The sequence below is a fragment of the Miscanthus floridulus genome, chromosome 17 (genome assembly GCF_019320115.1).
Source record: "Miscanthus floridulus cultivar M001 chromosome 17, ASM1932011v1, whole genome shotgun sequence".
NCBI classification, from domain to species: domain Eukaryota; kingdom Viridiplantae; phylum Streptophyta; class Magnoliopsida; order Poales; family Poaceae; genus Miscanthus; species Miscanthus floridulus.
In genome coordinates this window covers 78883676-79027854 of record NC_089596.1, presented here as the reverse complement: position 1 = coordinate 79027854, position 144179 = coordinate 78883676, and the positions used below count along the sequence as shown (strand labels likewise).

The 144179-nt window shown below is 44.3% G+C and overlaps 1 protein-coding gene across 1 annotated transcript; it reads left to right on the top strand.

Moving 5' to 3' along the window:
- Positions 1–127449: 127449 nt before the first annotated feature.
- On the top strand, positions 127450–130706 carry LOC136518754 (LOB domain-containing protein 6-like). The gene is made up of 4 exons (XM_066512441.1): positions 127450–127726; positions 127908–128381; positions 128505–128934; positions 130427–130706. The coding sequence occupies exons 2-3, from the start codon at positions 127920–127922 to the stop codon at positions 128907–128909; spliced, it is 867 nt and encodes a 288-aa protein (XP_066368538.1). The 5' UTR covers positions 127450–127726; positions 127908–127919; the 3' UTR covers positions 128910–128934; positions 130427–130706.
- The last annotated feature ends 13473 nt before the right edge of the window (positions 130707–144179 follow it).

The window sequence follows — 144179 nt, the reverse complement described above, 5'->3', positions numbered from 1 at the left end:
TGGAAAATTTCAACCCACGCCTTGCTTTTATCCCAATGGTTCATCACTGCTAGTTGTAAGTTCTAAACCGACAGTGATGAGGAAACATAACTGTCGGGCCATTCCTCGAACCAGTAGTGATGGGGGTGTAGCGGTTACGGGTTAAGTAGCATATCTTTTCCCTTTCTTTTGAAATCCTCTCACTGGCTCAACGGTTAAGACCATACAATATAGCCCCCGAGACCTGTGTTCGAGTTCCAGGTGGCCCAAATTTTTTGGTTTAATTTAATAATTTATTAAGCGCTCTAAAAGGTCAAAAAGAAAAAATAAATTAGCCATGACACATCTCCTATACTAGTGCAGCGGTTAAGACTTAGAACTATGCACCCCGAGACCTGAGCTCGAACCCGAGGGCTGGCACATTTTTTTTAATTTTTTTATAAATCACTGCTGATTTTCAAAACAAACCAACAGTGATAACCAGCATCATTATCGATTTTGTCTCATCACTGCCGGTTTTTTGAAACCAACAGTGATGTTTGTATATATAAAAAATTCCTTTTATATACTTAATAAATAGAAGCATATGTATTCCTATGTCAAAATGGCTTAATTTTTTTGGGCAAGCATGTACACCCAAATTAAGACCGCACATAGGATCTTAGGTTTTTCTGATCAGTTTTTTAATTTATTATATTTTTCTGTGTGCTGAATGAGACAAAAGAGGGTGAATTTCATCTTGGACCCAATAGATTTTTTCATCAACATCCACAAAATGCTTATCCCTAGGGTACATTAGAGCCTATGTAAAAGTTTGGCACCATTCTAGATCTTTTCGTGGGTAGACTCAGTTCAACCTATAATTAATCGGTGTCGTCGCACGAAAATTCAATTAAACCTCAGAAAGTAGCAAACCATCTTTGAAAAATCTCAAACTTGGTGTTTCCTTCACCCGTGGCATGTGAAAGCCTAAGAAAAAGTTTGAGACCAATATGACATCGGAATGCATATGAATCACAAAAACCTTGATAACCTATGTGTATAGTCATGGTTCGATGAAAGGGCTCATGTACCTCTGTGAAGCATGTATACTCTGCCTCTATTGAAATGGCTTGAAATTTTTTTGGCAAGCATGTATACCCAAATTAAGGTCCCAAACAAGATCTTAGGTTTTTCTAATCATTTTTTATTAATATATTTTTCTCTGTGCTAAATGAGACAAAAGAGGGTGAATTACATCTTGAACCCAATAGATTTTTTCATCGACCTCCACAAAATTCTTATCCCTAGGACACATTAGAGCCTATGTAAAAGTTTGGCACCATTTTAGATCTTTTTGTAGGTAGACTCAGTTCAACCTACAATTAATCGGTGTCGTCGCGCGGAAATTCAATTAAACCTCAGAAAGTAGCAAACCATCTCTGGAAAATTCCAAACTAGGTGTTTCCTTCACCCGTGGCATTTGCAAGCCTAAGAAAAAGTTTGAGACCAATATGACACCGAAATGTGCATGAACCATAGAAACCTTGATAACCTGTGTATAGTCATGGTTTAATGAAAGGGCTCATGTACCTCTGTGAAGCATGTATACTCCACCTATTTGAAATGGCTTGAATTTTTTTGGCAAGGCTATATACCCAAATTAATGCCCCAAACAAGATCTTAGGTTTTTCTAATCATTTTTATTAATATATTTTTCTCTGTGCTGAATGGGACAAAAGAGGGTGAATTGCATCTTGGACCTAATAGATTTTTTCATCGACCTCTATAAATTCTTATCTCTAGGGCACATTAGAGCATGTGTAAAAGTTTGGCATCATTCTGAATCTTTTCATGGGTAGACTCAGTTCAACCTATAATTAATCGGTGTCATCGCGCAAAAATTCAATTAAATCTCATAAAGTAGCAAACCATCTCCGAAAAATCCTAAACTTGGTGTTTTCTTCACCTGTGTCACATGCAAGCCTGAGAATAATTTTGAGACCAATGCGCCCTCAGAATGTATATTTCTAGTTGCCCAACAAATGATACACGAATTATATGCATGACAATAATTAAACACACAAGTCATATAAATTAAAATTAGAACCCAATTAAACTACGACCTTACAAACTTAGCTAAATAAACATTAATTACTATCGGAATCACTACCGGAGTTGACCAGGCCACGCACACTAACATGTCTCTGTAGCCATATATGGTAATTGATGTCATGTATTATGTATCTGCTTGTATCGATGAAGGTCAATGCCCATATGAGTGCACTCTCTCATGCCTCACAATACCAAAAGAATGGTCGGCCATAGATGTAACCTACTGAACGACCACTGCCCCTATTAGTAATCCTTATGCAGTATTGGCATCCTTCTATAGTGAGCTGGCTGAGGTTTCCATTGTAGAAGTCTCAATCGTACCTGAGTTGCTCCGTAGCTTGGTCTAGAATGGCCCACAAGCCACATGCAACATAGGTAAGGTCCTGGAGCACAACCTGCATGTGGAGAAAAAGAAAAAAATTAGAGACTGTAATTACAATAATAAACAACAAATAACCACGACTCAGGTATAAGTGACCATTTTACCACATACACACTATTGTAGCTCACAAACCATTCGCTTGCTTGCGGGACGAGGATATCACTAGCATTCAAAGCAAGTGCCTTGAAGTGCGAGAAATCAGACACATCATAGCAAACACGTCGAAGTGCCTCTAAACAGAAGCGCACGACACTAAATTGGACGCTTATCACATCCGGGCTTTGTCTTCCCGTCTCGTGGATATGGTTCCGATGATTTGCACCCCTTAAAGGGATGGAAAAACTGAGTTCACACGTCCATAGCCGACCGCTTGCATTAGATATTGTGTTCTCAATGAGGTCCGAGATAAAGAACCAGCTAAGTGTTGTTCATAGCCAATCTATTAGGGATATAGTCTGCGATATATATGTATGCAACAATAATATTAAACTAATTACACTTATTTGTTAGCATAAAAAATAAAAGATGTCGGAAAATATTTCATACAATAGCTAGAACAGGGAATCACGGAATGGCCACGTTAGGAGCGAATGGCTCATCCTGAGGGTAAAAACCTAGTTCTTATGGTAGGGGAGGTCCGTTGTTCATACCACCTAATCGATAAAATGCAAAAAAGTATGAACATAAAATATAAGCACAAAAAATTCTTTCAAGTAAAATGTGGCAACATAATTAAATATAGATCGAATGCAAGGAATAAGAATATATATAAATGTTGAATGCAAAGAAACATGAATATAAATATAGATCAAATGAATATAGATAGAATATTGGAGAAGACAACATATCAATACTAATGAAAAATGCAGGAGCCTTGACCAAATCACATAGAGAGAGAGAGAGAGAGCGGATTTCTTGAGAAGTGAGAGTGAAACGTGATAAATGAGACTGTGAGAGTTCGTGTGTAGGTGGGATCGAAGTATGTGGTCGGCGGTTTGTTTTATATTGGGGGGCATGGACATCACTGCTGGTTTTTAAACAGAACCAACAGTGAAAGTGAATATCACTGCCAATTTTTAAATAGAACCGACAGTGAAAGTGAATATCACTGCAGGTTTTTAAATAGAACCGGCAGTGAAGGTGCATATATGTAAAGGACGTGGGAAAGTTTTAACAACAATGATATATTTATTTAGATAGTACAGAAATACATAAAAATAACAAAAATATTAGAAATAAATTACATATACGATAACAAAGACCTTACACTAAAATTCCATATACGATAACAAAGACCTATTTACGTACAGGTCAATGTTACAATCAATGTGTATCGATATATTATAATTTAACCATCTTAGTAGCATTCTTTTAGCACCAACTAGGATCAAACAGCAGCCCTGAGGTGGTCTACAAGCTATACCGGTTGAAGATGACAAGGTGGCATCGATGAATCCTGGCCTCTGCTGTACATGGCTTTTTTCTTAGTACAGTCCAGAGCGCATCGCAGTGGATGGCTTTGTGAACCTCGCGGCATCTCCAATCTTCTATGTTGCTTTATCTTCAGTAGCATTTTTCTAGTACCTCTTGTGTGCACCATTTTGGTGGACTACGACGTATTACGATATCTCGGTTTGTTGTGAGAGGAAAACACTATATCATGGCTGATAAGCCTTAGCTGAAACTAACATGCATGGAGAGGCTCCCTAGCAGGGCGCCATTTTATTGGCTAGCTGTCGCGGTAGGTGGGAGCAATGCTCCTGCTGTGGTGATCAGCGAGAGCACTACTGGCCCGTGAGGGAATATTCATATCACTGTCGGTTTTGATAAAAAACCAGCGGTGATAGGGGTCATTAGTGCCAGTTTTTAGAACCGGCAGTGATTCCATGTATCACCATTGATTTTTATCATAAAAACCGACAGTGATAGGCCTGACAAATAGCTATCACTGCCGAAGGCGCCCAGCTTTTATTTTTTTTGAAATCAGAGCCACTGTCGTGGGCTCTAGATAAAAAAATAATTTTTTTTGTCCAGCCTAAGTTTCGAACCGAGGGAGCGAGAAAGAGGGATTAGTGGCTTAACCGCTGCGTTAAAGGAGGATTTACGTTAGGAAACGTTTTGTTATCATTTTTATAGTTTAAGTTGAGGTTCATTTAATTCTATAAAAATATATAAAAAAGTTTGCCGCACCTAGGATTCGAACCAAGGGCGTGAGCTTCACAGTAGCTGGCTTTTACCGCTGCGCTATAATAGGGAGTACGTCAAGGTACATTTTCTTTTTTGTTTTATCCTCTGAACGAGGGTTAATTAATTCGAGGTCCAGATTACAGGGCATTAACCGCCGCGCTAGCATTAGGGATTACATTAGTTTAGGTTATATTTTTTCTTTTATCCGTCTAGTGCATGTAAATACATATAATTTATTGTAAAATAATACAAATATTTGTGTCTTAATTATTTAATTATATGATAATTAATTAATGGTCTATAATTATCAAACAATAGTGTTTCTAAACATGATCTCAATATTTGATTACATAGTCAATTATTTAATTTTAGAGAAGCGCACAAAATATAAATTAGATTACATAGTTGGTGAATAACGTCCGAATAATGATTACATAGTTAACAATAATCTAACTATCTTTAGGTGCATCAACAATGAGGGCCTCACTGTGATCACGCCATACGTAAGCAGGTTCGTCACCCTTGTGAAGGATAGGTAGGGGTACGTTCGCCCCGAATGGAGGCATTTCCTGATAGCCCCTGTAGTCTTCTTCGTCCGTCACTCCATCGACACCGACAATCTTCCTTTTCCTATCTAGGACTACTTTTAGCCTTCCTTTTGTCTTATTGTCCCTTGCATAGAAGACTTGCATAACATCTCTTGCAAGGATGAAGGGGGCGTCTCTGTATACGGTCTTAGTGAGATCAACGAGAGTGAACCCTTTGCTGTCAGTGTTGATTTCCTCGAGCCAGACCCACTGGCAGCGAAAAAGAGCTACCTTCAATGGACCATAGGCTAACTCCCATATCTCCTCTATGAAACCATAATATATCGCCTGCACGTTGCCATTTTTGTCATGAGCATCAAAACAAACACCACAATTTTGGTATGTGCTCTTTCTATCTAGCTTTTTTGTGTAAAATATGAATCCATTGATCTCATACCCTTGATACTTAAGATATGTACTCAAAGGTCTCTTGCCTAAGGCATCTAGTTGATTATCCAACTTTATTCCAAGCAAGTGGCATCGCAACCAGTTGACAAATTTCTCCTTATGTTTTTTTATCCAGCCAAGCCTATGACCTGCTCAGATATAGAGTTTGCAGTGATTTCCTATGCTCGTCAATGTATGGCATCACACCCTTTGCTTGCTGGAGAACAGCAAACTATGCCTGTCTAAAAGAAACAGGGTCATCTACTGTAATAGATTTCTTCCCAATCGTTGCTTTGCCACGTAGTCTTCCCTCGTGATGAGATTCTGGAACTCCAACCCTTTTGATGTCCAGATAATATGTGTAGAACTCAATGGCCTCCTCCGTTGACCATCCTTCAACCATGCCCCCTTCTAGCCTAATCCTGTCCCTAACATACCTCCTAAAAACTTTCATTATTCTTTCGAAAGGGAACATCTGATGTAGGTACATTGGGCCAAGGGCTCTAATTTTGTCAACAAGATGAATGAGCAGATGCAATGAGATATCAAAGTAAGTCAGCGGGAAATGCATCTCAAGCCTAATGAGAGTTTTGGCTATGTCCCGCTGCAGCTGCTCTAGCGTGGACACATCAATGATCTTTTTTGAGATCGCGTTGAAGAATGAGCACAACTTTATGATTAGGGTGCAGACCTTTGGGGGGAGGATACCATGTAGGGCAATAGGGAGCAGCTGAGTCATAATGACATGATAGTCATGGGCCTTCATAGGGCCATAGTTGAACTTGAGTTCTCTCATGTTCACTAGCCTCTTTGGGTTTGCATAGTAGCCCATTGGTGTCGGTGCGGGATCCATGGGATGCCCCACAAGGAAGGGCGAAGATCTAGTCTAACTAGAATTCTTCCCATGTAATCTTAGTAGTAGTATTATTCTGTAATCCTACTAGGAACTCTCATTGTAAATTGACTAGGATTATGACCTCCTAACTATATAAAGGAGGGCAGGGTTCCTAGAGATAAGACGGAGACGATAACACAACACTTTACAATCAATCCAACGCAAATGCTAACACCGACTGGACGTAGGGCTATTACTCGATCAAAGATCGAGGGTCTGAACTAGGATAAATCGACTGTCTCTTGCGTTAACCATTGAGTTCCGCATACATTGAAGCCCAAACATACTACCCCGGGTACCCCCATGGTAGGCTATCGGTGGTGAAACATCGACAGCTAGCATGCCAGGTAGGGGCCTTCAGCGACTTTGCATCCAAGAGCTCGACGGACCTCAACAACATGATCTTCTCAACAAGATCAACCTTCATCTTTGGTTCGTGGATATGCGAGGCAGGTGACAATGGCAAGCTCCAAAGCCGTCTCCTCGAAAATTTGGATCACCATGAAGACCATTCTAGTTCGGTGACTACGACAGATCAACTTGCTAGAAGATTCACACAGCTCACAATGTCCAATCCTACTCAGATTTCATGACTTTGTGCGTTCGACTCAAACTTAGGTTCCACATCCAAAATGGAGTTTTACTCGAGTTCTTCCGAGAAACCGAGTTCTTTTCCGATGGGGCTTAAGAACGTGGCCTTGGCCTATCAAGAATACAACTCAGGGTACACTCAGAGTCTTTTCAAGAAGTCAGTTCCTTTTTGATTTGGACTCCACAACATGGCAACATCTTATCAAACACGGCCTGAAGGATTCCTTGATCCGGTGCTTAGAATACCACTGAAAGGAGCCAAGGAAGGTCTCGTGTTAACTATAACATCTCAAGACTGCATCGTCCACTGGCCAGGTTTCGTTCTTAAGGATAGCGGCACCCAACTAGTCAACAATATGACAACAGCAATTCTACCGTACCAAGAAGGAGACTTAATCTATGACCTTGAAGCCTCTACTAAAGTTATCAACTACTCCAATAGTGTGGAAACCGATGCTGATAGCGGAGCAATTCACACACGAGAAGTATTCATGATTCACCATCCTCGATCACCATTGGTCCCCCCAGAAGCACCCAACATCAAGTCATCAGATGAATCTGAGTCCAACATATCACCCTTTACCTAGGGGCACGATGGTGAGACTGAGAGTCAGAGGCAAGCTAGAGAGAGAAAGAACAAATTGAAACAAGGACATCAACACCGTGCTAAGCAGCGCAAGGAAGCTTGGATTAGATATGAGTTAGATCTAGCCAAGTACAATAGAAGAAAATCAGAGCGAGAGGTCAAAGAAGGATGAGCGGTGAATACACCCTATGATAAGATCCGAGAAGCACTAGAAGAACTCAGGGCGACTTCACATCCTAGTGGAAAACAAGAACACTCCGGGATTTTCTTTGATCAACAATCCTAAGGACGCATGATGGAAGGACTCTCTCAAGACTACCTGCCAGGTCAACATCTCATGAGCAGGAAGATCAAAATCAAAGGAAGTCCGCTTTTGAGAGACTTGGACCAAGTGAAAGTCACAGTAGAGAAAGTAGAAGAAACCATAGTCAAAACGACCGAGTCGAACAACCAAGAAAGGTCAGAAGCAAAACACCTACTCGGACGGCCATGCGAAACTACTCTCACCAAGACAATAGTTGGCAAGAAGGGAGTGCTGAATCAGAATACATAGAAGCTAGAACGCATGATAGATTCCCCTATTTTACAAACAGACTTGCTTTAATACAACTGCCTCACAAGTTCAAGCCGTCCAACCACTCCAAGTATGATGGCAAGACCGAACCAAGGCAGTGGCTCAGGATTTACTCACAATCGATTGAATTGGCCGGAGGAGACGATGATATCAAGACCTTGTTCTTTTCCATGGCCCTAGAAACCATGCCCCTTCAATGGTTTGACAAATTGAATCCAGGATCAATCAGAAATTGGGAGGACTTGCAAAGAGTTTTCTATACAAATTTCATGGGAATCATTACACACCCCATCACCCATGCAGAATTAAAAGGACTCAAGTAGAAAGGGGTGAAAGTCTCAAAGATTACTATCAATGATTTGGCGAATTATGTGCTCAAGTACATGACATCACTGAGTGAGAAGTAATTGAAGCTTTCTCTCACGGAATTATGGCTAGGTGGCAATTTCAGGACTTCTACAAAGAAAACCCAAGAAACAATGAAGAATTTAGATGTACAGTAGAAAAGATGATTACAGTAGAGGAGAAGACACGAGAAAGGTTCCCAGATAGAAACAACTGAGACAACCCAGACAAGCAAAATCATCAAAACAACAGACATCAGGAAAGAAAACGTGGACTAGACAACACCATAGCGGTGACTGACAAATCAAGGAAGTTTTCCAAGCCCAGAAGGTATGATGACATTGAAAACATGCGTTGCATCTTGCACCCCAAAGGAAATCATGCCATCGGAGATTGCTACACCTTCAAAGATCGATACACAAGAAAAGATAGTAAGAAGAATACCAAAGAAGGCAATCAGAAAAAGTAGAAGAAGACAAGGGATTCCAAAAATCCAGGGGGACAGTAGCAGTAATCTTTGCTGGGGTTCTAGATTCTAGAAGCAAACATCAAGAAAAGCTAGCACTATGAACCATCATGGTAGCAGAACCGACTACTCCAAGATATATCAACTGGTCACAGTACCCAATCCAATTTTTAAGAGAAGACCAATGGGCTAGCGTAGGAAACGTAGGCCATTACCCACTAGTTCTTGATCCAACTATTGCCGGTATGACTGTCACAAAAGTACTAATTGATGGGGGAGCCGGACTCAACATCATTTTTTTCAAAAACTCTAAGGAAGATGGGACTACAACTCACCGGGATGATTACACCAACGAGCACCCCTTTTTATGGCATAGTACCCGGCAAGGCAGCGATGCCACTTGGACAAATCACTCTACTGGTTACTTTTGGGACTCCCTCGAACTACCGTACAGAGTTCATCAAGTTTGAAGTTGCAGACTTTGATTCATCATATCCCGCAATCCTCGAGCGCCCAACACTAGCAAAATTCATGGTGATACCGCATTATCTGTACATGTTGCTTAAGATGCCAGGGCCTAATGGTGTCCTTTCTCTATGGAGTGATTTGAAGCGCGCTTTTGACTATGACGTTCAGGCAATCCAAATTGCAGCAAAAGCACAAGCCGCCGATGGTAGAAAAGAAATAGCCACTATCGTAGCAGAAATAAGCCCAGAAGAGCTAGAGATATCGGCTAAAAAACCCAGCATCCTCGCACCACCAAAAGAAGCCGACGTCAAGCAAATCGACCTAGGCACTGGTGATCCCTCTAAAACGGCAACCATTAGTGCCCACCTCTTAGCAAAATAGGAACTCACGCTCAACAACTTTCTTTGGGACAACAAAGATATCTTTGCTTGGAAGCCAGCCGACATGCTAGGTGTCCCAAGAGAGTTGGCTGAGCATAGAATTGATATCAATGAAGGCTCCAAGCCTATGAAGCAACGGCTATGATGATTCTCACCCGACAAGAAGGCAACAATTAAAAAAGAAATCATAAAGCTAATGACAGCCGGATTCATTAGAGAAATCCTCCATCTAGATTGGCTAGCAAACCCAGTTCTAGTACAGAAAAAGAATATGGATGCGTGGCGCATGTGTGTCGACTACATAGATCTCAACAAATACTACCCGAAAGATCGGTTTGGGCTACCACGCATTGATCAGATAGTTGATTCAACAGTAGGATTTGCCCTATTATCCTTCCTTGATTGCTATTCAGGATATCACCAGATCGCATTAAAGGAACAAGACCAGAGCAAGACATCTTTCATCACTCCATCTGGTGCCTACTGCTACAAAACCAAGTCATCTGGACTCAAAAATGCTGGTGCCACTTACCAAAGAGCTATCCAAACATGCCTTGGTGATCAGATCGGGGAAAACATAGAGGCATACGTGGATGACGTAGTAGTAAAGACAAAGAACCTGGATACACTAATTGAAGACTTAAAGCAAACCTTCAAAAACCTGAAAAGATGGAGGTGGAAATTGAACCCAAACAAGTGTGTATTTAGAGTTCCTTCAGGACAACTACTCAGATTCTTGGTCAGTCATCGCGGAATCGAAGCAAACACCAAGCAAATTTGAGCCATAATAGAGATGGGCCCTCCTCGAAGTGTCAAAGATGTGCAGAAACTAATAGGCTGCATGGCGGCCCTCAATCGTTTCATATCAAGACTCGGCAAAAAAGGTTACCTTTCTTTAAACTGCTAAAGAAGACAGACAAGTTCGAGTGGATAGAAGAAGCCAACAAAGCTTTCAAGAAGCTCAAGGCATACCTCACCTCCTCGCCTGTGCTCACACCTCCAAAGAAATATGGAGACATGATGTTGTACATTGTGGCAACTTCTACTGTGATCAGCACAGCGATTGTCGTAGAAAGAGAAGAAGAAGGGCGTGTATATAAAGTACAACACCTCGTATACTACATCAGCAAAGTACTATCAGAATCAAAAATCCGATATCCTTATGTACAAAAACTACTCTACACCCTCCTGATCACTTCGCGCAAGCTTTGCCACTATTTTGAAAGCCACAAGATGATCATGGTGACAAATTTCTCACTCGGAGACATCCTACACAATAGAGATGCAACATGGCGCATATCTAAGTGGGCAATTGAACTTGGTGGTCTCAATATCGATTTCACCCCACAGAAGGCCATTAAATCTCAAGCCCTAGCTGATTTTGTTGCTGAGTGGACAGAAATTCAACAACCTATGTCAAATACCATCCTTGATCATTGGAAGATGTACTTTGATGGATCACTCAAGCTAGGCGGAGCTGGTGCAGGCGTTCTCCTCATTTCTCTAGACAGAAAACAACTCAAGTATGCCCTTTAGATATTATGGCAAGCTACAAACAATGAAGCAGAATATGAAGCCCTCATCCATGGGCTACGAGTGGCAATTACCCTTGGAATCAAGCGTTTACTCATATACGACGATTCGGTAGTAGTCATCAATCAAGTCAACAAAGATTGGAACTACACCAAAGAAAACATGGGCACTTACTATGCAGAAATACAAAAGCTTGAAAAACATTTTCAAGGATTAGAAATTCTACATGTCCTACGTGATTCTAATATTACGGTAGACGTCCTCGCCAAGCTCAGATCAGACAGGGCAAAGGTCCCACCCGGTGTATTCATAGAGGAGTTATCAGCTCCCTCTATCAAACAACCCGGTGAGATAACCCCTCAAATCTTAGCTGAATGCACCTAGATTTTGGTAATCATCACCTCATGGATCCAAGTTTTTATTGATTATATCAAAGAAAATAAGTTGCCAGCAGATAAAGAGGAAGCTACCCGAGTTGTTCATAGAAGCAAGAACTACGTCCTAGTAGGGGACAAACTCTATAGAAGAGCCGTGTCATTAGGAGTACTCCAAAAATGTGTCTCATTTGAAGTGGGCAAAGAGATCCTAGTCAAAATACACTCAGGTTGCTGTGGAAATCATGCCACCTCAAGAACACTGGTCGGCAAGGCATTCTGCACCGGGTTCTACTGGCCAACCGCTTTGAAAGATGCAGAAGAACTTGTCAGAAAATGCAAAGGTTGTCAAATGTTCACAAGACAAGCTCATGTGCCAGCACATAATCTCATCTACATCCCACCCACTTGGCCCTTCTCCTATTGGGGGCTAGATCAAGTAGGACCTCTTAAGAAAGCAAAAGGCGGTTTCGAGTACATCTTCGTAGCAATTGACAAGTTCACCAAGTGGATTGAATACAAACCACTCACAAAATACAGCGCAGCCAAAGCAGTCGAGTTCATCTAAGATATTATGCACTGCTTCAGCATGCCCAATCGAATCATCATAGATTTGGGTTCTCCCTTCATAGCCACAGAATTCCAAAGTTAGGCATAGGACTGCGGCTTCAGCATAGATTACGCATCAGTCGCACATCTAGAGGCCAATGGATAGGTAGAAATGGCTAATGGACTCATACTAACTAGATTAAAACCAAGATTGTATGAAGAACTAGTGGACTATGGATCAAAATGGATTGAAGAATTACCCAAGGTCGTATGGGGGCTACGAACTCAAATAAGCAGAGCCACCGAATACTCACCTTTCTTCCTAGTTTACGGATCAGAAGCCATACTACCTGCCGACTTGATCTGGACGTCACTAAGGATAGGACAATATGACAAAGGAGAAGCAGAACACACCCGAAGATTAGAACTCGATAGTACAAAAGAAGTCAGAGTGAACGCTACCCTTCAATCAGCAAGATACCTCCAAGGATTAACATGCCACTACAACAAGAATACCCAGCCTCGATCACTACAAGTCGGAGACCTAGTACTAAGAAGAATACAAAAAACTGACGGACGCCATAAACTACTCAGTCCATGGGAAGGTCCTTTTATTGTCACAAAAGTCACCGGACCAGGCACATACAAGTTGATAACTGAAGACGGAAAAGAAGTCAACAATACATGGCACATTAGCCAGCTAAGAAGATTCTATGCATGAAAACAACTCAAGGAAGAATATATATACAAGCCACAAGAGATCAATGTTCATGATCAATAAAGATGGTGCTCCTTGACAACATATGTACTATTATGACTTATCAATGTTCATGATCAATAAAGATGGTTCTTTCTCGACAACATATCTCTTATTATGGCTTTCTCCGAGTTATTTCCAATGAGCATACTAGCCGCGAGCAAAAGAGCTAAAAAGATACTTGAGCGCGCCGATGAGGGTAGCTAATAAGGTAACACCTGAAACAAAAAGCAAAATGGCTGAAAATACGCCTGAGCATACCGGCCGAGAGCAAAAGAGCTGAAAAGATGCTTGAGGCCGCCGATGAGGATAGCTAACAAGCTAACACCTGAACCAAAAAGCAAAATGGCTGAAAATACGCATGAGCATACTGGCCGAGGGCAAAAGAGCTGAAAAGATGCTTGAGCCCGCCGATGAGGGTAGCTAATAAGCTAACAACCAAAACAAAAAACAAAATGGCTAAAAATACGCCTAAGCATACTGGCCGAGAGCAAAAGAGCTGAAAAGTTGCTTGAGCCTGCCGATGAGGGTAGCTAATAAGCTAACACCCAAAACAAAAAGCAAAATAACTGAAAATACGCCTGAGCATACCGGCCAAGAGCAAAAGAGCTGAAAAAGATGCTTGAGCCCGCCAATGAGGGTAGCTAATAAGCTAACACTCAAACCAAAAAGTAAAACGACTGAAACTAAGCCTGAGCATAAATTAGAGCAATTTCAAGACAAGACCCTCCAGCTCCTTGTTCCAAATAGCAAGAGGCTCGGGGGCTACACTACCTACTCGGCAGGACCTGAAGGAACAAGATGAGGCTTCTAGAACTCAACCATGAAGTGCTCGGGGGCTTGTCAATCCTAGGATGTTTTCGCAACCAGGGAAAGGACCAGATGCTGACCACATCCCGAGTTAAGCCAAAAAGAAGAAGCTACAGATACTTGAGATCGCTGGTCCTAAGTCTTTTCTGCACTAACAAGAACACAAAGTTTGAGAAGACAACGATCTATACCAAGTTGCTTACAAGTCACAGACGAAAGCCAGACAAACACTCATAAAGTCAAGAAAGTCTGTCAAGACAACAATCTACATATACCGAGTTGTTTACACGGCACAAACAAAAGCCAAAAAAGCACTTGACAGATCAAGAAAGTTTGTCAAGACAACGATCTACCTAAACCGGGTTGTATACAAGACGAAGAAATACAAGCAAAGAAAACATCAACAAAAAGTAAAGAATCTTCATTCAATCTTCATTCAAAAAAAGGTTTAGTGTTCTATTACAGAAGCTAGAGTACAAAGGTCAATTACATCAAGCATTGTCATCGGGAGAAGAAATATCAATGTTAAGATTATCAACAATCATTCTGGCTAAATCTTCGACTTCAGACTCCACCTTCTCAACAGCATCCAGATATTCTTGACTCTCGGCTTCATCAGCAACCTTAGACAAAGGAAACTCCAAAGAAAGAACCCGGACCTAGGCAAGAACATTTCTAGTACACAGTTGGGCGCACCTCTTCACGAACTCTTAGAAACGTGTTGGCACTTGGGGAATAAACTGAGCCCAAGATTGACTATCATCCGCTGAAGTCCAGAGAAGACCGACTACTGACCGAAAGGATTTCCACAAAGCATTCCAGTTCTTAGTAGCCGTCGCCAACTTGCCAGTCAAGTCTTCAACAGTTTTTGGGCCTGCACAAGATCCCTGTCAGCTCCACGCCTAATCAACTTAGCAAGCGCAAGTTCTTCTTCAGCTTGAGTAATTACCTCCTCTGCCCTATTGTGGTTAGTATGAACAAGTGTCTTCATCTCCTCGATACCCTCTGAGAGCTTCTACTTTTCAACTCAGAGAGCTAGACCAGGCAACAAAAACAAGTCAGCAGAAAGGCAAGTTTGAATACAAAAGGAAATGAAAAAGAACTCACAATACCAGTGCACTCTTTCTTCATGGCCTCCACTTTTTTCAAGGCCTCCTAGGTAGCTGTATCCCTCTGCTTTTCTGCCTCAACCACCTAGGCATGGAGAGCCTTCTCCTCCTTTTGATGTGTCTGACGCTCGGTCTCCAACTCGACCCAATAGAGGTCAAGTCCTGCCTTTAGGGTACTCACCTCAGAAGACAATTTTTTCTCGATTTCAGACAAGAAAAAGAAACCGGTATGATCACGAGAAAAAGACTAAGCAAAAATACAGAGAGAAAAACAAGACATAAGGACAGAAGAAAGATGAACATCCAAAGAAAGAACTTTAGAAAAACTTACCTGGAGCTTTTCTCCAAAAGAAGTCACAAAGGTTGCCAAGTTTCCCTAGGCAGTGGTCAGCTCTGACAACCGATGAGTAGCATCAAATTGATGCAACACATCATCATCCAAACGCGGAGCATCGGTACCAAGAGAGGTAGAAGGAGAAGCTGGCGTAGGCAAAGAAGGCAAAACCAGGGCCGTATCCTAGGAAGCCCCGGCTACCTCCTCAGATGGATCCACCCCCACGGCCACAGTCACCCCTGGAGTTAGCAGATCCAAAGCAGCATGATCACCAGGGGGCCCTGTCTCCCTCACAGCCACCTCACCGATCGTACTTTCTGAGTCCTTTGACTCAGTATGCAGGGGCACACCGGAGGACTGACAAGAGGGTGGCTGAGGAGTAAGAGAAGGCGAGGGTTTGCAAGATGATAAGGAAACTCAACGATAAGAATATGAGTCCGGAAAAAGAAAATAGAAGCAAAGAAGTATAACAAGGAATCACTCACTTAGCTACCCTCTTCTTCAGAAAACCAACAGAGGACCTAAGAGGGGGAACTATAGCGGCAAAAACATCACCGCCACCCTGTGACAGGAGCGGCGCGGCCGGTACTAGAGCCCCAGAAGAACTCAAACCCAATGACCGCTTACTACAAGAGAACAAGACCAAAGTCAAAATAAAAGGAGGGGTTCAACAACAGGAAAACAAGAAAATAACTCACCGACGAGTAACAAGAGCGGCATCATCATCCTCTTCTTCCTCACTCTCGACCAAGGCCACCATGGCACCAGTTGAAATAGGACAAAAGTACTCGGCCAAAGATAAAAACAAACAATAAAAGAACAGAGCGTATTAATATGCTCACCTAAGAGCATGCTAGCTACAACTAGAGTACCTGGACAAGTACTCGACTGGCGAGACTTCTTGGCAGCAGACAGAGCAGAAGAAGAACTATCCGCTCGCCCCCTCTTTCCAAAAGTACGAGGAGCTCAAGGAACTAGATGAGGAACATACTCTACATATACATCAAGGTTTGCGGAAGAAATGTCAGGAAATATTGTGGTGGTTTGAAACTTACTGGTCAAGGATGCCCCAACAAGACTACCCCCAGCCTCCACATTTGTAGGGCAATCATCAAGGGGAATCGGATCAGCGAAATTACACCCCAATTCCTATAAAAGAGTAAAACAACAAGACAAGGAAGACTAAGCAAAAAGTGGAGACAACAAAAGAAATACAAAAAGTACCCGCATAAGAAAAAACAACTCACATCAGGAGATGGGTTGTTAGCACTATACTCAAGGACAGCAAGTGGGATGACGCTTACTCCTTTTAGCATATTCTGAAGACACTCGAGCACCTCCTCATTAGTCAACTCAAGGGTAGGAACCATACAAGAAGGGTCCTCCACCCCAGAGTACTCAAACCCAAAATTTTCTCGCTCCTTCAGAGGTTGAACTCGGCAGCGAAGAAAACTAGAAATAATCCCGAAGCCGGTCAAGCCTTGCTGTTTCATAGTACAAATCCTCTCCAGAAATGGCTTGATCGCCTAGACCTCAGCTGTCATCATAGGATTCTTTTCCCATCGGTCATTAACCAAGAGACCAGATCCAGAATGAACGGAAAGAGGAGGAATCAAATTGGTGGCATAAAACCAGTCGGCCCACCAATCCCTCATAGAATCAACCAGGTCATAGTCAAAGAATTTGCTCTTAAGACCTTGGTGAAACTGAATCCCGTAGCCACCGAGAACATTGGTGTCATCACGGTGGGGTTGTGGCCTCAGACGAAAGAAGTAACGAAAGAGAGAAAGAGAAGGAGGAATTCCAAGGAAAGTTTCACAAAGATGAACAAAAATAGAAAGATGAAGGACAGCATTGGGAGCAAGATGGTTTAGGCTAATCCCAAAATAGTTGAGAAATTGGTGAAAAAAGCAGAAGCAGGAAGGCAGAGTCTGGCACGAATAAAGGAGACGAAAAGAATAATCTCACCAGGACCTAGAGTAGGGACCCGATGCTCGCCTAGAGCTCTCCAATCAGCAATGTCCTTGCTCTGAATTAGACCATCGCTAACAAGCTCACGAAGCTGATCTTCAGTCGTTGTCGGAGCAAGCCAAATCTTCTGAGCAGCCCTCATGGCCATAAACTCTTGATTCTCAATCACAGAAAGTGATGCCTCCTCATCTACAAAGGCTGCTTGGGACTTGCTCACTGATTTCTTCCTACCCATATACTAGCGGGAGCAATAAACAATTAGGAGGCAATGATGATTCGGACGACGACACTCAGATGATGGCAACAATGGCGGCAGTGGAAGTTTGAATACTAGGGTTTCAAGGGAAAATTAGGGCAGTAAAGAAAAAGAAGAGGAAAGGCCCTTAAATAGATTTTACACTGGTAAAAATGCAGCCCACCAGGCCCATTTTAACACGGCATGAGGACGCAACGGTCCATTTACTGGCACAGCTAAAATGACGAACGGCACAAATCCACACAACGGTATAGTTCAATGGGCTGATTTTAGACTTATCCATCCAGCACCATGGCGGAGTTATCATATTGAAACAGAAAGAACTCATCAACCATGAAGCAAAGAAGGGTTACCTCACAAGGAACGCAACAACCCGGTCCTTATAAAAAGAACTTGGAAATCTCATAAACAACAGGGACATGAGGAGAGTAAAGAATGACAACTTAGAAGACAAGATTCTTTCCATTATAAATGGTTTCAAAAAATAGAAGATTACACATCTTACAAGACCCAACGAACTCGGTACTATGACAAGCAAACTAGCAAAGAGGAACCCGGACATAGCTAGGCTCTAGAACGACTACGTGTTCTAAATTGCTACTCGGTAGAACAAACCACACTCGACTACACTATTTTTTCAAAGGACAGACGTAGTGCATCTAAGGCAGAAATTAGCAGCACGGCAGGACAACATGGAGCAGAGAAGGCCGACAGGCATCTGTCTACCCAAGTCTGATGTGATGCTAGATATGGTGTTGATCTGCACCGGACAGTCTCAGGGCAGGCGATGAGGATCAACCCAAAACTGCCAGATGAAGGAACGTATCCCACATCACAAGACTCCCTCCGACTACCGCCACGTACTTCCAAGTACAATGCTGCTGTGGGATTAACCTACCTCTAATCCCTATCATAAGACTCCCTCTAGCTACGAATAAGATACACAAGAACTACAAAGTACGCCCGAAGGCTGCTCTACTTCACAAACTACCATATTCATGACTATGGAGATTTCAGACCACGCAACAAAATGCTCGATGAATCAAAACAGCACACAAGGAGGATATTTATAGGCCAAAGAAGCGGTGCACATGGATCGAGAGCACCAACAGAACAAACCTAATAAAGGACACAGTGAAAAGATAGAATTCAATGAAAGAGGACTCAGGCGTGAAGGAGCAGTACTCAAGAATGAGCATATTTGGAAGAATATACCAACACTGTACAACTCATGAGCAAACAACATTTACTATCAACCACCACCATACAACTATATCTGACAACAACAGACTACCAGAGAACATGCCAAGAACCTATATCCAAGTTCTTTTTGGATAAAAGAACCCAGGTATACACTCGGGGGCTACAATAGGAAAGGCTTTTAGTCAATTGAACAACTCAGATTCAAGACCCTCCAACTTTTTGTTCCAAATAGCAAGAGGCTCAGGGGCTACACTCAGTGAGTGCACTTTTTCCTTTAAAAAAGCACACATCACTTAGAAGACTTCTTCAAGATAAACCACTTCAAGGCCACACGACAAAAAGAACCTGGACATAGCTATATCTAAGCTCTTTTTGACAAATAACCCAGGTATATGCTCAGGAGCCCTTCGATGAAGAATCAGAGCGATTTCAAGAGAAGACCCTCCAGCTCCTTGTGCCAAACAACAAGAGGCTTTGGGGCTACACCCAAATGGGAGTACTTTTTTCTTCAAAAAGGTACACACCACATGAAGATCTCATGAAGCGCTACATGGTTTCGCTCAAGAAAGCACTCGGACGACGCTTGTTCTTGCTCGACAGGACCTAAAGGAACAAGACAAGGCTTCCAGCGCTCAACCATGAAGTGCTCGGGGGCTTATCGGTGCAGGACCCATGGGATGCCCTGCAAGGAAGGGAGAAGATCTAGTCTAACTTGGATTCTTCCCATGTAATCTTAGTAGTGGTATTATTCTATAATCCTACTAGTAGTTGCATGTCTAGGCATGTGGCTAGTGAATCCTTTGATGTCCCCCAGTGTCCATCAAGGTGTTAAGAGTGTTAGCGCACACGTTTTTAGTGATGTGCATGGGATCAAGACAATGGCGTACACTCAGAAATGGCCAGTAAGGTAGTTTCCAGAAAACCAATTTTTTCATCCAAACACTCCCATCAGGCGCTGCTACTGCATTGTCCCCCTTCCCAAGGACAACTTCTAGTTTGTTGAGTTCTCAAAGTATTGCAAGCCCATCTCGATATTTTGGAGCTAAGCATTTCTCAATAGTACCATTGAAATCTTTTCTGTTCCTGCGGTAAGGGTGATCCTTAGGTAGGAACCTATGGTGTCTAAACACTCAACACATCTAGTATAGCCTTTTGTCTTCTCTCCGAACAATGAACCTCAACCTGGCAGGTCAATTATTGTAGTGATAAGTACTCCCTTGATCATGACATGTTCCTTTTTGTACTCATCCCAAACATCTGGCACACCCTTTTCAAACATCTCCACTAGTTCATCAATCACTGGTTCTAGAAACACATCGATGTCATTCCTAGGTTGTCTTGGCCCTTGGATTAGTAGTGGCATCTAGATGTATGACTGCTTCATACTAACCCAAGGTGGAAGGTTGTATATATAGAGCATCACTAGCCAGGTGCTATGATTGCTTCTAACCTGGTCGAAAGGATTCATCCCAACTATGCAAAAAGCAAACCAAAGGTGCCTTACCTCTCCACCGATGTCCTTATAGAACATAGTATTGATAGTCCTCTAGTCATGCCCATCGGAGGGGTGCCTCATCATTGCATCTTTCTTACGCTCTTCGCCATGCCAGTGCAATAGCTTGGCTGACTTTGCACATGCAAACAGCCTATGCACCCAGGGAGCTATAGGGAAACACCAAACGACCTTTATGGGACCTCATTTGGTCTTGGTACCCTCATCTGATAGCCATTCCTTATACCATGGAGCTTCACACTTAGGGCACTTGTCCAAGTCTTTGTATTTTTCTCCATGGTACAATATGCAATCATTGGAACACGCATGGATTTTTTCAACCTCGAGGCCAATGGGGCAAATCATTTGCTTGGCCAAGTATGTTTTTTCTGGCAACTCATTTTTTTCTGAGAGCATTTTCCTTATTATACCTAACAACTGATCGAAGCCTTTATTGCTCAATTTGTTTGTCGATTTGAACTCTAACAGCATGATGTCGGCTTCCAGTTTGCTCATTGGACAATTCCTATACAATGGTGTTTTGCCATCTTGTCTCATTTTCTCTAACTTTCTCAACTGTCTTTCACTAAGACATCCGGTCTCTACATTACGTAGCAGCTGAGAAATGCCATCGTTATCCTCGGTGTCATCAGCTAGCGTGTTTCTAAACACACTATTAACTGTGGCCATAGGTTCCATGTTGACACCGGGTATCTCATCAGCATCATGGATGGCTACGTCAGGCATGTCCACATCATCATCGTTTTCCTACAGAACATTCACACCAACCTCGCCATGCATAGTCCATATCATATAGTTTGGCATGAACCCCTTAGTAATCAAGTGCAATCGTATAGACTCAATTTGATGAAAGTTCCTTTGATTCTTGCAATCTTTGCATGGGTAGAAGATAGGGTTCCCATTTTTAGCATGGGCTTTGGCATCGGTGATAAACTGGCTGACGCCATGCATGTACCGCTTGTCTGTTCGGGATAGATGCATCCACTCTCGATCCATCTCTACACAAAAAAATACTGAGACAGTAATTACAAAGAATTAATAAAAAATTGAGCTTCATGAATAACAATTGTAGCTCAAAAGTACCATTTTTGGAAAATATTATTGTACACTAATTATTGGAAAATTGAAATTGGTAGCCCCGGCCCTTTAAATTGAAAATAGTAGTACAAAAACAATTATTGCACAATAATGAAGAACAACTATTCTACTCTACTTCTAAGAACTAATTATAGCATCACATACTAACGATGATGATCTTAACCACCATGGAATAATTAGCTAGGAATTTAAATGTGTTCATAGACACCAACCTTTTGGATGATGGATTCACCACAATTTGAGTTTTGCACAAATGTCCAATTGGAAAAGTGCTCTCTAAAATGGAGAAAGAACTAGAACAAGAATCAAGCAATGTAGCCATCAAAATAAGGCTAATTAAGCAACAAAATCAAAGGAGTCGATATTTGTTACTAACCTTAAAGTAAAAAGATCAAGCCATTCTTCAAAATCCAAGCGCTAGCTTCATGGTGAAGAGCAGCCGCGATAATGGAGGGAAGGGTCCAAATGTGCGCCTCTGTTCTCGGGATGGAAGAAAGGAGGAAGAAGAGGATGGCTATAGCCTTTTTATGTTGTAGGCTTATCACCGTCTGTTCTTGGCTAGAACTGACAGTGATAGATCCCAATCACTATCGGCTCTTTCTTTAACCGGCAGTGATAAGTGGCCACCAAAACACTGCCAGTTCAAGCCACAAATCGGCAGTGATGTGGTCCTTCACTATCAGTTTTAGCCCAGCCCCAATCATTTTCTCATTTTCAAGTTCACAACCGACAGTGAAGGTATATCAATGCCGGTTCTCACAAATCCGGCAGTGATGAGGCCGGCACTAATGTCCAAATCTATAGTAGTGTGCTGGGTGAGTTACTTGTAGAATTTGTCTTTCTTATGGAGTAACTTTCTAAGGTTCACAATGGTGACATGCATTTTACTTCTTCTTCTCTAATTACAATTATAAGTCTTTGCGTTGGGATATTGATATAGTCTTTAGTGTGATAAATCAATTAGTGATGTCTATGGAAATATATTACCTTGAATACAAATAATTACTATATGTTATCAAAGTTTTTTTCTTCGTGATGAACCAACAACAACAATTGTGTATTGTCAATGTAAATAAAGTTTTAGATACCGATGATCAAAGCTAATTAAAATGTTTGACCTGTGACAAACCTAATTACACTTTATATTTGTGATGGCCGGATCGAGGCTATAAGTAATTCTTTTCTTTGTGAGTGATGGAGTTTACTCATTGATCAAAGTCATATTACAATCCAGTTTCAGGTGCTAGATCACTAATGCAATTAGGAGAGTTCTCTCCAAACAGCACAATACATTGAGTGTCTTGCTAATTGAGCTAATTCTGAGCTACTCTCTTCTAATTTTACTAACCCGCACTTCTAGACACGTCCTCATCACTACCAAATTGGTGGAGTTCTCCTATTGTTTTTTAAGTAGTAATAGCACATGAAAATCCTACTATTTGTCATAGCACATGAAAATCCTCGCTAGGAGAGGCATTTGGTAGGAAAAGTTTATACTAAATGTTGAATCCTAAAACACTAGGATAGCCCCACATCAAAGTTGTAGATTCTGGTTGTCATGTATAGCGTCTTATGGCTGGAAGCAAGTAATTCTAATTAAGCCTTGAGATAATTAGATTAGCCTGCAGTTGTACTCACAATCATAAATCAGCTAGGGCCCCCACAAGCTGGAGCATGTATGGGCTGATGAGTATACCAGCCTGTTCAGTGGTTGGTTTTAGCCAGGGCTTATCAGCCAGCGAACAGTGTTTTTCTCTCATAAAAAACCAGCACCAGCTGGGCTTATCAGCCCAAAAACTAACCAGCGAACAGGCCGTAAGTATAGATAGAGACATAAAAAGACAAACAGTACCATGAGTCATACACCATATTGGTGTTTGTTGTGTTCTCTGGTCCACTATGCTAGATTTGCACATCACTACTGGCATCATCACTGTCGGATTTGTGAGAACCGACAGTGATGTACCTTCACTATCGGTTATGAGCTTGCAAATGAAAAAAATGATTGGGGCTGGGATAAAACTGGCAGTGAAGGACCACATCACTGTCGGTTTATGGCTTGAACCGGTAGTGTTTTGGCAGCCACTCATCACTGCCGGTTTAAGCCAAGAGCCGGCAATAATTGTGCTCTATCACAGTCGGTTCTAGCCAAGAACCGACGGTGATAAGCCAACACCACAAAAAGGCTACAGCCGTCCTCTTCTTCCTCCTCTTTTCCATCCCGAGAATAGAGGCATGCGTTTGGACCCTTCCCTCCATTGCTGCGGCTGCTCTTCACCATGAAGCTAGTGCTTGGATTTTGAAGAATGGCTTGATCTTTTTGCTTTAAGGTTAGTAACAAACATCCACTCCTTTGATTTTGTTGCTTAATTAGCTTTGTTTTGATGGCTACATTGCTTGATTCTCATTCTAGTTCTTTCTCCATTCTAGAGAGCACTTTTTCAATTCGACATTTGTGCAAGGCTCAAATTGTGGTGAATCCATCATCCAAAAGGTTGGTGTCTATGAACACATTTAAATTCCTAGCTAATTATTCCATGGTGGTCAAGATCATCATTGTTACTATGTGATTCTATAATTAGTTCTTAGAAGTAGAGTAGAATAGTTGTTCTTCAATATTGTGCAATAATTGTTTTTACTACGATTTTCAATTTACAGGGTCGGGGCTACCAATTTCAATTTTCCAATAATTAGTGTACAATAATGTTTTCCAAAAAATGGTACTTTCGAGCTACAATTGTTGTTCATGAAGCTCAATTTCTTATTAATTCTTTATAATTACTATCACATTATTTTTTATGCAGAGATGGATCGAGAGTGGATGCATCTGTCCCGAACGGACAAGCGGTACATGCATGGCATCAGCTAGTTTATCACTGATGCCAAAGCCCATGCTGGGAATGGGAACCCTATCTTCTGCCCATGCAAAGTTTGCAAGAATCATAGGAACTTTCATCAAATTGAGTCTATACGATCGCACTTGATTACTAGGGGGTTCATGCCAAACTATATGATATGGACTATGCATGGTGATGTGTTGATGCAAAAGTGGATCTGCAAACACAAAGGGCTAATACCCAAATCGGTATCCAAGGCGTACCAGTCGATTTGACCTGTTAATCGACAAGGATGAAGATACGAGCACTTTGGTCCTGACAACAGCGATACGCCCGGAAGTCACGGCCAAGAGGTACTCATGCGGAACTCGAGGATCGCCGAAGGTCGCACTGAAGCGATGCAGCTCACCGAATCAATGAGAACTCGTAAAGAGAAAATAATGCAAATTGACGAAGTCGCCGAAAAGTAAGTAGATGCAAATAGGAGTAAAAATTGGTTTTGATATTGATTGATATATCTATTTACATTGCCCCTCACTCCATATTTATACCCTGATCTAAAGAAACACAACCAAACACAACTAGGACACCAAGCCCATATCTAAGGAAACACGTGACTCTTACATGAATCATACTCTAACAAATATAGAAAAAAATCAACTCCTATCTATTTCCCTGTCCGCCTTAATTACGATGGAAATCTCACTGTCCTTCCTCCCATCGGCATACCCCCTGTCTCATCGGCAATAGTCTTCAAGTCTTCCCCCATCAGCATACTCCTTGTTTCATCGGCAGTAGTCCTCAAATCTCCCTTCATCGGCATACTCCCTGTTTCATCGGCAGTAGTCTTCAAGCCTCCCTTTATCGGCATCACCAGCTATCGGCAACCATCTTTACAAGCTGGCTTTCATCGGCTATCAAAGTATACAGTAACTTTCCCCTTGCCGATTAGTCCACTCCGAACATTTTAACACGTGCAAAAAACGGTGTCAACACATGCCCCCCAATTTCGGAGTATAAAACCATTAATGCTCCGAAATTTACTCCAGATTACCGTAACTTATTCTCCAAGCCAAAACCTGATCTGTTATCAAATCCAATCAAATCTAATCCTGATTCACGCACTTCAGCAAATATCGCACAATCGCCAACCACTCTTACCTTGATTATGGTTAAGATACCGAAACAATAACCCATCGGCAAGATCTTAACATGATAATGCTGTCATTTTCAGAATTAAAATATCCTGTACCGATATTTCTCCCAAGTCATGATTACTTGCCATCAACCCATCTGTACAATCCCCTGATCATCGTGCAAACAGTTACCATATCCATCTGAACCACTTCGACCTACATGCGCGCGGCATAGAGATAAGTCCAAAATACCCCTACTCCAAGCGGCTTATAAATAGACTCCTCCGGAACACTTGTCTTCTACCCTCAGACTCCAATCTTTGACATTTCTCTTTCCGGCGGCGACTCCAACGAACCACTGCACGACCTCAACCAACAAGAACCCTTCTCCAGCATTACCTCAAGTCTCCGGCTCGTGCCTTCATCTTCTTCAAGATAATGGCAATCAACTTTGACTTCCCCGCGGTTCGCTCCTCTTCCATTACCTTTACTTTGATTCCCCTAGTTTTTGCAAATCCATACAGTTGGTGATTTTTCCTTTCTTTTGTTCTCCGGATCTTTCAAACTTAGGAACTGTGCAACAAATTAGTTATCCCAACCGACCAGCCGCATGTCCAATGCCTAGGACCAATGGGCAACCCAGATCCAACCGATCTGATTAATGCAGAGGTCAACAGAATCCCCTTTAGAGCCCAAAATTTCTCTCTGAATTTATGGAAAGACACATTCCGATCTTGGCCCAAAACCACCAAAGGGTGGAAAGATTGGTACTTAAGGGTTAATAGATCGATGCAAGTATACTGGGCAGAACGAAAATTAGACCAATGCATTAGGCTATCTATTGCCGATATGCAGAAGAATGAATCGATGATGATTGCAGCTGCTTACTTCTGGTCAGACACAACAAACTACTTTTATGTTTGGACATGGCCCTAGCTACTCCTACACTTGCCGATGTCCACATGCTCACTGGCTTGGATATTTCAACTGCCGATGAAGGCTCCATTTATGGTAGAAAATCTGAATATAGGGTGAATACCCGCAACATCGGCGGTTGGACGGGATACATTCAAGAATACCAGAAGACTGGGACACTTAACCAGAGGGAACATGCCACATTCTTGAATATGTGGTTAGAAAAATTTATTTTCTGTGGTCGATCAGTAGGACCAACCAACGCCTTCCTCCCCGCAGCTGAACTTTTGGCTAATGGCGTAAGGTTTCCTCTTGGCCGATACCTTCTGAGCTCCACTTATCATCTTCTTCATCAAGTGTCTCAGAAACTTCTGCTTGGCTGAACCCATCGGCAACCTAGGAGGCCCGTGGTGGTTTATCAACATGTGGCTGAATGCCCATATGCACAAACGCTTGCAATGGGACTTTTTTGCCCAACAATTCCCACGAGAAATTGCTGAAGACCATGTGCTTGGGGATGATGAATCGGCAACACGCTCACCCCTTAATTTTGGTGAAGCCATAATTGTCCTTCCCGGAACAGAAGGCCAATGAAGACCAGATCGGCAGATTCTTCCAAAACTTCTACAATGGTCTTTCTCGTGATCATAGGGCCTGGGTACCTTATATTGACGAGGACAACAGATTTCCCCTTCTTTTCAACTTTGCCGATGACACCCTGAATCAGGATAAGGAACTCATGATGGCCATCATTACTCCCAGGGCAATTCCAGTGAATACATTTGGTAGCGGGAAAAACACCAACATTTCATATGAATTTTACAACCCATCGGTAGTATCCCGTCAATTGGCTTTTGGGCAACTGCCAATCAAACTTTGCTTTGCCGATGTGATCAAACCCAGGGAAACAATCACCTGTGGAACAGATTGGAACAAGGTGGTACAACTCTCCCTCGATGCCGATATCACAGATGTTGATATATCCACCTGGACTGCCAGTATCCTTCATCACCGAGTCATACAAGCAATGGTGGCGAGAGTGGAAGGAACAACTGTTTGCAACTTCTGCTCACACATATCGGCACATGATTCGACCCTGAATATGCCATCCCTGACGACGCAGTAAGTTTCTTTTAACTCCTTTTTGCTTTTTCCCCTACATATATCAGTAACTGACTCTCGCATGACAGGTTAACAACCCAGCACCATCGGTGAGCAAAAGTGGGAAACCCTTCGATCTTCAGCCTATTTCCCCGATATCACCGATCGGCTACAACGCCCCCACCTTAACTGCTTTGACCCACCAGAAGATCCGTACCAAGACCATCACCTCTAAGTCCAGATTGGCTACAGCTAGGGCCACTCCATCGGCTGCTGCTACAACCATGGTCAAGGCATTCAAGGTAACAACCTTGTTTATTTCTACTTATACCGATTACAAACTGTATTAACATTAATCACCAGGGGGTAAGAGCTGCCACTGGATCGTCATCGGCAATTCCTCCGATATCAAGCACCACTTCTTTTGACAAACCTTCAGAGGTATTCTCTTGACTTCTCATTTTATCCGTTAAATATCATACCTTACACTTGTCTTGCAGCAACAATTGGGTACATCGGCAAGCGTACCAGACGTCCAAGCTTCACAACCAACAAGTGCCGATGCCCCCCAGCCAATCGTTGCCGATGCCCAAGCAAAGCGCAAAGCTTTAACAGATGCCGAGGCACAGCCAAAACGACTAAAGGTCCATGTCGATCCCTACATCTGCCCCAATGTCATCGGTCATCATACCTCAAGAGCCAACCACTGATGAAGTCACAGAGGACATCCCATCAGCAAGCTCAACCGATCCCTCACACGTACACACTCCAGGTTGTTTCTTCCAGTCAAGCACAAGGAAATTGCCTTGAAACAGGTAAACCGATTAACCTAGCTGATTTACAATATTCATACTTATCCTTAACCGACCTCCTTTTCTTTTTCTCAGGAACAAGACTCCCCAAATAGCCTATTCTCCTTCGCTATTGACATCTCTGACGATGATGGAGAGGAAACAAGTTCTTCCCTTGTACTGGGAACAATATCGGCAGAAACTAAGTCCTAGGTTGGAAGCTCTCCTGAACTTGCTACAGCAGGATACCGCCCAACTGGTAGATGACTCGGACCCCGCAAAGGCAATTTTCAAAACAATCCGTGGCCAGGTCCCTGCCGATGTTGAAGAAGTACTCTTCCCAGCAGCCCATTTAGAGAGTCGCCAATTACAATATCAACGGGCTGCCCAACGTATTGCCGATAGAGCAGCTCAGGCTCAACTCAAGGAAGAGATGCTACAACTGAAAACAAATTGCCGATGAGAAGCACAAGGGCATCGGCAACTTGCAGACTTCGGGTGCTGAACTTAAGCAGAAAATCTTGGATTTATCAGCAAGGAAGATGGCTCTATTGGCTGAATTGAAGGAAATCGAGGCAGCTTTAACTCATGCTCAACAAGAAGAAAGCCAGCTACCCAACGCCATCAAAACCCTTCAGCAAGAAAGAGATATCCAGGCTCGCAAAGCTTTGGCCATGAAGAAAAAACTCAAGCCCGTGGAGGGTACTGCCGATGACGATATCAAAGAAATGGAGGAAGCCGAGCAAATTCGCCTGCGTGCGATATTAGCTATCCAATCCTTGTTGAACTTGTAATCTTGTTTATTGTATCGGCACTTTACGAGACATTGACATCCTTGAGTAATTCCAGCCGATAGGACTGTTATCGGCACTTATACTTTTATGCATCCTATCCAGATACTAGGGTAATATTTCTTTAAATATTTTCCATTTAATGCTCTAGGAAACACAACCCCTTCGAGGGTTTCTAGAATATATGCGTTACCAGGAACAGACTGATTTATCCGATATGGACCTTCCCAATTAGGAGACCACTTTCCAAATTTTGAACTTTTGGTCCCAATCGGTAAAACCAATTTCCAGACCAGATCTCCATCGGCAAACTCCTTTATCTTCACCTTCTTGTCATACCATCTGGCTACTCTTTTCTTATTTTCTTCGATGCTAACTAAAGCCCTTAACCGATGACCCGCCACATCTTCCAACTCATCCTTCATAAGAGTATTATAATCATCGGCTGTCAGCTGATCTTGAGAACATATTCGCCTAGAGCCAACTTTAATTTCCCAAGGCAATACTGCATCAGTGTCCATATACTAACTGATAAGGCGTTACTTTGGTTGCACCATGACATGACATCCGATATGACCATAAGGCTTCATTTAATACTGTATGCCACCTCCTAGGATTTTCTTCAATTTTGCGCTTAATGAGTTTGATGATCCCTTTGTTAGAAGCCTCAGCTTGACCATTAGCTTGAGCATAATATGGAGAAGAATTTAAAACTTTAATTCCCATACTACAGCAAACTCATCAAATTCTCCTGACGTAAACATAGTGCCCTGATCGGTAGTGATAGTCTGAGGAATACCAAATCGGTAAACAATATGCTCTTTCACAAAATCAATCATATTAACCGATGTCACCTTTTTCAAAGGAATTGCCTCAACCCATTTTGTGAAATAATCGGTAGCAACCAGAATAAATTTATGTCCCTTACTCGATGGCGGATAAATCTGACCAATGAGATCAATAGCCCATCCCCGGAACTGGCCACGGTTTGATTATAGGGTTCATAGCCGATGCAGGCGCTCTTTGAATATTACCAAACTTTTGACATCCCTGACATCCTTTAAAATATTTAAAACAATCTTCAAGAATAGTCGGCCAATAGTATCCATTCCTTCTGATCATCCACTTCATCTTGAAAGCCGATTGATGCGCACCACACACTCCTTCATGAATTTCACCCATCAAAGTTTTCGATTCATCACTACCAACACATCTGAGTAAAACTCCATCTATAGTTCGATAATATAATTCATCATCGAGGAGCACATACTTGGTAGCTTGGAACCTTACACGTCTTTCAACCTTTTTATATGGATCCTTTAAATAATCGACAATCTCCTTTCTCCAGTCATCGGTATTAACTGCCGATGTTAGCACTTCCTGAATAAGTTGATACCCTGAAGCATGCTGAGCTAGTCGATTAGCTTCCTCATTATGCAATCGAGGGATATGTTCAAGACGAAAATCCCTAAATTCCTTTCAACAATTGCACACATTTTTCATAATACGAAATTAAAGCTTCACTTCGGCATTCATAAAGTCCAGCCAATTGATTTATAACTAGCATAGAATCACCAAAGATTTCAACAGCATCGGCACGTATCTCCTTCAGTAATTCTAACCCTTTTACCAAGGCTTGGTATTCAGCCTGATTATTCGTCGACGTAGCAACAATCGGCAATGAAAACTCATACTTCCTTCCTTGAGGTGAAATTAACACAATGCCGATACCTGCTCCTTCACCACATGTGGACCCATCGAAGAAAAGTGTCCTAGGGAGCAACTTCCAAAGAGTCCACTGAATCATAATGCTGAGTGACCAAATCAGCCATCACTTGCCCTTTAACTGCCTTAGTTGATTCGTAACGTAGTTCAAATTCTGATAATGCTAAAATCCACTTGCCGATTCTACCACTTAATATCGGCATCGACAGCATATACTTGACTACATCGTCTTTGCATATGACCGTACATTCGGCAGATAACAAATAATGCCTTAATTTGACACACGAAAAGTATAAACATAGACATAATTTTTCGATGGCCGAATACCTCGTCTCAGCATCCACTAGTCTTCTGCTCAAATAATAAATAACACGTTCTTTCCCTTCAAATTCTTGAATAAGAGCTGAACCGATAACTGTATCATCAGTTGATAAATATAACCTGAAAGGCTTCCCGTGTTGAGGTGGAACTAGCACTGGAGGATTTGTTAAATATTTCTTAATTTCATCGAGGGCTAACTGCTGCTCAGCTCCCCATACAAATTCCTGATCGGCTTTTAATTTAAGTAATGGACTGAAAGCCTTGATCTTACCCGACAAATTAGATATGAATCTTCTAATGAAATTAATCTTACCGATCAAAGATTGCAATTCAGTCTTATTGGCAGGAGCAACCACCTTGTTAATTGCATCAATAGACTTCCTACTGATTTCGATGCCCCGCTGATGCACCATAAAACCCAAGAATTGACCTGCCGATACGCCAAATGCACATTTATTAGGATTCATCTTCAATCCATGCTTCCTTGTACACTCCAGTATCTTTCGCAGATCGGCTAGATGTTTTGTGATATCTCCAGATTTAATCACCACATCATCAATGTAGATTTCCACTAATGTGCCGATGTATTCATGAAAAATAAAGTTCATAGCTCTCTGATAAGTAGCACCGGCATTTTTCAAGCCAAACGTCATGACTACCCACTCAAACAACCCTACATGACCTGGACATCTGAAAGCAGTCTTGGGAATATCTTCTTCAGCCATGAATATTTGATTGTAGCCTGCATTACCATCCATAAAGCTGATAATCTGATGTCCGGCTGCAGCATCAATCAATAAATCAGCAATCGGCATTGGATAGCCATCCATCGGTGTGGCTTTGTTGAGATTCCTGAAGTCAATACAAACACGAAGTTTTCCATTTTTCTTATAAACAGGAACCACGTTAGAGATCCACTCTGCATATCGACACTGCCGAATAAACTTTGCCTCAATTAATTTAGTTATTTCGGCCTTAATATCAGGAAGTATATTAGGGTTGCATCGGCGCGCTGGCTGCTGATGTGGCCGAAATCCAGATTTGATAGGTAACCGATGTTCAACTACCGATCGGTCTAATCCAGGCATCTCAGTATAATCCCAAGCAAAACAATCTTTATACTCCTTTAACACATCAATTATTTGCTGCTTACACTTGGAATCTAACTTAGCACTAATAAAAGTAGGTCTTGGCCTATCGCCATTACCGATATCTACTTCTACTAAATCATCTGCCGATGTGAACCCTTGACCTAATTTTCCATCATCGGCAAACCTATCCATTAAAATTCTTCTTCAGAACCGACTGCTTGGATCGGTGGAATTTCATAATCAGCAACTCTAAGGAACTCTTTTTCCCAAACTTCTCCTGATATGCATTTAGTTCGCTCATAAGTATCTGATTCTGCCGATGCGATGATATAAGAAGAATCACCAGGGACAACCTCAATCTTATCCCCAATCCACTGTACGAGGCATTGATGCATTGTAGAAGGAACACAACAATTAGCATGAATCCAATCCCTCCCTAGAAGCAGATTATATGCACCCTTGCCGTTAATAACAAAGAACGTCGTCGGTAAGGTTTTGCTGCCGATGGTCAATTCAACGCATACTGCCCCTTTAGCCGGCGACACATTGCCTTCAAAATCTTTCAGCATCATATCGGTTTTGGTCAAGTCTTGATCTCCCTTACCAAGTTTCCGATACATCACATAAGGCATAATATTAATCGCAGCCCCTCCATCAATAAGTACCTTAGACACAGGCTGCCCATCAACTCTGCCCTTCACAAACAAAGCCTTAAGATGCTGTCTCTCGTCATCGGTAGGTTTCTCAAAAACAGCCATCATTGGATCTAGTGTCAACTGAGCTACTTGATCAGAGAGAACAACTTCTTCCTCATTATCAGATAGTGCCAAAAATTCCATCGGCAACATGAATACCATATTAACATCTGCCGATGGACCCTTATTTTTGTGTTTTACCTGCCACTGCTGATGACCGGACTTCTCATTGGAGGAATTTTCCTCTTGGTATAAATCCTCCTGACGCTCACGTTGCATCCTCCTTCTCTGTGTTTTTGTTAGACCCTCCGGGCACCATCGAGGAAACTTGGTTTTCCAAACCGGCTGATAACAGGTCCTAGTCGATTCCACACGGCGTATATTAGGGTCCCTGTAGAATATTTCCTCATCAGGAACTCTTGCATTTGCCATTTCCTCAAGCTCCTCTTGATTCCTCGGAAAACATCCAGCGCGTTTACCAAGCCTTTCATGTACACTAAGTCTGCCCCCCAGCCGATCATGTACTGATGCTCTGCTTCTAATCGGCTCATTGATAAATAAACCCCGATTGCCAGGTTGAAATCTTCTTTCTGACCGATTGACCCCATAATAACCATTGCACTCAGGGCAATTTTCAACAGTTGGCAATTTAATACCTTCTTCCCAGCAATGGATAAAAAACGGGCACCTCCAATGATCTTTATGCCGATGCCATTCTTCCCGACGTTTTTCTTCTTGCTGTTGTCGATATCGATCATTACGCTGACTGCCAACCCTCCTGCTGCCTTCGATGAGTAATCACAATGCCAGGTCGAGGAGGTTTTTTGGAACTACTGCTTTCTCCCAGCAATCCCTTACTTCTTGCATCATCGGTAGTTATCCGATGTTGGGGATCCACTGATGCGTTTTTCTCAGCAGCCTCGGACGTCAATACCTTGGTCTTCCCTTTGGCCTCCAACGTATTTGCTGGAAAGGGGTGTTGATCAATTTTCATCGGCCTTTGGGCATTAGAAGTACCAAACTTAATTCTCCCAGATTCAATAGCCGATTGTAACTGTTGCCTGAACACCTTGCATTCATTTGTACTGTGTGAAGTTGCATTGTGCCATTTGCAGTACAAGATCTTCTTCAACTCTTCTGCTGATGGGATCACATGATTAGGTGACAGCTTAATTTGACCCTCTTGAAGCAGAAGATCAAATATTTTGTCAGCCTTGGTGATATCAAAGGTAAACTTTTCTGGCTCTTTTTTACCAAAGGGACAAGATATTGGCTTTTTATTCTTAACCCACTCAGCTAAGCCGATAACTGGTTCTTCATCAGAATCAGAATCTCCTACTTCTTCAACAAATGATACCTTTTTACTCCAATTCTTTTTAGGTTCAAAAACCCTAGTATCTTGATCGGAGATCCTTTGCACAAGATGACTGAGGCTTTCAAATTCCTGAGAAGCATATCTGTCTTTAAGATGTGGCAATAACCCTTGGAAAGCCAGATCGGCAAGCTGCCGATCATCCAGCACCAGACTGTAGCACTTATTTTTTACATCTCGTAGTCTTTGCACAAAGCTCTCTACCGATTCATCATTGCGCTGTCTCAATTTTACTAAATCGGTAAGCTTCTTTTCATGGATTCCAGCAAAGAAATACTTATGAAATTGTTTTTCTAGATCAGCCCAGGTAATAATAGAATTTGGTGGTAATGAAATGAACCACGTAAATGCCGATCCAGACAAAGATGATGAAAATAATCGAACTCTTAATTCATCTCTGCTAGCTGCCTCTCCACATTGAATAATGAAGCGATTGACGTGTTCCATTGTTGATGTATCATCCTGCCCGGAGAATTTAGTGAAATCTGGTACCTTGTACCGATTTGGGAGAGGAATTAAATCATATGCAGGAGGATATGGAGTCCGATAAGAATAAGTATTGACCTTGGGCTTTATCCCAAACTGATCCTTCATAATTTCTGCTATCCTATCGGCCCAAAAAGCATCAGCTTCCTGCTGACGAACTGGCTGAATTTCTACAGGAGGTACCTGCTGATATCCTTCCACATATCTTTGTGGCCCACGATCTCCAGCAATCGGCATATTTGCCGTTACTTGTGGTCCATTAACCTGTTGGAAAGGATTCATCGGCTGAGCTGCCGATGCTTGATTCTGAACACCAGCTTGCATATAACCTTGTTGAATCCCTGCAATCTGTTGATTTTGCTGAACTGTGTGTTGAACAGGTAACTGTCCTGACCAACCATTATTAGAACCCATCGGTACAAAACTCACCGATGGCTGGTAATTTGCTGATATTGTTGGATAATTATAACCAGCTTGAGGCATAAACTGAACCCCAGTTTGACTCATAACAGGGGCTTTCTGCTGTATCGGCAGTAAACTTGCCGATGGATTTGAACTGGGCGTTTGAACCGCAGGCATCTGGAAACCCCCTGGAGTTGGTTGCACAGTAGTTGTTGTGGCATATTGAGGCACTTGGGCCATCGGCGAAACAGCCGATGGTATAGGAGCTTTACCTACTGCGTCAAACATTTGAGGTAATCCAGGATTGAAAGCAGATGACTCCGGAGGCATACCATATCCCCACCAATTAGTAGGAATCTGGCTATTCTGAGACACAGGGCCTGACATAGCTGATGCCGATAGATCTGTACTAAGCTGAATTCGTCCTCCTGGTAGTACCGGATCTGATCGTACCGGTGTAGATTGAATATTAGGTAAGCCTGCCGATACTGGAGAAGAAGTAACTTCTGTACCCACAATGGCCGAGGGAGCCGATGGAGTATTGACAGATGCCTGGCTCTGGTTGGTGATAGGCAGGCCCAACATAATGCGGTGACGCTTGTCCTTCTTTGAGAGTTCGAACCACAGCATTATGAACAGTATTGGACAACACATTGGAATGATTAATCAAAGCATGATTTACTGCAGAATTAACCATCTCTTGAAGTTTACCAGGGTTGGAATCAAAGGTAACCTGCCGAGGCAACGGCAAATCTTGCTTCTGGATAACTTGTCCACTCTTGTTCAGGCTAAACGATTTCAGACAAAGCTGCCTGTATTCTTCTACGGCCTTTTCCATAGCCTGCCTCTGTTCTTCCTTAAGATCTTCTTCTGATACCGCGATAATGTTCCCCGCATCGATCTCGGAATTGAACATATTGATCGGATTGATTGGTCCCACCGGGCGTGCCAAAAGATGTGTTGATGCAAAAGTGGATCTGCAAACACAAAGGGCTAATACCCGAATCGGTATCCAAGGCGTGCCAGTCGATTTGACCTGTTAATCGACAAGGATGAAGATACGAGCACTTTGGTCCTGACAACAGCGATACGCCCGGAAGTCACGGCCAAGAGGTACTCACGCGGAACTCGAGGATCGCCGAAGGTCGCACTGAAGCGATGCAGCTCGCCGAATCAATGAGAACTCGTAAAGAGAAAATAATGCAAATTGACGAAGTCGCCGAAAAGTAAGTAGATGCAAATAGGAGTAAAAATTGGTTTTGATATTGATTGATATATCTATTTACATTGCCCCTCACTCCATATTTATACCCTGATCTAAAGAAACACAACCAAACACAACTAGGACACCAAGCCCATATCTAAGGAAACACGTGACTCTTACATGAATCATACTCTAACAAATATAGAAAAAGAAATCAACTCCTATCTATTTCCCTGTCCGCCTTAATTACGATGGAAATCTCACTGTCCTTCCTCCCATCGGCATACCCCCTGTCTCATCGGCAATAGTCTTCAAGTCTTCCCCCATCAGCATACTCCTTGTTTCATCGGCAGTAGTCCTCAAATCTCCCTTCATCGGCATACTCCCTGTTTCATCGGCAGTAGTCTTCAAGCCTCCCTTTATCGGCATCACCAGCTATCGGCAACCATCTTTACAAGCTGGCTTTCATTGGCTATCAAAGTATACAGTAACTTTTCCCTTGCCGATTAGTCCACTCCGAACATTTTAACACGTGCAAAAAACGGTGTCAACATGATGTTGGTGTGAATGTTCTGCACAAAAACGATGATGATGTGGACAAGCCTGACGTAGCCATCCACGATGCTGATGAGGAACCTGGTGTCAACACGGAACCTATGGCCACAGTTAATAATGTGTTTAGGAACATACTAGCTGACGACACTGAGGATAACGATGGCATTTCTCAGCTGCTACATAATGTAGAGACCAGATGTCTTAGTGAAAGACAGCTGAGAAAGCTAGAGAAAATGAGACAAGATGGCAAAACACCATTGTATAGGAATTGTCCAATGAGCAAACTGAAAGCCAACATCATGTTATTAGAGTTCAAATCAACAAACGGATTGAGCGATAAAGGCTTTGATCAGTTGTTAGGTATAATAAGGAAAATGCTCCTAGAAAAAATGAGTTGCTAGAAAGGACATACTTGGCCAAGCAAATGATCTGCCCCATCGGCCTCGAGGTTGAAAAAATCCACGCGTGTTCCAATGATTGCATATTGTACCATGGAAAAAATACAAAGACTTGGACAAGTACCCCAAGTGTGAAGCTCCATGGTATAAGGAAGGGTCGTCAGATGAGGGTACCAAGACCAGAGGAGGTCCCGTGAAGGTCATTTGGTATTTCCCTATAGCTCCCCGGGTGCATAGGGTGTTTGCATGTGCAAAGTTAGCCAAGCTATTGCGTTGGTATGGTGAAGAGCGTAAGAAAGATACAATGATGAGGCACACCACTGATGGGCATGACTAGAGGATTGTCAATACTATGTTCTATAAGGACATCAGTGGAGAGGTAAGGCACCTTTGGTTTGGATTGAGCATAGATGGGATGAATCCTTTCGACCAGGTTAGAAGCAATCATAGCACCTGGCCAGTGACACTCTATATATACAACCTTCCACCTTGGGTCTGCATGAAGCGGTCGTACATCCAGATGCCACTACTGATCCAAGGGCCAAGATAGCCTACGAATGACATCGATGTGTTTCTGGAACCAGTGATCTATGAACTAGTGGAGATGTTTGAAAAGGGTGTGTCGGATGTTTGGGACAAGTACAAAAAGGAACATGTCACGATCAAGGGAGTACTTATCGCTACAATCACCGACCTACCAGGTCAAGGTTCGTTGTCCAGAGAGAAGACAAAAGGCTATACTGGGTGTGTTGAGTGCTTGGACAACACCGATGCGGTAAATCTACCAAATAACGCAAAGATAGTTTATATAGAACACCGTAGGTTCCTACCTAAGGATCACCCTTACCATAGGAATAGAAAAGATTTCAATGGTGCTATTGAGAAACGCTTAGCTCCAAAATATCGAGATGGGCCTGCGATACTTCAAGAACTCAACAAATTGGAGGTTGTCCTTGGGAAGGGGGACAATGCAGTAGCAGCGCCTGATGGGAGCGTTTGGAAGAAAAAAATCAGTTTTCTAGAAACTACCTTACTGGCCATTTCTGAGTGTACGCCATTGTCTTGATCCCATGCACATCACTAAAAATGTATGCGCTAACACTCTTAACACCTTGATGGACACCGGGGGGACATCGAAGGATTCACTAGCCACACGCCTGGACATGCAACACTTGGGAATCAGGAAGGAGCTGCATCTCATAGAGCTAGAGAATGGCCAGTTCGAACTTCTAGTTGCGTCATAGACATTGAAGAAGGAAGAAAAGTGTGCTCTTATTTCTTTCTTCAATGAACTCAAAGTCCAGACAGGCTACTATGCGAACCCAAAGAGGCTAGTGAACATGAGAGAACTCAAGTTCAACTATGGCCCTATGAAGGCCCATGACTGTCATGTCATTATGACTCAACTGCTTCATGTTGTCCTGTGTGGTATCCTCCCCCAAAGGTCCGCGCCCCAATCATAAGGCTTTGCTTGTTCTTCAACGCGATCTCAAAAAAAGGTCATTGATATGTCCACGCTAGAGCAGCTACAACGGGACATAGCCAAAACTCTCATTAGGCTTGAGATGTATTTCCCGCTGACTTACTTTGATATCTCATTGCATCTGCTCATTCATCTTGTTGACCAAATTAGAGCCCTTGGCCCAATGTACCTGCATCAGATGTTTCCTTTTGAAAGATTGATGAAAGTTTTTAGGAGGTATGTTAGGAACAAATTCAGGCCAGAAGGGGGCATGGTTGAAGGTTGGTCAACGGAGGAGGCCATTGAGTTCTGCACATATTATCTAGACATCAAAAGGGTCAAAGTTCCAGAATCTCATCATGAGGGAAGACTAAGTGGCAAAGGAACGACCAGGGAGAAATCTGTTATAGTAGACGACCCTGTTTCTTTTAGACAGGCACAGTTCACTGGTCTCCAGCAAGCCAAGGGTGTGATGCCAGACGTTGACAAGCACAGGCAATCGCTACAAACTCTATATCCGTGCAGGTCACAGGCTTGCCTGGATAAAAAATATAAGGAGGAATTTGTTAGCTGGTTGCGACGTTGCTTGCTTGAAATAAAGTTGGCTAATCAACTGGATGCCTTAGCCAAGGGGTCTTCGAGTACATATCTTAAGTACCAATGGATTTACATTTTACATAAAAAAGCAAGATGGAAAGAGCATATACCAAAATTGTGATGTTCGTTTTGATGCTCACGACGAGAACGGCAACGTGCAGGCGGCATGCTATGGTTTCATAGAGGAGATATGGGAGCTAGCCTATGGTCCGTTGAAGGTAGCTCTTTTTTGCTGCCAGTGGGTCTAGCTCGAGAAAATCAACACTGACAGCGAAGGGTTCACTACTGTTGATCTCACTAAGACCGCATATAGAGATGACCCCTTCGTCCTTGCAAGAGATGTTATGCAAGTCTTCTATGTAAGGGACAACAAGACAAAAGGAAGGCCAAAAGTAGTCCTAGAAGGGAAAAGAAAGATTGTCGGTGTCGATGGAGTGATAGACGAAGAAGACTACAAGGGCTATCTGGAAATGCATCCATTCGGGGCGAACATACCCCAACCTATTCTTCAAGATGGTGACAAATCTACTTACATACGAATTGATCACAATGAGGCCCTCATTGTTGATGCACCTAAAGATAGTTAGATTATTGTTAACTATGTAATCATTATGCAGACGTTGTATTAGTAATTTGCACTGAATATTTAATTTATATTTTGTGCGCATCTCTACAATTTAATTATTGACTATGTAATCAAATATTAAGATGATGTTCACAAACACTATTATTTGATAATTATAGACCATTAATTAATTATCATAGAATTAAATAATCAAGACACAAATTTTTGTGTTATTTTAGAATATAAACTAACTACATTATTTCTATTAATAAATAAATAAAGAAAAGCAAACTAACCGAACTCCCTATCCTAGCTCAGCGGTTAAGGCCGCGCACTCTATACTCTGAGACCCTCGCTCGAATCCCAGGCGGACCAAACTTGTTTGATTTTGCATTTATTATTTAGTAGTGCATTACGATGGGATAAAAGAAAAAAATAAAACCATTCTAACCGAACTCCCTACCCTAACTCAGCGGTTAAGGCCGCGCACTCTCGACCCCATCACCCGCTCACAAATCTCATGCGGGCCAAACTTTTTATATTTTTTTACAAAAAGGCTGCGATGGCAGGCTCCAAACCGATAGTGTTTTTTATATTTTTTTACTAAAAGATGACGATAGGGCCCTTCACTGCCGGTTTTGGTTTTAAAACCGGCAGTGATAGCTTCTATCACTGTCGGGTTTTAAACAAAAACCGATAGTGATGTGTAGATGCTCCTCACATGCCAACCGTGCTCCCATGACCACAACAATTGGAACACTGCTCCCACCTACCCCGACAACTTTAGTTCAGAAATAAAAATGTACCATGACTGCTAGCCCCTATAAAATGGCCCTCGGTCAGGAGCTAGCCTCTCCATGCATGTTGGTTTTAGTCAGGCCTTATCAGTCATGATATAATATTTTTCTCTCACAACAAACCACAGATATCATTATGCATCGTAGTCCACAAAAATGGTGCACACATGTAAGGTCTATGTTTTCGTATATGTAACTTATTTCTAATTTTTTTATAATTTTTTATGTATTTCATTACTATCTAAATAAATATATTGTTCTTGTTAAAACTTTCCTATTGTAGTATCTAAATAAATATATCCTTTACATATATGCACCTTCGCTGTCGGTTCTATTTAGAAACCGACAGTGATAGCCACCTTCACTGTCGGTTCTATTTAAAAATCAGCAGCGATGTCCATGCCCCCCTATATAAAACAAACTGTCAGCCACATACATCGATCCCACCCACCCACAAACTCTCTCAGTCTTATTTCTCATGTTTCACTCTCACTTCTCAAGACATCCACTCTCTCACTGCGTGATTTTGCCATGGCTCCTATATTTTTCAATGGTATTGATATGTTGTCTTCTCCAATATTCTATCTATATTTATTTGATCTATATTTATATTCATGTTTCTTTGCATTCTACATTTATATATATTCTTACTCCTTGCATTCGATCTATATTTAATTATGTTGCCATATTTTACTTGAAAGAATTTTTTTGTGCATATATTTTATGTTCATATTTTTTTTGCATTTTATCGATCAGGTGGTATGAACAACGGACCTCCCCCACCACAAGAACTAGGTTTCCACCCTGATGATGAGCCATTCGCTCCTAATGTGGCCATTCCATGATTCCCTGTTCTAGCTATTGTATGAAATATTTTCCAATATCTTTTGTTTTTTTATGCTAACAAATAAGTGTAATTAGTTTAATATCATTGTTGCATGCACATATGTCATAGACTATATCCCTAATAGATTGGCTGTGAACAACACTTAGCCAGTTCTTTATCTCGGACATCATCGAGAACACGGCATCTAATGCAAGTGGTCGGCTATAAACGTGTGAACTCAGTTTTTTCATCCCTGTGATGGGTTCAAATCATCGGAACCATATCCATGGGACGGGAATACAGAGCCCAGACATGATAAGCACCCAATTAAGTGTCGTGCGCATCTGTTTAGAGGCACTTCGACGTATTTGCTATGATGTGCCTGATTTCTCGCAATTCAAGGCACTTGCTTTGAATGCTGGTGATATATCCGTCCTGCAAGCAAGCGAATGGTTTGCAAGCTATAACCATGCGGATATGGTAAAATGGTCACTTATACCTTAGTTGTGGTTATTTTTTATTTATTATTGTAATAACATTCTCTAATTTTTTTCTCTACATGCAGATTGAGCTACAGGACCTTACCTATGTTGCATGTGGCTTATGGGTTGTTCTAGACCAAGCTACGGAGCAACTTGGGTACGATTGGGACTTCTATAAAGGAAACCTTGGCCAGCTCACTATAGAAGGACATCAGTACTTCATAAGGATTACTAACATGGGTAGTGGTCGTTCAGTAGGTTATATCTATGTCCGATCATTCTTTCGGTATTGTGAGGCACGAGAGAGTGCACTCATACGGGCATTGGACTTCATCGATACAAGCGGATATATAATCCGTGACATCAATTACCATATATGGCTATAGAGTCATGTTAGTGTGCGTGGCCCGATCGATCCCAACAGTGATTCCGATAGTAATTAATGTTTATTTAGCTAGGTTTTTAAGATCGTAGTTTAATTGGGTTCTAATTTACACAGGATCTAATGTGCCCTAGGGATAAGAATTTTGTGGAGGTGGATGAAAAAATCTATTGGGTCCAAGATGAAATTCACCCACTTTTGTCTCATTCAGCACACAGAAAAATATAATTAATAAAAAATGATTAGAAAAACCTAAGATCCTATGTGGGATCTTAATTTGGGTGTACAAGCTTGCCAAAAAACATTCAAGCCATTTCGACATAGGCGGAGTATATATGCTTCACAGAGGTACATGTGTCCTTTCATCGAACCATGACTATACACATAGGTTATCAAGGTTTCTATGGTTCATATGCATTTCGGTGTTGTATTGGTCTCAAACTTTTTTTAGGCTTGGACGTGCCACGTGTGAAGGAAACACTAAGTTTTAGATTTTTCGGAGATGGTTTGCTACTTTCTGAGGTTTAATTGAATTTCCGCACGACGAGACCGTTTAATTATAGGTTGAACTGAGTCTACCGACGAAAAGATCTAGAATGGTGCCAAACTTTTACACATGATCTAATATGCCCTAAGGATAAGAATTTTGTGGAGGTGGATGAAAAAATCTATTGGGTCCAAGATGAAATTCACCCTCTTTTGTCTCATTCAGCACACAGAAAAATATAATTAATAAAAAAATGATTAGAAAAACCTAAGATCCTGTGTGGGATCTTAATTTGGGTGTACAAGCTTGCCAAAAAATTTCAAGCCATTTTGACATAGGAATACATATGCTTCTATTTATTCAGTATATAAAAGAATTTTTTTAATATATATAAACATCACTGTCGGTATCAAAAAATCGGCAGTGATGAGAAAAAACCGATATCGATGCTTGTTATCACTGTCGGTTTAATAAATTATAAAATTAAATAAAAAATTGGGCTGCCCAGGATTTGAACATGGGTATCGGGGGCTAAGTTGCGGGGTCTTAACCGTTGAGCCAGTTGGAGGTATTCAAAAGAAGTGAAACAGATAAGTTACTTATGCTGTAACTGCTACACGGAAATCACTGCCGGTTTAAAGAATGGCTCGGCAGTGATGTACCACCATCACTATTGGTTCCTACTTACAACCGGTAGTGATGTACCACCATCACTGTCGGTTTCTAATTAGAACCGGCAGTGATGAGGTCTGGTATAAAAGGCCACCGTGGGTTTAAATTATTCAAATTTCAACCCCGCGCCAACCGTTCCCCGCGCTCCTCTTCTTCGACATCGACGCTCGTGCACCGCCCCGCACCAAAGCACCCATCCATCGCCCCCTATCGACGAAATATGGTCGGTAGTCCACCGAGGGGGGTGCCCATGGTGGTAGATTATTGGTAGGATGTGTGTAATCAGGAACCAGATGGTGACACAAGGCGTAGAGACAGCAATTTAGACAGGTTCGGGCCATCTGGTCGATGTAATACCCTACGTCCTGTGTCTTTGGTGTATTGTATTAGGATGTATATAGATTAACTTGTCCTCTAGGGGACCCTTGTCTCTCCTTATATACTCCTAAGAGACAAGGTTACAAGTAAAGTATCCAATTTGGTACTATTACAATATCTAGTATAACTTGTAATCTTGATGTGCACGCCTTGATCTTACGGGCCGGGCCACCTCAGATGATGCGGCCCATGTACCATCTTGTGGTACCCAGGGGTATATCCCCCATAGCTAGTCAGCGCCATGTATTCTAATGCGACACGTCATTTTAACCTTCTCCGAACAGTGAGGCTTGAGTTCTTGACATCTCTGACCACCGTTGTCGCCGGAGAAGTAGGTTGTCCGAAGAATGTATGGTGCTCTTAAGAAGAAAGAAAAAGATTTCTGTCCTGGAAAGTGTGCCCACTTGTATTTCTAAAAAGAAATGTAAGTGCATCTTGAAGCATAGCGTCCTTGATCGTCCTTGATCATCAGAGGCGTAGAGGTCAAAAAACAAACACATTCACCGCAAGGTGAAGTGTGCCCACTTAGTCCCCGAGCCTAGTAGTAGGTGACATAGGCATGTGGTGCCAGGGTCTAAAAAGAATTCCCAGTTAAGTTGAGAATCCAATCGTTGTACAGGCGATACGAGATGCACCGGCAGGTGCATCGTATCGATGTAGTCCCCGAGCTTGCTGGAAGGCGAGGTATGAGCCTTGTAGCAAGGTCCAAGTGAGAAAAAATATCCCAACTGTATGCGAGTTGCCAGTCACATGTAGTCGAGATGGAAAGTCCCCGAGCCATGGTCGGAGAGTGGTCGAGGAAGTCCCCGAGCATGGCTCGAGGAGCGAGCGACGAAGTCCCCGAGCCGTGGTCGGAGAGTGATCGAGGCAGTCCTCAAGCACTGGTCGAGGAGCGAGCGACGAAGTCCCTAAGCCGTGGTCGGAGAGTGATCGAGGCAGTCCTCGAGCACTGGTTGAGGAGCGAGCGACGAAGTCCCCGAGCCGTGGTCAGAGAGTGATCGAGGCAGTCCCTGAGCATGGCTCGAGGAGCGAGCGATGAAGTCCCTGAGCCATGGTCGGAGAGTTATCAAGGCAGTCCCCGAGCACTAGTCAAGGAGCGAGCGACAAAGTTCCCGAGCCATGGTCGGAGAGTGATCGAGGCAATCCCCGAGCGTAGGTCGAGAGGCGAGCGACGAAGTCCCTGAGCATAGCTCGAAATTCCTGTAGATAAATATGTAGAATGGTAGTACATGATGTATAAAATAATAAATTATGGAGAAGAAATCAGCGGTGAAGAAACAACGCTCAGTAGTCATTTGCAAATGAGCATGATGTGATAAAGCAGTTGGTGCTTTGTAAACATCAGTGTTAATATGAAGTTTGTGTTTATACTTAATATAAACCGTCCGACCAGTTAGTATATAGCTGAGTCTCCAACCCTAGTTAGCTTGTTAACCATAACGCGGGGCGCGGAGCCCATGCACGTGTAGGAAGAACAAAGCGTCACTAAGGAGCCGCTGCTGACCACCCATAATGCAGAGGGCAGACGCTTGTGCACGTGTAGGGAGAAGCCGGAGACAGGGCCGTCTCTAGAGGCGTTCGAGCGTCAACGTGACTGGTCGAGGATTTGTATTAAGTATAGATGTATGTTATATTTAGGATGGTATACATGGACAAACGTTATTGTAAGAATAATCATGACGAGGATGTTGTGGAGAAACGTCATAATGAAAATTATATTAAATATAAATATTAGAAGTATACTTATCTTTGGATAGAAATCTGATCGGTGGTGATGAAGTTGTCCGGTCCTCGAGCTTTCTGATCTGTCGTCATGACCATGGTCGCGATTGTCGTAGCACCGTTCTTTGCAGCGATCATCATTGCGACGTGGTCTGGTGGTCGAGGTGGTCGGAGCCCGATGGAGCCACTCGAGACATGGTCGACGTGGTCCGTGGTCAACATGGTCGGAGCTCGGCGGAGCTGCTCGGGACGTGGTTGACGTGGTCCGTGGTCAATGTGGTCGGAGCTCGGTGGAGCTGCTTGGGACATGGTAGAATCAGCGCATCGTTGAAACCTGGGACTCGGCGCTTCGAGCCGAGTGCATGGCGCTAGTCTGTGACGGCGGGGAATCTCGCAAGCCTTTGTCTTCGGTTGAGTCCTATAGCCTACTCAGCCACGGCCACTGCTCTGGGAGTCAGAGTCGAACTCGGTCGAGGTAGAGTCAGCAAGGAAAGGCGCCGCTGCAACATGGCAGTTCACCGAAGGATATAGATGAGGGTCCTAGTTGTCGTAGTCATTGTTGATATCATGCCGATGAAATCCGTGCGTAAGCAGCAAGGAATTTATTCACGTATACACGCGTGGCGCTGTAGATCGGTTTTGTTTGCGACGTCTGCTCATATGGCTCGATGAATGCTTGCATGGGCCTCCGTGCGTGATCTTTGAAGATTTGTATGTGATCTTGCTTGCTTGCCTGTTGAGCATGGCAACTTGAACATGGCACGTCGTGGTGGTGCAGCAAGATGCGCCGATGAGGAAATCGCCATCTGATTCACCAAAAGATCAGCACGCACAACCCCTAAAGGGGACCCCTACCTGGCATGCCACTATCGATGAAATATGGTCGGTAGTCCACCAAGGGGGGTGCCCATGGTGGTAGATTATCGGTAGGATGCGTGTAATAAGGAACCAGATGGTGACACAAGGCGCAGAGACAGCGATTTAGATAGGTTCGAGCCGTCTGGTCGACGTAATACCCTATGTCCTGTGTCTTTGGTGTATTGTATTGGGATGTATATAGATTAACCTGTCCTCTAGGGGACCCTTGTCTCTCCTTATATACTCCAAAGAGACAAGGTTACAAGTAAAGTATCCAATTTGGTACTATTACAATATCTAGTACAACTTGTAATCTTGATGTGCACGCCTTGATCTTACAGGCCAGGCCACCTCGGATGGTGTGGCCCATGTACCATCTTGTGGTACCCGGGGTATATCCCCCACACCCCCCTGCGCGTCGCCGTTCCCAGCCCTAGGCTCCTCTTCTTCGACACTGAGGCCCGTGCACCGCCCCACGCCGGAGCAACCGTCCACCGCCCCCACGCCACCGTTCCTAGCCCCACGCTCCTCTTCTTTGATGCCGATGCCCGTGCACCGCCCCACGCCAGAGCACTCCCCACGCCATCCACCCCCCAACATCGGAGGCCTTCAGGAGCACGCGCGGATAGCTGCTTTCCCACCCCCACGGTGAGTGCGTGGCTCACTACCCGCAAAGTGTTAGATGAAATGCCCCATGGTTGTTGTTTTCCCAATAGCAGTCAATTCCTATTCGATTGAGTTACATGTTGTTACTCCTTGGTTTAGCTATCCTTATATGTACATGATGTTACATAAACCAATTAGTTTTTCCCTAAAGAGATTATGCTACCTACTGATTTGTTGAGGACCTAGTAATCATGGCCCTAAACTATTTAAGAACCATTGGTGTTATTTACATGTTGTCGCAACAAGTTATTCCCTCGAGTCACAGCTAAGTGACCTTTTGCGCTGTGTGCAGTCTAAATATTTAAACATTGATCATCAACACCTCTTGACATAGTTAGATTAAATATGTGACAATGCTATGAGCATATCTATCTCAAATAGTAGTTGCATAATGTTATGATATCTCTGTACTTTGTAATTATTGCAAGCAATGGAAACTAGCAGTCAAAGGTACATATTAATGACTGTGGATGTCTTATTTGTGATGGTGGGGCATGTTCTATTTGTGTAAGAGTTAGATAAGAATTTCTGCTCTAGCTTAAATAGATTTAGTTTGGAATGTCAAGGATAAAGAATATTAAATAGATTTAGTTTGGCCATATAACTTGAATAATAACTCTTGTTCAGTGAGTTACCATTACCACTTACCACATGCCTATCGATGTTTGACCACCGATAGCCTGCCATGCGGGTCCCTGAGGCAATATGTTTGGGCTTCAGCGTATGCAGAACTCAACGGTTAACGCAAGAGACAGTCGATTTATCCTAGTTTGGACCCTCGATCTTTGATCGAGTAATAGCCCTACGTCCAATCGACGTTAGCCTTTGCGTTGGATTGATTGTAAAGTGTTGTGTTATACAATTGTTGTCTTGAACTCCCAATCCAAGGAGCCTTGCCCTCCTTTATATAGTCAGGAGGCCAGAGTCCTAGTCGGTTTACAATGAGAGTTCCTAGTAGGATTATAGAGTAATTCTACTACTAAGATTACAAGAGAAGAATCCTAATTAGACTAGGTCTTCTCTCTTCCTTGCAAGGTATCCTATGGGTCCCGCACCGACAAGCCCCCGAGCACTTCATGGTTGAGTTCTGGAAGCCTCGTCTTGTTCCTTCAAGTCTCGTCGAGTAGGAACAAGCGTCGTTCGAGTGCTTTCTTGAGTGAAACCGTGTAGTGCTTCGTGAGATCTTTGCGTGGTATGTACCTTTTTGAAGAAAAAAGTACTCCCATTTGGATGTAGCCCCCGAGCCTCTTGCTATTTGGCACAAGGAGCTTTGAGGGTCTTTTCTTGAAATCTCTTTGACCCTTCATCGAAAGGTTCCCGAGCATATACCCATTTTCTTTGTTGAAAAGAGCTCGGATTTAGCTATGTCTGGGTTCTTTTTGTCGAAAAGAGCTCGGGTATAGCTTTGTCTAGGTTCTTTTTATCTTGTGGCCTTGAAGTCATCTATCCTGAAGAAGTCTTTTGAGTGACGTGTGCTTTTTTGAAAAAAGTGCACTCACTGAGTGTAGCCCCCCGAGCCTCTTGCTATTTGGAACAAAAAGTTGGAGGGTCTTGAATCTGAGTTGTCTAAAAAAACTGTATACCTTTTCTTTTGCAGCCCCCGAGCGTCTATCCGGGTTGTTTTGTTCAGGAAGAACTCAGATGTAGAGTCTTGACACATTCTCTGGTTGTCTGCTGTTGTCAGATGTAGTTGTATGGTGGTGGTTGAGTTTAAATGCCTTTTGTTCACGGGTTGTACTGTGTTGGTATATTCTTCCGAATATGCTCGTCTTTGAGTACTGTTCCCTTTTGCCTGAGTCTTCCATTATTGAGTCCTGTCTTTTCACTATGTCCTTTAGTAGGCCTATTTCGTTGGTACTCCTAGTCCATGTGCACCGCTCCTTTGATCTATAAATACCCTCCTGGAGTGTTTGTTTTCATCCATTGAACATTCTGTTGAAACCTTCATGGTCATGAACATGGTAGTTTGTGAAGTAGAGCAGCCCCCGAGCATGTTTTGTAGTTCCTGTGTGTCTTGTCATAGCTAGAGTAAGTCTTGTGATAGGGATTAGAGGTAGGCTAATCCTGCAGCAGCATTGTACCAGGATGTACATGGCGGTAGTTGGAGGAAGTCTTGTGATGTGGGCTTCATTCCTTCATCTAGCAGTTCTAGGTTGATCCTCGTCGCCTGTCCTGAGACTATCCGGTGCAGATCAACACCATATCTAGCATCACATCGGTCTTGGGTAGATAGATGCCTGCTGGCCTTCTCTTCTCCATGTTGTCCTGCCATGCTGCTGATTTCCACCTTGGGTGCACTGCATCCGTCCTTTGAAGAAAATAGTGTAGCTAATGGTGGTTTATCCTTCCGAGTAGCAATTTGGGACACAGTCGTTCTAGAGCCTAGATGTGTATGCATTCCTCTTTGCTACTTTGCTTTTCATGGTACCGAGTTCATTGGGTCTTGTAAGATTTTGTAATCTTCTATTTTTGAAGTCGCTTGTAATGGAACGAATCTTGTCTTCTAAGTTGTCCTTTACTTTTATGCTGTAATCCCTATCGTTCATGAGATTACCGAGTTCTTTTCATAATAACCGACTTCTTATGTTCCTTGTGAGGTAGCCCTTCTTTTCTTCATGGTTGACGGGTTGTTTTTTGCAGTAATCCGATAACTCTGCCGTAGTGCTGGATGGAAAAGTCTAAAATCTGCCCGTTGAATTGTACCGTTGTATGGATTTGTGCCCTCTGTCATTTTAGCTATGTCAGTAAATGGACCGTTGCGTTCTCACATGGTGCTTTAACGGGCCTGGTGGGCCATTTTTATCGCTGTAAAATCTATTTAAAGACCCTTCATCTTCTTTTTCTTTACTGCCCTTCTCTTGCCTTGAAACCCTAGCTCTCAACATCCACCGTCTCCATTGCCGTCGCTGTCTTAGCGCTGCCGTCCAAGCTTTCTCTTCCCCTAGTTGCTTTTTGCCTCTGTTAGTACATGGGTAAGAAGAAGGCCGCGAGCAAGTCTCAGTCAACCTTCATGGACAAGGAATCATCACTCTCCGTGATTGAAAACCAAGAGTTCATGGCTATGAGGGCTGCCCAGAAGTCCTAGCCGGCTCTGACGATGACCGAGGATCAGCTTTGGGAACTCGTCAGCGATGGTTTGATCCAGAGCAAGGCCATCGCTGAATGGAGAATTCTAGGGGAGCATCAGGTCCCTGCTCTAGGTCCTGATGAGATCATTCTTTTCGTCTCCTTCATTCATGCTAGACTTTGCCTTCCTGCCTCCGCCTTTCTTCATCAATTTCTCAACTATTTTGGGATTTGTCTGAATCATCTTGCTCCTAATGCAGTCCTTCACCTTTCTATCTTTGTTTATCTTTGTGAAACTTTCCTTGGAATTCCCCCTTCTCTCTCTCTCTCTCTGTTTCGTTACTTCTTTCGCCTAAAACCCCAACCCCGCCGTGAAGACACCAGTGTTCTTGGTGGTTGCAGGATTCAATTTCACCAGGGTCTTAAGAGCAAGTTCTTTGACTATGACCTAGTTGATTCTGTAAGGGATTGACGTGCCGACTGGTTTTATGCTGCCAATCTAATCCCTTCTCTTACTGTCCACTCTGGATCTGGTCCCTTGGTTAATGACCGATGGGATAAGAACCCTATGATGACTGCTGAGGTTCAGGCAATCCAGCCATTCCTTGATAGGATCAGTATTCTAAAACAGTAGGGCTTGACCAGTTTTGGTATTGTCCTGAGCTTTCTTTGTTGCCGAGTTCAGCCTCTGAAGGAGCGAGAGCACCTTGGCTTCGAGTACTCTGGGGCTGAGGATCCTTCACGTATGGTCCCAGTCCTTGAGTTGACCGACGAGGAGGTACTCGAGCGTCTCCAGAAGATGCTGAAAGGAGCAAGCGTTGTCCCGCTTACTGTCTCTGAGTTCTCTACCAACAACCCTCCTCTAGCTTTAAGTCATTTTCTCTTCATTTGGTTACTTTCTATACTTTTGTTGTATCCATTTTTATTTAACTTTTCCTTGTCTTGTTGTTTTATTCTTTTTTGTAGGAATTTGGGCGCAACTTTGTTGACCCGATCCCTCTTGATGTCCTCCCTACTGCGGTGAGTACTGGGGAGAACCTTGCTAGGGGCTTCTGTAACCAGTAAGTTCCCAATCGCCACAGTGTTTCCTAGAGTTTCTTTTGGATTTGTTGATGTATATGAAGAATATGTTCCTCGTCTAGTCCCTCGAGGTCCTCGTAGTGTCCCAAAGAGGGGGCGAACGGATGGTTCTTCATCTGGTCTACCTGCTTCCAAGAAGTCTCGCAAGCCAAGTACTCATCCAGGTACTCCAGTTGTAGCTAGCATGCTCTTAGGTGAGCATATTAATACTCTTTGTCCCTTTGTTTTCTTGTTTTTATCTTAAGCCGAGTACTTTTGTTCTTTTTTAGCGGGTGCCCTGGTGGCCTTGGTCGAGATCGAGGAGGAAGAGGATGATGAAGTACCCCTTATCATGCGGCGGTGAGTTGTTTTCGTATTTTCCTGCCGTGGAATTCCTCCTCTTTGTCCTGACTTTTAGTCTTGATCTTTTCGTAGTAATCGGACGTCGGGTATGGGTTCTTCTGAGGCTCCTACGCCGGTTTCTTCTGTAGCTCCAGTGTTGAGTTCTTCGATAGCTCTGGTACTGAGTTCTTCCATAGCTCTGGTGCCGAGTTCTTCTAGGGCTCCGGTATCGGCTTCTTCCGGGGCTCCGGTACCGGCTATACCACTCCTGCCACCAAGTGGCGGGGATGTTTTTGCCACTGTGGTCCCCCCCGTGATGTCCTCTTTTTGTTTTGCAAAGAAGAAGGTGGCTGGGCGAGTGGATTCTGGCTTCGTCTCTTTGCTTCTATTTTCCTTTTCTCTAGTTCTCATTAGCGATTTTTTTATCAACTTTCAGTTCTTCGTCTTCTCTCATTTCTCTGTCGACTTCTTCTCAACCCTCTGTTGTGCCACTGAGTACTAAGCCTCAGGACTCGCAGCGTACTATTGGTGAAGTGGTTGTTGGGGTGACGGAGCTTTCTAGCGATGGTGCTGCAGACTTGGTTGCCCCAGAGGTGACCGTGGCCATTACGGTGGGTCCTTCTGAGGGATTAGACTTGGCTTCCCGGGAGGTCGCTCTAGCCATGTCATCTTCACCTCGGCCGGCCTCTCCTTCTCCTTCTCTTGCCTCCGGTGGTCCGTCTTTTGCTGACGATGTGGTGCAGTAGTTTGATGCCACTCATCGACTATCAGAGTTAACTACTGCCGGGGGAAGCTTATCGACCCTTGCGACTTCTTTTGGAGAAAAGCTCAAGGTAAGTTTTTCTGCCATTCCTTCTTTGGATGTTCACTTTTCTTTGTCCTTATGCTTTGTTTTTCTTTGTCTCTTTCTGCTCAGTCCTTTTCTCATGATCATACCGGCTTCTTTTTCTCATCTAAAAACAAGAAAAAGTTGTCTTCCGAAGTGAGCGCCCTGAAAGCTGATCTTGACCTCCTCCGGGCCGAGATGGAGGCTGAGCATCAAACGCATCAGGATGAGGAAAAATCTCTTTGTGCCTAGGTTGTTGAGACCAAAAAGTAGAGGGATGCTGCTTTGTAGGAGGCTCAAAAGAATTCGGAGGCCGTGAACAACTTGGAGGCCGTGAAGAAGGAGTGCAACGGTATTGAGGGTTCTTTTTGTTTCTTTCTGCATTCAAATTCTCCTTTCTGTTGACTTGTTATTTGTTGTCTTGTCTAGCTCTCCGGGTTGAAAACTAGAAGCTCTTGGAGGGCGTTGAAGAAATGAAGACTCTTGTTCGTACAAGTCACAACAAGGCCAAGGAGGTAATTACTCATGCTGAGGAGGAACTCGCGCTTGCTAAGTTGATTAGGCGTGGAGCTGATAGAGATCTTGTGCAGGCCCAAAAAACTATTGAAGACTTGTCTGGCAAGTTGGTGACGGCTACTGAAAACTGGAAAGCTTTGTGGAAATCCTTCTGTTCAGTAGCCGACGTTCTCCGAACTCTAGCGGATGATGGGCAATCTTGGGCTTAGTTGATTCCTCGAATTCCGACTCGTTTCCAAGAGTTTGTGAAGAGGTGCGCTCAACTGTGTACTAAGAATGTCCTAGCCTAGGTCCGGGTTCTTGCTCCAGTGGCTCCTTTGTCCAAGATAGCAGAGGAAGCTTATTAGTCAAGAATATATTGATGCCGTTGAGAGGATGGAGCCTGAAGTTGAAGACTTAGCTAGTAGAATAGTAGATAATCTTAACATTGTTCTCCCTTCTCCTGATGATGAGGCATGATGTATTTGACCTTTATGCCCGTGCCTTGTAATATGACATTATACTTCTTTTTGAATGAAGGTTTTTTGTTGATGTCTTCTTTGCCTGGATGCCTTGCTTATTCCTCGGATGATTTGTCCGATTGGTCAGAGTTACTAGACTTTGCTGAGTACTTTATCTTTCTCTCATCTTTGCCTTGTAAACAATTCTATGCGCTATCTTGGCAAATTTTCTTGATCTGTCGAGTACTTTTCTGCCCATGTAAACAACTCGTTATATATAGATCTTTGTGTTGACGACCTTTCTTGATCTGTCGAGTGCTTGTCTGGCCTTCTTTTGTGCCATGTAAACAACTCGTTATATGTAGATCTTTGCGTTCTTGGGTATCTCTAGTGTAGCCCCCGAGCCTCTTGCTATTTGGAACAAGTAGCTAGAGGGTCTTGTCTTGAAATTGCTGTGGTCTATGCTCAGGCTTAGTTTCAGTCGTTTTGCTTTTTTGTTTCAGCTATTAGCTTGTTAGCTACCCTCATCGGCGGGCTCAAGCATCTTTTCAGCTATTTTGCTTCGGCCAGGATGCTCAGGCGTATTTTCAGCCATTTTGCTTTTTATTTCGGGTGTTAGCTTGTCAGCTACCCTCATCAGCGAGCTCAAGCGTCTTTTTAGCTATTTTGCTCTCGGTCGGGATGCTCAGGTGTATTTTCAGCCATTTTGCATTTTATTTCGGGTGTTAGCTTGTTAGCTACCCTCATCGGCGGGCTCAAGCGTCTTTTCAGCTATTTTGCTCTCGGTCGGGATGCTCAGGCGTCTTTTCAGCCATTTTGCGTTTAAGAAACAACTCGGAGAGAGCCATGAGACATATGTTTGTCGAGAGATAATCATCTTTATTGATCATGAATATTGATGTGTTACAATGATACATAGCGCTATCTTTGTTGATCGTGAACGTTGATCTCTTGTGTCTTGTATACACATTTTCCCTAGAGTTGTTTTTATGCGTAGAATCTTCGTAGCTAACTGATGTGCCATGTATTGTTGACTTCTTTTTTGTCTTCAGTTATGAGCTTGTATGTGCCTAGTCCGATGATTTTTGTGACTATAAAAGGACCTTCCCATAGACTGAGTAGTTTGTGGCGTCCGTCAGTCTTTTGTACTCTTCTTAGTACTAGGTCTCCGACTTGTAATGATTGAGACTGGGTATTCTTGTTGTAGTGGCGCCTTAGTCCTTGGAGGTATCTTGCTAATTGTAGGGTAGCGTTTACTCTGACTTCTTTTGTACTGTCGAGTTCTAATCTTCGGGTGTGTTCTCCTTCTCCTTCGTCATATTGCTCTATCCTTGGTGACGTCCAGATCAAGTCCGCGGGTAGTACGACTTCTGATCCGTACACCAAGAAGAAAGGCGAGTATCCGGTGGCTCTGCTTATTTGAGTCCATAGCCCCCATACAACCTTGGGTAATTCTTCAATCCATTTTGACCCATAGTCTACTAGTTCTTCATACAGTCTTGGTTTCAATCCAGCTAGTATGAGTCCATTAGCCCTTTCTACCTATCCGTTGGCTTCTGGATGTGCGACGGATGCATAATCTATGCTGAAGCCACAATCCTATGCCTAACTTTTGAATTCTGTAGCTGTGAAGGGAGAACCCAAATCTATGATGATTCAATTGGGCATGCCGAAGCGGTGCATAATGTCTTGGATGAACTCGACTGCTTTGGCTGCGCTGTATTTTGCGAGTGGTTTGTACTCGATCCACTTGGTGAACTTGTCAATTGCTATGAAGATGTACTCGAAACCGCCCTTTGCTTTCTTGAGAGGTCCTACTTGATCCAGCCCCCAGCAGGAGAATGGCCAAGCAGGTGGTATGCAGATGAGGTTGTGGGCTGGCACATGAGCCTGTCTTGCGAACATCTGACAACTTTTGCATCTTCTGACAAGTTCTTTTGCGTCTTTCAAAGTGGTTGGCCAGTAGAAACCAGTGCGAAATGCTTTGCCAACTAGTGTTCTTGAAGCGACATGATTTCCACAGCAACCTGGGTGTATTTCGTCTAGGATTTGTTTGCCTTCTTCAAATGAGACGCATTTTAGGAGTACTCCTGATGATGTGGCTCTTCTATATAGCTTGTCTCCTACTAGAACGTAATTCTTGCTTCTGTGAACGACTCATGTGGCTTCCTATTTTTCCACTGGCAACTTATTCTGTTTGATGTAATCAATAAAAACCTAGGTCCATGAAATGGTGATTACCAAGATCTGGGTGCGTTTTGCTAAGATTTGAGGGATTATTTCTCTAGGTTGTTTGATAGAGGGGGCTGATAACTCCTCTATGAAAACACCAGGTGGGACCTCTGCCCTGTCTAATCCAAGCTTGGCAAGGACATCTGCTGCAATGTTGGAATCCCATAGGACATGTAGAATTTCTAATTCTTGGAAATGTTTTTCGAGTTTTTGGATTTCAGCACAGTAAGCACCCATGTTTTCTTTGGTGCAATCCCAATCTTTGTTGACTTGGTTGATGACTACTGCCGAGTTGCCGTATATGAGTAATCGCTTGATTCTAAGGGTAATAGCCACTCTTAGCCCGTGTATGAGAGCTTCGTATTCTGCTTCATTGTTGGTAGCTTGCCATAATATCTGAAGGACATACTTTAGTTGTTTTCCATTTGGAGAGATTAGGAGGACGCCTACACTGGCTCCACCTTGCTTGAGTGAGCCATCAAAGTACATCTTCCAATGATCAAGGATGGCGCTTGACATGGGTTGTTGAATTTATGTCCATTTGGCAACAAAATCAGCGAGGGCTTGAGATTTAATTGCTTTCCACGAGGTGAAATCGATATTGAGGGCACCGAGTTCAACCGCCCACTTGGATATGCGTCCTATTGCGTCTTTGTTGTGTAAGATGTCTCCTAGTGGGAAATCTGTCACCACGGTAATCTTGTGGCTTTCAAAATAGTGATGAAGCTTGCATGAAGTGATAAGTAGGGCGTAGAGTAGTTTTTGCACATGCGGGTACCGGATTTTTGATTCTGACAGTACTTCACTGATGTAGTATACTGGGCGTTGTACTTTATAGACGCGCCCTTCTTCTTCCCTTTCCACTACTATCACTGTGCTGACTATAGTAGAAGTTGCTGCAATGTATAGCATCATGTCTTCGTCTTTCTTTGGAGGTGTGAGGACTGGTGAGGAGGTGAGGTATGCCTTAAGTTTCTTGAAAGCTTCATTGGCTTCTTCCATCCACTTGAACATGTCTGTCTTCTTTAGTAGTTTAAAGAAAGGCAACCCTTTTTCATCGAGTCTTGATATAAAATGGTTGAGTGCTGCCATGCAGCCTGTTAGTTTTTGTACATCTTTGACGCTTCGAGGAGGGCCCATCTCTGTTATGGCTCGAATTTGCTTGGCGCTTGCTTCTATTCCGCCATGACTAACCAAGAATCCAAGTAGTTGTCCTGAAGGAACTCCGAATACACACTTGTTTGGGTTCAATTTCCACCTCTACCTTTTCAGATTCTCAAAGGTTTGTTTTAAGTCATCAATCAGTGTATCCGGGTTCTTTGTTTTTACAACCACGTCATCCACATATGCTTCTATGTTTTTGCCGATCTGATCACCAAGGCATGTTTGGATGGCTCTTTGGTAAGTGGCTCCAGCATTCTTAAGTCCAAATGACATGGTCCTATAGTAGTAGGCGCCGAATGGAGTGATAAAAGATGTCTTGCTTTGGTCTTGTTCTTTTAATGCGATCTAGTGATATCCAGAATAGCAATCAAGAAAGGATAGTAGGGCAAATCCTGCTGTTGAATCAACTATCTGATCAATGTGTGGTAGCCCAAACGGATCCTTTGGGCAGTGTTTGTTGAGATCTGTGTAGTCAACACACATGCGCCACTCGTCCATGTTCTTTTTCTGTACCAGAACTAGATTTGCTAGCCAATCTGGATGGAGAATTTCCCTGATGAATCCAGCTGCCATTAGTTTTGTAATTTCTTTTTTAATTGCTGCCTTCTTGTTGGGAGAGAATCGTCATAGTCGTTGCTTCATAGGCTTGGAGCCTTCATTGACATCAATTCCATGCTTAGCCAACTCTCTTGGGACCCCTGGCATGTCGGCCGGCTTCCAAGCGAAGATATCCTTGTTGTCCCGAAGAAAGTTGGTGAGCATGAGTTCCTATTTTGCTGATAGGTGGGCACTGATGGTTGCTATTTTTGAGGGATCACCAGTGCCTAGGTTGATTTGCATGACATCGGCTTCTTTTGGTGGTGCTAGGATGCTTGGTCTTTTGGCCGATATCTCTAGTTCTTCTTGGCTTATTTCTGTGGCGATAGTGGCTATTTCTTTTCTTCCATCGTTTACCTGTGCCTTTGCTACAATTTGGATTGCCTGCACATCATAGTCAAATGCGCGCTTTAAATCACACCAAAGAGAAAGAACACCGTTAGGCCCTGGCATCTTGAGCAACAGGTACGGATAATGAGGTATTGCCATGAATTTTGCTAGTGCTGGGCGCCCGAGGATTGCGTGATATGATGAAACAAAATCTGTGACTTCAAACTTGATGAACTCTGTGCGGTAGTTCAAGGGAGTCCCAAAAGTAACCAGTAGAGTGATTTGTCCAAGTGGCATTGCTGCCTTGCTGGGTACTATGCCATAAAAAGGTGTGTTTGTTGGTGTGATCATCCCGACGAGTTGTAGTCCCATCTTCCTTAGAGTTTCTGAGAAAATGATGTTGAGTCCAGCTCCTCCGTCGATTAGTACTTTCGTAACAGTCATACCAGCAATGGTTGGATCTAGAACCAATGGGTAATGGCCTGCGTTTCCTACGCTGGTCCATTGGTCTTTTCTTGAAAATTGGATTGCATACTCTGACCAGTTGAGATATCTTAGCGTAGCAGGTTCTGCTACCATGATGGTTCGTAATGCTAGTTTTTCTTGATGTTTGCTTCTAGAATCTAGAACCCTAGCAAAGATTACTGCCACCGTCCCTCTAGATTTTTGGAATCCCTCGTCTTCATGGTTGTCTCCTTCTTTTTTCTGATTGTCTTCTTTATTGTTTCCCTTGCTATCTTTTCTAGTGTATCTTTCGTTGAAGGTGTAGCAATTTCCGATGGTATGCTTTCTGTTGGGGTGCAAAGGGCAACGTATGTTCTCAATGTCGTCATATCTTCTAGGCTTGGTAAATTTCTTTGATTTGTTAGCCATTGCTACCGTGTTGTCTGGACCACGTTTTCTCTCCTGATGTTTGTTGTTTCAAGAAATTTGCCTGTCTGGGTTGTCTCTGTTGTTTCTATCCGGGAATCTTTCTCGTGTCTTCTCCTCTGTAGTAATCATCTTTTCCACTATTCTTCTAAATTCTTCATTGTTTCTTGGGTTTTCTTTGCAGAAGTCTTGAAATTGCCACCTAGCCATGATTCCGTGAGAGAAGGCTTCAATTACTTCTCGTTGTGTGATGTCATGTACTTGAGCTCGTAGTTCGCCAAATCATCGATAGTAATTTCTGAGACTTTCACCTCCTTTCTGCTTGAGTCCTTTTAACTCTGCGTGGGTGATTGGATGTGTAATAATACCTACGAAATTTTCACAAAAAGCTCTTTGCAAGTCTTCCCAATTTCTGATTGATCCTGGATTCAATTTGTCAAACCATTGGAGTGGCATGGTTTCTAGGGCCATGGGAAAGAACAAGGTTTTGATGTCATCGTCTCCTCTGGCCAATTCAATCGATTGTGAGTAAATCCTAAGCCATTGCTTTGGTTCGGTCTTGCCATCGTACTTGGAGTGGTTGGACGGCTTGAACTTGTGCGGTAGTCGTATTGAAGCAAGTCTGTTTGCAAAACAGGGGAATCTATCGTGCGTTCTAGCTTCTATATATTCTGATTCCACGCCCCCTTCTTGCCAACTGTCGTCTTGGTGAGAGTAGTTCTATGTGGCTGTCCGAGTAGGTGCTCTGCTTCTGGCCTTTCTTGGATGCTCAACTCTGTTGTTTTGACTGAGATTTCTTCGGCTCTCTCCGTTGTGACTTCCATTTGGTCCAAGTCTTTCGAAAGCAGACTTCCTTTGATTTTGATCTTCCTGTTCATGAGATATTGCCCTTCTATCGTTTGTCCTAAAGACTGTTGATCGGAGAAAATCTCAGAGTTATTCTTGTTTTTCATTGGGATATGAGGTTGCCCTGAGTTCTTCTAGTGCTTCTCGGATCTTATCATAGGGTGTATTCGCTGCTCGTCCTTCTTCGACCTCTCATTTTGATTTCCTTCTATTATACTCGGCTAGGTCTGATTCATATTTGATCCAAGTGTCCTTTCGCTGTTTCGCACGACATTGATGTCCTTGTTTCAATTTGTTCTTTCTTTCTCTCGCTTGCCTCTGACTCAGTCTCACCATCGTACCCCTAGATAAATGGTGATATGTTGGATTTGGACTCATCTGAAGACCTCACGTCAGGTGCTTCTGGGGGATCAATGGTGATCAAGGGCGATGAATCATGAATACTTCTCTAGCGTGAGTTGTTCTGTCATCGTCGTTGATTTCCATACTGCCAAAGTTGTTGATAACTTCAGTAGAGGTTCCAAAGTCATAGATCGAATCTTCTTCTTGGTAGGGTAGAATTGTTGTTGTCGTATCGTCGACTAGTTGGGTGTCGTCATTCTCAGGAATGGTACCTGGCCAGTGAATGATGCAATCTTGAGATGTTATGGTTAAAACGAGACCTTCCTAGGCTCCCTTCAGCGGCATTCTAAGCATGGGATAAGTGGATCCTTCGGGCCATGTCTGATAAGATGTTGCCATGTTATGTAATCCGAATGGAAGAGGACCTGACTTCTTTGAAGTGTTCTGGGTGTACTTCGAGTAGTATTCTTGATAGGTTAACGCCATGTTCCGGAGCTTTATCAGAAAAGAACTCGGTTTTCCGAAAGAACTCGGATAAGACTTCATTTTAGAAGCAGAACTTGAGTTTGAATCAGATGCGTGAAGTCATGGAATCTGAGTCGGGTTGGACATTATGAGCTGTGTGAATCTTCCGGTTAGCTGATCTATCATTGTCGCTGAAATGAAAAAGTCCTGATAATGATCTAAATCTTTGAGGAGATGGCCTTGGAGCTTGCCATCGTCACCCACCTCGTAGACCCATGAACTGAAGATGAAGGTTGATCCCTTTGAGAAGATCATGGTGTCAAGGTCCATCGAGCTCTCGGATGTAAAGTCGCCGAAAGCCCCTACCTAGCGCGCCAGCTGTCAATGTTTGACCACCGATAGCCTGCCACGGGGGTCCCTGGGGCAGTATGTTTGGGCTTTAGCATATGTAGAACTCGATGGTTAACGCAAGAGATAGTCAATTTATCCTGGTTTGGACCCTCGATCTTTGATCGAGTAATAGCCCTACGTCCAGTCGGCGTTAGCCTTTACGTTGGATTGATTGTAAAGTGTTGTGTTGTACAATTATTGTCTTGAACTCCCGATCCAAGGAGCCCTGCCCTCCTTTATATAGTTAGGAGGCTAGAGTCCTAGTCGGTTTACAATGAGAGTTCCTAATAGGATTACAGAGTAATTCTACTACTAAGATTACAAGAGAAGAATCCTAATTAGACTAGGTCTTCTCTCTTCCTTGCAGGGTATCCTGTGGGTCCTGCACCGACAATGCCTAATTTACTTAAATGTATAGGCAACCATGGCATGGTATGTAGTGCATGTTGGTCACATGCTTGGGATTTATCGAATCTGGGAAGATTGCTATGCTCAAGTTAATCGCTACCCTGGTAATTTGCACAAAAAATACAACACAGAAGCTAAAGCTTTGAGGGCCTACTATAGTCATCCGGCCTACCTTACAAACCATGGGCAACCGGCCTACTATGGTCCAATGAATGTAAACCATGGCCATCCGCTAGCACTGGAGATCGAAGAGAAGCCACCCGCCGGAGATGTAAAGATTAGGAGAATTGCTCCTTGGTCTTGGAAAGATGTCATGCTTTTATTTATGGCTATGGTCATCACTTTTCTTATTTGAAAGTTGATGTAGGCTTAGTTTTGTAGAATAGTAGGTGGACTTTGTTGTATGTGGTCAATCAAACAATGAATTTGTTCTAGGTGAACATATGCTATTATTTGACTTTGTTGTATGTGGACTTATTATTAGACTTTGCATTAAACATATTATATATATATGAACATATGCTATTAGTAGTTGTCCATGGCCAAAACTAACCACGATTGTGTCACAGCCATGACTCATCGTCGCCTATTACCCCGTCGTTGAAGAACTGATCGACAATAAGAAGTGGCTGATATCACTGGGATGGGAGAGCCACTTGATCTAACAAACGGTGATGGTGTCAATCAGGTTGATGAGAACGAGTAACCATGGACCTCGTCCGGCCTGCTCGATCTGGGTCAAAATGACCAAGATGGCTAGGTAACTTTGGTATCATGTCACTATGTAGCCACACACGCTAATCAATTGAGAGGGTCATAGCTTACTTGGTGTCTCTAGCAGGAGCCTCCGTCAGCCGAGGAGCCAAAGGGTTCGGTTTGCAGGAAGGCCAGATCCAAGCGAGGCGTGTCAAAGATTCCTATTGGTAGGAATGTACACTGGCACATTACTAAGTTCGATGAATTCGGGGATCCACTCTCACTGCCTATAGCTTTGACCAAATACAAGACTATCCTCGGGTTACTTGTTAGGGACTTCATCTTGATTAAGTATAGGAAGTGGATTGGGAAAGATGATGACTGGTGGAAGGTTCCCGAAAGCAAGAAGGAGTCCATATAGGATGTCAAGATCCTAGAGTATTTCACTTTCCTAGTCGAGTATGATAGGGAGTTAGTCAAGAAAAAAGCAAAAGAAATCATGGGGACATGCTTCAAGAATTTCAAGGGGACATTGTATAAGAATTTTGTCCTCCAAAATAAAGAGCCATATTTCGATGGTGGACAATTTAGCAAGCAAAAGGACTTCTAGCAGAATTTCAAGGAATACAGGTTATCCGAGGAGTACTTAGAACTGAGCAGGAAGAATAAGGAGAATTCACAGAAAGCGATGAACCCTTATCATCTTGGTTCTCGTGGCTATGCCAAAAAGATGCCAGAATTTGAAGCAGAACTTCAAAAGATGGATCGCCTTGCTGAGGAAGGTGTTCAGGTTGGGACCGACGATTGGGAGCCTAGATCGGTATTATACTGTATGGGGAGAAATGTATGGCACGCCGAGGATGGGAGCTTTAGCTCCTCAAATCAACCCATGAGTGAACTCATCCAGAGGATCTCCTAGGTAACTGATGAGGTGAGGCAAGGGACTCGCACTTCTAATAGGGAGAAAGATGTGCTCACCCAAGCACTCGAAACCAAGGAGCACCCTATTCGCACTAGAGGAACCGGTGTTGTTCCTTAGAAACTAGCATTCCCCCAAGAATCTAACACTTACAGGAGCCGCTCGAGGGGTAGAGCGGAACATGAGGCAGAGTATTTGAGGAGACTAAAAGAGATGGAAGATAGAATGGAAGCACGGATTGAGGTGACCATTTAAGCGTGAGTCGAGCAAATTTTGCTGTCCAAGGGGTTAGTAGTACCACAAAACCCTACTCCTAGTGCCTTTAGCCCACAGTTTAGGGGTTGCAGCTGCTGCGGATCGACCCCGCTCGATGAAGAAGAGGCAAATGTGCCTCATCCGGTGGACGACATCACTAAACCCATCGATGTCAGGTTGTACATCTGTCAGGAATGGACAAAGGACAAGGTGGCACTCGACTAGGCCTGGCCTGCGGGAGATGGGACAATTAATGGCCACCCAATTCCACTGGGGTATGCTCACGTCACCATTGATAGAATACTTGATAAGAAGTATAACAAGATACCCATTGAGTACCCCATAGCAGAAAGATAGGCCAAAACTTGGTCAAAACAAGGGCTCTCAAGTTGCCTGGCTCAAGCGCTTCATTAAGCTTGACCATCCATTGTCCTCTAATGATGAGGACAACTGCGAGTCTTTGCCCACCCACGATGATCACTCACCATCTCCTAACAGAGATCACTCCCCTCCTCATCCGAAGCCATCACCCCCAAGAAGACAGAGGTCTCCTTCTATTCCTCCTCGTTTGACTCCATCTTCATCAGCCCCGAGAAAAGAGACTCCTCCTCCATCTTCATCAGCGCTGAGAAAACAGAATTCTCATCATCATCCTCCCCCTCCACCTTAGCCCAAAACAAGATCAAGGACATCCTCGCAGTCGTAGAAAAGGTCCTTGGATTTGGTCGCTAATGCTCCCAAAGTGGACCAACATAAAAGAAAAAGGTCATTCAGTGGCAACGTTACCACCTTGATGAAAGACAAATTTACAGCACACATCTAGAAGGAAGATTGTGTTAGTTTCTTCAATCTATGTGCCTCACTGCCTCCGTTTTTGTTGAAGTCCGAATTCGAAAGGCAAACACAGAATAAATATGCTAAAACAAGAGACAAAGAAATACACAATAAATATTTAAGGGACATTATGACGTTAGTCGAAGACAACCCTGATTTAACCATGGAAGAGGCCGTGAACATCTATTATAATGTACAAGGGACAGGAACACCGGCAATAAAGTATGAAAGGGGCAATCTTTTAGTTCCCGATCATGAGTATAAAAATCTGACAATATATATGCGCCAGTTATAGGAATATTACATGGCTCAAGCAATAGAAATGGACGACTTTGGTTTTGAGGTTATTATCCGTTCACCACATGTTTTTCAGTATCCTAAAGAAGAGAAGTTCGATGTCGAGTGGGAGTGCTTGTTCCAGCTATACCAGAAACGCTCTCTCGATGTTCAAATGTTGATGATGTGGACTATGTAAGTACCCTACATGCACGATATTACAATTAACTACTCTCTCGAGACACAAATTGTTAACTTTTGAGCACTTCCCATGATTTTATGTAGGTGTATAGCAAAATTTTGCATTCTAAAAAGTAAATGGGATTACATAGGCTTCTTGGACCCCATGCAAGTCAATGAGAGGATATGTCTAGGCCTCTATGGATGTGACATAGAAGACCTAAAATAGAGATTGATTGCTGTTTTCGACGAATTCACGATGAAGAAGAAAACCCACATACTTCTAGCCTACAACTGTGAGTATGTGTTCTCGGCTTTTAATTTTTTGCTTCTTTTTTTGTTAAGATTATTCGATAATTAGGATTCTGTGATTGCGGCAACTATTTCGTCTTCATTTGTGTTAATCTTGCCAAAAATGTGCTCGAGGTGTGGGACTCAAAGAAAAAACCATTTCAACATCTAGATGCACTGGTGACAGTGCTGAATTAGTAAGCGATCCTAATAACTATTATTTTCTAATCACACATACCGCTTTCTCCTTTTAATGTTGCTCAGTGTCCGAAGAAGACATATCGGTGGGACGCCGGTCCCATTCAAGGTTGTCGAAATGGAGGGGAAGTACCTATCACAACCGGCGGGAAACAATGAATGCGGGTTTTATGTAATGTGGGCAATGCTTTGCTACATCGGCGGGAAATTAAAAGAAGCCGATAAGTTAGTGTGTATAATCTCCATTTCATTTATGTCTGTTAATAATTCAACAAAATGATTTACTGTTCCTCTTTGGATATCATCTTTTTTGAACGAAAGCACAAGAAATTTAAGCACGAAAGGCTGCTACACATGGAGATCGTCGCACTATAATCGGAGCTGGCAAAATTCATCTTAGTCGAGGTATTGGAACAAGATGAAGTATTTTTTATTGCACAATCCGTGAAGTACAAGGACCAGTATAGCCCAGAGTGGCTCGCCAGATTATTGTAGGAAGTCCGAGAAGCATGTGTGAAGTCCAAGAACATTTCTTTTTTATTTTGAGGGATCGAGATGTGGATAAGAATATTTGAATTGTAATCATAACATTTGTAGTGTTTAATATTGATGGACCTATCGTCTACGTAGCATATATAATGCGAAACCTGATTCCACAAAAAAATATAAATTAAAATAAATTATAAAACAATAAAATACGAACGGGCCATCACTGCCGGTTAGCAACAAACCGGCAGTGTTGTCGTAACCATCACAGTCGGTTAGAAGCAAACCGACAGTGTTGTCTTGCTCAACACTGTGGCAGAACCTCCTAAGAAATCGGGCCCACGTGCATCTATCGTTGTCTCAACAGACCTTTGATAGCATACACGAGTTCCCAACAACTTAACAGGTCTATCGGGTGTCCTCAGGAAACCCGAATCATCCATGATTCTTTTTTGAACAGGATCCCAATCATAGACATTATAGATTACAATAGTTTATTCAAATATATATATTAGAGTAAAAGATAGCGGAAGTCTTAAGATAACGTAGTTTACAAACCAGTTGTTTTCAAACTTACAATATCATAAGTGTCATACAACCATAGTAGCGGGATAATATTACAGTAACATTATTTATCATACAAACTAGTGCCTTGTCCAAAGGCCATTCATCATTCCTCATCGTCATTGACTTCAAACACGGATATGCAGCAGGGACCAAAACAAGCCTACGCATGCGACTCACCTGCAATAAGGGTTAACAAACCCTGAGTACAAAAGTACGCAACAAGACTAACCCGACGTAACCGGGGGTGAGAGACTTTAAAGATGCAGGTGTTGGGGCAAGGTAAGGATGTAGCAAGATTCAAAAGTTCTTTGCCAAAAGCTTACTATTCTTCATCCTATTTCCACGTTTTACCCCTAAGTCCTTTTAGTTCATTATCTCAAACTAAATGTACATTTCCCATATTCCCATCCTTCTCATTCCATTCTTTTCTCATGTTTTAGTAATTCACCAGTCCTGCATTGCTTCTGTAATGAATCGAGTCTTCATATCCGCGGAGCATCGGCAATTCGAATTTATTCAAGTCCCAGCTGGGGATTCCTTATCACACGACATATGTAGAACTTAATCTTGCATATATCAACCTCGCTACCGGATCCTCCTATACTAAGCCGTCTTCACGCCACCCGAGAGCACAGCACACCTCAAATCCGGCCACATTCTAGCCATGAGGGCACACGCTACTCCCGCCATCTCTCCACTCCTAGTGCGTGGGCATTTGTCTTAGTATCGGATTAGCCGAAGTAGGCTTACCGGAGTATGTGACCAGTACTACAAAGTGTCTCGTTCAGAAGATCCACAATGAGTGGCCTTTAAGCGATATAGTCGACAACATTACCCAACATTCAAGATAAGTCACCTGACTAGTCTCTAGTTCATTCTACCTTCTTTCTTTGGCTAGTATGCCATCTTTGATTGTATCGAAACTTTTACTTTGAAAGCCTACCATAAAGCATACTAAGCATTCTACGCCTTTGTAAATGAAATCATTTTCAAGGATGGTAAACAATTAACAAGGTAGGCAATGCATCAAGTAGGTAACATTTGACTTAATCAACTTAATGCAATAAGTAACATAGGTGATAAACTTTTCAAAGTAAACAAGGTAATGGTTTAATGCATAAACCGGGGCTTGCCTTCGTTGACGATCTCAGGTTCTATATCAGTACCACAATTATCGAATCCCGTGACAACCGGGGATTCTTCCACAACTTATTCAACTAGAATCATTTCACTCTCGGATTCTACATGAAATAATAGCATATGCTCCAACATGATGATAATGTAAACATGATGCTTTCATGGTACATGAAATGTAAAAACACTTTGAATGCGGCTTTCCTTCACGGTACAGTTGCAAGCCAACAAAATAAACTTGCAATTCTACCATCAAGGACTATACAAGTGACTTGACCAAACTGATCTTGAAATCCTACTGGTCACAAAACATGATCAAAACAAAATCAAACACTAATAAAACACTTAGGGTTTGCTTTTATTTATTTTTGAATTAATTTGGAAATAAGCCCAAAAATGAACTTGTTCCAAATGACCTCAAAATTTTATGTAAGCTTCCTCATGACAAATTAGTGTTCCAAAACAAATTTCATAATTTTTGGAATTATACCATGGCCTACAAAAATCATGGAAATTGCATTTATCAATTAATGGACTGAATTTTTGAACATTAAAAATTTATTCAAATTTCAAGTTTCATATTTTTAAACCATACTAGAACATGTATAAAAGCTACACACAAATTTATAGAATTTTTTGAGCTATGATAATTTTCCTACAAATAACCAAAGTTTCAGCACTATTCAAAATCAGAAAATATCAAAACCTTACTGTTCTTCTCTTTCTTTCTCACTAACAACCCGACCCTGCTGTCAGTGACACAAACAAGGCATACGACGGCGCTGCCATCGCCGGTCGGCCAAAACGCGCTGGCGGTGACGCTCCGGCGAGGCAGACCACACCTACATGATCTACAACGTGCCGCGAATCTAACCTAGCCCTCAAAACGCAGCAGGCACACCAGAGGAAGCTCCACGCCGGCCATGGCGGTGCGGACACGACGGCGCACGGCGTAACCCCGGCAACGAAGCAGTAGAGACTAAAGCGAAGCGAGCATCACGCTTAGGAGCTCACCACGATCACACCGGTGTGCTTGGTGAAGACGGAGATGGACTGGAACGTCCTGGCCATGGCGAGGTCGATGGTGACGGAGCTCTGGCCGGTCTCGGGGAAGAACGCGTTGCGTCGGGCGATTACGGCCAACACAAGCGACGCGAGCAAGCCGAAGAGGAGCGCAAGACCGAGGCGATCACGTTGGCATAGTTGGGCACGACGGACAGGGTTTGACGGTGGCTACGGCGAGCGGCGGAGCTGACTGGCGGCGGAGCAGAGCAGAGGGGAAAACGGAGAGCGACGGCGGCAGTGCTCCTATTTATAGCCGGGGAGAACGCGCCCAGCGTCGACAGCTCACGCACGAGCTCGCCATGGAGCTTGCTGCGTGTCAACGCGCAAGGAAGCGGCGCAAATCGATCGGCGGCGACAACTGCGTGGCGCCGACGGCAAGCAGAGAGGTGGCGCTCGGCTGATTTTGATTTTTGAAGTATTTACAGAATTGCCACTGCGTTAATTTTGCAAATTACTCCCAATTTTTCTAAAGAAGTTGAAAATCTCCAAAAATGAAAGTTGCTCAACTTTTCAAACTCTACAACTTTGCTTCAAGGAACATTTTCAAATTCAGCCTCCATTTTGAAATTTGAATTTGGGGTGCATTTGAGTATTTGAATCATTTCAAAATTACTCCAAATTGTATATGTAAACTTTAAAAACTTTGAATACCAAAGTTGATCCTTATAAAATAATCTTTAACTTTGCTTTTTGCCACAACCCCAAATTCCAAATGGATTTTGAATTAAACAAAAGGGGCAAAAAGAACTTTTATGATTTGAATTTGAATTCAAATTTGATTTGTTTACCTTTTTACTTTAACTTTGATTTTTGACCAGTAACATGGCCCATTAGGGTTATTTGAGTCAAATGACACATGGCCTCACATGATCACATGAAATTTGACCCTTGTGGTCATGATCTTTATTTAAAGTTTGAATCACATCACACATAAAATAACAACTTATGAAATAAAGCTTATTTAGTGAATGCGTTCAAAACTTTCTACTTTAAGAATGCTTTGCAATGCATATGATGACATGTCAAGTTTTAGTGCTAGGTCAAAACACCAGAGATGTTACAAACACTGCCGGCTTGAACCATGAACCGACACTGATAGTTACAAGAACACTGTCGGTTTGATGCATGAACCGACACTGATATTTACTACAACACTGTCGGTTTGATCCATGAATCGATAGTGTAGGCTTGCTCAACACTGCTGGTTTGAGCTAAGAACCGACACTCTTAAAGCAACCGTCACTGTCGGTTGGCACTACAAACCGGCAATGTTGTTCAACTGGACACTGTCGGGCGGAGCCAGGAACCGACACTGTTTCCTGTAGATCAATGTCGGTTTTTAAGGACCGACAGTGATGTCAACCCCCCATCACTACCAGTATGCCACTGTCGGTTCAAAATCCGACAGTGAAGTGAGTTTTTAAACCAACGGTGATGTCCAGATCTGAGGTAGTGGTCAACAGCGGTTAGGGATTAATGCCACCACACAATAGCGCAAGATTTCAAGATCTTCAATTAATTCCTCCTAGCGCCCCACTACTGTGCAAAAATTGACCTCAACTGAAGCCATGTTGTTGACTATTGTCAAAATAAAGGTGTCGAAGGAGGCCTCAACTGTGAGGACGTACTCTTTTAGGATTAGGATGACGATCCATCTAATAAGGCTTGCCTCTGCTAACGAAAAATGTGTAGATTTACGTACGTATGTATATGTATGTGGACAGACCCTTCAATATGAAAGTGATAGACGATATATGGGCGGTCCGTTATAATCAACCCGTCCCAAGATGGCAAGATGCCTTGATCATATTTACAGTATAACCACTATGCCAAACACATGACGAAGGAGACATCTTAATCAGGAATTGAAACGCGTTGCTGATGTGAGATCAGTGATGCGGGTAAACAGAACGCGGCACTTGTTAGGTTAGCCTTAGTGTTTTTTTATGGTTTTGGAAAACACACTTCACGCATACCGCCGCCGTACTCCTTTTCTTTTTGGAATCACACAGTATAGAAGCCAAAGCATGACGTGTTCCTGAGCCAACCATGCATGCATGGTTTTGTACTAGTAGTAGGTGGTAAGCATGCATATGGGTCAAAACCCCGATCAATGCAAAGCTCAGCTCCTTCATGCAAGGGACGCGAGATCTAGCTAGCCGTCGTATCAGATGAGACGAGTCCTGGAACAACCGAACACTCCCTTAACCATGCATCGCTGCTCCTGTTCCTGTAGTACGTTGGACCCTCCGGCCGGTCCGTGGTTTGCCCTGCTGCAGCCCGCCGCCTGCCGGGCTACACGACATGCACGTCCACGCATGCACAGCGACCGGCGCGACCCCGCCCGCCCCGTCAATCTCGGCCCGCGCGCACGTCGTCCGACGACTCGGATCGGGAGCTACTCCTACTGCAGGAGTGCATGGAATAGTACGTGTCCCGGCCTGGGACTATTAGATGGTGTTTGGTTATTTAGTCGTTTCTAAAATTCATATTACATTGAATATTTAGATATTGATAAAGAGCATTAAATATAAATTAATTACAAAACCAATTACATAGATGGAGACTAATTTGCGAGATAAATTTTTTAAGCCTAATTAATCCATTATTAACAGATGTTACTGTAGCACCACGTTGTCAAATCATGGACTAATTAGGTTTAAAAGATTCGTCTTGTAAATTAGTCGCAAGTTGTGTAATTAGTTTCGTAATTAGTCTATATTTAGGCCCCGTTTGGCAGGGCTTTACTTCACTAGTGAAGCCATTTTTTTTTCTTCAGCTCCACGAACAATTCCACCAGTGGAGCTGAAGCGGTTTTGGTAAACCGTTTGGCAAAATGGCTTCCCTGTGAGAGCATGTTTTTAGGGGCCTAGAGGAGGAGCCGGGAGAAGCCACTTTTTTTTGGCTCCATGCCCCCCAAATCACTGTGAGAATATATTTTTAGGGGCTTCACAAGTGAAGCTATTTTACTTTACCCCGTTTAGTAGAAAACGGCTCCAAACGGGTCCTGAAGCCGGTGGAGAAGCCCTGCCAAACAGGACCTTAATACTCTATACATGTGTCAAATATTCGATATGATAGGAATTTTAGAGGTCGAAACCAAACTGGCCCTTAATATGTCACGGGCCGGGTCGATCGATGCATGCAGGAGCAGGACTGTGATCATATCGCCGGAGGCGGTGAGCTCCGATTGTTGCGGCGATTTATTACTCTGCTTCATTTTTCCTGCGACGACGACGTACGCCGGCCGGCCGGCCACGGGGCGGGGGCCGCCGGCGTCCCGGCCGGCCCGTCTGACATGAGCCGGTGAATTCAAAGATGAACCGCCGAACTGCGCGTACGCTTGCACTGAAAAACGCCTCCTCCGATCCGTCGGGTCGATCGATCGGGTGGGTCGATGCGTGCATGCATGATCCGGCGGGCGGCCGGCACCGGCATATGCGCGGGATAGGAGCTACAGAGGAGGACCATGGGCATTCCGACCCACTGTCACACTGTACAGGCGGGCCGGCCGGGCCACCGTACCATGCACCCGGTCCGCCCTACACGTTGGCTACGTATAGGAACTGGTACAACGACTTCACGCTCTTTTAATGCGCATGGCATGCACATGGATGATGGCCATTGGAGATCAACCGTCCCCTCGATGAACAGCGGCCGGATGCGACCACGCTCACGCCGTGACGATATGATCGATACAGGTATCCGTCCATGGATCAGGTACCACGACGTTATAAGGAGCACCAGAAAACATCGCGCGGCTTTGTCGCGCAAGCCGCGCGGGCCGGTAGGTGCCAGCGTTATGGAGCTGCCAGTAGTTGCATAGAAGTTCAATTCAGTGTAAGCATTTTTATTTTAAGATTTACCTACAATTCAGTGTAAGCATTTTTATTTTAAGATTTACCTAATTTCAAGTCAAGACATGAATATTATTAGGATAAAATCGGCTTTCATCGATGGAGCTTCTGCGCGATCTAGGGTGACGAGTGGTGAGGAAGGGAAGAAACCCGGCGGCGCGTAAAATGAGTCGTGGGCTGAGTATATATATAGGATTGTGAAGCTGGTAGAATCACTCAATTGTTTTATTTTATGTGTGTTATGGGTAAGCTAACTTAAAAATTTCATAGCAATTTGAATAAAGAAACTAACTCTATTAATTTTTTTTAGAAAACTGTTGAGAAATATAGTTCCACATTAATAGCAAAAAGTTACACTAAAACATGTGATGTTATGTGTTTACGGTGCAGTGCTAGTTGTGTAGAGTTCAACAAACTTGGTTTGGCATTTTTTAAATTTTTATTTGTTTTATTATGTTATTTACAAAATTTCAGTCGTTTTAGATAAATAACAAATTCACAGGAAAATAGGAAAACATCGTCGGGCCGAATTCGGCCCAGTAAAGCCTAGGTTCGGCGGGAAACAGGCCCGAGCGGGAGGCAGGCCGGCCCATTCAAAAGGCCTGAATTGCGGGTTGATTTCGATAAAGTTCGAGGGCTTTTTTTTGCAAAAAAAAACTGAGAGGATGCCTAGACTATGGGTTGATTCCACTAAAGTTCGAGGGTTTTTTTTACAAAAAAAAAAAACCACGCCTCGCACGCTCTGGGCCGTTCACGCGCCCGATCCGACGGCCGGGAACGGCTGGCGACGTGGCCACGATCACCGGCCAGCTTTTGGGTGCAGGTTTCATATGTAAAGATGGTATATATAGTGTATATATATATACATGTAAATGTAACTAGAACAAAAAAAAAATCCATGTCGTAGGTTCTAGTCCATCGATCCATCATTTTGCCTCTCAGCCCTCTCCCACTTACGACCTTGTTGGTCGTAGTAATCCACACAAATCTACATGTATTGAAATAGATTAGTGCAGATGGATTGAAGTACAAACGGTAAGCCCTAAGTGAAACAAAGAACCAAGCACGCCATAACCCGCAAAACCCGCCAAAAAAGACTGCGGATTCGTCGCCTCGCTAGGGAATGAACCTTAGAGCAACCGGACAGTAAAATTGACTAACACATCGCATATGAAAGAAAAATTGCCGGCTATATATCTTTCTGTAGTTTTAATTGATTGATTATGAGAACTATGCATGAATGCATGATGCATGGTGAAAATTTTGCATTTTAGTCTCTTTTTAAAACATATTTTATAGATAGACCCTCCATGAAATTTTTTCTAAAAATAGACCGAAAGCTCGGTGTGCAATGATACTACGCTGAGATATGTGGCTCGGTGCGGTACAATTGAACGCTAAACTTACCACGTAAGCGCCAACGTGTCGATAAGACCGAAGCTCGGCGTTTAATTATTTAACACCGAGGTTAGGCACGTCGGCATTTAATGAGTTCACGCCAAGGTATGGTCTTGCTACATTACAAGCTAATAGCCCAAGTGCATGATGTATTTGTCCATTCAATATCTTTTGAAGATCCTGTCGATATAGAATTTCGTCCCGTGCCGAGGACACACGCAGCAAGCCGGAATGGTCCGCTCGATGGAGCAGATTCGCCTAGCTTCAGCGCAGGGGTAGTCGATCCTACGCAATCCCCCCGAGGCGTGCCAGTCAATTTGACCCTACAATTGACAAGGAGAGAAAGTTCATTAGTAATTAAGGACGGAACTTGCCGGTGTTGCTAGACAGTTCCGAAAGTACGGCTATAAGAGCTGATATGGAAGGAAATCGGCTAAATAGCCGATCCAAGTATATTCATGAGAATAAGTCAGTTAGAGTTCATGGGGTCATGTGAAGAAGAATCAGTTATCATTCAGAATAAATATTATTTAAGCAAACATTAATCAATGGCAATAAGATATCGATGATGATTGGTTTATACTGAGCCAATGATTACAAGTAACCGAACTCCTGTTTATGTAAAGAAACAATTCACCACCGCTCAACCATCCAATAAAGATAAATCTAATGAACATGTTAGATCTCATCTATTGCCATGACCAGTGGGGCATGAGGCAGAATCATGCAGGCCGTAGAAACAACAATAGACTCGACGACCCTAACTCATTACTAATATCAGTGAGGTATGAGGCAGAATCATGCTGGCCGTAATACAATAACAAGATCATGGGACTAACACATCTTTCAACTTATCTCTACTTCAATGATCTCGTGATGTGAACTGTTCATGAAAGCATTCGATATCGGCTAAACAGCCGATTCAGTCATAGTGCACAGTTAAGGTCATGCCTTTTCAGGAACAAATCTACCAACTAACGATCCCCACTCCACGGTACCAACAGTGGGGTGAGAGGCAGAATCCCATAGGCCGTGATGACGGGCCATGGAATGGTTCTCGCTAACCAATAGATCTACTCAAGATCGAACATGCCTTAACCGCACGTTATGCACGATTAAGATTGATATAAAACAGCCAATAAAAACATAACTCATTGTTTAAGATGTAGATTAGATTAGTTTAAGATTAGCAAACGATGAGTTAAATAAGATATAGGGCCGATCCGGATCAATCTCAATCGGGTAGAGTGATATTGTTGTAATTAGATAAACAATGAAAGCAATAAGCAATATCGGTAACTTAATGAATCTACCAAAGATTGCCATTTAAAGGTAGAGCTGATAACTTGACATCGATCTAATTCAAGCAGTGGGATGTGAGGCAGAATCACACAGGCCATACTTGAATTAGGCAAGAGTCGATAACTAGCTTATACCAGAGCCACAGTGGGGGTCGATCGGATCGATGCAGCCATACGAACAAAGGTATAAACCATGATGGTACTTACAACAAGTAGTGGAGGTCGATCGGATCGATGCAGTCGTACTCGCTAAAGAACTCACCGAGATCTACTATACTCCTACTCCTAAGGGGTGGCCGGAGCCGAAAAAAGTAATTGACTTGTATTTGATTGATTTGTTCTCTTACAATAGCCGGGGTTTGGTATTTATTCCTGGAGCCTAAACATGAATCCTATTTGAGCATGATTTGTGTTGATGCAAAAGTGATCTGCAAACACAAAGGGCTAATACCCGAATCGATATCCAAAGCGTGCCAGTCGATTTGACCTGCTAATCGACAAGGATGAAGATACGAACACTTTGGTCCTGACAACAGCGATACGCCCGGAAGTCACGGCCAAGAGGTGCTCACACGGAACTCGAGAATCGCCGAAGGTCGCACTGAAGCGATGCAGCTCGCCGAATCAATGAGAACTCGTAAAAAAGGAAAAATATGCAAATTGACGAAGTCGCCGAAAAGTAAGTAGATGCAAATAGGAGTAAAAGTTGGTTTTGATATTGATTGATATATCTCTATTACATTGCCCCTTACTCCATATTTATACCCTGATCTAAAGAGACACAACCAAACACAACTAGGACACCAATCCCATATCTAAGGAAACACGTGACTCTTACATGAATCATAACCTAACAAATACAGAAAAGGAAATCAACTCCTATCTATTTCCCTGTCCGCCTCAATTACGATGGAAATCTCACCGTCCTCCTTCCCATCGGCATACTCCCTATTTCATCAGCAGTAGTCTTCAAGCCTCCCTTCATCGGCATACTCCATGTTTCATCGGCAGTAGTCCTCAAGCCTCCCTTCATCGGCATCGACAATAACACCTCCAACCTCATCGGCAACGCCCGAGTCCAAATCAACCTTTCCATCGACCATCACCAGCTATCGGCAACCATCTTTACAAACCATCTTTCATCGGCTATCAAAGTATTCAATAACTTTCCCCTTGCCGATTAGTCCACTCCGATTATTTTGACACGTGCAAAAAACGGTGTCAACACATGCCCCCCAATTTCGGAGTATAAAACCATTAATGCTCCGAAATTTACTCCAGATAACGCTTGCCTTTGCCCGATTACCGTAACTCATTCTCCAAGCCAAAACTTGATTTGTTATCAAATCCAATCAAATCTAATCTTGATTCACGCACTTCAGTAAATATTGCACAATCGCCAACCACTCTTGCCTTGATTATGGTTAAGATACCGAAACAATAACCCATCGGCAAGATCTTAACATGATAATGCTACCATTTTCAGAATTAAAATATCATGTACCGATATCCCTTCCAAGTCATGATTACTTGTTATCGACTCATCTGTACAATCCCCTGATTATCGCGCGAACAGTTACCATATCCCTCTGAACCGCCTTGACCTATATGCGCGCGACATAGAGATAAGTCCAAAATACCCTTATTCTGGGCGGCTTATAAATAGATTTCTCCGGAACCCTCATTTTCTATCTTCAGCCTCCAATCCTTGGCATTCTCTCTCTCCGGCGGCGACTCCGACGAACAACCGCGCGACCTCAACCAACAAGAACCCTTCTCCGGCGCTAACTTCAAGTTTCCGGCTCGTACCTCCACCTTCCTCAAGACAATGGCCATCAACTTCGACGTCCCCGCGGTTCGCTCCACTTCCATTACCTTTTACTTTGATCTTTTTGCAAATTCATTCAGTTGGTGATTCTTCCTTTCTTCTGTCTTCTGAATTTCATAACCTTAGGAACTGCGCAACAAATTAGTTATCCCAACCGATCAGCCGCACGTCCAATGCCTTGGACCAATGGGCAACCCAGATCCAACCGATCTGATCAATGCAGAGGTTAACAGAATCCCCTTTAGAGCCCAAAATTTCTCTTTGAATTTGTGGAAAGACACATTCCGATCTTGGCCCAAAACCACCAAAGGGTGGAAAGATTGGTACTTGAGGGTTAATAGATCGATGCAAGTATACTGGGCAGAACGAAGATTAGACCAATGCATCAGGCTCTCTATTGCCGATATGCAGAAAAATGAATCAATGATAATTGCAGCTGCTTATTTCTGGTCAGACACGACCAATACTTTTATGTTTGGACATGGCCCAGCTACTCCTACCCTTGCCGATGTCCACATGCTTACTGGCTTGGACATCTCAACTGCCGATGAAGGCTCCATCTATGGTAGAAAGTCTGAATATAGGGTGAATACCCGCAACATCGGCAGTTGGACAGGATATATTCAAGAATACCAGAAAACCGGGACACTTAGCCAGAGGGAACATGCCACATTCCTGAATATGTGGTTAGAAAAATTTATCTTCTGTGGTCGATCAGTAGGACCAACCAACGCTTTCCTCCCTGCAGCTGAACTTTTGGCTAATGGCGTAAGGTTTTCTCTTGGCCGATACCTTCTGAGCTCCACTTATCATCTTCTTCATCAAGTGTCTCAGAAACTTTTGCTTGGCGAACCCATCGGCAACCTGGGAGGCCCGTGGTGGTTTATCAACATGTGGCTGAATGCCCATATGCACAAACATTTGCAATGGGACTTTTTTGCTCAACAATTCCCATGAGAAATTGCTGAAGACTATGTGCTCGGGGATGATGAATCGGCAACACGCTCACCCCTCAATTTTGGTGAAGCCATAATTGTCCTTCCTGGAACAGAAGCCAACGAAGACCAAATCGGCAGATTCTTTCAAAGCTTCTACAATGGTCTTTCTCGTGATCATAGGGCCTGGGTGCCTTATATCGACGAAGAAAATAGATTCCCCCTTCTTTTCAACTTTGCCGATGACACTCTGAATCAAGATAATGAGCTCATGATGGCTATCATCACTCCCAGGGCAATTCCAGTAAACACATTCGGCAGCGGGAAAAACACCAACATTACATATGAATTTTACAACCCATCGGCAGTATCCCGCCAATTGGCTTTTGGGCAACTGCCAATCAAACTCTGCTTTGCCGATGTGATCAAACCCAGGGAAACAATCACCTGCGGAACAGACTGGAACAAGGTAGTACAACTCTCTCCTGATGCCGATACTACAGATGTTGATATATCCACCTGGACACCAATATCTTTCATCACCGAGTCATACAAGCAATGGTGGCGAGAGTGGAAAGAACAACTGTTCGCAACTTCTGCTCACACATATCGGCACATGATCGACCCTGAATATGCCATCCCTGACGACGCGGTAAGTTTCCTTTAACTCCCTTCTGCTTTTCCCATCATATATCAGTAACTGATTCTCTTGTAACAGGTTAACAACCCAGCACCATCGGTGAGCAAAAGTGGGAAACCCTTCAATCTCCGGCCTGTTTCCCCAACATCGCCGATCGGCTACAACGCTCCCACCTTAGCCGCTTTGACCCACCAGAAGATTCGTACCAAGACCATCACTTCTAAGTCCAAATTGGCTACATCCAGGGCTACTCCATCGGCCGCTGCTACAACCTTGGTCAAAGCCTTTAAGGTAACAACCTTGTTTATTTTCACTTATGCCGATCACAAACTGTATTAACCTTAATCATCAGGGGGTAAGAGCTGCTACTGGATTGTCATCGGCAATTCCGCCGATATCAAGCACCACTCCTTCAGAGGTAGCTTTTTGACTTTACATTTTATCTGTTAAATATCATATCTTATACTTGTTTTGCAGCAACAATTGGGTACATCGGCAAACGTACCAGATGTCCAAGCTTCACAACCAACAAGTGTCGATGCCCCCTAGCCAATTGTTGCCGATGCTCAAGCAAAGCGCAAAGCTTTAACAGATACTGAAGCACAGCCAAAACGACAAAGGTCTATGCCGATCCCTATATCTGCCCCAATGTCATCGGTCATCATACCTCAAGAGCCCACCACCGATGAAGTCACAGAGGATATCCCATCGGCAAGCTCAGCCGATCCCCCACACGACATACTCCAGGTTGCTTTCTCCAGTCAAGCACAGGAAATTGCCTTGAAACAGGTAAACCAATCAGCCTATCTGATTTTACAATACTCATACTTACCCCTAACTGATCTCCTTTTCTCTCTCTCAGGAACAAGATTCCCCAAACAGTCTATTTTCCTTTGCCATTGACATTTCTGACGACGATGGAGAGGAGACAAGTTCTTCCCTTGCACTGGGAACAATATCGGCAGAGACTAAATCCAAGTTGGAAACCCTCCTGAACTTGCTACAGCAAGGTACCACCCAACTGGTAGATGACTCGGACCCCGCAAAAGCAATTTTCAAAACAATTCGCGGCCAGGTCCCTGCCGATGTTGAAGAAGTACTCTTCCCAGCAGCTCACTTAGAAAGCCGCCAACTGCAATATCAACGGGCTGCTCAGCGCATTGCCGATAGAGCAGCTCAAGCTCAACTTAAAGAAGAGATGCTACAACTGAAACAAATCGCTGATGAGAAGCACAAGGGCATCGTCAACTTGCAGACTTTGGGTGCTGCACTTAAGCAGAAAATCTTGGATCTATCAGCAAGGAAGGTAGCTCTATTGGCTGAATTGAAAGAAATCGATGCAGCCTTAACTCATGCTCAACAAGAAGAAAGCCAGCTACCCAATGCCGTCAAAGCCCTTCAGCAAGAAAGAGATATCCAAGCTCGCAAGGCTTTAGCCATGAAGAAAAAACTCAAGCCTGTGGAGGGTACTGCCGACGACGATATCAAAGAAATGGAGGAAGCCGACCAGATTCGCCTGCGTGCGATATTAGCTATCCAATCCTTGTTGAACGTGTAATCTTATTTATTGTATCGGCACTTTATGAGACATTGACATCCTTGCATAATCCTAGCCGATAGTACTATTATCGGCACTTGTACTTTTATGCATCTATCCAGATACTAGGGTAATATTTCTTTAAATATTTTCCATTTAACGCTCTGGGAAACACAACCCCCTCGAGGGTTTCTAAAATATATGCATTACCAGGAACGGACTGATTTATCCGATATGGACCTTCCCAATTAGGAGACCACTTTCCAAACTTTGAACTTTTAGTCCCAATCGGTAAAATCAATTTCCAGACCAGATCTCCATCGGCAAACTCTTTTACCTTCACCTTCTTGTCATACCATCTAGCTACTCTTTTCTTATTTTCTTCGATACTAACTAAAGCCCTTAACCGATGACCCGCCACATCTTCCAACTCATCCTTCATAAGAGTATTATAATCATCGGCTGTCAGCTGATTTTGAGAACGTATTCGTCTAGAGCCAACCTTAATTTCCCAAGGCAATACTGCATCGTGTCCATATACTAACTGATAAGGCGTTACTTTGGTTGCACCATGACATGACATCCGATATGACCACAAGGCTTCATTTAATACTGTATGCCACCTCCTAGGATTATCTTCAATTTTGCGCTTAATGAGTTTGATGATCCCTTTGTTAGAAGCCTCAGCTTGACCATTAGCTTGAGCATAATATGGAGAAGAATTTAAAATTTTAATTCCCATACCTATAGCAAACTCATCAAATTCTCCTGATGTAAACATAGTACCCTGATCGGTAGTGATAGTCTGAGGAATACCAAATCGGTAAACAATATGTTCTTTCACAAAATCAATCATATTGACCGATGTCACCTTTTTTAAAGGAATTGCCTCAACCCACTTTGTGAAATAATCGGTAGCAACCAGAATAAATTTATGTCCTTTACTCGATGGCGGATAAATCTGACCAATGAGATCAATAGCCCATCCCCGGAACGGCCATGGTTTGATTATAGGATTCATAGCCGATGCAGGCGCTCTTTGAATATTACCAAACTTTTGACACCCCTGGCATCCCTTAAAATATTTAAAACAATCTTCAAGAATAGTCGGCCAATAGTACCCATTCCTTCTGATCATCCATTTCATCTTGAAAGCCGATTGATGTGCCCCACATACTCCTTCATGAATTTCACCCATCAAGCTTTTCGATTCATCATTGCTAACACATCTGAGTAAAACTCCATCTATAGTTCGATAATATAATTCATCATCGAGGAGCACATATTTGGTAGCTTGGAACCTTATACGTCTCCCAACCTTTCTATATGGATCCTTTAAATAATCGACAATCTCTTTCCTCCAGTCATCGGTATCAACTGCCGATGTTAGCACTTCCTGAATAGGCTGATATCCTGAAGCATGCTGAGCTAGTCGATTAGCTTCCTCATTATGCAATCGAGAGATATGTTCAAGACGAAAATCTCTAAATCCTTTCAACAATTGCAAACATCTTTCATAATACGAAATCAAAGCTTCACTTCGGCATTCATAAATTCCAGCCAATTGATTTATAACTAGCATAGAATCACCAAAGATTTCAACAACATCGGCACGTATCTCCTTTAGCAATTCTAACCCTTTTATCAAGGCTTGGTATTCAGCTTGATTGTTTGTCGCTGTAGCAACAATCGGCAATGAAAACTCATACTTCTTTCCTTGAGGTGAAATTAACACAATGCCGATACCTGCTCCTTCACCACATGTGGACCCATCGAAGAAAAGTGTCCAGGGAGCAATCCCCAGAGAGTCCACCGTATTACAATGCTGAGTGACAAAATCAGCCATCACTTGCCCTTTAACTGCCTTAGTTGATTTGTAGCGTAGTTCAAATTCTGATAATGCTAAAATCCATTTGCCGATTCTACCACTTAATATCGGCATCGACAGCATATACTTGACCACATCGTCTTTGTATATGACCGTACATTCGGCAGATAACAAATAATGCCTTAATTGGCACAAGAAAAGTATAAGCATAGACACAATTTTTCGATAGCCGAATACCTCGTCTCAGCATCCACTAATCTTCTGCTCAAATAATAAATAACACGTTCTTTCCCTTCAAATTCTTGAATAAGAGCTGAACCGATAACTGCATCATCAGCTGACAAATATAACCTGAAAGGCTTCCCATGTTGAGGTGGAACTAGCACTGGAGGATTTGATAAATATTTCTTAATTTCATCAAGGGCTAATTGCTGTTCAACTCCCCATATAAATTCCTGATCAGCTTTCAATTTAAGTAGTGGGCTGAAAGCCTTGATCTTACCCGACAGATTAGATATGAATCTTCTAATGAAATTAATCTTACCGATCAAAGATTGCAATTCAGTCTTATTGGCAGGAGCAATCACCTTGTTAATTGCATCAATAGATTTCCTACTGATTTCAATGCCCCGCTGATGCACCATAAAACCCAAGAATTGTCCTACCGATACACCGAATGCACATTTATTAGGATTCATCTTCAATCCATGCTTCCTTGTGCACTCCAGTATCTTTCGCAGATCGGCTAAATGTGCTGTGATATCTCCAGACTTAATCACTACATCATCAATGTAGATCTCCACTAATGTGCCGATGTACTCATGAAAAATAAAGTTCATAGCCCTTTGATAAGTAGCACCGGCATTTTTCAAACCAAACGTCATGACTATCCACTCGAACAACCCTACATGACCTGGACATCTGAAAGCAGTCTTGGGAATATCTTCCTCAGCCATGAATATTTGATTGTAACCTGCATTACCATCCATGAAGCTGATAATTTGATGTCCAGCCGCAGCATCAATCAACAAATCAGCAATCGGCATTGGATAGCCATCCATCGGTGTGGCTTTGTTGAGATTCCTGAAATCAATACAGACACGAAGTTTTCCATTTTTCTTATAAACAGGAACCACATTAGAGATCCACTCTGCGTATCGACATTGCTGAATAAACTTTGCTTCAATTAATTTAGTTATTTCGGCCTTAATGTCAGGAAGTACATTAGGGTTGCATCGGCGCGCTGGCTGCTGATGTGGCCGAAATCCAGATTTGATAGGTAACCGATGTTCAACTATCGATCGGTCTAATCCAGGCATCTCAGTATAATCCCAAGCAAAACAATCTTTATATTCTTTTAACAAATCTGTTATTCGCTGCTTACACTTGGAATCTAACTTAGCACTAATAAAAGTAGGTCTTGACCTATCACCATCACCGATATCTACTTCTACTAAATCATCTGCCGATGTGAACCCTTGACCTAATTTTCCATCATCGGCAAACCTATCCATTAAAACTCCTCTTCAGAACCGACTGCTTGGATCGGTGGAATTTCATAATCAGCAACTCTAAGGAACTCTTTTTCCCAAGCTTCTCCTGATATGCATTTAGTTCGCTCATAAGTATCTGATTCTGCCAATGCGATGATATAAGAAGAATCACCAGGGACGACCTCAATCTTATCCCCAATCCACTGTACGAGGCATTGATGCATTGTAGAAGGAACACAACAATTAGCATGAATCCAATCCCTCCCTAGAAGCAGATTATACGCACCCTTGCCGTTGATAACAAAGAACGTTGTTGGCAAGGTTTTGCTGCCGATGGTCAATTCAACGCACACTGCCCCTTTAGCCGGTGACACATTGCCTTCAAAATCTTTCAACATCATATCGGTTTTGGTCAAGTCTTGATCTCCCTTACCAAGTTTCCGATACATCACGTAAGGCATAATATTAATCGCAGCCCCTCCATCAATAAGTACCTTAGACACAGGCTGCCCATCAACTCTGCCCTTCACAAATAAAGCCTTAAGATGCTGTCTCTCGTCATCGGTAGGTTTCTCAAAAACAGCCATCATTGGATCTAGTGTTAGCTGAGCTACTTGATCAGAGAGAACAACTTCTTCCTCATTATCAGATAGTGCTAGAAACTCCATCGGCAACATGAATACCATATTAACATCTGCCGATGGACCCTTATTTTTGTGTTTTACCTGCCACTGCTGATGACCAGGCCTTTCATTGGAGGAATTTTCCTCTTGGTATAAATCCTCCTGACGCTCACGTTGCATCCTCCTTCTCTGCGTCTTTGTCAGACCCTCTGGGCACCATCGAGGAAACTTGGTTTTCCAAACCGGCTGATAACAAGTCCTAGTTGGTTCTACACGACGTATATTAGGGTCCCTGTAGAATATTTCCTCATCGGGAACTCTTGCGTTTGCCATCTCCTCAAGCTCCTCTTGATTCCTTGGAAAATATCCAGCGCGTTTACCAAGCCTCTCATGTACACTAAGTCTGCCCCCCAGCCGATCATGCACTGATGCTCTGCCTCTGATCGGCTCATTGATAGACAAACCCTGATTACCACGTTGAAACCTCCTTTCTGAACGATTGACTCCGTAATAACCATTACACTCAGGGCAATTTTCAACAGTTGGCAATTTAATACCTTCTTCCCAGCAATGGATGAAAAACGGACATCTCCAATGATCTTTATGTCAATTCCATTCTTCCTGACGTCTCATTTCTTGCTGTTGTCGATATCGGTCATTACGTTGACGCCAACCCTCCTGCTGCCTTCGATGAGTAATCACAATGCCAGGTCGAGGAGGATTTTTGGAACTACTGCTTTCTCCTAGCAAACCCTTACTCTTTGCATCATCGGTAGTTATCCGATGTTGGGGGTCTACTGACGCGTTTTTCTCAGCAGCCTCTGACGTCAATACCTTGGTCTTTCCTTTGGCATCCAACATATTTGCTGGAAAAGGGTGTTGGTCAATTTTCATCGGCTTCTGGGTCTTGGAAGTACCAAACTTAATTCTCCCAGATTCAATAGCCGATTGTAACTGTTGCCTGAATACCTTGCACTCATTTGTACTGTGTGAAGTTGCATTGTGCCATTTGCAGTACAAAATCTTCTTCAACTCTTCTGCCGATGGGATCACATGATTAGGTGACAGCTTAATTTGGCCCTCTTGAAGCAGAAGATCAAATATTTTATCGGCCTTGGTGATATCAAAGGTAAACTTTTCTGGCTCTTTTTGACCAAAGGGACATGATATCAGCTTTTTATTCTTAACCCACTCAGCTAAGCCGATAACTGGTTCTTCATCAGAGTCAGAATCTCCTACTTCTTCAACAAATGATACCTTTTTACTCCAGTTCTTTTTAGGTTCAAAAACCCTAGTATCTTGATCAGAGATCCTTTGCACAAGATGACTGAGGCTTTCAAACTCCTGAGAAGCATATCTGTCCTTAAGATGTGGCAATAACCCTTGGAAAGCCAGATCGGCAAGCTGCCGATCATCCAGCACCAGGCTGTAGCACTTATTTTTTACATCTCGTAGCCTTTGTACAAAGCTCTCTACCGATTCATCATTACGCTGTCTCAATTTTACTAAATCGGTAAGCTTCTTTTCATGGATTCCAGCAAAGAAATACTTATGGAATTGTTTTTCTAGATCAACCCAAGTAATAATAGAATTTGGTGGTAATGAAATGAACCATGTAAATGCTGATCCAGACAAAGATGATGAAAATAATCGAACTCTTAATTCATCTCTGTTAGCTGCCTCTCCACATTGAATAATGAAACGATTGACATGTTCCATTGTTGATGTATCATCTTGCCTAGAGAATTTAGTGAAATCCGGTACCTTGTACCGATTTGGGAGAGGAATTAAATCGTATGCAGGAGGGTATGGAGTTCGATAAGAATAAGTATTGACCTTGGGCTTTATCCCAAACTGATCCTTCACAATTTCTGCTATCTTATCGGCCCAAAAAGCATCAGCCTCCTGCTGACGAACTGGTTGAATTTCTACAGGAGGTGCTTACTGACATCCCTCCACATATCTTTGTAGCCCACGATCTCCAGCAATCGGCATATTTGCCGTTACTTGTGGTCCATTAGCTTGTTGGAAAGGATTCATCGGCTGGGCTGCCGATGGTTGATTCTGGAAACCAGCTTGCATATGACCTTGTTGAATCCCTGCAACCTGCTGATTTCGCTGAACTGTATGTTGAACAGGTAACTGTCCTGACCAATCATTATTAGAACTCATCGGTACAAAACTTACCGATGGCTGGTAATTTGCTGATATTGTTGGATAATTATAACTGGTTTGAGGCATGAACTGAACCCCAGTTTGACTTATAGCAGGGGCTTTCTGCTGCATCGGCAGTAAGCTCGCCGATGGGCTTGAATTGAATGTTTGAACCATAGGCATCTGGAAACCTCCTGGAGTTGGTTGCGCAGAAGTAGTCGCGGCATATTGAGGCACTTGAGCCATCGGCGCAACGGCCGATGGTATAGGCGCTCTTCCTACTGCATCAAACACTTGAGGTAATCTAGGATTGAAAGCAGAGGACTCTGGAGGCATGCCATATCCCCACCAATTAGTAGGAATCTGGCTATTCTGAGACACAGGGCCTGACATAGCTGATGCCGATAGATCTGTATTAAGCTGAACTCGCCCTCCTGGTAATACCTGATCTGATTGTATCGGTGTAGATTGAATATTAGGTGAGCCTGCCAATACTGGAGGGGAAGTAACTTCTGTACCCACAACGGCCGAAGGAGCCGATGGAGTTTTGACAGATGCCGGCTCTGGTTGATGATAGGCAGGCCCAACGTAATGTGGTGCCGCTTGTCCTTCTTTGAGAGTTCGAACCACAGCATTATGAACAGTATTGGACAGCACATTGGAATGATTAATCAAAGCATGGTTTACTGCAGAATTAACCATCTCTTGAAGTTTACCAGGATTAGAGTCAAAGGTAACCTGCCGAGGCAACGGCAAATCTTGCTTCTGGATGACTTGTCCACTCTTGTTCAAGCTAAACGATCTCAGACAAAGCTGCTTGTATTCTTCTACAGCCTTTTCCATAGCCTGCCTCTGTTCTTCCTTGAGATCTTCTTCTGATACTGCGATAATGTTCCCTGAATCGATCTCGGAATTGAACATATTGATTGATTGGTCCCACCGGGCGTGCCAAAAGATGTGTTGATGCAAAAGTGATCTGCAAACACAAAGGGCTAATACCCGAATCGATATCCAAAGCGTGCCAGTCGATTTGACCTGCTAATCGACAAGGATGAAGATACGAACACTTTGGTCCTGACAACAGCGATACGCCCGGAAGTCATGGCCAAGAGGTGCTCACACGGAACTCGAGAATCGCCGAAGGTCGCACTGAAGCGATGCAGCTCGCCGAATCAATGAGAACTCGTAAAAAAGGAAAAATATGCAAATTGACGAAGTCGCCGAAAAGTAAGTAGATGCAAATAGGAGTAAAAGTTGGTTTTGATATTGATTGATATATCTCTATTACATTGCCCCTTACTCCATATTTATACCCTGATCTAAAGAGACACAACCAAACACAACTAGGACACCAATCCCATATCTAAGGAAACACGTGACTCTTACATGAATCATAACCTAACAAATACAGAAAAGGAAATCAACTCCATCTATTTCCCTGTCCGCCTCAATTACGATGGAAATCTCACCGTCCTCCTTCCCATCGGCATACTCCCTATTTCATCAGTAGTAGTCTTCAAGTCTTCCTTCATCGGCATACTCCCTGTTTCATCGGCAGTAGTCTTCAAGCCTCCCTTCATCGGCATACTCCATGTTTCATCGGCAGTAGTCCTCAAGCCTCCCTTCATCGGCATCGACAATAACACCTCCAACCTCATCGGCAACGCCCGAGTCCAAATCAACCTTTCCATCGACCATCACCAGCTATCGGCAACCATCTTTACAAACCATCTTTCATCGGCTATCAAAGTATTCAATAACTTTCCCCTTGCCGATTAGTCCACTCCGATTATTTTGACACGTGCAAAAAACGGTGTCAACAATTTGTTACAGACTTTGGCATAAAAAATGAAAATATTCCTAATTTAAGATAACTTGGACTCTAATCTTTCCCTTTTTCTAGAGTCCAACATATTTTCGTCCTAGCGTTGATCGTAGCCTTGTCGTTATCTACTGGCGCTGTCCGAAGAAACCCGATTCCTAGATTTCATGTCTGGATCAGCTGTTTCTAATCCACCCGCAGCTGATCCCTTGATGACTCTCCTTCTAAATTTTGGTGTAAACACATGCCCCCCAATTTTGGGAGAAAAGAACTTTTGTTCCAAAATTACCATGTACGTGCTCCCGATAGGCCCGTAGTCACGGGTAAGGAATCTTGGGGTCTACTATTCATCACCGTCCGTATCAAACCATGAGCCCATGCCTCAAAACTTTTTCAAAGCATTATTGCTCCACGGGCGTTTGGACTCATCCTCCCAAGCCGGCTATAAAATGGCTATCCGACCCTAGTGAGAGCAAATTCAACAATTCAGCCATGTTTCGCTTTTATCTACCTCCTCGGGTGTCTCCTATCCCGCTGGATCCTCCATGGTTTATCCCGTTGCTATGCAGATTTTGAGCGGTTAGAAGAATTCTTGTGCTATCACCTAAGTCTTCTCTCCATGCTCACAAAGTTGTTTTAGTGTTTTATGAAGGCTAGAATATGTGGACATCTTCCCCTTGTTTGTTCCATCAAATGCCTATTGGGAAAGCCAAAGCTTCTTTCCAGCGGTTTCCTAGTCATCGAGGAATTAGCTGGGTACCTGCTAGGCAGGCGGCTCTTCCCTTTCTCTTGCACAATCTTATCAATGGGCCAATGTGACTTGGTTCACGATGACCCTCGGCCTTATGGGGATCCGGACTCCCTTCAATCCAAAGATTCCTTGGTGGGTAGATCTCTAGTCAATGTAGATTCTTTGTATCCATCCCACGATGCTTCGAAGTTTGGGGAAACGATAAGTTCAAATTTGTTACCCTTCTGTTATCCATCTCCTGAACTTCCAGAGTGTCATTTCGCTTCTATTTCTTATTCCAAACTCACACCCCTGGCGAGATCTATCTTCTCGCCTTCCTGGGCTATATAAACGGGTCATGGCAGTTGATCTAAGGATAACTCACTTTGCCCCAAACCTTCTGCACCCTTAGCATAGTTCCTACTTTCCGTAGGTTAGAGATCATGGAGAACATCAAGAGGTTTTCTGAGAAGGTCTTCATCGGATCTGCATCATCGCGTCAGCGCCTTTGTTGTTAGGAGGGTATATCCCATGATGCCTCCACTGCCTCAGGGAACAAGGCCAACTCCGTTTGGCCTTCAAGGCCTTCCTCATCGACGACTTGCTGCCAGCCCCCTTGCCATTAGATGAGGTGGATTGATAATGACGATCTGCTTGCCTCCATTGATCGACATGGCCAGAGTCTCGCTCAGTGTCTATCCCTCACAAAATTGGCCCTAGCCATGGTTCGATGTCGATCACCTCCTGCGGTCGATTCAGTGGAGGATAGGTTGGCCAAGACCAAAGCCAAAATTGCGAGTGAGATACCTGTCGTAACCTCTATTTCTTTTCAATTTTGTCTCCGAGACTCTGATCACCTCCCCTTTGAATCTTTTAGATCTATCTGCTTAACTGGAGAGCCTTCGATCAGCTGCGGATCATGCGGTGGGATTTGTCAATGCCAGGGGCGCCGTTCCGGTGGTTTGTTTGCATGATATTCTGAATCGTGTCAGGGAGGTTGCTCTCCATGGTGTCCGTCATGGCGCTGCCACGACGTTGGCTGCGCCCAAGCCCATTTGGGCCAAAATCTTCAGCTTCTTCCCCATGGTTTTCCCGTCACAGCATACCCTGGGGACCAGGAGCGCTTGGTCGAGGATTTCATGAGTGCCGCAAATTCTGTAGCTTTTAATACCTTGGCCGATGACATAGTAGGCAGGGTTTTCCTCGGCCCGTAGTTTGTAATAGGCGACATTTAGCAGATAATTTTCATGTCTTGGCATTATGCGCATTACTTTTGCTTATGCTTGCTTTTTCGGCTAAAGAGCCAATTTGATATAGCCGATCCAGGCCCTTTGGTTTAACCAAGTCTGAAAACATGGCTTTTATTAAGAGAACCCTTCGATTTCTTGCCTTTCAGTTGCTCAGTGCTGTATTTCCATTGGCACTAGTGAAGTGGTGCTTTGCCTTCCATTAATTGATGTTGCCTTTTACACGTCCCGAGGAGTCTGCCTCTTCGCTTTATGTCCTCAAATACCAACTGAGGGCTCCGGCTTCAAATGCCTCTCTATCTGCAACCGTTCCTTCGCTTTCTCCCATCTACCAAAACCTTGCAGCGGTTCCACTCCTCTTTTCTATAGATTCACTCGTTCCTCATGACTGGCAAAGGTAATCAAGGCAAGCGCGCGGCAGAGGAAATCCTGACAGAAGACATGCTGATGAACCAGCATTCCCGGTGCATAAGGTAACCCTTGTTCACGATGATGGTCTGCTCCAACTTGCCTATAAGCTCATTGTGAATGACAGCCTTCACTCCTTTTCTAGGACTGATAATCCCGCTGACGCTGCATCTTCTGTGCTGTCTTCATCATTGGGTTCTTCTAACTCATATGACGGTGATGATGCCCGGCGCTTCTTCCGAGAATGGAGGGCGGCCGAGGACCGCTATTCCAAGGCGATTTTGAACAATGGTCAGCTGGAGATTCATTTGGGAGTCCTCTAGGCTGCTCTTAATGCGATGGAGGAGGAGACCAATGCCGTTCGAGTGTGGCTGGCTGAGTCTAATGCCATAGTAGCAGGTACAATGAGCTTCATGAATGTTTCCATCCTGGTTTCTGTTGCCTTTGCCTTGATATTCTTCTGGAATTGCTAGCTCAAACGGTGAAACTGGAATCTCTTCAATCAGGGGGTGAATGCGGCCGCGGACGTCATCAATGCAAGAGGGTCCCCCATTGATGTTTGTCTCCAAGACATTCCGGTCCGCATCCAAGAGATTGCTCTCCAAGGCATTCATCATGGTGCGGTAGTGGCGCTAACTACGGCATAGGTCCAAACTGGGTATGATCTTCATACCATGGAGGTTGGCTTCCCTACCGATGATGGCCCTGACGGACATGAAGATCTGATAGAAGATTTCACCATAGCGGCAGAGGCCATTGTGGACATTACACCCACTCAAGATGTGGTGAACAAGGTCTTCGATTAGTTTGCATTTAGGACAAACCAATGAATGAAGACTCATGTTCCTTTATGATTGTGTTTTAATGCAATGCCTTCATGTATGACTGTGAATGTTTCTATCTTTTGTTTTTTTGCTCTATAGGTGATATATATCATATCGGCTTCTATTGCCTTTGAAGATTTTCATTTTTGAACTAGAGGCGATACCCTTACGGTATCGGCGATTAGAGCTGAGAATGAATCGGCTATCGAATGTTGCCCAGATGCCAGGATAACGTCCAGTAGAATTTTCAATATAAGAGGTTAGATGAGTAATCAACCCAGGTCAAGCATCCTATTAAGCGAAACAGAACTTCTCTTAAGAAATCCATTAACTCTGAATCACATTTACACTTTAACTCAGCCTTCACGTACGTCGGCCTAAACCCATCTCTAAGACTTAATACTCATTTTCCTTTGATCCAATAGCTAACGTGAAGTCATGACTTTTCTACTAAAAGAAACTCTCAGAGTCGATCACTTGCATCGGCTGTTGGCTTTCATTGCTGATTTTAATGAAGCCTCCTTCCCATTTCTTGCCAGAAAAACACTCGAAATCTCCTAGTTCCCAAAAGACTGGATCGGCTGTCGTGATGCTTACGAACTCATCAGCACAAACTAGTTCAACATCATCTCCATGCCATTGAATCAAACACTGATGCATGGTCAATGGTATGTAGCAATTCGCATGAATCCAATCACGACTGAGGAGTAAACTGTATGATCCTTTCCCATCAATAACAAAGAATGTGGTGAGCAGAGTTTTACTCTCGATTGTCAGTTCGATGTTTATTGCCCCCTGGGTCTTAGATGTGTTCCCTCCGAAGAATCTGAGCATCATGTCGGTTTCCAACAGATCTTCTGGTCCTTTGCCAAGCTTACAAAAAGTATTATAAGGCATAAGATTGACAGATGCACCTCCATCCACCAACATCTTGCTCATCGGCTTTCCATGAACAAAACCTTAAATATACAATGCCTTCAAGTGCTGATGTTTTACTGGTCTGCCAAATATCACTTGCTGCATGACTGTTAACTTGGCAACCATCTCTTAATACTTTGACTCATTGAAGTCTGAATAAACTTCCTGATCTGTCGGAGCTCTGAATTCTGATGGTAACAGAAAAGCCATTTGGATATTAGCTGATGGTTGCCTCTTATCAGCTATCTGCTTGGTACGCCATACTTGAGTTTTACCGGGTGCCTGAGCCTGTTCCATCTCTCTATTCCTTAGACGCTGCACCCTCCTCTTTTAGCTTCTCATCAAATCTCCTGGGCACCACTGGCCTTCCTGCCATGTGTATATTCTTTTAGCGCCTTCCTCTTCATGATCAGCCCAGTTCTGTTTAATGACTCTTTTCCCCAACCGATCATAAACACTTTTATTTTTTAAGCTTCGATCCATATTGTTATAATGATATGCATCTTGAGCATGGATAGACCACCGGTTGGTTCGAGATTGGCTATATTCCTGATATTGATTGCTGCATTCTAGACAATCATGTCTGGTAGGCAACTTCAAACCTTCATTCCAGCAATGTCAAAAGAAATGACAATTCCAATGTAATTCGGCTTGTTCCCTTTCATACTTCTCTTCTTCTAATTGATGCTGGTATGCTTGATCTTTTAACCAACGCTGATAATCCTTTTCCTTCTACCGCTGCCATTTATTCAATAAAATCCAAGATGTGACCCACGGCTTTGATGTCTCTGCTTTCGACGTCTTCCCCTGCTCGTATTGGCTCTTTTATTTGGCACAGCGTCTTCTAATCTCTCTATACTCATCAACCAATATTTGTATTTTGGGATCGACTGTTCAAGCTTCTCTCAATTTAGTCGATGTTAGGACCTTAGTTTTTCCTTTGAACAGCCTAGCATCAACCATGTTCTAATCTTCTAGGAAAGGATTATCACCGACTTTCATCTTCTGAGGCATATCGAATTTGAGCCTCCCTTGATGAATAGCTCTCTGTATATGCTACCTGAAGATTATGCATTCATTAGTGGAATGAGAAGTAGCATTATGGAATTTACAGAACTTCTTATTCTTCAACTGATCAGGGGGCAACATGACATGACCATCGGGCAACTTGATCTACCCCTTCTCAAGCAAGAAATCAAAGAGCTTGTCCGATTTGGTAACATCAAAGTCATAACTCTCCTCAACTCCTCTTTCCCAAGGATTTGGCACTATCACTATCTTTTGCCCCAATTCCATTCAGCTACAGCAACCTCGTCTTCTTCATCTTCATAGCCGTCATCGACTGAATATGGATCATAAACTTTAGCCACTGAGGTGCTCTTCTAAAATCGGGTATCTCTACGTATGCTCTAGAATTGGCTATTAAGTGCTGCCACTCGTTGAGCCAATTGACCCAAGTTGTCAAATTCCTATCCCAGCAACTTCTCTTTCAACATCGACAGCATTCCTTGGACGGCTAAAGTAGCTAACCGATCATCTGCCAAGCTCAATGAGAAACATAGATTCTTAGTCTATTGGAATCTCTGAAGAAACTCAGGGCCCGATTCATTAGTCCTCTATCTCATGGTTGTCAAATCGGTTATTTTCTTCTCTCTAGTCCAAGTGTAAAAATATGTATGAAACTTCTTCTTCCGGTCAGCCCAATTGGCAATGGACTTGACAGGTAGTGACGAGAACCAAGTGAAGGCCGGCCCTGACAAGGATAAGGAGAAGAAACAAACTCGATGGGCATCCTCAACTGATGCTTCGCCCAATTGTGTAAGATACCGACTAATATATTCTATTGTGCTTGTGCTGTCTTGACTAGTGAACTTGGCAAATTCTGAGAGCCTATAATTTATAGGGAGGGCGACCAAATCATACCATTCTGGATATGGACGTTTGTACAAAAAAAGTTATTCCTTTTGGCTTCAGACCAAACTGACTCTTCATCATCTCGGTCACCTTGAGCAGCAACTCGTTAGCTTGCGGATTCAGATTTCTCAGTACTTGCCGACCCATCTATGGATTGAAACCCTATGTGCCTTGATACCTTGGATTTGGCATCATGTGGAGGGTGTTATAATCTGTGCCATAATGATAGCCTTGTGGAATCTCAATCTGTTGGGTCCTTTGCTGGCATGCTGCTTGAAGTCTCTAATTATAGACATAAGGATCTATATCTCTATGGATCCTCTGAACGGATGGTGCTATCTTCTGAGCCAACGATGGCATGTGGCCTGATGTGCCAAAATGGATCATCTGGTTTTGACTTTGCCCCGACGACTGCTACAGACACTGTACTGACTGTATAGAATTGTACTATATCTAATTTGTAGCAGTACCTGGAATTTGTTTAGATGAACCTTAAAGTGCCTGGACTTCACCATTACTAGCTAGTGCTGCTTCTTGATGGCTGGTGCCGACTTGATTAATCCTTTGGGTCAATGGATCTAGAATATTGTAACAAGTCGATCCAACCTGACTAACTAGAATTCCATGAATTGCCTCTCTCATGGCGTTGTGAAATGAGTTAACGAAAGCTTCATTGCGGCTTGATAGGGCATCACAAACAGATTTGTCTATGGCTTCCACAAAGAAATGCTTGTCTTCCGCTTCAACTGTATCTGTCTGTCCGTGTAGTAGAACTCTTAGTAGTGGAAATTTTTGAATAACTGTGCTGTCATGTGTTTTGGTGTAGGACAACAAACACTTCTTCTAAAATTCTTCTGTAGCTTTGTTGATGGTATCCTTATCTTCATCAGGTAGGTCTTCATAATATACCATAAGGATGTTGTCATTGTTGTGAACCGCCATGACGATTGTGGGGTCCCACTGAGCATGCTAGAAACGTGTGTCGACATAGAATTTCGTCCCATGCCGAGGACACACGCAGCAAGCCAAAAGGGTCCGCTCGATAGAGCATATCTGCCTAGCTTCAGCGTAGGGGTGGTTGATCCTGCATAATCCTCCTAAGGCGTGCCAGTCAATTTGACCCTGCAATTGACAAGGAGAGAAAGTTCATCAGTAATTAAGGGCAAAACTTGCCGGTGTGGCCAGACAGTTCCGAAAGTACGGCTATGAGAGCCGATATAGAAGGAAATCAGCTAAATAGCCGATCCCAGTATATTCATGAGAATAAGTCAGTTAGAGTTCATGGGGTCATGTGACGAAGAATCGGTTATCAATCAGAATAAATATCATTTAAGCAAACATTAATCAATGGCAATAAGATATCGATGATGATTGGTTTATACTGAGCCAATGATTACAAGTAACCGAACTCTTGTTTATGTAAAGAAACAATTCAACACCATTCAACCATCTAATAAAGATAAATCTAATGAACATGTTAGATCTCATCTATCGCCATGACCAGTGGGGCATGAGACAGAATCATGTAGGTCGTAGAAACAACAATAGACTCGGCGACCCTAACTCATTACTAATATCAGTGGGGCATGAGGCAGAATCATGCAGACCGTAATACAATAACAAGATCATGGGGCTAACACATCTTTCAACTTATCTCTACTTCAACGATCTCGTGATGTGAACTGTTCATGAAAGCATTCGATATCGGCTAAACAGCCAATTCAGGCATAGCGCACAGTTAAGGTCATGCCTTCTCAGGAATGGATCCATCAACTAACGATCCCCACTCCACAGTGCCAACAGTGGGGTGAGAGGCAGAATCTCATAGGCCATGATGACAGGCCATGGAACAGTTCTCGCTAACCAATAGATCTACTCAAGATCGAACATGCCTTAATCGCACGCTATGCACGATTGAGATTGATATAAAACAGCCAATAAAACATAACTCATCGTTTAAGATGTAGATTAGATCATTTTAAGATTAGCAAATGATGGGGTAAATAAGATATAGGGCCAATCCAGATCAATCTCAATCGGGCAGAGTGATATTGCTATAATTAGATAAATAATGAAAGCAATAAGCAATATCGGTAACTTAATGAATCTACCAAAGACTGCCATTCAAAGGTAGAGCCGATAACTTGACCTCGATCTAATTCAAGCAGTGGGGTGTGAGGCAGAATCACATAGGCCATACTTGAATTAGGCAAGAGTCGATAACTAGCTTATACCAGAGCCATAGTGAGAGTCGATCGGATTGATGCAGACATACGAACAGAGGTATAAACCATGATGGTACTTACAACAAGCAGTGGAGGTCGACCAGATCGATGCAGCTGTACTCGCTGAAGAACTCACCGAGATCTACACTCCTACTCCTAAGGGGTGGCCAGAGCCGAAAAAAGTAATTGACTTGTATTTGATTGATTCATTCCCTTACAATAGCTGGGGTTTAGTATTTATATCCGAAGCCTAAACATGAATCCTATTTGAGCATGATTTGTTACAGACTTTGGCATAAAAAATGAAAATATTCCTAATTTAAGATAACTTGGACTCTAATCTTTCCCTTTTTTGTAAAGTCCAACATGTTTTCGTCCTGGCGTTGATCGTAGCCTTGTCATTATCTGCTGGCGCTGTCCGAAGAAAGCCGATTCCTAGATTTCATGTCTGAATCAGTTGTTTCTAATCCGACCACAACTGATCCCTTGATGATACGATCCTAGGAGCTTCTAGGTCCTTGTGACTCTCCTTCCAAATTTTGGTGTAAACAGATCCATAAAAAATAAATATAAATCCCCTTGACATGAGATCAATTCTGTTAGAACCATAAGGTTATCCTCTATGGGACAAAAATACATGGATTTTTTATAAAATGTTTACCAAGATTTCTTGAGAATCAAACAGGTTTGGTTATGGTACTTTTCCTATGGGGTATCCTTTTCTAAATTTGGTTTGCTTTTTGACCATATGGTTGATAATAGTTGATTAAGATCACATAGTGCACCTGAGTCCATTGTGATTAGTAATCTGTAAGTTGCGAGCATTGGTTCTGTCATGTTTAATTTGGTTGCAGTGAATCAAATCAAAGAGTTGTACATACATAATTATTAATAGGAACGGAAAAGTCAGGTTGTCGTCTTTCTTTGTTTTGATATAGTCATGTTACTCTTGTGAACATTAACCTTAGTTGCAGCTGTTTCCTTGGGCATGATGAGAGTTATTATGTTTCAGCCTTTTAGGTAGTTGTAGTTGCTGGTCCGAAATTGCTTCCAATTTGGCCAAAACAATATGCTGACAGAGCTTGCAAACTTTTATAACTACTAGGTGTTAGATTGATCTCTAATCCCAAACTAGGCCCAACGGCCCAATTGGGCCTTTGATCCGTGCCCTGATCGAAGGCACCCAGTCCACTATGGCTAGAGGACCCCTGTCACATTGCGCTATAATAGAGGTGGGGGCCGACGGCTCTGAGTACGAGGTTTACCGTGAGCCGAGCTCTCCACCAAAACCAAAAAAACCCTAATCCCGATCAGAGAGGGGCGCAGCCAGTGACAAGAAGCCACTAGCCACACCGCCCCACTCCACCGACGTCGATGACTTCATTGACCTCTTCCCCGAACGTCGCTGCCCGTGCGCAGACTTCACCAACAAACAAGATGGCGGCTTTTAGACCATCTCCCTCTGCGGTGTCAGGTTCGACACATTCTTCTTCTATTCCACTCTGTCTCTCTACTCTCAATATCGCATTCACAATAAAGAGAACCCGTAGACCTAACCCTAGATGATCTTTTCGATATCAACAATGGTATCAGAGCCGGGTTGCCAGTGTGTAGATCTAGTATGGGGTAGAGAATTGAAAAGAAAACGAAGAGTAACAGAGGGTTTGATCCAGTTCGGATTGAAGCTCTAACCATAATCGGGTGAAGTACAGAGAAGAGAAAGGGTATTGGTTTTTGGAAAGGATCTCAAAGCCGAACACTAACCCATGAAATCATCTTGGGGAAGAAGAACAGTCTCTAACCCTAACCCTATAAAACCCTCACCTAAGAAACAGATCGGACGAAGGAGAGGAGGACCTATCGGACTCTTGTACAGCGTGTCATCACCGCCGTCGCGTGGGTTGTCTCCTATCGGTGTGCGGGAAGGAGCTCCACCGCCGCCTTGTCGGCGAGCGAGGAGAAGTCGAGCCGTCGCTGCTCCTTGGGCTTACACAAGCTCCGCCCAAAGGCATCGCCGCTAGTCCACTCGACGATGGCACGCTCACCCGCGTGGGGAGCGCGCGCGCCGGTGAGAGGGTCAGCAACGGTGCCATGCTCACTCGATCACCGCTGCTGCTCATTGCGCTGAGAGCTGCTACGAGGGAGAGAGTGATAGAGAGAGAGAGAGAGGGCGAGAGAAGAATGAGTTAGGGTTCGGGGGAGGATGCCGCGCGCGCGTGGACGTCGGATTAAGATGGACGACGGAGAGTAGCTAGACCGAAGGCTGGCCCAAGCAGGCGCGCGTGGCCGCACGGCTTTACTGGCCTAGGCCCAGGTTGCGGCTTGGGTGCGGGAAGCGCGAGTGCAAGGGAGCTGGGCCAGGCGGTTTTGCCGTTTTGGGCCAAGAAACAGTATTGATTGAGCCCAGTTCTTTCCTTATTTTTTTTCAAGTAAATGTTTATTTCTAGAAAATAAAAAATGGCTCAAATAAAATAGTAGAAATGTGAATTTTCCTTGTGGGTAAAATTCACAAATTATGTTTAAGTTTTCGCTGCTAAAAAATAGTTTATTCTCCAGTTATTTTGAACCAACGTGGTATTTAATTGAAGAAAAAGAGATTTTGACATGATTATGATGTTATTATTTTCTGACCAACATTGTTAATAACAATATTGTAATTTTAATGATTTTATGCATTATTTTTATTTCTGCCCAACGGTGATGTAGATTTAATGTATAAACAGTTATATGTTTTAATTTTAACCAATGTTGGAATCAAGGCATGAAATTATTGTTATTATTTATGTTCTCACTCTATATGAATTATGTTTTCAGGTGTATACAACTTGATGGGTTGTATCAAAGAGATCCCCACTCTCAAAGGTGACAACTACATAGAGTGGAAGAAAAAGATTGACCTGGCCTTCATCTTGGCCGAGGTGGACTAGGTAGTCACCTCACTGTGTCCCACTGAGCCTGTGTCACCGGTGAGGGAGACAAATGATGTTGATGCCACTTAGGCAACTAGAGAGAGGGATTTTGAATCCCAAAAGATGTCCTATGACCTTAAGCATAGAAAGTGGGTCACTGCCAACAAGAAATATTTGGCTATGATAAAGAACATGATTGAGCCTGCAATTGTTGGCTCAATCCCAGAGTGTGACACGGTCACCGAGTACCTCGATAGAATAAAGAGTCAGTTCACTGGTTCTTTAAAGACATATGCTACCCAGCTGATAAAGCAGCTGGTGACAGAGAGGTACTATGGAAATAGTGGCATAAGAGAGCACATACTAAGGATGAGCAATTTGGCATCCAAGCTAAAACCAATGGATCTGGCTCTCAAAGAAGAGTTCCTTATCCATCTGATTTTTGCTTCCTTGCTAAAGGAATTTGACACTTTTGTTGTCAACTACAACATACAGCCCGAAAAGTGAGACTTAGAGAGGCTCATGGCTATGTGTGTGCAAGAGGAGGAGAGAATGAAAGCTGCCAATGGTGGCACTATCAATTATGTGAAAGACAACAAGAAAAAGAATAATAATGCTAACTCCTCCTCAAAGTCAAAGGGTACCATGCCGCATCAGCCTCAGTAGACACAAGTTCATAGTAGAGAAAGACCAGTGTCTCTATTGCAAGAAGATGGGACATTATAAGAAACATTGTCTCGATTACTTAAAGATAGTCATGGCAAAGAAAGGGATTCTGTTCGACGAGGACTACGCAAAGAAGAGAAATACACGTTAAAGTTGCAAATGGAGTCCGAGCAGATGTTGAAGCTGTTGGCGATCTTTCTCTAGAACTTGTTGATGGCTTCACACTTTTACTTAGAGATGTACTTTATGTTCCCTCTTTACAGAGAAACTTGATTAGTGTTTCATTCTTAGACAATGATGGATATGATTGCCATTTTGGAAATAGCAAATGTAAGATAACATTTAATAATGCATGTGTTGGTCTAGCTATCTTATAAAATAGGCTTTATTTGTTATCACTACGTGATGATGTGAATGTTGTATGCGATGATGGGAACGTTGCGTGCAACAATGAGAATGTATCCTCGTCTGCGGATGTAAATAGAAAACGAAAGAGAGCTCACGATGCATCATTGAAATTATGGCACTATCGTTTAGGCCATATTTCGAGGGAGAGAATAGAAAGACTAGTTAAGAATGATATTCTTTCTCTATTAGAGTTCTCAGATTTAGAACAATGCAGAGAATGCATAAAAGGAAAGTATGTAAAGAAAATTAAGAAAGATGCCAAACGAAACACAGGAAATTTATAGATTATTCGCATAGACATATATGGTCCGTTTCCTGTAAAGAGTGTGGATGATTATGACTCGTCCATAATATTCATAGATGATTACTTCTGTTATGGCTACATTTATCCAATTAAAGAAAGAACAGAAGCATTGGATAAATTTAAGATATTTATGGCAGAAGTTGAAAACCAACACAATTTAAAGATTAAGATAGTTAGGTCCGACCATGGAGGGGAGTACTATGGTCGGCATACCCCATATGGCCAAGTTCCTAGATCTTTTGCAAGGTTCTTACATGAGGATGGCATAGTAGCCCAGTATTCTACACCGGGCGAACCTCAGCAGAATGGAGTAGCTGAAAGACGCAATCATACTCTGATGGATATGGTGCATAGTATGATAAGTTACTCTACCTTACCGTTGAGCATGTGGATGGAGGCGTTAAAAACCGTCATTCATATTCTCAATAGAGTACCAAGTAAGTCGGTGCCCAAAACACCATATAAGTTGTGGACAGAAAGAGTACCCTCACTAAACCATACGTGTGGGGGGGGGAGTCCTGCTGAGGCTAAAGTATTTAACCCAAGCATTGGGAAGCTAGATCTCAAAACAGTAAGTTGTCATTTCATTGGCTACCTAGAAAAGTCAAAATGTTTTCATTTCTACTATCTAGACAGACATACAAAGTTTATGGAAATGAGACAAGATGTCTTCCTAGAGGATGAAATGATGAGGGGTAGCATGGTAGCTCGAGAAATTGACTTTGAAGAGAAGAGGGTGTATGCGCCCACTCCGATGATTCATGAGCCATTTTTCTCACTACCTGCTGTCGCTGCACTGATAGTGCAAGACACTATGGTGCCAGCACCTGTTGTTATTCCGCCTGTGGCAACAATGAATGACGATGAGGAACCCTTTCTTCAGGATCCTATAGAACCTATTGCCACACATGAGGGGGAGCAACAACAGCCTCAAACAAAAGATATGCCAAATGTGGAGGCCCCTAGAAGGTCTCAAAGAGTTAGAAAATCAGCTATTCCTGCTGACTATAAAGTATACAACATTGAGGAATTTCTAATGGAGGATGATCCCACCTCATTTGAAGAAGCCATGAGAAGTGATCATTCATCAAAGTGGCTTGAGGCCATGGAAGATGAAATGAAATCTATGAATGCCAATAAAGTTTGGGACTTGAAAATAATTCCTAAAGAAGCCAAAATAGTAGGCTGTAAATGGGTCTACAAAACAAAACTTGACTCTCAACGGAATATAGAGATATAAAGCGTGACTTGTGGCAAAAGGCTTTACGCAAAGAGAAGGGATTGATTACAATGAGACCTTTTCTCCAGTCTCATGTAAGGATTCCTTCAGAATCAAAATGGCATTAGTGGCACATTACGATTTAGAATTACATCAGATGGATGTAAAGACGATATTTCTCAATGGGGACTTGGAGGAAAATGTTTACATGGCACAATCAAAAGGTTTGTCATGGAAGAAAAAGAACGAATGGGATGTCACCTAAAGAAATCCATTTATGGATTAAAACAAGCTTCAAGACAGTGGTACTTGAAGTTTGATCAGACAATAAGGAATTTTGGGTTTAAAGAGAATCTAGAGGACAATTGTGTCTATACAAAGTTTAAGAATGGGAAATTTATCTTCCTTGTCCTATATGTGGATGATATCTTACTTGCAAGTAGTGATGTCAGTCTACTACTGGAGACAAAGAAGTTTTTGTCCTCAAAATTTGATATGAAAGATCTTGGTGAAGCTTCGTGGGTTCTAGGGATCGAGATTCACTGAGATAGAAGTAAAGGGGTATTAGGACTATCACAAAAGGCATACATAGAAAAGATCTTAAAGAAATTCAATATGCACAAATATAGTCCCTCAACTGCTCCTATAGTCAAGGGCGATAGAAATGGGGATTTTCAATGCCCCAAGAATCAGTATGAGATCGATCAAATGAAAATGGTTCCATATGCTTCAGCTGTCGGAAGCTTGCAATATGCTCAAGTATGTACGCGCCCTGACTTGGCTTTTGTTACCAGGTTACTTGGCAGATTCCAGAGCAATCCTGGAATAGAACACTGGAAATTAGTAAAGAAAGTCTTGCGTTATTTGCAAGGAACGAAAAGCCTCATGATGACGTATAGAAGATCAGATTCACTCTACATAGTGGGATATTTAGATTCTGATTATGCGGGAGATGATAGAAAATCTACGTCTGGATATGTATTCACTCTCGCAGGGGGAGCTATTTTATAGAAAAGCTCAAAGCAAACCGTCACTACATCGTCCACAATGTATGCTGAGTTTGTAGCGTTTTATGAGGCAACAGGGCTGGTGAACTGGCTAAAGAAGTTTATACCCGGTTTGAAGGTGGTTGACGACATCTATAGACCACTTCAGTTATACTGCAATAATAATCCGGCAATACGGTATGCTCACAACAATAAATCAAGTGGTGTTGCTAAACACATTAACATAAAGTATTATGTTGTGAAAGATAAAGTTCAGGATCATGTCATAAGTCTTGAGCATATAAGTACCAAAAAGATGCTCGCGGATCCATTTACAAAAGGCTTACCACCCAACGTGTTCAGAGAACATGTAGCCGGCATGGGTTTAAGAGAAAGCCTATAATTTCTGAACAAAAGAAGGCCCAAAGTTAAGTATCTATTTCTAAACATAGTGGTGTGTTGTAGTTGTTAAATCTATCGGTAATTGACCGTGACGATAAAACATGCTCTATGCGCTAATCTGTAATGGAATGAACAAAAGTAAATGATATGAAATTGAAGATGGTAGAAGATCAAGGGAGAGATTGTTAGATTGATCTCTAATCCCAAACTAGACCCAATGGCCCAGTTGAGCTTTTGATCCGCGCCCTGATCGAGAGTGTCCAGCCCACTATGGCTGGAGGGCCTCTGTCACACTGCGCTATATATAGAGGTGGGGGCCGGCGGCTCTGAGTACGAGGTTTACCGTGAGCCGAGCTCCCCATCGAAACCAAAAAAACCCTAATCCTGATCAGAAAGGGGCGCAGCCAGTGACGGAAAGCCACCAGCCACGCCACCCCGCTCCACCGACGTCGATGACTTCATTGACCTCTTCCCCGAACGTCGCTGCCCGTGCGCAGACTTCACCAACGAACGAGATGGCGGCTTCTGGACCATCTCCCTCTGCGGTGTCAGGTTCGACACATTCTTCTTCTATTCCTCTCTGTCTCTCTACTCTCGATATCGCATTCCCAGTAAAGAGAACCCGTGAGAGCTAACCCTAGATGATCTTTTCGATATCGACACTAGGAACAATATTGTCCTTGGGATGTTCTCTATACAGCACTTATGGGTAAAGATCTTCTTACATGAAGAATGAATTCATCTGTAGTTCACCTGATTCATTGTGCCTGATGCGACTTCGATCGGATTTTCTTTTCCATATTTTGAAACAAAGAATGGAACATGATAGCAATTTAGGCTTGGTTGCACCCTGTACTTGCAACGGGGCACTTTTATTACTTCCTGTTTAACTAAGCTTTTCACATCTCAATTGCTCTTCATACTAACTATTTAGAATTGTATCAACAGGGGAACTAGAAGCAAGGTGTCCATGGCAAGGGTTGTTCGGAGCAAAATAACAACTGAGCAGAAGAAAACTCATTAGTTCTAATTTTTTTGTACAGAAATCTTGGGCACTTTTGTTACTTTGCTAAAATAATAACTCTTTGCATTTGGATGTTTAAGTGCAACTAATCACCCTTGGCTTCACAGGGCGAATGTTTTAATATGAACATCTTATTGGTTAATTTCATTTCCTGCATTTGACCGTTCATGTGCTATGCTGCACCTTACTACTCCTAGCTTTCAACATCCGAGCTCATCACTGCATTTTGGAAATATATTTATCTCACCAGCCAAGGCACAACACAGCATCAAGGCTAGCCCAGATACATGACACTTCCATGTGAGTATTCTTTTATTTTACTTGCTTCTATTTCGCACCACCAAAAAAATGACTTGCCAAGTCCAACTATTTATACAATGCAAGCGTGGGTGCGCTCCCAATTAACACCGGCATTTACAAAATTATTTGTATAAATCTTGGCAAACAATTTATCAATCCATGTATTTTTGTCCCGTAGAGGGTAACCTTATGGTTATATTGAAATTGATCTCATGTCAAGGAGACTTATATTTATTTTTTATGGATCTTCAAAAGATATTGAATGGACAAGTACACCACGTTCTTGGGCTATTGGCTTGTACTGTAGCAACACCCCACCTTGGCCTGAACTCATTAAGCGCCGGACGTGCCTTACCTCGGCGTTAAATGATTAAACGCTGAGCTTCGGCCAGATCTACACGTTGGCTCTTACGTGACAAGTTTAACGTTCAACCGTAACACGTCGAGCCAGGTACCTTGGCGTAGTATCATTGTACGTCGAGCTTTTGGTCTATTTTGAGAAAAAAAAAGTTCCGTGGAAGGTCTATCTATAAAATATGTTTTTAAAAAGGACTAAAATGCAGAATTTTCACGGACGCATGCTTCGATCCTGATCTTGACAGCCATAATAAGCAACTACGACTAGGACGGTCAGGATTCACTCTCTAGCTAGCTTGTATATAGGTAACGTACGTGGGTGGAGGTGGACCACGGTAACCGCGATCATGAAAGGCAAAAGGAAGCCGGCCGGGCCACGGGCGAGCGGGGGCACCTCACCTGTGACAAACAATCATGCGCGAACGACGCGATGACGCGCGCGAGAGGCCGGGCTGGCGAGGGCAGCACCGTGCGGCGTGCGACCGACCGACAAATTCAATGCCCCGCGGGGTACAAAATGTCTGGGGAACTGCTGCCCAGTGTAAGCAAATTAAATTGGGGGCGCAGGGCAGGCGCTGGCTGCAGTGTCCGGGCCGGCGGCCGAATGAATGAGCCTCAAAGTTCGCGCGTACAACGCCCGGCCGGCCGCGGCCGGCGGTACCACCTGACTTCTGGATGCAGAAATGCTCGCCCAGTCACCATTCATGTGGAGAAACCGGCTCAAATTTATTACCGAGATGCGGTGCGGATGGGTAGGCGCAGCACTGCAGCACGCCGACTCACCGAGTCGCCAGCCATGCGAGTATAGGTATACTCGTCAGAACAGTTGCAATGATAGGCGAGACGACGTCCCCGCCCTGCTCAAAGAGGAAGTGAGGAACCGATCGATCGAGCTGTCGCGACTTGATTTGATCATCAGCTTTTTCACGTCCACGGTCGGTGACACCTAGCCTCAACACGCGCCCTGGAATGAGAGGGACGACGAGGCGCACGAGAGGCCAGCAGACGACCCGGTGAAGGCGGCCGGCCGTCGTTCAACGCCCACACGATCGACGCACGGGACCGACGACGACATCGGCTGCCGCTCATGCTCAGGAGCGACCGGCCGGCGAGGCGGGCGAGCTCGAGGACAGCACGGCGCTCGCTCGGAAGTCGGAACCTACAAGCTCAAGCTCCACGCGGCGCGTGGCGTGAATGGAACCGGCGATCTTAGCCGCCGTTAACGTCGGGGAGTTTGGAGATCGGCGCGATCTGAGATTTGAGCGGCTCGGCAGTCAGCAGTCGTTCTGGCATGGCTCGCTGGCAGGGCCCTTTGTAAGCTGGGGTCACCAGCGCATATGAACACTAGCTTCCATAGGATTCGATTTTTTTTAAAAAAAATAATATTTTCAACGATTAATTGCGAATCTAGATTAATCTATAGCCTTTGTTTTCACAGCTTCCATAGCCTTTGTTTTCACAGCCTAGAAGGTCGACAGGGTCCTGTCGGCCTGTAGCGGGCTTACAGGGTCCAATCGACGTTCCAGCAGCCAATAGGCCTTCCCACGTGGCTGGACCAATAGCCCCGTGGGCCCTATCCGGCCGAAAAGGGTATCGATACTCTGATAGCCGATGGGGTCCTATCAGCCATTCGATGACCAATAGGCCCTAAGATATCTACCGGGCCATCTTTTTCCCCGTGCGCTCTCTCTTTCTCGCACTCTCTCACCACATCGCCTTGGCTCGCCACCGCCACACCAAACCGCGACGTGGGTGGCATCCCCTCATCATCGGCCGCCGTATCCGGCAGAGGGTATGCCGCCCCCACCCCCACCTAGCCCACGTAGGCCCCTGTCGCCTTGCGCTCCCTCGACGTCGGCTCGGCCAGCTGCTGTAGGTAAGGGTTTTTTTTACAAAATAGTTGAGCAATGGTTTTAGATTATATTCTAGGTATAGTTTGGCTAGTATAATTTTTTTGTCAGTGTTGGACTTAGATTTAGTTAGTTTGGTTAGATTTGATTAGGGTTAGATTACTTAGTCTTTTTAATTTTTAGTTTTACCTATTTTTAGGGTTAGATTAGTTATGTTTTAGGATAGTTTTAATCAGAGTTAGGATAGGTAGTTTTTAGTGTTAGTTTTAGACTAGGGCCAGATTAGTTAGTAGTTTTCTGTTAGTTTGTATTAGTGTTAGAGTATTTTTTTTGTTGTAATCTATTTTCATGTAAGTATATTTTAGATTAATGTGTATATCTTGTTTGTATAAGTTATTTTATTTATTTGTCATGTTCTTAGGGTTAGTTATGTTAGTAGTTAGTTTTGGTTTATTCTTGTTTAGTTAGAGTAAGAACCCATGATACTTCATTTTAGTTGTTGTAACAATTGGCACGATATTTTGCATGATGAGACTAGGAATGTCGTCCATAATACACTATGGGAACTGTGAAATCGGAATGGGGGAGAATGGTGTAAACCTTAGCGAGTTCTAGTTCTTTGACATATAACTCAATTCGCCACTAGATTATAGCCGGAAATTGAGTTTTAGCTTGGTTACATGAATACTTCCATGTTCTGTCCTCGCAGCAATGTTTCATGATTAGTATGTTGGTCCCTAAATTACGGGAGAGTGGATGGATGTGGGAGTTGTACGAGGTCAGTAACACAAAGAAATGGAAATTCCTCGTGTGTAAGCACTGCGTTGGAGCACGGTTATAACAATATCATGCTTGTTGAAGAGTTGCTCGATGGAGGCATGCAAGTTGAGAATAGCAACACAGTTCCATTAGACGAGAACTTAGAGGCCGCAAATGCTGAGTAGACCAATGTTTGCGACAATGAGGCGGTTCAACACATAAACACAAGATGCAGAAGAGGAAGAATATGAGTGTTCAGCGCCTATCGCTTAAAATGCCTTGGCACCTGAAGAATGCTAATCAGGACACACGGGAACCCGAGAATTATAGAAGACCGTGGCACCTGCGGAGTGCAACCATTTGACTGGCTTGTCATTAAGTCCTACAAGGGCTACTGTCAGATATATGCGGCCAGGTTACCTCATCGTTCGTATATCGGGCCCATGCCTGTCTATTGGGCCGGGACGACGAGGAATGAGGCCCACACATGCTAGGGGCATCGGCAGGCTTTGAGATCAAGTCATCCCAAGGGTATCCGGTGTCATCATATCTAGGCGACAGGATCGAGTCATTCTATTATGCTTTCTATATAACAAACTAGGAAACACATCTGTTAGCCGATCAGATCTTTTGTAACCCTACCCCCAGACTATATAAGGAGGGGTAGGGGACCACCCCCGATCGGGATCCAATCCTTTACAGCACATAGCTACAATCAGCAACCCCTGTAATCGTGCATACGAATATAGAGAAAGCTACTTCAAACTAGACGTAGTGCACCACGTGCCTAAAATAGTATAATCCCTATGTCTTGTGTGTTACCCATCTGATTCCCTATACGCGAATACGCTGATCGTTATTGCCAGAATAAATTCTTTCAACAATATGATTAGTGCACATAGACACATAAGTGACTAAATAGTTCATTCATTGAAAATCAGATGAATTTGAAGTTCACATACCTACCTGTCGGTGTTTTGAGTTGCCATCAACTAGTAAATTTCTAATATTACGCGTCTGGCTCGGATGGTGTGCTAAGAGGACAAGAGGTTTATACTGGTTCAGGCAGAATGTCCCTACATCCAGTTCGTTGCTGCTGCTCGTGTTACTAGCACTGAAAGTTCATAGTAGGGGTTACAAATGGTCAAGAGAGGGATATGTCTCAAGTCTATGGTGAGAGAAGCGAACGGGCGCTGAGGACTCGGTCGCTTCTCTGCTAGGTGCTTGTTTGTTCTGATTGGTTCGGGGTTCGATGGGTTCCGGTCTGAATCTATGCTATGTGTTGCGATTGTTGGTCCGATGCCCCATTGTGGGTCACCCTGCTTTCCCTTTTATAGGCCAAGGGAAAGCACGGGTTATAGTGGAGGAAGAGAAGAGAACGAGAGGAAGAAGTCCTTCAGGATTGCTGGGTCCTTCTTTTCCTCTATGCGGGTCCCACCGACCTTGTAGACATCAATAGGGACTGCTTCTCGTCGTGGCCCTATCCATCACTAGCGCCATGTGCAGGCATCATCTACCGGTCATGGTGCTCCACTTCATCCTGGCGGACGTCGTGGTGAACTGACGTGCCCATTAGTGTTCGTACAGGGGTTAGGCAGAATAGCATTGGTACGCCCAGCACTGTTCCTAACATGAACCCCTAGGTATGGCCCGTCTTGGGTCACGGGCTACATCAAAGCGTGCCAGTCTCTTCCCTAGTGTCAGAGCTTTGACCTAGGCCCATACGCTTGGACCTGGAGTGTTGGCGACGGTATGGGTCTCCGTCGGGCGAGACGGAGCCCCCGTCCTCGGGGTTGGGCGAGGCAGAGTTCCTCCCCAGAGGCTAGGCCAAGCAGAGCATGAACCCAAGGCTCGGACGAGATGGAGCCTGCCCCCAAAGGTCAGGCGAGACGGAGTTCGCCCTTAGGGGTCAGGAGAGGTGGAGCCCATAGCCTCGGTGTCAGGTGAGGTAGAGCCAACCCTCAGGGATCGGGCAAGGCCGAGCCACCCTTAGGGGTCGGGCGAGGCGGAGCCCGTAACCTCAGTGTCGGGCGAGGCGGAGCCACCCTCACGGGTCGGGTGAGGCAGAGCCCGCGGCCTTGGTGTCGGGCGAGGTAGAGCCAATCCTTAGGGGTCAGACGAGGCGGAGCCCACGGCCTTAGTATCGAGTGAGGTGGAGCCAACCCTTAGGGGTTGAACAAGGCAGAGCCCATGGCCTCAGTGTCGGGTGAGTCAAAGCCAACCCTTAGGGGTCGAGTGAGGCAGAGCCCGTGGCCTTGGTGTCAGGCGAGGCGGAGCCAACCCTCAGGGGTAGGGCGAGGTGGAGCCCGTGGCCTTGGTGTTGGGTGAGGTGAAGCCACCCTCAAGGGTCGGGAGAGACAGAGCCCATGGCCTTGGCGTCAGGTGACGTGGAGCCACCCTTAGGGGTCGAGTGAGGCCGAGCTCATGGCCTCAGTATCGGGCAAGGCGGAGCCACCCCTTTGGGGTCAAGTGAGGCGGAGCCCATGGCCTTGGTGTCGAGTAAGGTAGAGCCATCCTCAGGGGTCGAGCATGGCAGAGCCCGTGGCCTTGGTGTTGGGTGAGGCTGAGCCAACACTTAGGGGTCGAGCGAGGTGGAGCCCGCGACCTCGGTGTTAGGCGAGACCGAGCCATGCCTCAGGGGTAGGGCGAGGCGGAGTGTGTGCACCTAGGGGTCAGTTGGAGCTATAGTTGCGCTCTTGGTTGCTCGGTCAAATTAATGTTGATGGTTACTAGCTCTTCCTCTTCAGGTACCCTAATATCGGTCTCTGACAGTAGCCCCCGAGCCTACGGAGGAGTAGAATACTCCTTTAGAGGTTTTTCTAAACGGGAGGACTCTGAGGGCCCGGGCCTTCTTTTGTTGTCCATGGCATGTCCCAGGGATAGTGATTCCCTCTCATTGAGGTTAGACCCTTCGCGGGTATGGCTGTGAGATTTGGAGGGTTGGAAAAGGCCTTTCCCGATTTTCGACCCATGCGGGGGCCTGTCATTCTATGACCACATGTCCAGTCTCCTTGCAAGTCCAACTTTCCTTAAGCCCCCATGTGTAGTGGGGATCCTGGTCGAAGGTCGACTCGCCTTTACGATTGTCACCCCATCCATGGTTTCCGCAACCGGAGGGGTGAGCCATGCCATGATTTTTATCTGTGGATGAGCCATGGTGCTCTGGATAGGGTCAGCTTGGTGACCGACTTTAGATTCTCAGTGGTCAATCCATATAGTTCTCAGGTCCATTCGACCGGTCCCGAGGGCTATCTACCTTTCTTCAAGAAAAAACCATGGATCGTACCCGACCGAGACTCGATCGTGGGCCAGGATGCCCATGGCGCTCATGCGCCTAGGTACTGACCGCTTGCGAGCCTATCCCTTTCCATTCCTTATTCTAAGGGTGCCCGGAGCGATTGTCGAACCCATCGATGGCCAACCGTCGAACTCCTGGGCCTAGGCAGGCCGTAGAGGTGTTTTTTGATCCGTATTCCTCTTACTTGTGATGAGTCATGGCCCGTCTAGAGAGGCAAAACATCCGGCGAATTTTTCTGAGGGAACGAACAGAGATTGCGTGTGTACTTTCCACAGCAAGACGTTGTGGCTAATCATGGTAGGCGCAGAGATCTAGGCGGACGGTTGGTTTCCTCGCACCCGTCACCCCTATAAAACCAAAGGATTCACCCCCAGGTTCAATACCTTGCATCTTTGCCTCTGTAGCCACAACCGCCACCACCAATCACTTAGGTCTCTTGCCTCTACATCTTTGCCGCTATTGAGCCCACATCCGTCCGCCCCACCTCCACTGGATCTGTGGTGCTGCTCTGACATCACCTTCCAGCGCATGGAAGGTCTCATCCATCATGGTCTTCTCCGTGCGCGGACCTCCACCAAGGAGTGGTTGCCCGGTGAGGAGGATCAGTTGTCGCCGCTTGATGGCTATGTGGTGTCCTTCGCCCACTTCCATGAGCATGGGTTCGTGACCCCCACCCATAGATTTCTTCGGGGGCTGCTGCACTACTACAAGATCGAGCCAGAGCACCTCAATCCCAATGGGATCCAGCACATGGCGGCGTTCATCGCCCTGTGCGAGGGATTCCTAGGGATCAGCCCCCACTTTGATTTGTGGAGGTACTTCTTCACCGTCACCCTCTAGAAGAAGAGGGAGAAGAGCGACAGGTAGGAGCTGCACATGCCAATGGTGTGTGCAAGCATTTAACTCTAGAACAATTGGATCAGCGAGTACCCGATGATGCGGCTATCAACGTCCAACAAGGGGTGGCATTCGTAGTGGTTCTACCTCTAGAACGACACCACCACCCCTCTACCATAGTTCATCGGGTGCCTGATCAAAGAGGCCCCAGAGTCATGGAGGAAGTGGGGTGTCCTAGAGGAGTAGAAGAAGATCTGAGACCACATCGTCGCCATCCACATCCTAAAGGAGAGCAGCCTAAAGGGGTTGGGCATCATTGGGGCCTACCACGCAAGGAGGGTGGCGTTGTTGATGACGCGCTCGCTCCTACTATATGCAAAGGCGCCTGAGGCATCATTCGATGGAATGGCGCTCGCCAAGGGTGCGCTCCCAACTCCAAGATCACGCAATGCATCAAGGAGGCAATGGAGCCCTTGTGGGATGATGCAGGTGCCCCCTCGATTTCATTTATCTGGTGCTAGGGCATCCTTTGATGTGGCCGGAACTAGGCCACGTCATCTTTGTAAGTTTCTCCTCCTCATGCCTCTTCTTCCATTGACTTCCCAACCTCTTGATACTAACCTTGAGAGGGGCGAGACCAGCTGAGGAACCTCATCTTCATGGATCACTTGGCTCCATTGATGTGGGATTCATCCGTGAGGGCGGTGAACCATGCCGAGGGCGAGCGATTGAGGAAGGCGAAGGAGGACAAGAAGAGGAAGAGGCAGCGGAAGCTATAGGTGTGGGAACAAGAGGAGGACACCGACAGCGACAACGGTGATGATGGTGGTGATGACGATGAGGTAGCCGATGATGTCGAGTGGGACATCTTGGGAAATGAGGATGCACTGACAGGTATCAGTTCATCCTTATAGGAGTTAGGACCCTTTCTGTTCCATGGAGGGGTGGGTACGTTCGAGGAGCCGGTGGAGGCGGGACATACCGTCGACCTCCCTTAGGAGTCAATAGGGGCGGATGGCTCTGCCACCGCGCCTGAGATGCCGGTGGAGGCAGGCAGCCCCACCATCGCACCTCAAGAGTCAAGGGGAGAGAGCCCCTCTGCCCAGGAACGGTGGGCGAGCTCAAAACGGCCTCGCCCCGATGAGGCAGAGCAGAGGTCGGGGGGTTCACCCCCCAAACGTGTCTGTTGCCCGATAGCGCTGAGGTGAGTCATCAGCTCCTCTATTTTTCCCTATTTTGGTCGGATTTCATTGTGACTTATGCTTTTTGTCTCTTACAGCACTGGGAGACAGCGTAATCCTTTGGCACTGGCACCAAAGAAGAGTGTCGCCCTTCAAGCGAGGTGGCAGCCATCGACTGGTGTCGCACCTATTTCAGGCGGGAGCGGCGCTAGTGTGACTACATCACCAGCCAATCAGGCGCCACCCATAGTGGTGCACGTGCCCTCGGTGGGATAGGTAGACCCTGGGGCTCAAGGGATGCCTTCAGAGGTCATGGAACAGCTGGTGATACCACTGCCGACGACGGGGCGGATGATACTGCCAACCTCGCTCATGATGCCGACCATGTTAGGTGCGACACAGTTGATCAGGACCCCACCAACATAGGCAGAGGTGGCAACGACTATGATAGGCGAGTCACAGCCAGGCACTAGCATGGCGGCGTCTAAGGAACTAGCGCAACCCATGCCATCGGTGGCCTAGATGATGGTGTTTGGCGTGGGCTAGACATAGGGGGACATGGCCAAGGGTCCTAGAGGTCTTGGTGCTAGGAGAGGAGTCAGCATCCGTACCGCTAACCCCTTCCATCGTCAGAGGGAGTGTCCCGATGGGGACATCACGGCGAGGAGGGTCGACGGTGATTGGAGCCAGTAAGGAGCCATCCCTAGCCCTAACATCGGTGGGCAGCGACTCACCTACATGGGGTGAGCCCCAGCTCCAATGGGCGAGTCTAGAGGATCCAACGTCGATGCTCTTCACTCTCGACGACGCCGCAGAGAGCATGGAGCGAGAGATCCTCGACGTGGGGATCGTGTCCATGCTCGAAGCCCTAGACCACGCCTAAGGTACCTTGCGCGATGTTGTCATTCCCTTCGGCCAGGTATTCACTTGACCCTGCTTCTCGCCCTTTTCTTTCTCTATATATTTTTGTATTCTAACCATCGTCTCCTTTTAGTCCCTTATCGCTCATAGTCGGGGGAAGTCTCGGTTCCTTCATGAGTAGAAGGAAACCTAGGACCACCTCGTCGAGGAGGCGCGGCTGTGTGAGGAGGTGATTGTTTAGCTTGTTGTCGCCTAGCACAGGGTGGCCAAGCTAACTCCCCTCGTCGAGGAGGCAGACATTGATGGGTTCAGGGAGCTCTTACTGAATATGTTCGAGCGGAAACTAGGTCCATCATTCGTAACGGGGTCGGCATAGCCCACGTGGGGCTTCCTACTGCTCCCTTCCCATCCCTCGGCAGCGACTAAGCCATCCGGTCGACTTGTATTGCCCCGCTGGCATAGGAATTACCTGTGGAGATATGGGATGAGAATATCCCACCCAAAAACTTAGTTAGGCAGATAAGCCAGGCGATGAACATATAAGAAATAGACAAGATCTTAGACTTCATTATGGCCAAACAATTTCTAGCCCTTCTCCCCCTTTCATATAAAAAGGTTGGTGCGTTCCAACTATTTCCTTCGTTAAGGCCATAAAGCTCGGGGTGCGGGTGAACAAATTCTTATCACACTGGTGAGCAAAGATGCCGTAGCCGCCGAGGCATAGGTTTCTCGTAGTCCGACCAGTTTTACAAAGAGTTTGTTTCCGTATCCCTGGCTTCTAGGTCTCAATGTGAGAGGGTTTGGGTATGGAGAATGTTTGCCGGGTGGACATACTCTTAGATGTGTACCGACTTTTTTGGTAGTTAAGGCCAAAAAAGCCCGGGGTGCAGAAAAAACTCCGATCACGCTGGTGAGCAAAGATGCCATAGCCACCGTTGCGTAGGTTTCTCACAGTCCTATCAGTTTGATTCAACATTTATTTCAGCAAACCTCGCTTCTGGGTCTTAACGTGAGAGAAGGTTGGGCCTAGATAATGTCTACCGGATAGGTACTCTCTTATTTGCCCCCAAGTGAGGCCGACCCCTTGCCGTTGTTGGGTCCAGTGTCACAAAAGATCAGGAGTTCGATAACAAAACTGATAAGAGAAAGTGTGTGTTTATTAAGGGTAAAAGCGACGTAGCTGCTCGATGTTCCAGGCGTTGGCGAAGACCTCACCATCGATGGTCTTGAGCTTGTAGGTGCCTAGCCAGAGCACCTCTGTGGTGACGTATGGTCCCTCCCACGGCGGGGAGAGCTTTTGGCGGTCCTTGGTGCTCTAAATGAGGCGAAGGACCAAGTTTCTGACGTTGAAGGCCCGACCTGGCACTCGACGGTTGTGGTACTATCACAACACCTGCTGGTACTTGGCCGAATGAAGGAGGGTGACATCACATGCTTCATCCAGCTGGTCCATGGCATCCTCATGGGATGCCTCCGCTCCTTGTTCGTCGTACGCCTAGACCCTTGGTGCTCCATAGTCGAGGTCAGTCAGGAGGACAGCCTTAGAACCATAGACCATGAAGAATGGTGTGTAGCTGGTGGCCCGGCTGGGGTTCGTCCTTAGGCTCTAGAGCACCATGGGAAGCTCGACGACCCATCGTTCACCAAACTTGTTCAACCGGTTGAAGATCCTAGGCATGAATCCCTATAGAACCATGCCGTTTGCGCGCTCGACCTGCCTGTTTGTGTGGGGGTGCGCTACATCAGCCCAGTTGACATGGATGTGATATTCATCGCAAAATTGGAGGAACTTCTTCCCGATGAACTGTGTGCCATTGTCCGTGATAATGAAGTTTGGTACTTTAAAGCGATGGACGATATCAAGGAAGAACAACATGGCTTGCTCGGACTTGATCGTGGAGATCAGATGAGCCTCTATCCACTTTGTAAACTTGTCTACGGTAACAAGCAAGTGGGTGTAGCCCCCGGGTGCCCTTTTGTGTCGCAGAACCGACCAATTTATAAGAGTTCAAGTACAATGGCAGCCCGCAAGCAGTCGCACTGTCATACTTGAACCCATATAAACCCGGTAGTCCGTCGAGTACCACGACGGGTCTCGATAAACGATTTACAACAACCAAGATCGCACATGATTCAACATACATGCCACATATTACATAAAGTTCACAGATACATTTCATCATCAGAGTACGAATAAAAGTTATTACAAACCGAGTTTGATAGATAAAGCGGAAGCAAATAAGTTTGAAAAATAAAGTTTCCAACATAGTTTGATACAGTGCCAAATAGGATCACGGTCCACAAAAGCAAAGATAGGGATTAATAAAGAAGCCTGCCCAAGGCTTACTCCTCATCCATGGCGGGACAGAAGCAACTCTTGCAATAACCATGATACACAGTGCCATCTGCAACAATGGGAAAATAAAACCCTGAGTACGAGAAGGTACTCAGCTAGACTTACCCATCATGAACCAGAAATAAAATGACTCCAAGGATTATGCAAGGCTGTATAAGTGAACGTAACTCGACAATGTTTTGCATAAAAGCAATTGACTCATTGTACAGTTACAATTCTTTATCAAGTTAATTATGACTATCCATTTCTAGATTAGCAACTATCCTGTGCCAAACATGTGGTATATCAATTGAGAAGCATACAATAGTAACCATAGAAGGTATTGTAATTCCATATTCATCCGAACCATCATGTTCCATAACACAGTTACTACGATGTTGGAACTAGCCAAGTTTCTCACTATCCGGGAGAGACGGCGATTCGAATCGATTTCAACTAGCTGGGAATTTATTCCTAACACAAACCCAGGTCTACCAGCCATGATAGCCTTAGGTCACCTTTGGTACAACTCGGGTACATATTTCGTGAGTCCGTACCACGCCGCACAATCTGGAACACCAGATGCCAGGACATTCAGGCCTAGCCTGCCCTTGGGCTCAGTCTGATCATTCCCCGGAAGGAGTGCACAACAGAACGGGTCCCAAACTGAGTTGAATTACTCGGCTTCGCGGTCGGAACGAGTTATCCAGCCAGCTAAGTGAGAGGCATGCGTTCAATCTTGTTAGAAGCACCAACAACAGTACGGTCCTTAATCGACATAGACGGGGATAGATCCACACCCAAGACCTCTATGTCTTGTTGCTTCTCTATCGACTTCCCGTCCGGTCTTGATTTTCTTTTACCCTATGGTTCTGTTCCACGATAGCAAATATAGCCAACCGTGCTCCGGTATCCACCTATATCTCGCAGGTGATAGGACATCACCCGACTTCTACCGGTCTAAGCATGGCTAAGCATATATTCGATCCTAGACCTATACCGGTTAAAGGTGTAGTATCTGGACAAGGAATGTACATGCACCAAGTGGTTCCATTCAACTCTTATAACCTAATGCATCAATCATAAGTACTTAAGTAAACATTTGTAAAATACTGGGAGACTTAGAATGCTCCGGGGCTTGCCTCGCAGAAAGGAAGTAGGGCGGTGGTCAGGACACTCCGGAAGCTCTTCAGGATTCTGCTCCGCGCCTTCGGGAGCTGCGGCTTGCGGATTCTCCTGCTGGTCCCCTTCCTCTGCTTCTTCGAATTCCAGCAACGTTATCTCTTCCTCTGATCCTAGATGCATGAATATGACATAAGTATTATGAATGCATATATGTTAACAAGTGCATCATGTTTATTGAGTAGGTGCATATCTCTTCTTGATTATTTAATTATCTACTTCCACAATGCATCGACTATACCACAAAACAGCAGCTACTTGTTTCACTCATAACTGGAGTTCTACTAATCCAAATATAGTGATCCTGGACTGTCTGGAAAGCTTATCAAATTCTCTACAACTTTGTTATTAACCATTTTTACAGTACACATCATCCCTATCATGCAACTTATCAAACTACAGAATCTGTCCGGAATCCTTTTAATTTTGAATTTTAAAGCAACGATACTTCTACTTCATGTAATCACTCAAAATTTGACAACAGTTTAAGCATACCAAATACATTCAAGACAGCATAATGGTCAAGCCCAAACTATTTATTTAAATGCCTTTATTATTTTATTTAGATATCTAGGTTAAATAATAAACATATACCAGATGTGTTTCAAAAATTCTTAAAAATTTACAGTGCCTTACTAATGCTATCAAAGGACTACTGTAAAAGTTTCATGCTATTTTATTCAATAAAACACTTTATACAAAAATGATAAGGCAGAAAGGCTTACAATAGCAAAAATGAAAAACCCTAGTGAAAAGTGTCAAGCAACAGATTTCCTATTTTTCTTAGCATACTTATGGTACTAGGATTACCCCCAACAAATTTCAGGAATATAGGATTCACAAATAATTTATAGAAATTCATACAAGGATTCACTATTTATAAAAGAAAAATCTATAACTATAAATCTACACATGCACTGATCCTCAAATTTTTACCAAAGCTCATATATGCTAAGACTAGCTTACCTCAAAAATTTCATAATTTTTGGAGCACAGTAATTCTAGATATAAAATAAACAAGTTTGCATGCATTCAAAAACACATTTCAAATCTCTATTTAAATCTCCCAAAATTTCTACTGTAAATGTTAAGAACATATTTTTTTCTAAATACTACACTTCCTAAGGAACACTAACAAATTTATTTCACAATTTTTGAAGCTACCAAACTGAAGATATAAAAATCACAAAAGAATTCAAAAACTGGAATCAAATGAGCTAGCTTTCAACTACAGAGTCGCTGACCGGTGGGACCCGCTGGTCAGGGGACCCCACATGTCATCGAGACGAAAACAGAGCCGATGGCGCTACTCTACTGATGCGGCCAGAACTCAACGGCGGTGAGTTCGCCAGCGGTGACATCTTCACCAGATGTTCTACTCGACCTTGCGCACACAACCATCTACTTGGTGGGACTGCTCGTCGGTGCTAGCAACGGCGGCGGTGCTCATGGCAGAGCGGTGGCACTGGACGACGGCGAGGCACCGGTGGAGGCTACGGCAACTCGATCGAATGCTACGCTGAGCATCACCGAGCTACGGCGGACCTAGCTAGCACCCTATCGTGGCTTGGGGTGGTCGGTGGCGACGTGGCCACGGTGACGGGGCTAGCGGCAGAGCTCCGGCGAGCTTGTGCACGTTGCTGTGGCTTACCAAGCACCGACAGCGGGTACTGGTGGATGCGGTGAGCTGCTGGGGTGACGGTGGTGCCGCTGTGGTGACGAATGGGTGGCTCAGCGAGGCTTGGCGCATCTATGGCGATGGCGGAGGCGGGGAAGAGCTTGGCTGCTGCTACGGCGAGGAAATGAGGCCGAGGCGAGGCAACTGGAGAGCTTGGCTGAGTGCGGGTGGGTGCGGGCGATGTTAAGACATGCACGGGCCTGCCTTGGCCACACGCGGCGAGGCTCCTGCGACGCGCGGCGCTTGCTAGCCACCACGCGGCGTGCGACGACTGACGCTGGTCGGCCACAACGCTGATGGTTCAGTTCGTCAGTTAAGCCAAAACTGAGCCTGACAGCGCGTATTGCAACGATTAAAACTTCGTGACTATGGGCTTTCAACGAAAACTTAGTACATCAAAGTTGAAGTCTAATGTACTAGCTACAACTTTCGTTCAAGGATCATGCTCTAATTCTCAACCAATAACGAGTAATATCATCACCAAGATGGGTTTGTCAGGCTGTCAGTGAACCAGGACTTAGCAAAATTTCATAAGTCATGAGATGTTGATTTTTCTGATTCTTGTGATACCAATTCAAGCATGTTAGAAGCTAAATCAGTCAATGACCCAGAAATAAAAGTTGTTCTCTATGCCAAATACTACAACTTTGCTTTAGTGAGCTCCTCCATGCAAGGTCTCTAACACCTAGTTCAAATTTGGTCAAACATGTCACATTTAAATGATGATACACTTCAAAGCATGGCTTAATGACCTAATTACCCCTAACCATGAATATCAAAGTTGTTCATAATGATACTCTATACATGTTTAAGCAATTTGCAAGGTCATTCAATCATTTCATGTAGTAGTCACTCATAGGGCTAGCTAGTGTAATCACATGAAACTTAAGTGCTGGTTCATGAAATGTGATCATTAACAAAGTCCTATTTGCTAACCTAGGTGTTGCTATATGTTTGTGTGACTCACATCCACCAAGTACCTGTGTCCACTCATGCTCATATGCATAGACACATGGAGACATGAAATAACAAGAAAAGTTGCATATGTTTAAGAAACATGCGATAACAAGCACACGTTGCAGATGTTTCAATCCAATGTTTCGATGGTAAATGCTTGTTTATGAATTCTTGATGATCATGCTCATGTTATGCAAGTCAAGTTATACAAGGCTAACACCCGAGGTGTTACATTTTGATGGGTCCGACCAGATCAAGCCCCCAGACTGTGAACAACCACGTGATGGGGATCGTCTAGAGCGCTTGGGCCGGTAGGTGACTCTGCCGAGCATAGTACTGACACCCTTCGTAGGTGCGCACAATCTGCTTAGCGTCGGCTAGTAGAAGCCTTGTTGGAACGCATTTTCGACCAGGGTTCTAGGTGCGGCATCGTGACCGTAGACCCCACCGTGGATATCGCTTAGCAAACACTTCCCCTGTTCGGTGGGGATGCAGCGCTGTAGGATCTCAGTGTGGCTTTGCTTGTAGAGTTTGCCCTCAACAAGGACAAAGGACTTGGTGTGACGTGCGAGCCGTCAAGCCTCCGTCTTGTCCATTGGTAGCGCCTTAGGAGGAAGTAGTCGAGGTAGAGCGTCTTCCAGTCGATCAGAGGGTCAAGCTCCGTCGTTGGGTCATCTTCGGGCTCCATGACTTTAGGGTCAAGTGGAGCCGATGGTTGGTCAGCCCCTGAGCTCAGGGCAGGCAGCCCATCACCAGCTTATTCCAGACCCTCGAGCAAATCGAGGGCTTGTGCGATCGCTGGTGAAGACACCCATTGGCACCAACTCTTGGTCGGACGCCGCTTTTGCCAGCACATCGGCTACCTTGTTGAGACACCTTGGAATGTGGTTGAGCTCGAGGCCATTGAACTTGTCCTCTAGCTAGCGGAGTTCTCGATAGTATGCAGCCATCTTGGCATTGTGGTAGCTCGACTCCTTCATGACTTGGTCGATGACCAGCTGGGAGTCAACCCGGACATCGAGGCGTCAGATGCCCAACTTGATGGCGATGCGCAAGCCGTTGATGAGCGCCTCATATTCGGCCATATTGTTGGAGGAGGGGAAATGGATGCGGACTATGTACCTCATGCGTACCCCAAGGGGCAAAACAAAGACCAGCCCCACGCTGGCTCCTTTCTTCATCAGTGATCCATCGAAGTACATCGTCCAGTACTCTTGGTCGATGATCGCTGGTGGCATCTAGACCTCAGTCCACTCTGCAATGAAATAAGCCAACACTTGGGACTTGATGGCTGTCTAGGAGGCATATGCAATGCCCTGACCCATTAGCTCGAGTGCCCACTTTGTGATTCTTCCCATGGCATCCTGGTTTTGGATGACCTTGTCGAGGCGAAAGGACGTCACGACCATCACCGGATGTGACTCGAAGTAGTGGCATAGCTTTCTCTTGGCGATGAGGATGGCGTATAGGAGCTTCTGGATTTGGGGGTAGTAGGTCCTAGAATCAGATAGGACCTCTCTAATGAAGTACACGGGGTGGTGTACTTTGTGGGCGTGCCCCTCTTCTTCTCGCTCCACTACCAGGGCGGCGCTGACCACCTGCGTGGCGGCCGCAATGTAGAGCAGAAGGGGTTCTCCATCGTTCGGAGGAACCAGGATCGGGGCCTTTATCAGAAGCTTCTTGACCATGTCAAGTGCGTCCTGGGCCTCGGACGTCCATTCGAAGCGGTCGGCCTTTTTTAGAAGTCGATAAAGGGGAAGACCTCATTTGTCGAGGCACGAGATGAAGCGGCTAAGTGTGGCGAGGCACCCTATAACTCATTTTACTCCCCTTTATGTTCTGAATCGGGCCCATCCTTATGATGGCCGAGATCTTCTTTGGGTTGGCTTCGATGCCACGCTAGGAGACGATGAAACCAAGCAGCATACCCCTCAGGATCCTAAAAACACACTTCTCGGGGTTGAGCTTAATGCCATTTACTCAAAGTTTTGCGAAGGTCTGCTCAAGGTCAACTATGACCTGGTTGACCCATTTAGACTTGACCATGATGTCGTCCATGTAGGCCTCAACGGTCCACCCGTTGAGGTCCCCGAAACACTTGAACATACAACACTGGTACATAGCCCTAGTGTTCTTTAGACCGAACGACATTGTGACATAGCAGAACGATCCGAATGGGGTGATGAAAGATGTCGTGAGTTAGTCAGACTCTTTCATCACGATCTGATGGTACCCGGAGTATGTATCAAGGAAGCAAACGGTTTCACACCCTGAGGTAGAGTCGACTACTTGGTCTATGTGCGGCAAAGGAAATAGATCCTTTGTGCATGCCTTGTTGAGACCCAAGTAGTCAACACATATCCTCCATTTCCCACTCTTCTTTCATACAAGAACGGATTGGCTAACCACTCGAGGTGGTACACTTCCTTGAACTCGGCTGCTAAAAGCTTCACGATATCCTCGCTATTGGCCCTGTGTTTCCCCTCGTCGAAGCGACATAGGGTTGTTTTACTAGATTGGAGCCTGGCCGGACCTTCAAGGTATGCTCGGCGACTTCCCTTAGAATGCCCGACATATCCGAAGGTTTCCATGCAAAGATGTCTCTTCTAGCGTAGAGAAAGCCGATGAGCGTGCTTTCCTATTTGGAGGAAAGTGTGGTGCCAATACGCACCACTTTGCCCTCGGGGCTGCTGGGGTCTATGAGGACCTCCTTGGAGCCCTCCACTAGCTCGAAAGACCTAGTCGATCATTTAGGGTCGGGTGCTTCTTCGGCGACCTCCTTCTTGATGGATGCGAGCTCTTTAAAGGCGACGATTGCCATGGCGTGATCATAGCACTCGACCTCACACTCGTAGGCACGCTGGAAGGAGGTGCTGATGATGATGACCTCGCCTAGGCCCAGCATCTTTAGCTTTTGCTAGGTATAGTTGGGGACGGCCATGAACTTCACGTAGCATGGTCGTCCTAGGATGGCGTGGTAGGTTCCGTGGAACCCAACCACTTCAAAGGTGAGGGTCTCTGTTCTATAGTTAGACAAACCCTCGAAGGTGACGGGCAGATTGATCTGCCCAAGTGGCACGAACTGCTTTCTGGGCACGATGCCGTGGAAAGGTGCTCTGGTCGATCAGATGCACGCTCGGTCAATGCCCATAGCGTTCAGCGTCTCAGCGTACATGATGTTGAGGCCGCTGCCACCATCCATTAGTACCTTGGTGAGCCGCTTCATGCTGATGATCGGGTCGACCACGAGCAGGAATCTTCCTTGTTGTGGGACGCTCTCTGGATGGTTGGTCCGATCAAAGGTTATGGTGGAATTCGACCATCGAAGGAAGGTAAGCGCGGTCGGCGCGGCCGACTTAGCCATATAGACCTCGCAGCATGTGAGCTTCTAATGGCGCTTGGAGTCACAGGCTGCCAACCCTCTGAAGATCATGAGGTAGCCATCCGGCATCGGAAAGCCACCGTCCTTCCCCTTGGCATCGTCTGTGGTCGGGTCGGGGTCCTTCCCATGCTCCCCTTTGTTGGATCCTCCGGACAAGAATCGCTTCATGAGGCCACAGTCCTTGTATAGATGCTTGACGGGGAAGGCATGGTTTGGGCATAGCCCCTCGAGTAGCTTCTCGAAGTGGTTTGGGGTGCCCTTTATGGGCTTCTAATCCCCCCTACGGTCGGCGGTGGCCACGAGCGAGCCCTCCCACTGCTGCTTGTTCTTCTTCTTGACGGGACGGTTGGAGGCCCCTTCGTCGGCGTCCTCATCCCACTTTGCCTTGCCTTTTAGGCGGTCGAAAATCGCTCCGACCACCTCCTCACCCAAGGCGTGGCTGGTGATAATGTCGAGGAGCTCCTTGGTGGTTCGTGGGCCCTTATGTCCTAGCTTGTGAACCAAGGACTCACAAGTGGTCGTAGACAGGAAAGCTTCTATAATATCAGAGTCGGCGACGTTAGGCAGCTCGTTGCACTGTCGGGAGAAGCGTCGGATGTACCCATGAAGGGTTTTTCTAGCCTTCTTTGGGTAGTTCTTGAGATCCTATGGGTTCCCAGGGCGCTTGTACGTGCCCTAAAAGTTCCCCATGAAGATCTCTTTTAGGTCTGCCCAACTTTGGATTCTGTTGGGCAGAAGGTGTTCCACCCATTTTTGTGTCGAATCGGCCAGGAATAATGGAAGGTTGCGGATAATGAAATCATCATCATCCACCCCACTGGCTTGGTAGGCAAGCCAATAATCCTCAAGCCACTATCTAGGGTTCATTTCCCTAGAGTATTTCGGGATGTTGGTAGGTGGTCGATACCTTGGTGGGAAGGCGGCGTTGAGGATGTGTCGGCCGAAGGCAAGAGGCCCCGACAGGCCAGGGCTCTAGCTTCGGTCCTCACTGCTGTCATAGCATCCGCCACGATGAGGGTGATAGCTGCGGCTAGCTCTCTCTCTCTCTCTCTCTCAGATCACCGTGAGTATGTCTATGGGTGTTGAGGGTGTCGTGTGCATCACAGTTATGGTTGAGACACTCATGCACTGGGACCACGATGCTCTACCTACCGCCTTGTGGCACCTGGTGGACCAACGGGTCCTTCTTGGGTCACTCTAAGGGCATACGCTAACTAGCGTCGAGCTCGCGTGATAGAGACAGCAAGCTTTTGGCCTGCTGCGTCGCCGCACGCTCGAGCAGCGTGTGAATCTTGGGGTGGGCCCAATGATCCTCGGGCGTCGTAGGCCCTGGAAGCCCACAGAGTAAAGCCACCATAGTAGCGATGTTCTAGCTTGCCCAGGGGAAGTGTGGGAGGGCTTCATCATCCGCGATGATCCTATGGTTCACGTCATGGGCCATGGCGCAGGCCCACTATCTCCATGGTGCTCGATCTCCCGATCGAGCTCCACACATTCCTGCTCAAGCTGGAGTCATGCTTCCTCGAGCCCTAGGTGTCAGGCCTTCAGCTGCCCCACCCGTAGGCGGGGTGGGGTCCCTGTCTCCCCCTCGACCTCGTCATCGAGGTCGTTCATCGGGTAGCCTCCTCTTCATGGATGCTATCGACGTGTCCCTCATGGGTACTTGTCATGAAGCATTCATGAGAGGGTGATGGCTCCCCCTGATGGAGTCAGAGCTGGAGGGTGACTCCGATTCTCCTATGAGGAGGTCGTGGAAAGACCTTGTGACCTATTCGGTCATCGCTATGAACTCATCGTTCATGGGGGATGGAGGCATGTGTCGCGCCATAGGGTTGCCATCGGTCTCTACGGCGTTGTAGAGACCGAGCGGGAGCGCTGTCGGGTAGCTTCGGATGAGGTATTCCGGAGAGAGTGGCTCTCCTCCGACAAGTTGCGTCATGGCATTGGTGAACGAGAAGGTGAGGTGGCGCAGGTATTCTTGGGATGGTCAGGGTCATAGGAAGGCGCCAAGCTGGCGCTCTAACCTCCCATAGTTGAAGTCGAGGAGCTGGTTGCTTCTAGGGGCACGGGCCTCCGATGCGTGCAGCTGCAGCTCCTTAAGTGCCTCGGCGATGGCGTCAAGGCCGGTGGAGTGGAGAGGTCGAATGGCGGTGGGAGCCATTGCCAGCTCTTCTTCTGCCATGACAATGAAGTCTAGGTCCCCGAAGTGCACATGCATGCCTGGGACCCAGCTGAGGTTATGGTTAGCCATCCGAGGCCTGGTGTGGATGTCGAGATGTGCAAAAGGCTCCTACCTGGCGTGCCAACTGTCGGTGTTTCGAGTTGCCACCGACTAGTAAATTTCTAATATTGCGCGTCTGGCTCGGATGGTGTGCTAAGAGGACATGAGGTTTATACTGGTTTGGGCAGAATGTACCTATGTCCAGTTCGTTGCTGCTGCTCGTGTTACTAGCATTGAAAGTTTGTAGTAGGGGTTACAAACGGTCGAGAGGGGGACATATCCCAAGTCTCTGGTGAGAGGAGCAAACAGGCGCCGAGGGCTCGGTGGCTTCTCTGCTAGGTGCTTGTGTGTTCTAATTGGTTCGGGGTTCGATGGGTTCCAATCCGAATTGATGCTATGTGTTGCGATCGTTGGTCCGATGCCCCATTGTGGGATGCCCTGCTTTCCCTTTTATAGGCTAAGGGAAAGTACGGGTTACAGTGGAGGAAGAGGAGAGAACGAGAGGAAGAAGTCCTTCAGGATCGCTGGGTCCTTCTTTTCCTCTTGCGCGTCCTGCCGACCCTGTAGATGTCAACAGGGACAACTTCTCATCTCGGCCCTATCCATCACTGGCACCATGTGCAGGCGTCGTCTACCAGTCATGGCGCTCCACTCCGTCCTGGCGGACATCGTGGTGAACTGACATGCCCGTTAGTGTTCGTACGGCGGTTAGGTGGAACAACACCGGTACGCCTGACGCTGTTCCTGACATGAACCCCCAGGTCTGGCCCATCGTGGGTCGCAGGCTACATTGAGGCGTGCCAGTCTCTTCCCTAGTGTCAAAGCTTTGACCCAGGCCCATACGCTTGGACCTGTAGTGGTTGGCGGCGGTATGGGTCTCCGTCGGGCGAGACGGAGCCCCCGGCCTCGGGGTCAGGCGAGGCAGAGTTCCTCCCAAGAGGCTGGGCGAGGCGGAGCGTGAACCCAAGGCTCGGGCGAGACGGAGCCCGCCCGCAAAGGTTGGGCGATACTGGAGTTCGCCCTCAGGGGTCGGGCGAAGGCAGGAGCCCGCGGACCTCGGTGTCGGGCGAAGGCAGCGCCAACCCTCAAGGGTCGGGCGAGGTGGAGCCACCCTCAGGGGTCGAGCGAGGCGGAGCCCGCAGCCTCAGTGTCGGGCGAGGCAGAGCCACCCTCAAGGATTGGGCGAGGCGGAGCCCACGGCCTCGATGTTGGGCGAGGTGGGGCAACACCTCAGGGGTCGACGAGCGGAGCCCATGGCACTCGGTATCGGGCGAGGCGGAGCCACCCTCAGGGGTCGGCGAGGCAGAGCCAACCCTCAGGGGTCGAGCGAGGCGGAGCCCACGGCCTCGGTGTCGGGCGAGGCGGAGCCACTTGAGGGGTCGGGTGAGACGGAGCCCGTGGCCCTCGACGTCGGGCGAGGCAAGAGCCACGCTCAGGGGTCAGGCGAGGCAGAGCCACGCTCAGGGGTCGGGCGAGGCGGAGCCCGCGCCTCGGTATCGGGCGAGGCGGAGCCACCCCTCTGGGTTTGGGCAAGGCGGAGCCACCCTCAGGGGCTGGCGTGGTGGAGCCCGCGACCTCGGGGTCGAGCAAGGCGGAGCCAACCCTCAAGGGTCGACGAGACGAAGGCCACGGGCCTCAGTGTCGAGCGAGGTGGAGCCACCCCTCAAGGGTCGAGCGAGGTGGAGTGTGCGCACCTGGGGGTCGGTTGGAGCTGTAGTCGCACTCTTAACTACTCGGTCGAATCAATGTTGATGGTTATTAACTCCTCCTCTTCGGGTACCCTACTATCGGTCTCCGACACTACCACTATTGTTTCTATGATTAATTGTTTCTAGTGGTGGTATATGTCTTGTTCATGAGTGAACCTAGTGTTTGATCCAATTGATGAGTTATACAAGTGTTTAACTCAACTTCGGCAAGATTAACCGCTTGAGGGCGTAACAAGAGGAGAGGTAGACAACACTAACTTTAAGCTACTTAATTAGTCGATGATAGTTATAGAGTTCGTACTAATAGATATGATAATATAATATAATAAGTGCACATAGAAATAAAAAACTATTTGCAAAAGTTAGTTTCACGTATAAATGACTCATACTGTTTGTATTGATCTACTTGCTTAGGTAATAAGACCATAGGGATAGAGAAGAGAGCTCTACCATCGGAAACGATGCATTCTTTTGGCTCCACGTCTCAGCATTTCACGAGCACACGTAAACATTGACTCGTTTACCGGGACCCGAAGCTCTCGCGTTTGCAAAAGTGGAAATAAAATTACAAATGAACTGAGACCATCCGCATTAATATAACTACTCCTTTCAGTTCCAAATTATAATTCAGTTTGATATTTTTTTTACCCTAAGTTTGAGCACTGGTCTTATTCAAAAAATTTATACAAACATAGTCAAATTTAAGTTATTCTTGAAGAACTTTTGCTAATAAAGCAAGCCACGATCAAAGAAGTGATATTTTGCACAAATTTTTTAATAAGATGAGTGGTCAAACTTATGGTAAAAAAAGTTCAAACGATTTATAATTTAGAACTGAATTTAGTAATTTCTTGTAACAAAATAGACTTCTATTTTCTTTGTTACAATTATCTAAGCTCATGCACAAACAGTCAGGCTCACCTGGACAAATTTTTTTAGGGCACCTACCTACACAATGCCCCCTGCTCCCGCTCACATATACGACACAGTAACAAACGCCTCACGGTGTCGCCAGTCGTCACTTTCATTTCATATATCCATCCATTCTCTCTCCAAAACAAACACCCGATTAATCAGCAGCGGAGGTGAGACAGACGAGGAAAAAAGCAAAAAGCCTGTTGAAACTAGGAGGAAGCTGTGGGAGTCGTCGAAGACGAAGGCTAGGGCCGAGGAGCAAAGGATATACTCTCGGAGCTAGCCTTGGAGCCAGGGGTTGAAGAACCGGAGCGGCCGCCGGCGTCGCATCCTACTCTGATCTTCGCGGAAGGGAAAGAAAATTAAAGGTACATATACCTTCCTCTCACTCCTCGCCCATAGGCGGCAGCGTCGGATCCGAATTGAATGCTTGATGATATGCTTCTCATTCTGCCATTTCTCGCTCTTAGTTTTTTTTTTCTCATCTATCTATTGGGCACGCTGAGATATGGATCTCTTAATTAGTCCTGGATCTTCCTCCTCCCGTAGAGAGATAGATAGATGGCCGCCTCGTCAGCATCATCGGTGCCGGTCGTCTCCACGGGATCCGTGATCACTGTGGCCTCGCCGCCGCCTTCGGGTGGTGGTGGCTCGATCTCTGCCGGTAGCACAGGCGGCGGCGGTGGCACAGGCACAGGCACAGGGTCGCCGTGCGCGGCGTGCAAGTTCCTGCGGCGCAAGTGCCAACCGGACTGCGTGTTCGCGCCCTACTTCCCGCCGGACAACCCGCAGAAGTTCGTGCACGTGCACCGCGTCTTCGGCGCCAGCAACGTGACCAAGATCCTCAACGAACTCCACCCCTACCAGCGCGAGGACGCCGTCAATTCGCTCGCCTACGAGGCGGACATGCGCCTCCGCGACCCCGTCTACGGCTGCGTCGGCGTCATCTCCATCCTCCAGCACCGCCTCCGTCTCGTCCAGCAGGAGCTCGCCCGCGCCAGCTACGAGCTGTCCAAGTACCAGGTGATACACACGTACATACATACACCTCTCTTCCTGTCTATACATGTCGACCTCAGTTACCATGTCGGCCTGTACCTGTCCATGTTCTAATAAAGTACGAGCGCGCTGCATTTTTCGGTGTAGGCGGCGGCGGCTGAAGCCGCGGCGGCCTCTGTGGCCGTGGGATGCCATGGTGCGGCAGCAGGGATGGCAGCAGATTTCGTAGGCAACGCAGTGGCCAATTGCACGCAAAACTTTATCAATGTCGGGCACTCCACGGCGGCGGCGTCGATCACTGGCGCTGGGTCCTTCATGCAGCAAGACAACTTCGCCTCCGTGCAGATGCTGGCCAGGAGCTACGAAGGTGAAGGTGGAGCTGCGAGGGTGGGCATGAACGGAGGTGGAGGCTATGGCGGCTTCGCGTACTCGTCGGCCATGGGCGTGGGGCATGGTGGTATAGTGTCTGGTCTTGGGCAGCAGATCAACGGTGGACAGTTCTTGAAGCCCAGCACGACCGGCGGGGATGACCAGCCCACTGCCACGCAGTAGTCAAGTGTCGTCTGATCTTTGTCAGGTTCGGTTCTATGCTGCTATTCATATAGAGGATCTTTCTTCCGTAATTTCTGTGTATTATTTCCCTTTACAATATACTATCTACTAGCAATAATAATCGCTATTATTATCCATGACAATATATATATTGTTGTAGCAAGACGATGCATGCATGCTTCATAGGATTACAAAATATTGGTCTGTCCAAATGGTTTATAATTTACTAATTTAATTAAAAATAAAGTTGCACGGGCACGGTGCTAATCTGTTTATCATATATAACCTTATTCATGGCTAATTTCGTAATACCCTTGCCTTGCTAAAACCGGAGTCTCAATACCCTGGCATTGGGATTCTAGAAAAGCTCATCTTGATTAACCTGCCTCTATGCAAATCCTAGATGTTGCCTATCTACAAACATATTTGTTTAGAAATGAGCGGGTGAGTGGAGACTGCGATAATCAGAGTTTGGACTTTGTTCCTTTCCTCCACAATCGTTTTGTTGGTTCTAATCATAATTGTATTACCTATATATGACTATCATATGAATGTATGTAGAGATAAAGCTTATTAGTTTCAACAAAAAAAAATATAATTGAAATAATTAAGTACAAGTCTAGGTATAAAATAGATTAAAGCGCACAAAATAACCAATTTGCACACAAACAATTATAACACTAAAATAAATATGGTGTGCATAGAAACATTAGATTCCCTAATTTGAGTATATGAATAGTAAACATAAATATCATGTGCATGCACACCAGGACAATGTTATATTATAGTGTGTGCCTCTAATAAGAATATTCTCAGGTGTGTCCTTAAAAACTTATATCAATCAACTCATAAATACTATTAAATCTCAAAAACTTATTGAAAAGTAGTGTTTGAACTATTTGTGCCTTCAAGACCATTACATTTTAGAAGATTGATATTACATGCCATAACATGCATTGAAATATAACATTTAAGATGCTCTAAGAAAGCACCTACCAACATTTTAATATCATAACTTGATAAGTAATTTAATATAAGAATTGTAGTATATAAATTATATATAATATCAAACATATAATATAATAATTCTTTATTTGTCATATAGCTCTGAATATTATTATCCCAATCCCTCTACATTGTTGTAATATTGGGTTCACCAAAATGGGAAATTGTATTTACATGGTTCTTATTAAACACTATATTTTATTATAGTAAAAGTAAATGACTTTAATATCTTGTGAATTGATAGGCAATGTCTTAACATCATAATTCCAACAAATTCATTGGTATTCAAATGTGAAGAATTTGTGTGGCATACGTTCTCTAAAATATTTATATATCTAGCATGCAAAAATTATAGATTACGGCAATGCATACATGTAAATGTTAAATTGTTTTAACTTTTGGTACTAATAAAACATAATTGTTATATGAAAAGTGCTAATGATGTAGTTTATTTACGAGTTTTTGTATCATCATCTTTTATGCAAGATTTCATACTTACTAATAATATGCAGGTCATGAATACTGAGGCAAAGATGTCAACATGCTAAATTAACCACTTGATGAGGACGTGAAGACTAAATTAAGTGCAAGATACAAGCATCCTTTATAATATAGATAGTAAAAGAAACAAGTCCTTTATTTTGTGCTTGTTGGTTTAAATTGTTGATGTAGTTCACAAAGTCTACTTGAATGTTGCTCCATGTTTGTGGTTGAGTTATGTTGTTGCTTTGTCTCTAGATGTACTTGTATATGGAGCTTTGACTTTAATCTAGTGAAAATAATATAAAGCTAAGTTATTCTACGGAGCTTGACATTGATAACAAAATACTAGAATTTTAAACACATTCACATTATTTTTTATTAGGCATGTGAATTTTTACGCCAAACACATGCATTTAATTTGATTTACTCTGACAAAATTAAATCTTCACTTTATGTACCATAGCTAGTCCATTTTGATTGCACGAAGATATACTCGATACGGAGATGATTTATTTATATATAAATAAATGTTGAGCATAGAAGTTCAGAAGGTTTATAGCGTACCAAAACATGAGAGAATCTGTTTCCCCATGTTTTTGCACTTAGCATGCTCCAATACAGAAGTACTGATCGCCCGAAGATCCTCGATATAGATGATGTCTGTGCAAAATTAGAGCTGAATATTGCAGTAGGTCAAGTGGTCAACAGCCAGGACTTTCCTGTTTTAACGTAACGGGCAAAATTAGTGTAGCAAACAAATACTACGTAACGGGCAGCTAGGTAGGTACGAGTAGCATGCATGCATGCATGACGCCAGAGAGACTCATAAAAGCCAAGTCAAACCTTGACCAGTGTCGTGGCCTTGCCTGAATGAAACCCAAAAAGGAGTATGATGACACGGACCAAATATATATGTATAATAATAGGCGCACGTATAGCTTCCATGCATAGCAGCTTTGAGAAAATACAGACAGAAATGTAGGCACATGCAGTAGTCTCATCAACGCCATGGCACTCGATCGACTTGTACCGGGTTTGTTATGATTCGCTCGATCGACTTGTACCGGGTTTGTTATGATTCGATCTGATCCACACGGCTTCTTTGTTCCAAATAAGTCATCTACTTATAAATTAAAAAATGAAATAAATGACTAATTTTACTAAATACTATCAATTATAAGTCCCCTGCTTATAAGAAATAAGCTGGTTCGCCCCTACTTAAAACTTATAAGCCACCATTTTTCGTGTGAGGTCCACACCTTTCACTTAACAAGTATAAGTTTATAAGTCATCTACAACCAAACAGATATAACTTGGTTTTCAATCACCTAACTTAATAAGTCACCAGATTTATGAAAACCATAGAGAACCTAAGCCGGCAAGTCACCAGATTTATGAAAACCATAGAGAACCTAAGCCGGCAAACCGCCCCAGAACATTATTTATTAGCTCTAGCTCTAGGATCCAACTCGATCCGAAACAACAGTCTTGGCGCGGAAAAAAGAACAATCTGAAACAACAGTCTTGGCGCTAAAAAATGCAGCTATGCTCCACGCAAAAATAGCCATAGCTGCTTGGCTAGCTAGCTGCACGCTGGCCGCACGAAAGTAGTGGCCACTGTGCTGGTGTAGCATGCATGCATATGCATGCTGTTGCAGATACTGCAGCAGGGCAACTAGCTAGTTGGCTAGTCGCAATGCCAATTGCCGCTGCGAAGAAAAGCTGATCAGGACTAGTATTACTCAGGAGTGAGTGACTAGCTAGCTAGAACCATGCGTGTGGTGTGAATGCAAGCTTTAGGGCAGCTATTAAAATTTAGAAGGTGCGTTGGAAGAATATTATATGAGGTATTTAGATATTAATAAAAAAATAAATTACATAATCCGTTGGTACTCAAAGATGAATTTTTTAAGTCTAATTAATCTGTCATTAGCATATGTTTACTGTAGTAAAACATTGTCAAATCATAAACTAATTAGATTCAAAAGATTCGTCTCGTAAATTAGTCACAAACTATATAATTAATTTTATAATTAGTCTTTATTTAATACTCTATACATATGTCAAATATTCATTGGACCAGCGACTAAAATTTAGGCCAAACACCCCCTACACGACGGTAGGAGTACTAGCTAGTACGTACTACTCGTCTGCACTCCGTTTGTCTTAGCTCTACTAGCTGCTCCTCCCTCTATAGGCTAGAGGGCAGAAGGCATTTTGCAGAGCGAGGGCGACAGGAGAAACAAAACAACGAGAGTGGGCGGAGAGAGCAGGGGGGCAAGCGGCTGAAAGCAAGAATGCCGTCGTCGTACGTGTAGTGTGTATCAGTCTATCATACATTCAATGCTCCGCTATTATTATTCTCCGAATTCCATACCCAACTCGAGGGCCCTGTCTCTATAAACAACAGCTTCAATTCTACCGCTGTTCAGAGTTTAACTATGGGCATGCAGCAAATCCATGAACAGATGAACTGCGTATAGTTTTGGAGAGAAGCCAGAATGCACGCCAGGCCCGATCGCGACCAAACAGCGATGATGCATGCATGCCCAGCTGACATACTCTATCCCATCCCAGGGTTTTGAGCGCAGCGACTGCGTGCCCTGCGTTGGATGCGAATGCCCCGTGGGCCTCGCTGACACCGACTCTGTCGTCCCTGCTTCGTCATCAGCTAGGCCTCCTGATGCCGACTATACCCTGTCAGCGTCGCGGCGGGGGCCCAGATGAATGCGCCACGGAGTTAAAGCCCTCAACCGTCTCGGCGGGCGACTGATGCATGGACCATATTCATTCATCATATCCCAAGAGATCGACAAGAGGTCGGTCGATCCCATCCCATTCCGACGGGCCCTAATAATAAGATTATATTGCCTCTGATCGATCACGTCGCTATCGTCCTCCACCACATAGGCATATCAGAGAGACCCGCATGCATTTCTAGAGGTGGTTGGTAATCTTTTGTAAGGACGATTTGTCCAACTGTTTCTACGCAAGGGTCTCTACAAATCATGTATTTGTAGAGACGGTTCTCAGGCCGTCCTTACAAATCGATTTGTAGGGGCGGCTGCCGCCTCTACAAATCGATTTGTAAAGGCGGCTGTAGTATGTTTTTCCGCTAAAAAAATTCAAATTTACAATTCAAAATCACGTTGCCGACCGTCCCACGACCACGTTCTGAACCGCGTTCGCGTTCGCGTTGCCAAACGCTCCGCGACCAACATTCCGAACCGCGTTCATGTTGCCGAACGCCCCGCGACCAGTGTTCTGAACCGCGTTCGCGTTGCCGAACGCCCCGCGACCAGCGTTCGCGTTGCCGAACGCCCCGCGACCGCGACTACAAGCACAAGAGTATTCTATAAACTACAATTACAAGTCCAATTAACAAGAATATATACAATCCATCATTAAATATATAAATTCCATACACATTGTTATCAATGTCCTAGAGCTAGCCTTTCAGTCTCACGAAGGTGTTGGTACTGAGGATTTGTACCTAACTCAGACTCTCGGTCATGGTAGGCGCCTCTAACGTGTACAATCTGGTCCAATATGAAGTTGTAAAGGTCGCCGACGAGCTCTAAGAGTTGGTCATCCTTGTATGAGTCTCTTTTCATTCCTTTCTCTTCTCTCCACTACAAGAGAACAAGTTTTGGTTTAGTATTTCATACCATTTACGAAGTTTTTATACTATGGGAGAAGAGGTTCAAACTTACCCTTAAGGAGTGTCTCCTGTAGGCACCGATGTTACTCATTATAGAACATATATAGTATCCACAATGTATACTCACAGGCTTCTGCTTGGGGTACTGTGTGCTTTGCATATGAAAATATTAAGTAATGCTTTTGACAGCCATGTAATAGAGTACTGAAGAAGTAAGTTACACTTACCGCATATAGTGTTTTTATAGCCAGTTTTTCCTTCCTTACTGGATCATGCCTTCCATGATGATTAGTGACATAGAACATAAATGCCCTGTTCAAATTATTTTAGCAAATACAACTTGTTAGTATCCAAAAGTGAACGTTACAAGTATGTATATAAACATATAAGCTAATGAGGATTATCGATATGTATACGTCTTGAGAATCGATATGAAGTCTTTGTATGTCACCGTGTCCTTATCTAATGAATCAAAGACCCATACCATGCTCCTCCTGACATCGACGGCTATACAATTTTAGTGGTTGCTGCATGGATTTAATCATAGAACTAAATAAGCTCTTTTGCATCGAATAAAATATATCGAACAAAGCTTTAAGTATAGAGTTGAGCTTACTCGAAGTTGTATGGTAGCCATATAGTAGAGTGTTGTTGGAGATTTTTGAAAGCCATGGAAATGTATGCCATAACCTTAAGGGACTCTTCCCTTAGTTTCGCCGTACGGATGTGCTCTTTCTCCCGAAGAGTCTTTGCAGTAGCTAGCTCTTTGGCATCAAGTGTCCACCGTTTATGGTAATTGAAATTTGTTTGGGCTATAGCTTGAGGGTCCACATACCCGACTTTCACACTTGGCATTTGTTTGACAATGTGCACTTGTATTCTACAAATCACGACGTGGGTTAGTTACAACAAAATTCAAAGATTACATTCATATCATATCGAGAGGACAAGGACTTACAGGCACTACGTGCGAATTAGATTCATCTCCATTTCTCCCAGGTGAAAGCATGTTTGCATGTCATTGAAATCAAAGATAATTTTTCCGGCTGGGCTTTCAAATGTGCCGGTGGGAAAGCATGCTTGTATGATATTTATGCTCGTTGAGAGAACACGTAAGTACCAATCATGGAACCTTCTCATTCCAAGTGGTAGGCGCTGGATGTCCCGGTTTGGTAGGAAGGGCTTGCCTCTTTCATATGTTTTTGGGCAATCCTTTGACTATTTAATGGCATCAACATTTCGATATTGCTTTGCAATTTGGTGGAGTTTGCTAGTGACGGCCTCCTTAGAACCTCGTGATGGGACTTTTTTAACTTAGTTCTCAGGCTTGAACTGGTCATGGGAATACCACTTGGACACCGACGAGACGTCTTTGATCGGAACATAAACTGGCCTTATGGTGATTGGATGCTTCTTTCGAAGTTCCCATTCAGGCACGTCCTCATCTTCTTGTGCTGCAGCTTCTTCAGGAGGCACTCATTGTTCATGTATCGGCTGTGCTTGTTGAGAAGACTGTGGTATCTCATGATGCACTTGCTCGGTATGAGCTGGAGAAGGTTGTGGCATCTCATCAGGCACATGCTCGCTAGGAGGCGGGGAAGAATGTGGCATCTCAGGAATATGGGGGTCACGAGACGGTGAAAATATCTCCCCGGCCTCAACAACTCGCTCCAAATTTGGGAGAGGGGGAGGCGGCGAAGAAGCAGTCAATATAATGTCCCATTTGTGCCAGAGGATGAACTACCCCATCACGTCTCCAAGTAACACCAGCCCCTCGGGAGTTGCGTAGTCTATCCTCCACTGTATGAACTCGGGCTTCACTGTATGCACCTTGACCCTAGTGTAGTCCGGCGGTATCTTATTATTATGGTGTAAGCCACCGGGAGGATGTGCCACACCCGTTGCCACCTCCATCACAGTGTTCTGCCGACCGCTGAGAAACACCAAGGTGCAACTAGTTGGTTCCCGTATGTGATCAACTGGGGTTGTGGCTGCAGTGGAACCTTGGCTACTAGAAACTTTCAGAGGGCTACCAACTAATGCTAGTTCTCTCAGCAACGTCACTAATATCCGTGGCTCCATAGACAATCCTTGCTCCTCCAATGCCTTCGCAACTAGCGCCTTCACTTGGGGCTCAAGACTAGTCTCCCGGACTCGGCCATGTTTCTTGTACATGTGCTTGTCCTCTTTGAATCCTTGCTTCCAGGTCATCCTTTTCCCTAGCCCTCTGATGCGGCCTGTGTGCTCCTTATTTCCTAAGCCAAGGCTAAGCTCGTCCCACTCTCTGGAAGGATTGAATGAGCCATTCTCCTTGTCTTCAGCATATTTCAGTATCCCTGATACCGCCTCTTGGGTCTCCGGCTTATCAAACTTAATATTACTATCGGATGATTCTGTACTCCTCGCATATATCTAGTTCCTTGAGCGTACCTTCAAATTTGTCACATCGATATTCCTAGCAGCTGTGGCCTCTTCGTCCATCTTCCTAAACTGCTCTTCCTTGGCATAGTAGCCACCGGGGCCTAGATGATGGTGGTGTTTGCTCCTCTTCGCTAGCTCGGTGTTACGGGCACTGAGCTCCAATGCCTTTGGTGAAGTCTTCTGAGCCACAAGCTCCTACCATTGACTAGGAGTTATTTTGCCAAACTCGTTGAAGGGATTTAACCCCTTTTGGATATACTTCGTGTTGAGCTCCGACCTCCAATGTCGGAATGACTCTCCCATCATCCTGATAGCATTTTTTATCAATTCATGCTTACCCTCCGAAAATCTAAAATTGACCTTCAGCTGCCTATCCCATAGTGCATTCTTTGTGTTCTCTGGTACCTCTTTCCAGTTAGGGATTGCTGGGATCAATTTATCTCTTACTAGGGCCCCGATCGCATTACGAAATTTTCCTCTTAATTCCTTTGGCTCAAGGATCTCCCCTGCTGGCTCGACCTCCGTTATCACATAGCATGCCTTATTTAGATATAGATTTCCTTTTCTATCTCCTTATTTCCTCTTAGGCTTGGTAGTCATGGTTGTGTCTTGAATTTATGGAGCAGAGGCATCGTGATCCGTCTCTATGGCTGTTGCCTCTGCTCTCCTTTCCTCTACTTCGTCTTGTCCAGCGAGATGTCACGGACATCGACATCGTCTTTTCCAAGTTTCAGGAGGGACCTGTATATACGACAGGTCAAAGTGTTAGCAGAGGTAACACAGCCAAAGCTTTAGCAAAATTTACAAGCTAAGGCTTTTTCCCTACCTCCTCGTTCGGGTCAAAATCCTTGTCTAAATCTTCCTCCGTTGGCCTCCTTCTGGCTTCACGTGGGAAAAGATCCTCGGGACTTTCATATCCCTCTTCTGAGTCATCATCATCATCATCATCATCCTCTTCTTCTTCGCCTTCAGCAGCAGCCTCTCCTTCGGGGCCTTCCTCCTCGTCACACTGCTCTTGAGTAAGCATCACTTCTAGATCCTTTTCTACCTCGTTATCGAACTGTTCCTGAGTAAGCTGGTTCTCTAGTGCTTGCTCCTCAAGGGTTGGCTGTTCATCAGGCTCGGGGCATCGGGCTACACTATCTGGTGTCCGCGACATTATTTCGCGCTTTGTTCTAATAGATGCAAGAAAGTGTGCTTTAGAAACATGTCAAAAAAGTCCTATAAAACAACAATATATCAAAAAAACTAGTAGTAGCAGTAGTAGAGGCCTCAGAAACATGTCAATCATCATTTGATCATGAACTTGGAGCATCAAGGCATCATAACAGAGAAGAGAGGAGAAGGTAATGTAGGGGTGACTGCTAATGATGCCAAGTTCCTCATAAGTTCTTGATCATCAGCTCATATTCCATATAATGTATGGACTTGGACAATTTCATCATCGACAAAACAAAGGAGAGGAGAGGAGAGGGGAGATTTGGCAAAAAAAAGCAACAGCTACTTAACAAACATAGTGCAACAGCTGATGGTAAAAGACAGGACAACAAGGCCTGGGCGAGTCCTATGAGATTTGGCAAAAAAAGCAACAGCAGCCAACAATTAGTAGCTAGAAGTAGCAAGTAGTAGTAAGTAGAAAGTAGTAGAGTAGAGAAGAGAGGAGAAGATAGAAGAGAGGAGAAGAGAGGTGAGAGAAGAGAGAAGAGAGGAGAAGATAGAAGAGAGGAGAAGAGAGAATGATAACTTAACTAAAAAAAGATCCATTCCATTCCATGGCATCAGTCAAAAAAAGGTAGCAGCACAGCTATTGCCAAAAAAAGTAGCTTAGACAACTAGTGCACTTAACCTATTTGGTTCATGGCCATGGCCTGCCTTAGGTTTCATAGAGCACCAGCTGTTGGTGCAATAGTTTTAAGTTTTAACTACAGAACAGTACACCTCTTTTTTGAGCAACAAGGAAGTACTATGGATAACATAGTATAATGAAGCAAGCAACAGTTTGTATTACAAAAGCATGACCTCCACCAAGACTTGAATTTTTCAATAAAAAAGGCATATCTAACAGCAAGATTAAATATTAACATGAGACACTAACAAGAAAACAGTGAATAATGAAGCAACAGTCTTATCAAACAAGGATTTCTTGTTGCCCCCTAACAGTGGTAGTAGGTGGCATCATACTTTGCACAACATGTTTTGTAATGCATGCCTACGCCCCAGTATTGCATGACAAGCTAGCAGAGAAGATAATTTCATAAGGAAAGAAAAATTATCTAAACAATTGCTAAACTTAGCAAGAAAGATCAAGATGCATACAAACATAATTGTCATCAGATCGGTGCATGCTCTAAGGCTGATAACACAAATTTCATGGTAGGACACAGCATGGTAATCAAGGAATGCGGCAGGAGCCACCCTGTGTATTGCATGACAAGCTAGCAGAGAAGATATTTTCACAAGGAAAGAAAAATTATCTAAACAATTGCAATACATGAAGTCCAGATTCATGATGTCTGCCCGGTGGTAAATTATATAGACAAACAGGGCTCTAGACAGGCGGGCGGAGCCGAGGAGGGGAGATATTTATTTGGCAAGATGGGGGAGGGTGCACGACAAAGCTAGGAGCGGGCAATTGGAGCCCGACGCTGCCTGCTCCTGCACCTGCAGCAGCTAGTCGGTGCCGGTAGGACCAGGAGCGTGTCGCAACAGCGTGGGCTTGGCTTGCATGGGCCTGGGTCCACCATGGGCCCCGGCCCTGCTGCTGCGATGTAACTGTTTGGCCTACGACGACCAAGTGTCAGCCAAATGGACACAGACTTCCCTAAAAAAATGGACGCACAGACACGAAGCCAGATTTAGCGTGTTATATTAGGGTGCTTATTATACGCATGGAGAATCATGAAACATCCAAATAAGACCCTAGTACCTCCAATGTAAACTAAACAAATTTACTTTGCCAATTAAATAGCTCTGCCATTGTGGAGCATTTTTTTGGCTCCATGAACAACTTCATTTTTGTTTATTTGTTTGTTTTGGTTGCTTCTTCTAAGATTTACAGGACCCTAGCATACAAAGATCATCATAAATACACAATCAGCTAAAATAGAACAGTGAGCATGATAACTATGGCTAGAAATAAGAATGTCAGTGGATGGTCCATGATGAGGACATCACTACTTCATCGCATACAAGCCAAGTAGAGGAGGAGGTCCAGCATGGGCGTCCAATTCATCTTTTTCGTGGTGGAAGCCGAGTCCAACTCAAGTTTGAGTCTGGTTCGGGCTCCAGGACCAGTCTGCCTTAAACTGGTCATCCAGGACGCATCTGGACTCTATTTACGACGATCCACATATGGATGGAAAGCTAATTGGATAAGGAAACCAACCCAATTAGTTTCACATCAAAAGGTCTTCGGAATCAACGGAAATCGTCAGAACAAGTCAGCATCCAGAATCTGTCAGGGTGCTGCGACACCGTCTTTGGTTCGTTGGACCGTGTATCGTGTTTGGGCCCATTAGGGGCCGCGTCCAGGGGGGTGACGCCCAAGACTCTTTAAATACCAGTCGTCGCTCTCCTTAGGGTTTGGGTTTTGTTTAGTTCTTGATTTCCATGTGAAACAGACATCATTTTGTTGCAACTGTGCCACCAAGGCTGCTGGCTGTGAACCAGGGCCCCAGTTCTTGATCTTGTTCGCCTGTGGTGATTAATCCTTTCAAATAAAGACTTGAACTCCTTCTCATTATCATAAGCCTCATATTTATTTGCAATTTCAGATTGCATTCATCCCGTTCTTGCTTATGTTCTCGATTCGCTTGCAGGAAAGCCTTCTCGGCGAGGTCAATCGCGTTCACGTGGTTGATAACCAACGGAGCAGTGGTGTAACGGTTGCGGGGGTCCGAATCAATCTTGGTTCAAAGCCTAGATCATGAACGTCGAGTCTCCACCAATCAACGCTATCATACCTTTCAGAAGATCGGGCCTAATCTACATCAAGTGGTATCAGAGACCTTGTTGCCCGTTAGATATAACTTTGTTTCCCCTTTAGATTATTACTGTTTTTGCATTACCTAAAGTCCACAAAAAGCCAAAAAAAATATACATCATCACATATTCCCTGTCCTATAGCCTCATTATGCTGTGCAAGTTCGTCTTTGATTTGCGTTGTTGAGTTTGTGCCCTACGTCAAGTTCTTGTTGCTGGTTTTAGATCGTTTTTTAAGTCCAGTTTGTGTTTTTCCGTTTATTTTTCATCATAATCCATGAACACCTTCAAGTATTGCTATGATTCCATTGTATTCATCAAACCCTAGTCCATGCCATCTTATTTGTTACACTTGTCTTCACTGTTTTCATTAAATCCTTGCTGTCGTGACCAATTTTGCGCACATTGTTCCTGTTTTGTCCTCTAATTCGGAGTCTGTTCTTAAAACTGGTCTAGTTTTCGCATACGAACTCTGTTTTCGATGTTCCATATATGCAAATCGATCAGAAAAAATTTTGGATCCATCCATCCCTTGCTTTGCTGGGGTTCAAAAATTTTAGATTGGTCAAAAAGTGGTCACAAGATTCTCTTTTCGTGGTCACAAGGTCTTTGTCGATTTCGAGCACGTCTTCTGGAAATTCTACAGGCCACGTCTTTCACTTGTTTAAGCTCAAATTTTCTGTGGTTACTTCTTTTGTGCTCCTAAGTGAAGAAAAAATATCAAAAAAATAAAAAGAAAAAGTCAAAGAATCCCAAAAAAACAACGACAGCCCAAAAATAGAGAAAAAAGAGAGGAGCAAAAGTGGAACAATATCTAGAGGAGCACATAGAGAGCGCCATTTGAGCTGTATTTGCGTGTGCTGATTTTTACCTTGTTCCTAATTATATTCTTGCTGTCCACATCACTTGATACATCTGGTACTTGGAACGTGAGTAGGCCAGCAACTAAGACAAGTACTTGGGATACTTATTCAGCTTTGCTATTTAGTTGTGAATTTTGTTATTCCTTGCTACTATATTGTGCCTGTCCAAGCTCCACTTTCTTCTAACCAAGTACAGGTTCGCCTTGCAACTGTTACACTCAAGCTACAACGGTATCATAGTCATCGACCGATTGCACTGCCTGTTGCTTTAGTAAGAACACTTGTAAGACCGTGGTAAGAGGCTTGAGAGTTGAGTGCCTTATTTTTCCTTATACACAACCTAAGTAGTTGGTAGGGATAATACTATTTGTGTTGTCTTTTTCTTTCTACTAACCATATCAGGAAAAGCCGGAGGCAGCGGCCAAGGAAACGAGGACGCACCTATAGATTTCAATGACTGTGTTTCTAAGAATGAGCTCCGTGCCGTCCTTAATGACAAGTTCAATGAGATCCTTCAACAAATCACCAATTTGTCCAAGAGGATTGAAGATGTTGAACAATGACATCTGGAACCACGTCCTGAAGATGATGATGATGATCTCTCTGAGGAGGACGATGGCAACATGGAGGCTGAAGCCGAAGCTCAACAACGTGCTGAGGATGCACGTAACCGTAATCGGTTGAACTTTAACCGATGCGGTATGGGAGGTAACAACCAAGGTAATAATGATCCTTTCTCTAAAACCAAGTTTAAGATACCTCCTTTTTCTGGTTCTGCTGATCCTGAAGCATATTTAGATTGGGAGATGGCTGTAGATTAAAAATTTAGCTCCCATCAAGTACCTGAAGAATATAGAGTTAGACTTACTACTAGTGAGTTTACTAGTTTTGCTCTTTTCTAGTGGAATGATATTTGCAATAATGCTAATGCTAATGCTAATGCTCAAATACCTCAAACTTGGACTATACTTAAACGACAAATGAAATCAAGATTTGTTCCTCCATACTATCAGCGTGATCTGCGATTAAAATTGTAACGTTTAAATCAAGGTAGTAAAACTGTTGAAAAATATTATCAGGAGCTTTTAATTGGTCTAGCACGTAGTAACATACAAGAGGATGATATGGATAAGTGTTCTAGATTTTTTGGAGGTTTACGTCGTGAAATACAGGATGTTCTTGACTATAAAAAATGGACTAGATTTTCCCAATTATATCATTATGCTATTAAAGCTGAAAGAGAAGTACAGGGATGACAACCTAGGTGATCCACGACTCCATTTATTCCTTCATGTCCAACCAAGGTGAGTAAATTTTCTAATGTGCAGACACCGCCAGCGCCTGTAAAGAAGAATTCTCCTATCACACCTTCTTCTAGTGGATCTGCTATACCTTCCTCTAGCAGCTCTTCTAAAGTTGTGTGCCACCGCTGCAAGGGCATGGGACATATTGCTAAAGAATGCCCTAGCAAACGCGCATATATTGCTACTGATGATGGTGGGTATGCTAGTGCTAGTGATGAAGAGAATGAATTTGCACTTGCAACTGATCTTTACGCAGATAAATTTGTGGATAGTGCTGAAGATCCTGATGAGGTAATTGATAGTGTGGCATGCACTGCAGACTACAAATCAATCCTTGTTCAACGTATTTTGAGTACATAAGTTGAGCCAATAGACAAGTTACAATGCCATAATTTGTTTCAAATGTTCCTCATTATCAATAATTTCTGTGTTCGTGCTATAATTGATGGAGGGAGCAGCAATAATTTAGTAAGTTCTGAGCTTGTTAATACTCTTAGTTTATCTACACGTGCTCTTCCACATTCATACCATGTTCAGTGGTTCAACAATAGTGGTAAGGCAAAGGTAACACAATCTGCTCGTGTGCAATTTTCTATTGGGTCATACCGTGATTATGCTGATTTTAATGTCGTGCCTATGTAAGCTTGTTCACTTTTGTTAGGCCGCCCTTGGCAATATGATAATAATGTTGTATATCATGGTAGGCAAAATAGATATACTTTTATGTTTAAAGGAAAGACCACTGCTTTACTTACTTTATCACCTGCTGAAATTGTGCAATATGAAATGGAACTTGCTAAAAAGAAAAAGAAAGGCCATGATAAAGACTTTAGCAAACCAACAAATGAACCATCAAGTAACATGAAAGAAGTTTTATTTGCTCTTAAATCTGTTCTTGTTGATCATGATGAACCATGTTATACTCTAACTTGTACATCACCGATATGTCCACTTGGTCCTACTTCTAGTGCTATGCCTCTTGTTGGTACTAACCTTTTATAGGAGAAGGAGGATGAATTCCCAACAAGGAAGCCACCATGGCAGCCACCTTTGTGAAGGATGGGGCGCCAAGATGAACGTCTTCTTCTAGAACCATCGTTGCTGTCATCCAATGGAGGAGACGATCTACTTCAGTCGAGGACGACTTCAATTCAAGAAAGGGAGGATGATGAGGACATCACTACTTCATCGCGTACAAGCCAAGTAGAGGAGGAGGTCCAGCATGGGCGTCCAATTCATCTTTTTCGTGGTGGAAGCCGAGTCCAACTCAAGTTCGAGTCCGGTTCGGGCTCTAGGACCAGTCTGCCTTAAACTGGTCACCCAGGACACATCCGGACTCCATTTTCGACGATCCACATATGGATAGAAAGCTAATTGGATAAGGAAACTAACCCAATTGGTTTCATGTCAAAAGGCCTTCGGAATCAATAGGAATCGTCGAAACAAGCCAAAGTCTAGAATCTATCAGGGTGCTGCGACACCGTCTTTTGGTCCGTTGGACCGTGTATCGTGTTTAGGCCCATTAGGGGCCATGTCTAGGGGGGTGATGCCC

Excerpts from the sequence above, each read along its gene's own strand:
- LOC136518754 (XM_066512441.1), top strand. The coding sequence starts at position 127,920 with ATGGCCGCCTCGTCAGCATCATCGGTGCCGGTCGTCTCCACGGGATCC. Across the intron at positions 128,382-128,504 it reads ACGAGCTGTCCAAGTACCAG|GCGGCGGCGGCTGAAGCCGC; the intron begins GTGATACACACG and ends TTTTCGGTGTAG.